General features: G+C 40.7%; 12 protein-coding genes and 2 long non-coding RNA genes across 21 annotated transcripts in view; 9 read left to right on the top strand and 5 right to left on the bottom strand.

Moving 5' to 3' along the window:
• Positions 1–411, top strand: part of zpax1 (zona pellucida protein AX 1) — a 9,151-nt gene extending 8,740 nt beyond the window's left edge. Inside the window, exon 21 of the mRNA XM_058613822.1 lies at positions 71–411. Within this exon, the coding sequence (XP_058469805.1) occupies positions 71–99 (29 nt within the window). The 3' untranslated portion in view covers positions 100–411. The remainder of the gene's footprint in view (positions 1–70) is intronic.
• Positions 1–7,260, bottom strand: part of LOC131443811 (uncharacterized) — a 7,658-nt gene extending 398 nt beyond the window's left edge. Inside the window, exons 1-20 of one of the 2 annotated variants that reach the window (XM_058613819.1) lie at positions 7,172–7,260; positions 7,029–7,090; positions 6,853–6,939; positions 6,635–6,756; positions 5,878–6,018; positions 5,626–5,724; positions 5,370–5,543; positions 4,904–5,003; positions 4,245–4,465; positions 3,416–3,572; positions 3,106–3,317; positions 2,388–2,502; positions 2,078–2,277; positions 1,885–1,999; positions 1,644–1,813; positions 1,473–1,558; positions 1,191–1,321; positions 645–831; positions 420–561; positions 216–312 (exon numbers count right to left, since the gene is read on the bottom strand). In XM_058613819.1, the coding sequence (XP_058469802.1) occupies positions 216–312; positions 420–561; positions 645–831; positions 1,191–1,321; positions 1,473–1,558; positions 1,644–1,813; positions 1,885–1,999; positions 2,078–2,277; positions 2,388–2,502; positions 3,106–3,317; positions 3,416–3,572; positions 4,245–4,465; positions 4,904–5,003; positions 5,370–5,543; positions 5,626–5,724; positions 5,878–6,018; positions 6,635–6,756; positions 6,853–6,939; positions 7,029–7,090; positions 7,172–7,194 (2,641 nt within the window). In that variant the 5' untranslated portion in view covers positions 7,195–7,260. Of the gene's footprint in view, positions 1–215; positions 313–419; positions 562–644; positions 832–1,190; positions 1,322–1,472; positions 1,559–1,643; positions 1,814–1,884; positions 2,000–2,077; positions 2,278–2,387; positions 2,503–3,105; positions 3,318–3,415; positions 3,573–4,244; positions 4,466–4,903; positions 5,004–5,369; positions 5,544–5,625; positions 5,725–5,877; positions 6,019–6,634; positions 6,940–7,028; positions 7,091–7,171 lie in introns of both variants that reach the window. The other variant, XM_058613818.1, reaches the window with a different exon arrangement.
• LOC131443814 (uncharacterized) lies at positions 4,899–7,224 on the top strand. Its single transcript, XR_009233666.1, has 2 exons — positions 4,899–5,010; positions 5,203–7,224. It is a non-coding gene; the product is annotated as an uncharacterized LOC131443814 (long non-coding RNA).
• Positions 7,261–9,648: 2,388 nt separating the features above from the next.
• On the top strand, positions 9,649–13,868 carry LOC131443792 (potassium voltage-gated channel subfamily S member 3-like). Its single transcript, XM_058613764.1, has 2 exons — positions 9,649–9,829; positions 10,357–13,868. Exon 2 carries the CDS (start codon positions 10,361–10,363, stop codon positions 11,858–11,860), a length of 1,500 nt encoding a protein of 499 aa, XP_058469747.1. The 5' UTR covers positions 9,649–9,829; positions 10,357–10,360; the 3' UTR covers positions 11,861–13,868.
• A 20,666-nt stretch (positions 13,869–34,534) lies between these two features.
• On the bottom strand, positions 34,535–43,908 carry mideasa (mitotic deacetylase associated SANT domain protein a). Its single transcript, XM_058613880.1, has 13 exons — positions 43,330–43,908; positions 41,249–42,964; positions 39,848–40,057; positions 39,011–39,353; positions 38,839–38,905; positions 38,315–38,457; positions 38,103–38,206; positions 37,684–37,759; positions 37,483–37,571; positions 36,884–37,027; positions 36,675–36,797; positions 35,817–35,983; positions 34,535–35,583 (listed from the first exon to the last, which is right to left on the bottom strand). Exons 2-13 carry the CDS (start codon positions 42,695–42,697, stop codon positions 35,292–35,294), a joined length of 3,207 nt encoding a protein of 1,068 aa, XP_058469863.1. The 5' UTR covers positions 42,698–42,964; positions 43,330–43,908; the 3' UTR covers positions 34,535–35,291.
• A 1,267-nt stretch (positions 43,909–45,175) lies between these two features.
• On the top strand, positions 45,176–53,978 carry ttbk2b (tau tubulin kinase 2b). Its single transcript, XM_058614189.1, has 15 exons — positions 45,176–45,580; positions 46,023–46,145; positions 46,232–46,379; positions 47,422–47,495; positions 47,608–47,748; positions 47,900–48,004; positions 48,314–48,379; positions 48,471–48,563; positions 48,650–48,775; positions 48,882–49,039; positions 49,248–49,437; positions 49,729–49,943; positions 50,039–50,507; positions 51,511–52,196; positions 52,770–53,978. The coding sequence occupies exons 2-15, from the start codon at positions 46,077–46,079 to the stop codon at positions 53,116–53,118; spliced, it is 2,889 nt and encodes a 962-aa protein (XP_058470172.1). The 5' UTR covers positions 45,176–45,580; positions 46,023–46,076; the 3' UTR covers positions 53,119–53,978.
• A 623-nt stretch (positions 53,979–54,601) lies between these two features.
• churc1 (churchill domain containing 1) lies at positions 54,602–56,938 on the bottom strand. Its single transcript, XM_058614192.1, has 4 exons — positions 56,770–56,938; positions 55,539–55,674; positions 55,051–55,121; positions 54,602–54,929 (listed from the first exon to the last, which is right to left on the bottom strand). The coding sequence occupies exons 1-4, from the start codon at positions 56,806–56,808 to the stop codon at positions 54,840–54,842; spliced, it is 336 nt and encodes a 111-aa protein (XP_058470175.1). The 5' UTR covers positions 56,809–56,938; the 3' UTR covers positions 54,602–54,839.
• Positions 56,939–57,021: 83 nt separating this feature from the next.
• znf106b (zinc finger protein 106b) lies at positions 57,022–67,264 on the top strand. Of its 3 annotated transcripts, none has more exons than XM_058614186.1 (21): positions 57,022–57,166; positions 57,459–57,579; positions 57,691–57,752; positions 58,083–58,274; positions 58,370–59,524; positions 59,611–59,953; positions 60,049–60,103; positions 60,213–60,367; positions 60,828–60,888; positions 60,968–61,724; positions 61,829–61,875; positions 61,966–62,099; positions 62,313–62,447; positions 63,123–63,239; positions 63,399–63,638; positions 63,811–63,873; positions 64,508–64,627; positions 65,264–65,335; positions 65,419–65,490; positions 65,573–65,719; positions 66,296–67,264. In XM_058614186.1, the coding sequence occupies exons 2-21, from the start codon at positions 57,541–57,543 to the stop codon at positions 66,353–66,355; spliced, it is 4,026 nt and encodes a 1,341-aa protein (XP_058470169.1). In that variant the 5' UTR covers positions 57,022–57,166; positions 57,459–57,540; the 3' UTR covers positions 66,356–67,264. The 3 variants fall into 3 exon arrangements, with proteins under 3 accessions (XP_058470169.1, XP_058470171.1, XP_058470170.1); XM_058614188.1 differs by having other exon boundaries at positions 63,447–63,638; XM_058614187.1 differs by having other exon boundaries at positions 60,971–61,724.
• capn3b (calpain 3b) lies at positions 64,897–78,909 on the bottom strand. 2 transcript variants are annotated; one of them, XM_058614191.1, is made up of 23 exons: positions 78,365–78,909; positions 75,236–75,305; positions 74,781–74,899; positions 74,481–74,614; positions 73,894–74,062; positions 73,241–73,324; positions 73,036–73,127; positions 72,813–72,890; positions 71,850–72,010; positions 71,561–71,730; positions 71,453–71,464; positions 70,932–71,140; positions 70,759–70,795; positions 70,336–70,359; positions 70,035–70,121; positions 69,519–69,593; positions 69,377–69,434; positions 69,232–69,299; positions 69,044–69,112; positions 68,876–68,954; positions 68,046–68,162; positions 67,873–67,931; positions 64,897–67,519 (listed from the first exon to the last, which is right to left on the bottom strand). In XM_058614191.1, exons 1-23 carry the CDS (start codon positions 78,710–78,712, stop codon positions 67,493–67,495), a joined length of 2,346 nt encoding a protein of 781 aa, XP_058470174.1. In that variant the 5' UTR covers positions 78,713–78,909; the 3' UTR covers positions 64,897–67,492. The 2 variants fall into 2 exon arrangements, with proteins under 2 accessions (XP_058470174.1, XP_058470173.1); XM_058614190.1 differs by lacking the exons at positions 70,336–70,359; positions 71,561–71,730; positions 71,850–72,010; ... (6 more) ...; positions 75,236–75,305; positions 78,365–78,909 and having other exon boundaries at positions 71,453–71,460.
• Positions 78,910–80,802: 1,893 nt separating this feature from the next.
• nrbp1 (nuclear receptor binding protein 1) lies at positions 80,803–89,903 on the top strand. 3 transcript variants are annotated; one of them, XM_058613997.1, is made up of 18 exons: positions 80,803–81,380; positions 81,612–81,876; positions 82,909–83,031; positions 84,441–84,542; positions 84,643–84,732; positions 84,843–84,883; positions 85,002–85,096; positions 85,755–85,838; positions 85,936–85,994; positions 86,261–86,359; positions 86,456–86,588; positions 86,824–86,914; positions 87,057–87,107; positions 87,255–87,390; positions 87,511–87,564; positions 87,678–87,753; positions 88,022–88,077; positions 88,194–89,903. In XM_058613997.1, exons 2-18 carry the CDS (start codon positions 81,646–81,648, stop codon positions 88,287–88,289), a joined length of 1,617 nt encoding a protein of 538 aa, XP_058469980.1. In that variant the 5' UTR covers positions 80,803–81,380; positions 81,612–81,645; the 3' UTR covers positions 88,290–89,903. The 3 variants fall into 3 exon arrangements, with proteins under 3 accessions (XP_058469980.1, XP_058469981.1, XP_058469982.1); XM_058613998.1 differs by having other exon boundaries at positions 81,615–81,876; XM_058613999.1 differs by having other exon boundaries at positions 80,804–81,380; positions 87,678–87,741.
• A 1,785-nt stretch (positions 89,904–91,688) lies between these two features.
• si:dkey-12h9.6 (macoilin) lies at positions 91,689–102,573 on the bottom strand. 2 transcript variants are annotated; one of them, XM_058614360.1, is made up of 12 exons: positions 102,494–102,573; positions 102,230–102,349; positions 99,933–100,074; positions 99,684–99,810; positions 98,927–99,050; positions 98,528–98,706; positions 96,102–96,576; positions 95,865–96,023; positions 95,615–95,785; positions 94,621–94,747; positions 93,726–93,900; positions 91,689–92,745 (listed from the first exon to the last, which is right to left on the bottom strand). In XM_058614360.1, exons 2-12 carry the CDS (start codon positions 102,304–102,306, stop codon positions 92,555–92,557), a joined length of 1,947 nt encoding a protein of 648 aa, XP_058470343.1. In that variant the 5' UTR covers positions 102,307–102,349; positions 102,494–102,573; the 3' UTR covers positions 91,689–92,554. The 2 variants fall into 2 exon arrangements, with proteins under 2 accessions (XP_058470343.1, XP_058470342.1); XM_058614359.1 differs by having other exon boundaries at positions 102,230–102,346; positions 102,494–102,568.
• LOC131444171 (uncharacterized) lies at positions 96,537–98,820 on the top strand. The gene is made up of 2 exons (XR_009233693.1): positions 96,537–96,797; positions 98,479–98,820. It is a non-coding gene; the product is annotated as an uncharacterized LOC131444171 (long non-coding RNA).
• Positions 102,574–105,395: 2,822 nt separating the features above from the next.
• LOC131443794 (cysteine-rich venom protein-like) lies at positions 105,396–108,942 on the top strand. The gene is made up of 6 exons (XM_058613767.1): positions 105,396–105,542; positions 105,691–105,781; positions 106,545–106,687; positions 106,802–106,896; positions 107,498–107,580; positions 108,750–108,942. The coding sequence occupies exons 1-6, from the start codon at positions 105,411–105,413 to the stop codon at positions 108,875–108,877; spliced, it is 672 nt and encodes a 223-aa protein (XP_058469750.1). The 5' UTR covers positions 105,396–105,410; the 3' UTR covers positions 108,878–108,942.
• Positions 108,943–110,770: 1,828 nt separating this feature from the next.
• LOC131444050 (cysteine-rich venom protein-like) lies at positions 110,771–113,370 on the top strand. The gene is made up of 7 exons (XM_058614172.1): positions 110,771–110,780; positions 110,849–110,994; positions 111,075–111,165; positions 111,709–111,851; positions 111,956–112,050; positions 112,263–112,345; positions 113,187–113,370. Exons 1-7 carry the CDS (start codon positions 110,771–110,773, stop codon positions 113,312–113,314), a joined length of 696 nt encoding a protein of 231 aa, XP_058470155.1. The 3' UTR covers positions 113,315–113,370.
• Positions 113,371–121,896: the final 8,526 nt, after the last annotated feature.

Genomic DNA, 121,896 nt, shown 5'->3' on the forward strand with positions numbered 1-121,896 from the left:
GTCTGAAATATCACGAAATATTGTGTGTTGCCATTTAACGGTTGTTTTATTTCTCAAATTTTTTCCCTAGAACGGCCTCCTGTTGACCAGACTAGATGATTTGATTTTCCTGGAAGATTTAAATCATTATGTCCCAATTTCAAGGAAAACTGATTATCAAGTACGACAGTGACCGACAACTGTGTGAGATCACGTTCACTGCCACTTGGTCCTACCTTTTATCCCGCTTCCCTGGTTTGAACACCGACTGGTGCAAACGCCACCCAGTGGATTTCGGGCGTCACAGATCACCACGTCACAGTGGACAAAGAGCTGAATGATAAAAAAATAGATTTACGTCAATGACATTTCCATAAGTTATTTAATATACTGAATCATGACTGCGCAGATAAAAAAAAAAAAAAAAGAAAAGGTTGTACCTGATTATTCAAGTTGTCTTCATCTTCAGCGAAGGCAAACGTCCGAACCTCGAAGCGTTTGAAGTGAGCGGGGTACTGAACTCTGGCGTCCACCCAAACGGGATGAAAGACCACCTGATCAGGATCGACTGGATTTGCACACCTGGAACAGAAGAGTTTTTTAAAAAAAACAAAAAAAAAAAAACTGACACATTTCCACCGAGCGGGCACCTCTCACTCTCTCACCCATCAATGAGGAGGTTCCATCTTGGCTTGGACGTCCTGTCTTCATTCAGGGTCGCCCAGCAGTTCTCCACCTCCAGCGACACTCTGGGATTCGTGGCATTCAGCTCAATCTCGAAATAGAGCGGCTGCTGCAAGTACTTCAGGACAGGGTAGTCCTCGGCTCGGTGAAACTCGCTGTACGAGTCGTCTGTGATGGAGAGAGGACACCGTGACCTGACTCGCTTGGTCGTTAAAACCCAAGGGAACACAAAGTTCTGTGTACACACAGACACGAGTCGCTCCAACTTTATGTGCGTCGTCCCACTTGACCATGAGATGATGCTTCAGTGACCTTTATATCCAAACATAATTACTTATTCAGGATCTGCGAGATTTAAATTTAGTGGACACTTTGACTTTAGGGACGTCCAAGCTATACTTTACAACTCTCCTAAAAAGACAGAAACGGGACAGGACCAGATCGGTCCCACATATTTATGAGCCTTTGAAACAATTTTGAATATGAACATCATGCTGGAGGACAGCGAGGGTTCAGATGAGTTTTACCCAAAGCGAGCCTCATCGCAACTCGCAGCTCTCCGTTGGCGTTTTCGGCGTACGGTTCGCTCCTGCGAGGTCTGGTGTGGAACGCTACGGCGTTAGTAGTGTTGATGTCGTAGTAGCAGGAAATCTTCAGTCTGTGGACCAGATACACGAGTCACATCAAGTGGACACATCGTATCTTCCACTGGGACATTTAAGTTCATCTTAGAGTCAGTTTGCCAGTTACATGTCGTTTTGTCCAACCAAAAGTCTGATTGCAAAAAACAAAAAAAGAAAGACACTTACTCATATGCAGGCTCTTCTGTTTTTGCCGTTTCAAGTTCGTCTGGCAGAGAGATTTCGTTTTCATACAGCATCACATTTGGAAAAAACTAAAAAAGGAAAAAACAAACAATGACTTTTGTTTGATGCCAACAGTTTACATCTATACACACACTCTGAGGTGAGATACTGTACCTTCCTGGTGGTCCCACAGGAGTCTCCGGTGAAGACAAAGTAAGCGTAACGGTCGTCGCTGTAGGACGGACCACAGCTGGAGTCTCGGAGCGTGAGCTGACCGGTGCTCAGACTGGGAACCGACTCTAGTTTCACAGCCAGAGCCGTCATCGTTCCGTTCGGAAAACATTCTGCGGGAGAGCGATCGGTTACCGCGTGTTGTGGCTTTTTGTCCACGAGGAACATTTGTCTAGAAACAAACCAGTGAGTGTGGAAGCAAAGTCGCACGCCAAAGCAAACTCTCTGATGTTTTTGTTGGTTCCCGGGATCCTCAGGGTCACATCCAGTCGGCTCCTGATGGACATCGGCTCCACAGCCTGAACCAAGCCACAATAATTAACACAATTTAAGTTGTGGGACATAAAACTATATGTATGATGCAAACCAATTCTGACCTCGAAGGTGGCGTCGTCGGCTGAAAAAGGCACCACAAAACTCATGTGCGTGTCGTTCTCCATGTAACCGTACTGCCGAGCCAGACTCGGGGTCAACGGCCGCTTCCCCACGATTGTCTGAAAGTCGAAGCCCTGGGAGCCGTGTTTCACGAGGACGTAGAAGTTTTCATAGTCGCACACGCCAGAGATGGAGGGAGCAGCTAAAGGAGGGGGAGAAAAAAAAAAAGAAAAAAAAGACTTTGCTTTACAACTCTGTAATCAGTAAATGAAGGCACAGTCTCATCTGCATACATTATAGCTGAAAACAGACCTATGTCGAACACTTTAGCTTCCAGAGAGGCAGAGAGAGAAAATGGCGCAAACTCTGGCAGCACCAGCAGGCCAAAGGTCAGGTGAAGGACGTTCACGGTAAACAATGTTCCCTTCTGTTGAGAAAATGGACGAATGAGCAACCATAACTTTTCCCTCCTTCATGCAACCTTAGGGTTCTTTTGTGACTTCTCATCCGTGTTGATGCATATGCAGTGAAATTTGACTTCTGTTGAGGTCTAAATTATACTGCAAGTGTCACAATTTAAACCCAGTTCTCATCTCCCCATCATTAGAACAAAGGACTTTATGTTATGCTTTAATTCCAAGGTCCTCAAATGTCTTTCATTAGCCATCATTTTTACCAATTTTCCTCAGTTTGGCAGAAAATCCAGAAAAGGCTGAAAATACATGTACTTTATAATCATGACCAAAATAAATGGCGTAAAGTAGAGTGACTGACGTGCAAAATGTAAAGGGGAAAAATGCAGTCAGTGACATCCTAGGCTGTGTTAGACTTTCAAAATAAATCTCATGTAGTATATGGAGAATTTAGCATTTTTGCTTTTAGCGTCATTATAACCATTTTTAAAAAAGGACAGGACATTTACTTAGATTTTGTTTAAATGTAAAAAAAAAAAAGCAAAAAAAAAGCTCCAGTTTCTCCAGCTTCCTCCAGTTTGCATGAAGGTTAAGGAACAGTAGAAGTAACAGCTCACCATTTGTTGCACCACAGGGTCTGTGAAGGGCACTTCGAGCGAGAAGACCTTCACGCTGCCGTTGGGGGAGATGTGCTCCAGGATGTTAAAACCTCTGGCGAGGCACTCTTCAACTGTCAGCACCTGAGTGTTGAAGGTGACGTTCATGAGAGCCACGTCCGAGCCAAAAGGCCCTAGCATCACTTTAAACACCCGCTCCTCTGGGACCGTGTCTGTGGAGACATGAGAATTAAAAAAAAAAAAAAAAAAAAAAAAAAAGGGAGGGCAACATTTATTTAATAAATCAAAGAGCGGCGATGACGAGACTCACTGTCGATAACTTGCAGAGTTTGAGGGTGCAGCGGCGTGCTGATGGGTAAGAGGACTTTGTATCTGGTGACGTCGCGAGTGGCGTCCTCGGTCCAGAGCAACTCAAGCATCGGCTCGATTGTGTAGGATGTGTGATACTGGTCATCCTTGACGTGACTCTGCCAAAAAACAAAATCTCTAATCTTTATTGATCTTTGAAACGTGGGCCTGAATGGTAATGGAGGTGTAACGGAAGGCGGGTCGTAAATCACCTGAGGCCGTAAAAGTCTTTCAATGACCTTATAGAGCAGTGTCAAACCCATGGTGGACTGTGACAGTACTGCAGGTGGACTGGGTGAAGTTATAAATAAGCTTTATAACTTTCTTTTTTGCAATTAAAGCTTCCACTTCACATAGAATATTTGTGATTAGTTTGAGATAATCTTGCTATTTGCAAGCAGCAACATCCTCACAAAATATAAAGTAAACAAAGCTCAGCACTGACATCTCCTCACCTTTTTCCAGGTAAACCGCTTCCTGGATTTTCCTTTTAAGTTAATAAAACTTCACATTTTACAATAAGATACACAGAGGCATGTTTTAAAATTCAGAATGATGATTTCTGCCAGTTGGTGAAATCTTAATAGCTGAAAAAGCCAATTTTTCAGAGAACAACACTTTGGCATGGCAGGAACAAAAACACCCTTCCAATTAAGAGTAAGAAAGCTCTAGTTGAACCACGAGCAAAGAGTGAACAGCCATCGTGTGACGATACAAATGTTTCAAATGACCTTTTTATCTCCTTATATTATAGACTGGACATACATGAATCATTTTTTAGTGCCACTGACCTTGAAGTGGCCGCCGGCGGCCCCTATAGGGATTGCGAGGATGACGTATACATTATTGATGGTCAGGGTGTATTTTCTGGCAGCCATCTCTGCAGCGTCCACTCTCTGGCCGTCGACGCCCATGTGCACTTCCAGCAGGGTCACCTGCTCGGAGGATGTGAGCGGGCTAATGTGCTGGGGCAGGTACCAGGTGATTGTGTTTGGAGTGAAGAAAACGCTGGCTGTAAACACAAATGAAGAAACCCAGTTACATGGATACAAATAGTCACTAGAAAATGTCCCATTTTGAGATCTAGACAACGTTAAAGAGTCATGTGGTGCTTTATCAGCAATGTATGAACTCCTTTGACAATGATCCGAGTTATTTAACCAGATGAAAGACCCATTGAGATCAAGACCTGGGTGACCGGTCCAAGAAAGGCAGCAGCACACATCATAGTTAATTAAAAAAAAAAAAAACAGGGCGATAACAGTTACAAAAGACATTAAAATACTGGAACGCTCGGGTCCGGGCACAAAACGTCACTGGAATGCAAGGCATAAAAAGGTTTGTTTATGTTTAAATGTATGCACTACACTTTAAAGTACTTGTGTAAAGACATTCTACTTTTAAGTGTCTTTGGGAATGCTTTTGTCACCCCTGCTTTTTCTCTTCTTACCGTCAGATGGACAGGCCGCTGTCGCATTGATCTGAGTCACCAGCCATTTCTTTTCAAAGGCCGTAGAGGTTTTCAGCACCGTCATTGGCACCGCGTCTATCTGCATGGTGAAAATGCTTCATTATTATTATTATTATTATTATTATTATTATTATTATTATTATTATTATTATTATTATTATTATTATTATTATTATTATTATAGGACTATGCAAGGGATAATATAAAGCTGAAAAGATTTGGATAATTTAAGACAATGGGGTTGCCAGTCTAAGTAATCCATATTTCTTTTTTTAAAGGGGAGATTGATAACATCATGTGATCAAAATTCAATAGGCTGCAAGTACAAGAAAGCAATCAGTCATCAAGTGGGCCGCGAGTAATTTACCCAGAACCCCCCGGGATGGTTGAGGTGACAAACTGGGCTCATTCTCAGTTTAATTCAGTGAAGCACGTTCCAACTCACTGCCTGGGAGAACGTTTCAGTTGCAGTCTTGGAGCTTCGCAGCACCAGCCTCGTCAGAGTGTTTCCAATCCCATAACCTCTTCTCTGAGCCGCCGTCACGGTCATGGTCGTCTCCTTCTCGGGAGTGAAGAACACGATGGAGGCCATTCTGAATCCAGCGTCTAAAGGCTCTTTCTGTCACACAAATAATAGAGAAATGCATGGAATACACACACGCGTCCGGATTATTGAGCGGGACAGGATGAGCTGGTCTGACCTTTGCAGGTTGCTGAGCGTTAGGAGACTTAGAGTTGGAACCTGACATGGACTTCGCAGGCAGGGAATAATCTTCGGGAGCTGTCCTCTCTACAGACACCTGGAAGGAAGGAAGGAAGGAGAAACTGCATCTGATAATCCATCTCCCTCCCTCCCTCCCTCTTCTACAGTGACATCAAAATGCTTCATAAAGCCACTCGTCATCAAAGACTGGAACACGACCCCAGTGTCCCGTCCTTCTGCAATCACTTGCCTCCATATAATTGCGGTCACAGACGATTTCCCTGGAGCTCCAGTCAGAGTAGGGACAGGTTTCCTCCACATGGTACAGCTCGTCCACAGCCATCTGGTTCCCATGCAGTCGAAGGTTTAATGTTGTGGTGAACGCATCGTCCTATAAAACAAACCAAAAACAGGAACAAACTCAAAACTAAATTGATTTCCAGAGCACATTTAAAAACAACCAAAGTGCTTTACCGATTTAATATCAATAAAAATCAATATAATTAGAGTAAAACAGTAAAAATAGGGAGAAAATAGAATAGTAAAAACATAGAATCCTAAAATAAGGGCCAAGGAGAAGAGGTGGGTCTTTAAAAATGGTTTAAAATGTTCAATGGTGGAGGTAGATTTGATTTCCATGGGTAACCCGCTACAGAAAAGGCCCGATCGCCCCAGGCTCTAAAATCTAAAAAGCAGCCCGTTATCAGAGCTCAGTATGGGGTGTGAGGAAAAATAAGTCCTTAGAGGTAAGACGGTGCCAAACCATTTAGAGATTTTAAAAACCAATAGGCCAGTGGAGAGAGGAACAACACAGTGATGTGGTCTCTCTTCTTTTTTGTCCCCCTGTTAAAAGGCAAACGGCAGAGTTGTGGACCAGCCGGAGTCACTGGACAGATGACTGTTCTAATCCAACATACAGAGAATTACAATAATCCAGCTGAGATGTTACAAAAGCATGCTTCTCTAGCACACACACACACGGCGTCTACAGTGCTTTTTGTATTTACCACAATTTGGGCAAAACAGTTGTGAAGGGAGGCATAAATCATGGCGCTGCCCCACTGGTCTGCCTTGATGCTGAAGCCACACTGACTGGCCAAGCGTGGCGTGAGAAGGATGGTGGAGTTGTCTGAGGAGGAAGATTTAAACAAGGAGTCAGTTTGAGGACAAACAGAGACGGCGTCAACAAAAAAGAAAAGAAAGAAGTCTGAAATGTCGAATTTACTCATGACTACAGCAACTTCAAGAAACTTCCCTCCGAGTGGACCCACATCCACACGCATGATGTTCCCCAGGCATGATGTGACGATATCTGAGACCGAAAAGAGAATTTATTTAAGATTAAGAGTTGAAAAATATGAACTGTGTTCAAAAAAAAAAAAAAAATGGATACAGACTTACTTCTTGGTGAAGTCTTTTGAGCTGCTGTGTTTACAGCCACTGCTATTAGAAGAACAAGCCACCTGCAAGAGATTTAATCCGTGTTTGTAAAATGGGAAACTTTGACCAAAGAGAAATGGACTGGAACCGAAAAACACACAAACCTTGATTTAAATAAACAGGCCATGGCTCAAGAGGCGTGACACTGTTAACCTTAGAGTGTGTGAGTGTGTTTTTGTTCTATAAATGAAGCTTGTGGAGTGGAAAGAGAGGCTGAGAGGGAGGTTACTGCTGAGCAAAAAGCAGTCACACACAGGTGGATCCCATCACGGCCTGATGGCGGGATAATGGGGGCGGACTGAACTGCAGCCACTTTGACAGGTCACGGCAGCAGCATCACAGGTGTCAATCATCAAAGGAACGACCGGCCGAGGTCCATTTAGCTTCTCTGGGTTAAGGACGCGTCCTGGCTCCTTGTCAAATTGTGTTAGCTCGTGGTAACTGAACGTAGCCCTCGTTAATGTGATTAGTATCACCTGTGCTTTTACTGTCACGTCGTTTTGATTTTATTAGCGTGTAAAAACATACAATTATCTGCAATATTCACACCTGCGCTACAAGCTAAACACGTGGCTACACATAAGAAGACCTCCTGTGATCAGTAAGTGTAAAATATACTAATATGCTAAAATGGAATAACTATAAACACATAAATGATATAGTGGGACCCATAAAGGACCGTCATCATGTCTTTAATATTAAAACAAGGTGCAAAACAAAACTGTGTGCAAATGACAACACAGATAATTCAAATTAAAAAACAAAACAAGCAGTGAGAGTACAAAACCTTCCTAAGTGGAAGGTTTTGTACTCTCACTGCTTGTTTTGTTTTTTAATTACTTATATAAAGTAATGATTCCAGTGTATGCGCATACACAAACAATGTAAACTGTCCATGTTCAGTAAAAACACACATTAAATGTAATAAAAGTCACCATATGCATACTCTTTTTGTAGGTTATTGCGCTGCTGGTCTGGCAACCCGAGAGCAGTGACAGTGACAGTGTACAACAAACTTTGTGTCAAAGGTGCACAAAATGTGTGGTTTTCTTGCCCCGGTGAGATGTGAAAATGTCAGGTTCATTTAAAGAGTAAAAGCTGCAGAGATAAAGTCAACGACACGCCGGTGCTCAGGGGGATGAAAGAGAAGCTTCGACAAACTCCCAGTGTGTGTTTTTTATTGCGGCGATAAAAAGACAGAGGGCACAACTATATGGACTGTGGCACAGAAACGGTGCAATCGCCCAATTTGTGGTTGACTATTACGACCAGACAACTCATGTGTGAATAAGATTAAGATGATCATATTTGCACAAATATTCCACTCATATTCCTGTGTACGTGTTACAATACACAGTGGGATCATGACTCCTGTCCACGTCAATGGGACATTTGAATCATAATAAGATCAGAGCGTTCCACATAATCCAATTACTGTTATTGCGATAATGACTTTACTCAGATTAAATTGATCGGAAAATTCAGGTTAATTGGACACTCTAGACCAGAGGTGTCAAAATCAAGGCCCGGGGGCCACATCCGGCCCACAATACAATTGTAACGGCCCTCGAGATTATAGCCATATTTTCATTTTTTATTTCATTTGAGGAAGGAGATATTGTTTCCTTTCTGCATGGAGTTTGCATGTTCTCCCCGTATGTGCTTGGGTTTTCTCCGGCTTCCTCCCACAGTCCAAAAACATGCAATATGGGGATTAGGTCAAACTGGACACTCTAAATTGGACCGTAGGTGTGAGTGCGAGAGTGAATGGTTGTTTGTCTCTACATACTGTATGTGGCCCTGTGATGGACTGGCCTTTCGCCCTATGTCAGCTGAGATTGGCACAGCGTCTCCGTCAGTTTGTCTCTGTGTGACCTGGAAATGACTTCTTTCACGTCCCCTAAGAGGAAAAAGCAGTTAAAAATGGACAGATTGTGATATGTTTTCTATCTAAATGTGGCTGCTGCACTTTTAGATTAAAGAATTAAAATAATACTACCAGAAAGAATAGAGGATTTCACTCCTCTGCACCATTTGTTATTGTTGTGGCCGTTTGATCGTGCGTTGTCTTTTGAGTTTGTTTACGTTGCATGAATATTTCAGTGCAAATTTTAAAAAATGCAGTTTACATTACACCGTGTGTTGTAAGCCCATTTTCTTACACGGCAACACATTTACAAGCACCCTCTGTAATGAAACACAGCTCAAACACTGTGTCACAGAGTCTGGCTGTGAGCCTGCAACAGTGGAATGAATACAGAGAGTCATTTTCTTTGTCTTTTTCTTTTTTTTTTTTTTAACTTACTTACTTGACTCTTTATCGTCTTTCAGCTTGAAGACAAACTGTGGTTCAGAGCCTTAAGTCAGAAGCCATGTTTTTTAAACCTTAAAATAAAAAAAACAAGCTTCCTCTGGGAACACGATAGGCTTGTCACAGGCATTACACAACTCTGTCATATCAGAGAAGGGCTTTCCTTCATCTGTGCAGCCTCCCTCTCCTCCTCTCCTCCTCTCCTCCTCTCTTGCCCCTCCCTGTTCCCTGTATAAGGGAACAAACTGCTGCCGCGCTGCTGTCCCGCCTCCAGCTCTCCTCGTCCTGTTCGTGAAGCTGCATCTCCACTCACTCTCCCCTCCACTGACCTGCTGTTCTGCGGCGTGCATGTGAAAAAGAAAGAGCAACCAAAAAAAACAACAACAACCAACTAAAAACTAAAGCAGCTGGATAAAAGTTATTTTCATGGAAAGAAAGGCTCCAAGTACAGGTAAGGCTGCAGCTTTACATTCTCCATTCAGTTTCAGTGATTTTACAAGTAACAGAATAACAATGATGATATGGTTAGTGTTCGGTGGGGAAAATACGATGCCAGATGTTGGGTTCGCAAAAGCACCGTTGTTGATCTTAACCAGAGGAGATAAGGAAATGTACACACAGTCTTTGTACTAATAACGCGCGCGGGGGTCAGTGTCAACTTGTTGCCTCTCATTTCCTCCGAGTTAGTTTAGTCCACTTTGTAATTTGATTCTTGTGGTGATAATCCTGTTGTGTTGAGAAGTGACAGCACCTCACGCCTCCTCGCTCACTCCAGCACAAGCCATTTCCTGTGTGTGCTGTATTGATTTTCTTCTCTTCAGAGGACTAATGTGTTCTACAAACAGTGCTGTCAAATACGTCTTGATAGACATTTATCCACTTCGGCGTGCAGCCCACAGTCCTGACTGCACAAGCCTGCGAGGCACTTCCATTGATTTGCTTTTTGCCTTTTGTTAACGTCTCTGTATGTGTCATCAGGACCATGGGATATGGGCAAATCCTCCACCGCCGTGACAACGAGGAGGACCAGGTCCACCTCAACGTCGGCGGAGTGCGGCATAAGGTGGATCCGGACATGCTGCTCCGCTTCCCTCACACGCGCCTAGCTCGTCTCCTCTGCTGTCAGAGTGAGGCGGCGATCCTGGAGCTGTGCGACGACTACAGCCCGGCCGAGGGGGAGTACTACTTCGACAGGAATCCCAGGGTTTTCCTCTGCGTGCTCAACTTCTACCACACTGGACGTATTCACATGATGGAGGAGCTGTGCGTTTTCTCCTTCACCCAGGAGATTGAGTACTGGGGCATCCAGGAGCGGCACCTGAGCCCGTGCTGTAGCAACTGGTACCACGAGAGGAAAGAGTACATCGAGGACAGAGACTGGGACATCAGGAGTGACGACCAGCAGCAGCCGAGCTTTGACTCGTCCATGGAGGAGCTCTCTGCTCTTGATAAAGATCTCGCTAAGTTCAAAGGAGCCTGGTGTGCGGAACTGAGGAGCTACATTTGGCTCAGGCTGGAGGATCCAGGTCATTCCAGAGCCGCAAAGGTAATTGCCGTGGCCTCCCTCAGTGTGGTCTTGACCTCCATTGTTGCCATGTGCGTCCACAGCATGCCTGAGTTTCAGCAGGTGGATGAAAACGACAAGCCCATCGAGGACCGCGTCATCGCCGTCCTGGAGGAGATCTGCATCGCCTTCTTTTCCGCTGAGTTTGTCATCAGGCTGATTGTTGCACCCTCCCGCAGGAAGTTCCTCGGAAACCCGTTGAATATCATCGACGCTGCTTCCATTTTGCCATTTTATGCCACTTTAGCCCTGGAGACGGCCGACAAGGAGGCCGCCGAGGAGAACGAGGACTTAGAGAATGTAGGGAAAGTGGTGCAGGTTCTGCGGCTCATGAGAGTGCTCCGAATTCTCAAACTGGCCCGTCACTCCATCGGGTTGCGAGCACTGGGCGCCACCGTCCGCCACAGCTACAACGAGGTGGGCCTCCTCCTTCTCTTCCTCTCAGTCGGGATCTCCATCTTCTCCGCTCTTATCTACTTTGCAGAGAAGGATGAGCAGGACACAGATTTGGGGACCATCCCCTCGGGCTGGTGGTGGGCGACAATCACCTTGACGACGGTTGGTTACGGTGACGCCTGCCCAGTGACAATCGCAGGGAAGATGGTGGCCACACTGAGCATCATCTGTGGCCTGTTAGTGGTGGCCCTGCCCATCACTATCATTTTTAATAAGTTTTCAAAATACTATCAGCGAAACAAAGCCATGGAGGGACAATGTATCACCAAGCCTCAGAGACAGGACCCGGAGCTCCCTTATTACAACATCAGGGACTTGTTCACGGACGGTGTGATCCCCTTCATTGGGGGCATCACCTTCAGGATCAGTGAGAGCAGTGCAGGGGACGAAACAGACGCCTCCAGTCTCCAGGACATTGAGTTGTACGATAATGACACTTCTGAAAATGGGACGGAAAAATGAGATCCCCCATGCCTCTCAGGGCAGAGCTCTCCATCACTGACCCTGCCTTCTTACACTGTCTTCCTGCAGAGAAACATTGTGGCCACGATTTTCCTCTTCTTCTTCTTCTTCTAATTCTTCTCCTCGTCTCTTTTTTTCTTGTATTTTCCTTACAAGGGAAATGCTCGGGACATATACAGCCTCGCTAAAAACAGAAAAACCTGAGGGGAGTTATTTGAAAACTTATTTGAAAGTCCATTTTCTGCTTGAGGGAACTGCAGTGGTGCATGTAGAGGGCCATAATGTGAATGTTTTTAAAAAGGAAATTTAAAAAAATAATGCGCTGTATTGATGTGACAGTTCAGGCCGAGAGAGAAAAATCTCAAATGACGACAAAAGCAGTTTGATGTTTGATGTTGTGGATCTTTAAATTGACTGACTTTGCATGAGTTACGGCAAATGCGTCTTTGACAGAGAATGACATCAGTAGTTGTGAAGAATTATGCAACGTCATTTGACGCTGGCGAAGAGAGGCCACGTGCTGCCAAAGCCTGGATTATGCCAGGTTGTTGTAAAGAGCAAAACATTTGTGATAGTAGACAACCATGTTGGCATGCTGGGTGATTCCTGGGGAGAAACTGATGTGGACCTGAAATAAACTCTGGAAAAAAATGCGTCACATAATATGAAGTTGTATTACTCACGTAGACGTGGTTTTCAAATCCAGGTTCTCAACAAGACAGTAGCATGTAAACCGCTCCAAATAAGCAAAAATCTGAATAAAACGTCGAGGATTCCAATATTAAAGAGACAATGTAGACATGTTTAAGTCCTAAAGGACAACAGACAAATCTTGTGTCCCTGAGCAGTACCTGCTTGGTCACTATTGAGACATTATTAAGACACTGCAGTAGCAAGATCAACATTGATGGTTTAAAATCAAAACGACAAGTTAAAGGTCCAGAAAGGGAGGACTCAGGGAAACTACGGTGGCCTTCGCAGACCAGGAAAGATGCTGTTCGTCTTTCTTTGCTTTGTGAGTTTCTGCGTCCGTTTGGTCACCTGTAGAAAAACATTGCAGCACAAGACGGCAGCCTCTGTAAAGTACATATAAAGGGCTCATGCGATGAAAAACAAACAATTGACATGTTTAAAGCATATATACACTTACATTAACTTACTTTAGTATGGTAGTTTTTTCAAATTCAGACAAAAAAAGTTGTCTTTTTCAGCTTTAATCGATAGATTATAACATCCCAGACTATGCTTTGTTTGAATGGAAACAGAGACAAAGGAAAATGCAATTAGCAACTTGTGTAAATATCACAATCGAAATAATTCAGACTCCATTCAATAGTCTTGTCTTTGGTGATGAAATGCCAATGTATAGAAAGAAGAAATTCATTCTTCTTCTTCTCAGCATTGATTTCCTGCCTCGTGTGATCATGTGCGGTTGGACGAGCTGCCGTCTGTTGACCAGAAGCGTCCTTTCATACAGTTACTCCATCAATTGCACCTGAAACCATTTATTTTCTGACCGTTTTTTTTTTTTTTTCGCTATCTAGCGGCTGAAACTCAGTTAAGGACACGGACATAAGTGAAGACTTGAGGGTTTCTTTTCTGTGCAGATATGCAGTTCTCACTTTACAGATGGTTGTGTTAAGACTTGCCTGAAGAGATAAGCCGATTCTCTGTCTTTGTTAATAGTAGTGAAGGAGTTTCGATCACTGGGCGAAAGCTTCAGGTGTACGTTTTGTCGGAGATCAGCTTAATCTGCACTTTCTCTTTCTTTCTTTTTGTCAGGCACCATTAATCGTAGTTTCAATACCAGATCAGTGGTGAAGAGAAGCATTGGTTTTCAGTAAGAGGTCCGCTTGGTATTCTTCCGTGTTGACACTATACACAATTAAGTTCAGTTGCCTCGTATGTGAAAAGTGACTCCGGCTTTTTCCTCTTTAAAGTGTTTACAAGCCAAAAAGTTTGTGAATCGCTGCAGTAACAGAATCAACCGAGGTATTGAGGAGCAGAGCCTGAGGCGTTCATGCATTTAAGTGCAAACAAAATTGTAAAATAAACTATTACTGTTGCTATGGAAAGATAAGTGATCATTACTGCTTCTATGTATGTATGTATATATGTTAGTGTATATGTGTGTATATATATATATATATATATGTATTTACACACATATATGTATATATATATATACACACATATATGTACACTTTGACCTGTGTTGTTGCCATAAATATACATAAACAGCTAAAATACCATTTAACAGTAGTGGGTGAGGATAGCATCTTTGCTATCAGCCTCTTCACTTAAATTGTAATCTTTGTTGGGTGAAGTGGATTTAAATATGCTGTCACTTTGCTGGTCCTTTTAAATAATTGATAACTTTTTCTTGCTGCCTCACCGTCCACCTACCTCTCTGTGCCATCTGTGTTACTTGCTGACAGAGTGACAGAGTGTCAGTGCCTGATGTCACAGCATCAAATAAACAACAAACAAACAAAATAAGTTCTTACATCACTGGGACTTTTGACAAGGACACGGAGCAGCGAGGCAGTGGGGAATGTAGTGAGTTCAGGTTTTTTTTTAGTGCACGTACCTGCCCATGTGACCTGCCCTTGACCTCTGGTCCCCTTTTAACAGCAATTCTCACTGTCCTCATATACACTAAAGTGCAGAATAATTTTATGTTCAAAAAATGCACTGTATCGTATCATTCCGTATCGTATCTCATTGCATCTTTTATCGTATCTTATCTTATCTAAGCTTATCGCATGGCATCTTATCTTTTATTGCATCTTATAATTTATCGCATATCTTTTATTGCATCACATCTTTAATCACATCTTATCTTTTATCTTTTATCGCATCACATCTTTTATCGTATCGTGTCTTTTATCGCATGCATCTTTTATCTTTTATCTTATCCTACAACATAATTAAACGTAACATTACTAACATAAGGGCAGCCCGTGGCCAAGTGGAAAGGGAACTTGGCTTGTAACCGGAGGGTCGCCGGCTGAAATCCCCACCCGGCCAAAAAGGGCTGGGGTACCCCTGAGCAAGGTACCCAACACCCAATGCTCCCCGGGCGCTACTCAGTGTGGCAGCCCACTGCTCCTAATTCTAGGATGGGTCAAATGCAGAGGAATACTTTCCCTAAGGGGATTAATAAAAATTAATCTTAATCTTAATCTTATAAAACACTGACACAAGACACTGAATAGACACTGAATAAAACATAGGACACAAAAAAGCGTAACTGTAAATTTAGTACATTTCTGATAATAAAAACTATATTTTACAAACGTAGACAGGAAAAGAACAAAACAAAATTGAAAGAGCACACAACTGATTCACATGCATCCCCTTTCATTCATTTCCTATTTGAGCTGAAGGTTGGTGTAGTAAATTATGGCAAAAAGAGAACCAGGATCACCACAGCACAGAAAAGTGACTCACGAGAGGATAAAACAATTTTGGATTAAATATATTATGTGGAGAAAAAATAATATTGATCTTGATGTATTTTACTGCGGTAGGCTCCAGGACGTTATAATTCATTTTTGGCGATGAGATAAAAAAAAAAAAAAAAAAAGAGCATGATTTAAGGCCACCATTACAACCGAACACAGTTTCTAGAGCAGCTGCAGTAAAGTCAGCACAGTATTAGTCACAAATACTGACATTTCTGTCATCTCTTTGAAATACCACCTGGGCTGTTTGCAGTTTAAATTCCTGTAATACTACACAACATGGAAACACACCTGTTAATGTGTTGTCATTTCCATGTTTTGGGTGATTTCAGTACACACAAGACAACTCATAAAGTGGCACCTGGTGTGGTTTTTCCTACGCTGTAACCCATCTGCTCCGAGGTTTGATGTCCTCCCATATGGTCTTCTGCAAACGTGGTTGTCACAAGTGGTTAATGGTAATAAAAAAAAAAAATCCGCCGTTAATCAGCAGTTTCTAAAACACGTCTGGCACAACCGCCACGCAACATTCAAAGTCACTTTTCTTCTCTGTTCTGATTCTCAGTTTACTGCCATGTTATTGGCCGATTACATATTTGCATTAACCCTTAGAACACAGAGCATTTTGGCTGTTTTTTTCCCCCATTACTATGTTTAAAGGTACAGTATATACGGATGTCCTTTTTTTTCCACAACTATATAAACACACCTGAGCAAAAAGTACTCATAATGAATAAGAAAGAAAAGAAAAACGCTTTATTTTGTGACTTCTGCACAACTATTGCTATATCACTACAAAAATGTGATATAAAATAAATCATAGCTTTGACTCAACAAAGAAAAAAAGAACAATTTCCCACGGGTGCACCTGCGGCACAGGTCTATGTCGCATGAGCACTAAGCGTTAAAAAGCAGTTGAACAGGTGTACCTAATAAAGTGACACAGGATGTAAAGAAACAATTACTTGTAAAGGTCACGAGAGTAAAGCAGCACATATGTCACTGTTCCAGAAATGACTTTTTTAAAATGATTTTTTAAATTTTTTATCAAACTGACCCTTAAGCCTTTGGTGTGTGTGTGTGTGTGTGTGTGTGTGTTAAAGTGAAACAACCTTCATTTTGAAAAGGTGAGGTGACATTGGACATTTCTGCTGACTCGTGTGCTTAATGCTGATCTGGAATGAGTCGCCTGTTTGCAGAGCAGAGACGGCGGAGTCTCCCCTCCTGCAGTATATTGTCAGGAGGGGACGTTTCTGCAGCGTCTGCTGGACATTAATATTAAACAGATGTCACTGCAGAGAGGGAGGGAGCTGCCGAGATGTGGCACGCTCTCCTTTTGAGAGCGTTTCGTTCTCTCGCAGATACTTTGTACTTTATTTAATCTTCCCTTGGAAAAACTCCCTGACATTTGTTTTCAGGTGTGAACTTGGGCAGCGGAGTGCGTGAAGCCTCGGGGAAAGAAAAGCCTCTGTAAACCTCACATGGAAGGAAAAGGTCACTGCGTACGGATGATGAACGAGCACCAGAGACTTTGATGTTGTGTTAACTTCTCCTGCAGCTGGTCGCACCTGCTTTATGTAATGTTAACACTTCATTCAACCTTCCGGTATTTTTAAATATTTATGCACAAATATCGCCAAGTTTGACTCGAAAAAACATAAATGTAATATTAGTTATTCAAAACAAATTAGGTGTTTCGATTAAAGAGGCAACAGAGGTTTCTGTTCAGTCCCAACACTAGTCTTTCCATTGTTTTAGATATGTTTTGGATATAAAATATATAGAATATAGAGTCTTTTTTGTGTGGAGACCCAATCCTGCTAGTCAAGAGGATAATATAATGATAGGGGAACAATTTAAACATATATGGTGATGTGTAATATGTAGAAAGTTATGTGTAACCAAACTAATAAAACTAACTTCAACTTGCAAGCAAAATTAACTCATCAGCAGAGTTTTATGAAATGTGGTTGACATTATTAGAGACAGAGACAAAAAAAATCCTTTTTTGCTTTTGATTGGGCAAAAAAGACATTTAAGTCTCGACATGATATTCCAACTTTATTCTCGAAAAAACGACGTGGCAAGATTAAAGTCGATATGTTGAGATTTGGCTCTAATACTAACACTAATTTGATAAATAGGGTATTAAATATAAGTGTAAGCTTGGAAGAATACCCTTCAGGTTAAAAAAACATTATGTTAATGACACTAAAGAACTTTAAAAGAACTTTATTTTGAAGTTGTTCTGCTACAAAATGAAACCCAGAGGTTCCTCTGTGGAATCAGTCTTGCTAATGCAAAAGCTGTTAACTTTACATTTACAGTTTGCTTTCGCATGGATTTATGATCATTATGCGGGGAAATCAATGCACAATTATGAAAACTTGTATGTGGGGGGAAATGTAGTGGCGGTGGTGGTGGTTGTAAAATGAAACAGCTCCACGGGCTCGCCTCGGACATCCGTCAAGATAATGACTTCGCTCTGGGGAGAAAACACTTGTTCCTGCTGTTGTACAAAGTCAATGAGCCGTGGCGATGAGTCGTGATGCCGCTCTGAGGGGAAAAAGAGCGAGTGGAGGTGTTTTTACTTTTTCCCTAAACCAAAGATTTTACAAACTTTTAGAAACTGTTTTGATGTTTCCAGTAGCTTCAGTGATCTGTCATGTTTTGATCTGAGCCATTACATGGTGCAGATGACCACAGAGTTTCACTCATGCACTTATTACCAGCAGCAGCAGCAGCAGAAGAAGAAGCAGCAGCAGCTGTGGCTGCAGCTCAGGGTCAGACGTAACAAAAAAGCACTTTGTTTAGATATAGATTTTGCTTTTTTTCCCCCTCATGCAATTTTATTACCCCCGAGACTAGATGGACGTTGTTTTTATTCATGAACATATATATTTATTACTCTGACAAAGGTTGATTCTTTTTTTTTTTTTTGCTGGGCAATACATAAATCTGCTGTAATTCGGTTAGACAAATAACCCTTTTACATTTATACATTTTGCAAAAGCCATTTATTTATTTGTAACCCTACTTGCTGCCCTGCATTCAGAAAGCAAATATTTTCCATTGCAAAGGAACAGATTATTTGTCTTCATCACGTTAGATTAAAAATAAAAAAAAGAGCAGTATTTATGTATTTTGTTTATCTTGTAGTTATGAGGACATGGTCCAAGGCCACACACACACACACACCATTTATAGTCAAAACTAGTCTGCAACATCAGTACTTACAGTACTAGATAGATATGTAGACGTGAATTTATACAAAAACACGCAAAGAAACATTACAATAAAGAGAAAAAACATCATGAAAATCACCTGATTAGTACATCTTTGAAAATGTTTTCAAAATATTGGTTCCTGCAGCCTTGGAAATAGACTTACTGTATGTCTGCACTGCAACTTTCAACTTCACCAATAGATGTTGCTAAATCTTATATAGTGTACCTTTAAGCTATAGGCACACACGTTTTTTGTTTTTTTTTATCGTATTTGGTGTTTTGTCCACAAGGAAACGACGTCCCAGAGTGGGGTCAATCTCAAACACGCCGCCCTAGTGTTTTCATGTAGACAGTGAATGCACTCCTTTAGGAAAACGATGATGTCATTTGTCCCACCTCTGTCTTGCGTGGCATTCACTGTCCCTGTGTTTGTCATTGGTATCGACATCCTTCTCTCGTGTGGAGATTGTTTGGAGTGAGTGTTGCCAACACTGTTATTTGGTCTGTAATATGTCTGTATGCTTTATGCTTTACGTTTCTTGCTTTATACGGACTATGTGAGTGCATAGGGCCTCCAAGCCACCCGGGGGGCCCCAAAGCTGCATCATCTGAAGTCCTGTCTTTATCTGTAGCTGTCTCATGTGTTTATGAAATCCCTTAAATGCTTAAAAATAAATGTAGGATATAAATAAAATAAGCTGTGGCTAGTGTTTTTGAAGCATAATCAAGTCAAAATCATTGGACCGCACTGTCACGCAGTGAGGGACGTCCACTCAGTCCAACAGACAGGTACGATGGGAATGATTGTGTAATTTAAATACACTAGAGGTTATCACCAGTGTAGCCTGTTTTGCTTGTGAAGTGTAATAGATTGTGGCTTCTTCGTGGATCTCTTAAACTTAAGAAAGTTCTCTGTTTTTGGTGTTGCGTTACAGCGCCACTTACAGGCCTGGCATATGTACTACAGTGTCTTGTGTAGATGAAGACATTTCCTGAAACAATGCCGTGTTTACGGGAAACTTTTTCAAAAACCTTTTGTGTTTCGTGTCGTTTTCCCGTGTGAACGTGCGTCAATCTAAAATGCTACAGTCAAAGGGGGAACTATGTTGGGTTCTCATTAAAATTGTGCATGTCTGACAAAAAGAAAAATAACCTTGGACACTGCAGCGTGACCTATCCCATTAAGAACGGGAGCATCTCAATTACCCTCGATGGTCCGCCATTAATGTCATTCCCGGGAAAACCCTCAGCAATCATGAAAGCGCAGATAAGCAGATAGTCAAATATCCCCAGTGTACGGTTGTGCCGCTCTCACAGGGAGCTTTTACACAATCTGACCTTCTCACAGCTCACTGCAGCATCAGCTCCGCTGGGACGCGTGACGTTTGTCTTGTTCGGACAGATCACAAACTGCCATTATTACATATGATGATAATCACACTCAATGTACGTTTTCTTTCATTTGAAGTCGTTACTGAAGAAGCTGTTTCACACAGTCTGACAGTTTTCCACTTTTTACAAACTATAATATCATATACTATGGCGGCATAAACACATTAACTACAGTTTTAGACATATTGTACATTATTGCAGACACAGTAGCATCTTTAAGAACATTGGTATCATCAGTAGAATAAAAGAAAAAATGCTTGAATAGGGTTTTTTTTTAATGGGTTTGCTTGTTTTTTTTTGCATAAACTCTTCTGTTATCATGTGTATGTACCACTAATCAACTGTTGCTCTACTTCATAAACATTCATAAACAGATATATATATTATATGTATTATTCGGCCAGTATTTAGGGGTTATTTATTCAAAAACTATATGTCTCTATTGCACATATAGGGTGATAAAGTGTTTGTTGGATCTGCATCGGAGACATTGTGTCTCTCCTGGTGTTAATCGCTGGCTAACAAGCATTATATGAATCGAATTTACATTTTCATTAACGTCTTCCACATTCACAGGGAGCTGAGTCGGAATAGAAGTGAATAATGTTGAGTACATAGCTGCGAGTCTTAGCTCGGATGATGAACTGACGCACTTCTCTATCCATGGAGAGTTGCAATGGTGAGAGCGAGGATTTAATGGAGGCAGTAAAAGAGGGCAGGAGGGCTCCCAGTTCTGCTAATGAATCAGAGGGGGGGAGGGAGGGAGGGTAGGACTGAACCGAGGAAGGATCCTTAAAGTCTTCTGCCCTTCCTTCCATAAATATACCGTAGGTGCACCGCTATAGCACAAGCTCAATAACGGCAAGAAGACAGAGTTTGTTTTTATTTATGAGAAGCATTTACTGTGAGACTGAGGACAAAGACGGCGATTACAAATAAGGCAAATATGTGACGCCGTGAACAAGAGTTTTTGACGGTATTGTAAATGTGCCGCAGTTAATGGTGATATGTATTATTGCTCATTATTTATGGTCAAGGGGGTTGACAATTAGTGATAGTGTGATGGTGGAACTTACGGACTGTAACCAACGGAAGACTCCTCTGCTCAGGCTTCAAGACGGTGGCACAAGATGGCAGCCCATGTAAAGCAAAGTCCCCCTGACGTGGCGTTTGTGGTGTGTTTTCTACATGGTACGGTTCGCTTTGGTACAGTACGGTACGGTTTGGAACAGTAAAGCCCTCGTTCAGGCTTGGGTTTCGACTGATTGGTTTTGTCCATTCGGGCTGTTGTAGAAACATGATGGCAGCCTCTGTAAATTGAGGCCCTTACCTTAAAGTCTCCCTGACGTGGTTCATATTTACATATTTGTGGTCAAAAGAGCTGCGACGGAGGGTCATGACTGACATTTGAGCAGGCTCTGTCAGGTGAAGCTACAACTCAGCCTGATGCACATTTTGTGGTGGACTTCTCGCCACTTCCCTCGTCCGGTCGTGGGGCGGAGAGAGATGTTTCTGAGGAAGTGGATGATGAACGAACAGACAATGCAATAAGGGAACACAGGCTTGTCCGTGTGATGGAGCTCATGTATCTCAACTGCATACAACTTAGTATAGGCTAACCACCAAGTGCAAGATGAGTCATCAAGACTCTCAAAGTGGATTTGAGGGCAGAGAAACCTCTAACATCCAAGAAGAAAATTGGAAAAGCAGCTTCTTTTGGTGTTATTGGGTTGAAAGGTGACATTTCAAGCAACATGTATGTGATTAAAGCACAAACATGTTGATTTTGGTGTCATGAGGATTTCCGAGGCTATACAAAACCAAACATTTTTTTTATTTTAAAGCAGTTATACACTTTGCCTTTGGGTCATATCATCAGTTTCTGCCCTCCGAAATATCTCCTATTGGTAATGGCTAATGGTTTCTGAAACAACACAAAACATCCAAAATGGCCTTCTCAGTTTTCCAGTCACCAGAGTGATTCAATTTTATCACCGAACAACATTAAGAAAAAACATTTACTGTCACGTTTAACCACAATTAGCAGCAATTTGTCTCACGTGAGAAGCTGTGATCAGGAAAAATGATGCAGACATTAATCACCATCATACTGTTACAGCAAAAGTAAAACAGTTGCATCACTTCATTGTACAAACCGAGAACAGAGGAAGAACATTTAGGAACAAACCGTAACAGTCCAGCTTTACAATAAAAAGATCCCAGTGCTCGAACAAGTGCATCTGGAAACCAACAACAATCTAAAAGTCACCTCCTTAAGTCCTACATTAGATGACGACTGTGGGTTTTATTCGATAAAATGCATCTATATAACCCATCAGAGCGGACTCAGAAGGCTACTGTGGCTTTCTTAAACCTCAGCTGCTGGTTTTTACAATCATCTGTAATCGTGTCCACTCAGCCTTTCAGAGCATCGATAAATGCCTATAATCAAAAATCCATGAGGACGTACAGCGTTATTGAATTTCCAGTGTCACGGGTGCGACGTGTTCCCAATCGGCTGTTTGATCGATCGATCGACTGTGTTTGTGTTCGCTACAGGATCCAGACAAATAACCAAGGAGAGATTTGTTCATCGCGTACATGTAATATGAGTGATGCTCATATTATGACTGCTGCCCTTTAATCCACGCACAAGTGCTGTAATAATGGAGGATGAAGAGATCCATAAAATGCATCGTCTATGAAAGCAGGAAGCTGCTCGGAGACTCCAGAGCATCTGTCACTGTCTAATAGATGTGGCTCTTTCATGGCAAATCACACCCTAACAATGTGGGTGTGAGTGAGCTTGATGTCGATATTTAATGATGACTGCTACTACTACAATGACACTATTCAGCATAAAATCAGTGCACAGTTTCATTAAATTTCTCTGAGGAACAGCCAAACTAGTCGTTTGGAAAACAAGGAGAAGGTGTGTGAGCAGCACAGTTAGAAACTAACTAAGTACAAGTAAGCCACACATACTATACAAGAACATAACATAATCAAATAAGCAATTTTCAGGAATCACAGTCTTAATCATAAAAACCCCATAAATCAGCGAGGACATCTGCAGACAGATGTGTCTGCCTCTGTAGGTCCTCCAGCATTGTCCTAAAAACATTCAGTGAGACCAAGCCTTTATCATTATTATTGTTGTTATTATTACTGTTATTGTTATTATTATTATTATTATTATTATTATCGTTATTATTATTATTATTATTGTTATATATGCATATCCATGTGAGTATCCAAAGTGTTTTGGGTACATATGGATTTTTAAAGGTTCAACATGACGAGGCCATTACTGTACAAAAACTGATCGATTGTAAACATATTAAACTTAAACCTTTATTCCATTCTGTCATCATCTTCATTAGGTTTTGTTCTTAATTTCTCATCATAGTTTGAAAGAGAGTGCCTTGAAACTTTCTTTGTCTTTGTTTTTTTAGAAATAAAGGTTGCTTTTTGTCTCTCTCTCTCTCTCTCTCTCTCTCTCCAAATCATCTGCTGGGGTCTTTTTGTGTATGACACAGCAAACTCACATCGTTTCACAGTGTATCTGTACTGGTTACCAACAGCGTTTGCTCTCTGTTGTAGATTTCACATTAAAATGGTAATCGACCTCGCCTGAGCTGCGAGACCGAAAGCACTTAACAAAGGTCTGAAGACATCATTCACTGAGTAATTGGCTGCTGCATTGCTAAGCATTATTGTGCCCCAGCGATTGCTTGGATTAGCCTGACACGACCTTGTAGATAATTGATCAGAGGACTGTATTTATTGCCGGGTGATTGATTAAGCTGTAAATCTCATTTGCACAGGTACATGTGCGCACATGTGTGCCTTTTTTCAATTTGTCCCCTAATTGTGGTCATTAGTGTGCACTTGTTCCTATGAAATTGTGTCCTTAAACAAACTGGAAACTGCAACGTCGTGTAAAATACAGCACAGCCACCCTGCACTGCCGTTCCGGTCTGATGAGCCATAAAATTATTTTTATTGGAAGTTGCCAAAGTGATTAATCAGATCATCTCTTGCATCCTGCTATTTCTTAAATATATGGCCTGGAGCTGAAAGAAACTATTGATTTACATGTTGTTGCTTAGTTTTTCTTAGTTAAAATAGTTTTGTACTCAGACTTCAGTCTAAATGAAAGACCTCACTGTCGCCCTCACTCAACTCTATTCGTTAATACCTTCAAAATCCCTTCAATTACTGCAAAGCCACAGAATAAGTCTCTTGGGTCAAGTATGATGTTTTGATGTTTCGAAACAATCAGTCCATGTATGGCGAAGTTATAGGGCACTTCCTACACTTGCACACTTTGGTGGCAAGTGTTCGAAATTCGCCAAACATCCATGCCCACATGCTTTTGAAACCACAAAACCTTTTGATAACGTATTGCCTTTGACGTGTGTAGCCCAGGCTTTAAAATGACATCCATTTGTTAAAAAAATATTCCTTTACAATGATTAATTTTAATTATCATTAAAAAAAAGTCATTATAAAGTCTTTAAAAATCTTGAAAGCGATCTATTTTATTTTGAAATAAATAAATAATTCATTTTATTTTGAAGAAAAGATGATTGTAAATAATGAATTTTATTTTGAAATTTTGAAGTCCTGTCATTACTTCCTGTTTGTGGTCGCGTTTGCGGTCATGTTTACATTGCTGACTCGTGTGCTGTCCGATCAGAATACGATAAAACTCCACCGGGTAAGATATGAAAATAATCTGTTAAAAAAAGTTATATTAGCTCTTGATGATGTTAAACAGTTGTTGGTCACTGTACTGTTACGTTTAAACTTTATAGAGCAGCGTGAGAGACGGGCGTACAGGTGAAGTACCTATTTATAGATTGATCCCCCGGTGAGTGAAAACACTCTTTAACTTGTGCGGTTGTTTGTAATGCATCTGATATTCATGTGTAACCTGTTCGGTTGATTGTAAGGCAGCTGATAGTTATGTTAATCGGCGCAGATAGCCAGGGAAAGGTGCTAATGGTGTTAGCCACCTGTGGCGATCTTTTGCTATGCTAACCGCTTATTGACTTGAGTTTAGCCACTATGTTGGCATAGTGAATTGCTGTTATATGTAATTTATTGAAATGATTTTATTTGTTGTTTATAAAGGAGGATGTTATTTTCTTAAATTGTTGTTTAATACATATGTTTAAAAAAAGAGATATTGTGAGATTATTTAATAGAGTTTAATAGTTTAATTCATGATTGTGGTAATTACAGAGCTCAATTTTTAGTGTATTCTCTCACTGTTACCGGTGCAAGGAGAGAGAATTAAGCACATTAAGCCTTAATGCCTCTAAGTTACCATGAAATATCTCTGCATTTAATGTAATTTTCTACCAAATTAAAGGAGTACTATGTAATATTTGTTATTTGTATAAAACAATATTTTGGTTGTTACTAGTTCTTGAAATGGTTATTAATGCAACCACAGTTGTTTGAATACTTGAATATAATAATAAAAAATCACTTTGAATGTAGATTTATAGTTTCACAACTGCAAATGAATACTATATAATAATATAATAATATAATATATAATAATTCAGGATAGGTTTTTGTTGTACAACTAAACTTTTTGAACATGATTTAAGCCAGTTAATGCAAAGGAGTGTTATTGATTGGCAATAATTTAACATGTTATCTGACCTGTTTGTAGGTCCGGTTTTATGTCCTGGTGACATCGTTAAAGGAGGTCCCATCCACATCCTTTCGTGTGAGGTTTCCAGAGATGGGCTGGGTGGCAAGCTACATTGAATCTACTGATACTGAACCCCGAAACTGGTGAAAGATTCGTTGATTTTCCCCTTCCCCAAGGACTGTGTGGTAGGACAGAACAAATACACTCCGATACACCGACACTGATCAGACAAACCAGACAAAAGGGCCCCAACAATAACTTTGGGACAGAGGGTTTCGTTTTTTGCCGGCTTTATTATTTTAGTTTGTTATTTTTCATCAAATGTTTTGTGTAACATAACTGTTGTAAATTCTATGTGTTAGTGCTTCCTAATAATAAGTGGCCACACAAAAACTCCAACCAGTGTTTACTGTGTCTTTTGGGCATTTAAAAAATTAAGGGCTCGTACCTTGTAGTCTTCTGTTATTGGTCCATTTATTGAGTAAGATGAGTTTGTTCATTTATGATGTCTCATGACATAATCTGCACATTGCATAACATGTTCTTCTAAAACCCACTCATCAATAAAAACACAACACCTCTGCCTCTGCCGAAAATGGCCGTGGTGTTGTTTACGTTGGAGTGCAGATGCGGACACTGAGGGAGTTCAAATAAGAGCTTGAGCAGCAGAACAAGAGTCTCTCTGTGTAATGGAGAGTGAGAGTGTATTTACCTGAACATGTAAACACTTGAACTGAGCAAATCGACTTGTCTAATAACACAATCGGGTGAGAGGCTGAAATAACAGTCTGGTGTTGGGTCATTAGAAGATAATAAGTCTGATTTAACACCAGTGGAGATGATGCTATTGACTGCACGTACTATAAAGTCAAACCAAAAGAGAGTTTGTCTGATGTTGCCTGCATTTCTGCAGCGAACACAGTGAATGAGCTCATTGTTCATGAATCAATAAATCACTGCTGTCAAACTCTGCAATTAATCCTGGAGTCGATGATGGTTTTTGGTTTTAAACTTGTCATTATGATGGTAAAAGTAAAAATAAATGTCTTTGTTTTATTTTTATTGGTGCAACAATGCTGCTGTTTGATAATGAGCTTCACAAAGACAGAAATAACACTTCATAACCAAAAGTTCATGCTCATACTGCTCATCTATGTAAAGTTTGGTGATTTATTTATTAACCCTTAGATGCACCTTCAAAACAGAGCACAGCTAGAGCACCAAAATGTGTGGTGCTCATAAAAAATTAAGCTATACATTTTTTTTTTTTATTATTACTATTAATTTCCAACATCCGTTCTTTCCATATGTATCAAATATTGATGAATTTTTAAAATGTTTAACCCTTAAGTTGCCAGGTTTTGTGATGATGCATCTTCATTTTGTGGTCTGAAAATGTAACACCAAAATGTGCTCATAAAAAAATTAAGCTACGTATCAAACATTAATTCATTTAAAAAAATGTAACCCTAAAATTGCCAAGTTATTTTCATGATGCATCAAAAATAGTGATTTGAATGGGTTTCAATCAGGGGACATTTGGGTGCGTAGGTGTGAGTATTTTAGTTAACATTGTTTACAATAGACTAAACATAAAAACCTGGCATACATTTTTAACAAAATGCAAGAAAAAAGGATCAAATATTCTAGAAAATTAAAAGCCAAAAACATGTGTCGAGGTGTGTTTAAGGGTTTAATTCTCCATCCGTTTGGCCTTCTTGAACAGAAACAGTGTAACATTATTTGTTTGCTGCGCACCTGAGGATGTGAAAACAGGCTCTGTGAAGCAATACTATCAGAGCTAACTGAGGGAGCATTTGTGATCATACACTGGAAGCACGGGGAGAAGAAATGTATCTCGTCAAACTAATCCAATCCAATCCATCCTTATTTATAAAATATAGAAACAGAAGACCTAAAAACAAAAAAATAAAACAATAACATACAACAAAACATACAGTCGAACAATAAAAAATCAGTTTGACTCATGTTACATGAAACAAATCACTTCCTGTGTGCAGCGCGCCACCACAGCTAAACCCATCTATACTATACTTTGAAAGACACTTGCATTTACCATTAAAGAAAGGTCTAGGGAGAGTCCAAACAATCTGACATAAGTGCTATTTAAATGAGTGAGGTTCCACTTTATTAAACAGCTTTTTTTTCTTTTCTTTATTGAAGCCCTTGCATATTATTTTAACGATCTATATAATCTAACACTTAGAACTTTGAAAATGTAATGACCATCGGTGAAGGTGCAAGAGGTAAATTGAGGAAAACCCCTCAGGGAAGCAGCAGCGGCTCCTCGCAGAAGCCTAATCATGCAGTTTTGAGAGCAGTGTGCTCACTAATGGAGGTCTGGCGTCTTGCCTGGATCGATCCCGAAGCCATAATGCTAAAGAATTCCCAATATCAACATATCAGGACCAAAAGGTTCCGGTTTACATCTCCATGAAAGTCAGCTGACATATTATTTTGGTGGTGATGTTAGTGTGTGTGTGTGTGTGTGTGTGTGATAAATCCGAGCATCGGTGCCACTTCATCACCTCCCCTCTGAGAGGAGAAGGCTGGATGTTGATGACTTTGTGATGGATGGCTGATTCTTGATCCATGAGAGAGAGCAGGAGATGGATCACGGCGAGATTGAGCACAACATTGACCCAAGCTAAAATGTCAGCACGAGGCTCTGAGTGAAACATCCTGACACCAACAAGGGAGGAAAAACTGCACCGACGTGGGTTTGATGGGTTTTCAGTGGGGGGGCACTTTATCATATATAAAAGCATCTTTAAAATGTCCTCAGATGGACATGACTGTTGACATTTTTTATGAAAATGCACATTAAAACTTGATTTAAGGGCGACGGAGATGTAGCGGGGAATAATACTCAGTCAGACTCTGCCAAAGCAACACTCTGAATGTTCAGGGCTGCAATCTGCTAGGATGAACTGCCCTTTTATGTCCACATATATCTTTAAAATCTGAAATTAAGCAGAGTGTGTTACAGATGTTCGACAAGGTATGTTGAACATTCTATACAGCATTATATATATATATATATATATATATATATATATATATATATATATATATATATATATATACTGTATATCGATGCTTTATGATGATTCGTTTGTCAAATGGTCAAATATTTTCGGACGAATAGAAACCTACAGTTGAGGCTGATGTGGTTTTAATTTCAATTACTAAAACCCTGACCATGTTAGGTCACATCGTGGTGCAGTGGCTGACACTTGCATCACAGTATGAAGGTCACCGTGTTGAATCACAGAAACTGGGAATTAGGTATTCCAGATTCAACCAACCGACACTCGATATTGGCCATATAAGCAGAGGTGGAAACTAATGAGTTACATTTACCCATGTTACTGTAATTGAGTGGGTTTTTTTTGTGTACTATTACTGTGTAATTGTAAAGTTCTGTACTTAAATCACACCTGTTACTGAGTTAAAATAAAAAAAACATTGACACACCGCAAACTTTGTCAGTGAATGACGAGGATAGGAAAAACTATTCATGTGAGCTTTGTGTTCCCTTGCCCTTTGTGCATGACACAAGAAATTTACTAAGTAAATTTTACTCTGAATACATTGTAAACAAGCTACTTTTTTTTCTTTAACTTGATGTATTTTTAGACCAGTACTTTTATTAAGGACTTTAATTTTATCAAAATAGTGGTACTTTAGCTTGTAACTCGGAGAATATTTCAGTAGTCTTTCCACCTCTGGCCGAAGGTGAGTGAGAGAGTGAATGGTTGTTCGTCTCTGTGTGTTTGTCCTAACATGGACTGATGACTTGTCCAGGGTGAACATTGTCTGTCACCCTACGTCAGCTGGGATTAGCTCCAGCCCCTCACGACTCTCATGTCGAGGATAAAGCTGTAAAAATAAATGAATGAATGAATTATCTATCATGTATATAAGAGGGCGCACCTTTAGCAGATTTATTCTCTGAGAAGAAAATGCAGACTCGTTACAATCAAAGTACGCAAATACACGACACATCCCCTGCATCCTTGAAACTACTTTATTCGGTGTCTCGTGCAGATAGTAATACAACCCAATTAAAATCTAAAAGTACGATATAAAATGTAACAGTGATGTTTTTCTGCCATTTTTTGGCACTTAACTTTCTCATAACAAGGTTCAATTTAAATGTTCTTAAAAATGACAACATAATCAGCACAAACGTGTTTTTGTCGTTTCTGGTGAAGCAAGGCCGCTTTATTGTAGCGTATAAAGCGGCACTGTAATGTCCTTGCAATGGACGCCGCCAGTGTTAAAGCGGTGCCTCGGCGAAGGTTGAGCCTTGTTCTCTCGTGGGGGAAGACTGGCAGGAGTCAGGGAAACGAGGACTGAGTTGGGAGCACTCACGGCGAGGGAGTGCATTTGGCCCGATTGAAACCACGACCTCTTCAACCCATGGATAATTTTCTCATTTCAGCCAAGGTGGCCTCCCACGCTGCTTATTCTGCAGAATCACAATAAAGGAAGCGTCTCCTTAAGTCAACAATGACTTTAGCGTGGAGGCGGAGGAGGAGGACAGGACACACGGGCTTCTCTGGTACAGCTGCTGCAGATGATGACTTACTGTAACTCCTCATCTCAGTTTTCAGGCTACATTACACTCTCATTCCCTCTCTCTATAAGTAAGTAGTCCTCACATCACATCACATCAAAGCCCAGCACTGTTAGGCTGCAATGTTGTATTTAAAGAAGTACAACTATCATTCATCCAATATGTTAGATTTAATAATTCATCCATCCATTTATCTTCCACCGCTTTATCCTCCACGCGAAGGGTCACGGCGGGAGCTGGCGCCACTCTCAGCTGACACAGGGCGAACGGCGGGGTCACACCCTGGACAGGTCGCCATGGTCGTTCATCACAGGGCCACATGGAGACAAACAACCATTCCACTCTCACACTTAGGTTAGAGTGTCCAATCTGCCTAATCACCAAATCTGCATGTTTTTGGGCCGGAGAAAACCCACGTACACATGTGGAGAACATGCTAACTCCATGCAGAAAGGTCCTTGTTTTCCGACCTCAAACGTGACCGCACAGTGTAACCGTGATAGAAATATGACACCGCCCATGTTTCCCTGTTAAATCTCTCTGATTGAATCCAACAGTCGATGTGGATTGTTTTCTTTTCAACTTCAACTGCAGCTATGATAGTTGATTCCCCTCCTCTTTTCAAGTCTTGATGTTAAGCTAAGCTAATTAGCCTCCTGGTATGTATTTACCATTCAGACCTGAGAGGCGTCTCCACTTTGGAGAAGACGGTGAATGAGCACCTTCCCCTTAAATATTGATCTACTCCTTTCAGATGCGGAATTCAATATCGGCCCCTTGGGGAGGACATGATGGACTTGGTACTGTGGACGAGGCAAAAATGTCCTCCTGCAGCTCTGTTGCCGACAGCAGGGGGGGAAAAGAAGAAGCCTCCTCACTCAAAGACGTGGCAAGACTCCCCTGTGTGCTGAGCTGTGTGTCCCATTACAACGAGAAAGAGGAACAGATGTAACGGGAACAAATGCCAGCGTCACTGGAGATGGACACTATACTGTAGAAGAGGCTCCATTTGCATAAACATAAGAGAGTAATGGTGCTGACTGCAGCTGGAACGCTGACAGATGGGTTTAATTCCATTAGGGGATCGTCTGTGAAAGGATCTATTGGCAGCTGATCTACAGCGGAGCTGTTTTATGTCTCTTAGCACCGCTACCTGACGGCCGGAGCGCCGGGCAGCCGCGGATAAGGATGACAGACAAATAACCATAAGGTGTCAGGGGTCACGGGGGGGTCAGGCGAGCAGATTACATCGCTCAAGGCCATCGACCGCGCATTGAGATTGAGCCGAGTGGCCTGTCGGTTATACGGCGCTGCCATAGTCGTTACGCGAAGCCACTGTGGCGTCGCGGCGTCAAGGACAGCCGGGTGTAAGCAATGCTGGAGAGATAATGAGAGGAACATAGAGCGGAGGAGAGGAGGAGAGGAGGAGCATCTCAGACAATTAAGTCAGTGGCTGTAAATGTGCGGAACCATTTTAGTCGGCAGGAAATTAATTAAGACCACTGTTACATCCCTGTTCCTCAAAGCTAGGGGGTTAGTGGAAAGGGAAAGTGGAAAGGGAACTTGGCCCGTAAACAAAGGGTTGCCGGTTCAAGTCCCCCACCAGGTCAAAGGGCTGTGGTACCCCTGAGCAAGGTTCCCACCGGGCGCTGCTCAGTGGCTGCCCACTGCTCCTAATTCTAGGAAGGTTTCTAGTAGAGGATTGGGTTCATGGCAGAGAAGGAATTCAAAAATGTACAAGGTTGATTTTTGACATCTTTAATGATCATTGGTTGATCAATTATTACTTGTTTATGAAAATGTATACTTGTTGTTCTCATGGGAACATTATAATTTAGCTAACCTTTTATATTTTCACCCAAAGGATTTATTCACACGATACATGAGAGTTCAGCTCAATAAATATTTATTCATGTTCAGCATATTTTTTTTGTCTATAATTTGTTATGATTAAATTGGGGGGGGGGGGGGAGCAACCAAACTAATTTGCATTATCTATTGGCTTTCTAACGATCGCTTAAAACTACACACAGAAATTTAATCACCAAAAAAACTAAACTGTGTTCCACAGTTTGTTTTTTTCATATATCACACCATATGGAATGTGATGAAGAATAAAGTTTAAATGTGTTAATTCTTTTAGGAGATGAAAATGACACATTGAAAATACAATATCTATACATTTACACGTATTTAACACATTTCTATAGTGGGATCTTTGTTTTATCTTGTGCCTTTTCTTGTTAAAATGTCATGGTTGCACTTTTTATGACAGCAAAGTACAGCAAGGGTAACAGTAATTGTGTAATTTCCATTTGTAATAACAGCGTGGCTGTAAGGACTAATATTCAGGTAATACTAATACGTATTGACATTTACTACAGTCTTCCATCTCTATTTTCACGTTTCCTGAATGAAAACTGTTCATTTATAACAAAATAATAAGATAAAATTCCCTCCCTTTGTGTCCTGCACTTGTTTCATTGTTTTGACTTGGTGGCTGCTATAGAAATACATTTTCATTCCCATAAAAGGACTGTATTAATATTCATTCACTGTTTGTTCTTTTCCCCCCTGTACAGTTTAGTGTGTCTCTGACACTGACCTGCGTCCTCACAGGTCACGTCCAGAAAATAATCAGTGTTTTCATCTCAGTGGCTCAACATAAATAACCTTAACGTATATATTCCTACGTCAAATTTAACCTCGGCCCTGCTGGAGAGGAGCCATCGATCCTGTCATCCGTCTTCCAGGCGTTTGGTGACATTGATCCAGTGTTTTAAATTTTGTCTCCGTCACTCCACACCAGTCTCTCTCTTTCTCTCTTTCTCTTCGTAATGTCTTTATTTTTCTGTGCCGATGCTGTAGTTTGGTTTTTCTAACCAGGTCTCATTACCAGGCCCAGAGCTCAGAGAAGACATTTGATCCTCACTATAAACCTCAAACACACCCCAGACTCAAAACTGGCTCTCCTCACTGTGTCATCTGCAGCCATGTTTGGATTCATTATGTGCAGCCATTATAAAGAGACAATCATAGATTTACAAAAAAGGGGTCCAACTTCAAACATGGAACACACCTGTATAGGATATACAGTTTTTGGACATTGAGACCAAAACTAAAAAAAAAATCTTAAATATGTGTTATACTGTTAATATTTCAAATATAACACGCAAAAAATCTAGTGTTTTTCTAAATAAAACTTTTAGTTTTTCTTCAGTTTAAATTGTTAATACACTATTTTAACATGCAGTAAGTTGACATGTCTTCTGGCCCTTTTATGGTAAAAAAAAAGGACCGACATTTTGACGCTTAGGTGTTAAAGGGTTAACAGGCCCTCACCCAAAAAATATGCAGTTTTTTAACTAATGTCCAGAGATAAATGTGTAATTTGATCATCAGATAATGGATCTAAGATACTTGTCTAATTCCCACAACAACACAGGAAGTAATAAAGGCCCAACACTGCTCTTCACTGTGTTTCTGTCAATTATAACAAGTTTTATGAATAAAAGATGTGGGAAAAATACATCAAAAAAACGTGTCAAATTTAATCCAACCCTCCAACAGAATGTGAATTAAACATTTTAAGTTTACTCTTCATTTGATCTTGTAATCCTTTATGTTACACACTGGACCTTTAACATGAATAAAAACCATGGACCACATAAAGCATCAATGTGTGGATTTCCCTTTTACATGTCATTTAGCAGACGCTTTTATCCAAAGCGACTTACAATGGAATTGAGTACAATCAGCCAGGAGTGGAGTCGAACTTGTGACCATTGCGACCATGATGTCTTTCGCACACAGGGTACCAGTCTTAACCACTGAGCCACTCCACCCCCCCCTTCTTTTGTCCCGTGTCATGTGCAGAGACCAAAGGAGAGCCGTCAGGAACCCACTTGTCAGTGACAAGTGTGGGGGACAAAGACGGGGCCACTTTGTCCTCTGTGATCTCTCAGCATCTCATCTCCTGAGGGCACCGAGCCGCACCGCTTACTCTAGTTACCCGGCACAAATGGCTGAGTTATGTGTCCACTGATCACTGCTCAACTGTTCACCACACTGCGTTTGAAGACGACAGGTCAGCAGAGCTCGAGTTGCACGCTGAGTCTCCGAAATACAATACATTAGATTTTACTGGTCAAGCTGCTGCACGTGTTCCTTCAAAGGCAAGTATTGGAGGAGATAAAATGTCTCCAACTGGATGTTGATGTAATCCAAATACAAACAAAAACTTAACCTCTGCCTCCCCCTGCTGGTTCAAAGGAGTCTTACAACCACACACGACTGACAAATAAGAACCCGTTTTTAAGATTTTAATAAACTTTTCAATTGACAAGTCATATTGCATCTGACATGATTGTTTTTTTTTTTATATTATCAAAATCATTGGAAAATGCAGTGTCATAAATATATGGCAATCTTATATATATAATAATTTTTTTTTCTTTACATATTCATTTTGGAAAAAACAGTCCCTTAGTTGTAAAAGTGTGTATACAACCGACCTAAAACTCACGATGGTAATAATGTAAAAGGGTTTCCGCAAGAGAAAAGATATTAAATACAAACACTTCTTTATTTTAAAAAGAGTTTCCGTGTCTTTAAAGTGAAAGATTGTTTTTTTGATCTGGTTTTGTTGCTGGAGTGACCTCCACTCGTCATCGTCTACCAAGTGCGCTCGACAAAAGTACAACTTGTTTTTTTTGTTTTTTTTGACATATTCCATTAAGTAAATGGATATAAAAAAAGGCAACGTTGGCGAAAAGCAGAAGCATACAGTATAATAAGTGCATTTACAAAAAAATAGACTTTTTCTCTGAATATTTAAAAGATACAAACGTGTAAAGTCGGGACTGTGACTGCCTGGTGTAACGGTGAGTAAAGCTGAGTTCATGGTCAAACCGACAGGTCCAGTCAGTCGACGAGTGAGAAGACTTGTTTCTCTTGTGCTGCTCCCTGTCGCTGAGTACGCTTCATTCCTACCTCTCAGATTCAGTCTCCCCTTGTTTCCTTGCATATTAATCAATCAGTCTCACTGATTTTCATTTGTTTTCCAGGCCTCTCAGTGCCAGTCTTCGTCGCCATCGTCGTCCTCTCCCGCAGATGACTCTTCGTGGCTGCTGACCTCTGCGTGTTCGGTCAATCCATTCCCATTTCCTCCCTGATGACTCGCCGCCGCTTGTGCTGCTGCTGCTGCTGCTGCCGCCGCCGCCACAGCCGCCGCTGCCTTCCTGGCTCGAGCCTGAGCCGCTGCATGCTCCTCTTCCTCCCTCTGGCGCAGCGCTGCGGCCTTCTTCTCCTGCTCGGCGTGACTCTTCATGTGGGCGCTCCGACTCTTCACTTTAGAAAACACCCTGGAGTAGAAGGAACATGCAGCGTTACATATGCAAATTCGACACAACTTTGCTACAAAAAAGGAGTCGTGTAGAGACTTTAGGTGAAACTGGTGAGGTCTATTTGGGGTCATGGGAGGTTAGAGGCTCAGGTTTGGATCAGGTGTCCAACCGTATCAGTAATCAATCACGGAACATGTGAAACCGGTGGATAAAACTTGATACTTTGACTACTAGGTGCGACGTGGCCGTACCTGCCACATTTCTTGCAAGGAAACACCGCGTCTGGATCCTGCGGGGGCTTCGGTGGTGCTCTGCTCTTCTTTGCCGCGGCCTCAGCCCGAGGTCTGTGAGCAACTGAGGGAAGATGAGCCTCCCTGTTCGCCATCTCTGGCTCTTTGATCACCAGCACGGTTCCGGCCTAGACAACCAGAGAAGAATATGTGCAGTTTAAAAAAAATTTCTCTCCTACTGTCATCTCTGTTTCACAAAATGACATATATGGAAGATTTCCAAACCATTAACTGGACCCAACATCCACTTGAATTCATCACAACATTATTTGATATTTAGAAAAGTCCAGAGCATGGTGTATAGGAAGAAACTAAATGTAAATGTGTATAATCACTTTAAAATAAATAAATACAGTTTGGTTTTCATAGCCTTAGAACAAACCTTTTTTAAGTGGAAGCTTACGACACAAACAAACACTTGACTTCCTTTCTGGCGTGCAAAGGCCACTGTAGTTCCCCGACGCACTCGGTGCAAGGACGGTCTGCGGTCTCACCATTAGATATCACTAATTCTTACATATTGGACCTTTAAGATAATCACTAACTGCAGGTAGCAGTGCAATTCAATTAAAAAAACAATAAGCTTCTAGCAATATAGGTTTATGTCAATATGATGTTCATGCATTAAGTAAACACACTTTGAAGGACGTGTGAAATGTTTCTGTTTATCGACAGAAGAGAACAATTAACTGCTTTCTTCATATTCATATTTTCCAAATCAATATTTCATATTTTGAAGTGTATTATTATTAATATTATGACAATTACTGATACTGCCTATCATAAAAACTTCATTATCACCATAATTGAAGTACTTACATAGTCATGTGCCTGTAGTGACTGAGCAACTCTGGCCTTCTGGCTGCTCTCACTGATCTGTTCATAAGAAATGTGCATTTTGTTGTCCGTCTCTCCTACAGTCAGTTTTGACTGCTGGGAACTCTGTAACGAAGAGATTATTTTGTCACTTTTTTTATGGCTTGAAATCCCTCATTCAACAGACGCCGAAACACACAGAATGATTCTACCTTGACGTCCACCACGGCCTCCGTGTGTTTCTCCACTGGTGAATCTGGAGGCCCGAAGGTTAAAATCCCGTTGCGGCCGATCTTCACCTGTTTCTTGTACGTATAGTAGAACTCTACACACTGTGCCACAGTCTTGGTCTGAACCTTCAGAACACACACATGCATTTACTGTCTGTTAGTATTCATTCATACATACGCCGTGGCTCTAAAACAAGGACCACATTTCCCATAAATACAATTACTGATTGTCTCAAAGAGGAAGTGGATTATTTATTCTGATGTTCTTCATGTTTTCTCTTGTGTGTGTGTGTTTGTTTGTTGAAAGACGAGTGGCCTCTTCCTGTTTGTAATCACCAACAGTTTCCAATAAGTCGTCACATTCGATAAAGTGCAGTCAAGGCCCAGCAACGATAGAAAATCTTTGTTTTTAAAAAGGTCACGTTTGTTTAACGCAATTACACTAATCGCTACAAAAGAATGTCACGAGATTTGCCGATACGGATACACAGGGCTCTTTTGATTGAGTTCAAATGTATTTTTAGATTTACTGTACGCAGGACGCTTTGCTTTTGTCACAGGGTAAAACTTTACAAGCATACCAGTTTCTGCACCATAAAGAAGTCCTTCCTGTAGGCAGAGATCCCTTTATTGAAGTAGCGCTTCTCCTCTGCGGTCCATCTGTCGGAGCCTGAGATTTAATTTGTCAGCAGTAACGAGAATGAGGAAACATTGAAAGCTGAAAAGGAAGGAGGTGATTTAAATTGGAATGGATTCCATTTTCCTGGAGTGCAAATACTCGCCTGAGTAGTGATATTCTGCCAGGTGATGGCCTTTGGGGAAGAGCGGGTCCTGAAGCATCAAACGTCCCAAAGTTTCCTGAAACATTGGCAAAGTGGATTCACATAAACATACACATATATACACATACATATACATACATACATACATATACATACATATATACACACATACATATACATACATACATACATACATATACATACATATATACACACATATATATATATATATATATACATTCATACACATATACACATATATATATACACATATATATATATACACATATATATATATATATATATATATATATATATATATATATATATATATATATATATATATAAAAATACGTCTGTACATGAATCTGCCCCCGTCATTCACAGGAATCGAATGATTATACAGCTACAGTACTTACAAGGAAATCACCTCCACATTCATGTAAACAGTGTAAAACCAGCTCCTGGTTGGTTCCTCCCCCTCTGAGCACACTGGAGCACGCCATGTTCATCAAATCGCCCACTGGGGGGGGGGGGGGAGAGAGAGAGAGAGAGAGAAAGTAACGCATAACAGCTGATTGAAAGCTCACTTAAACAGTCAGTGGGGTGGAGCATAACGTGAGATACGCACTGCTTTCTTGGTGACCGTGTTTGAGTTGCGAGTTGTCCACGGGGGTCCAGACCAAGTCGGCCTTGTGCTGGTCCAACTGGGAGGAGAGTTGATCCTGCAAAACTGGGATTTCTGCCTGGTAATGCTGTCCAATGTTGATCCGTCTGAGAGATGCAAAAAAAAAGAGCAGAGAGTAGAGTTATTTCTGGGACAAATATCTAATAGCTCAGAAAACCTGTTGGTGTGCATGTTGGTCGAGTCGGGTGATTACAACATTCCTATACTGAAAACAGTTAGTGCCGTTTTCAATTTAAAATGATGAATTGCTCTGTTTAAATTTGAGCTTCTTCCCAAAGTGAAACAAAACGTTGCATTGTATTAGTCTAAGGGTTAGATATCGATTAGTAGAGGTTGTAGAACTTTTATCAAGCACTTTTCACTTGTTTATTTTACACTTGATGACGTTTGCCTTGTCTTTGTCGTCTGTAAGAGTTCTGTCAAAGGACGCTTCTGTCTCAGAACTGCAAAACAAATCTTGTACTTACGGTTCGAGGCTTACTGGTGTGGCATCACTGATTAATGGCAGGACCGGGGGCGTGATATCTGAACTTGCTGAAAAACAAAACATAAAAAAACCAAAAAAAACATATTTTTGGAGGAATTCCTTTTTGGTAAATAAAATGAATCAGGAGGCCAAAAGCAAGGAGCAGAACTTACTGGAGCGCAACAGGCTGCGTGCTGCTGACTTGGGCGTAGCTGGCGGAGGCAAAATTTGGTTGCCCACAGCCATGTTGGTCATTAAGGTGGAGAAATAGAGTCCTGAGCCCTCACGCACCGGAGAGAGGATGGGCGGAGGAGTGTAGGGGGGCAGCGTGAGGGGGTTGTCCGGCATGCGGACTGGGGAGCGCAGGTTGCTCTGGTAGGAAGTGATGCTGGAGTAGATGGACGGAAGGATGAAGGTAGATGGTTTAGGCGGAGGGATGATGAGAGGCTCAGGGCGGGGGCGGCGCTTTAATTTGGGTTTTCCATCCTCGTCCAGCCCCGGATCGTTCTCTCCATCCTGGATTAAAGAGCATCGCTGTTAATGTTATATTAACGTCATCAAACCCTGTTCTAGCAAGTGCAATTTTTACATTTGGTGTGTAGCTAACATCACAGTAAGGAAAGCAGGTATTTAAAGGTCCATGAATATGTTTGTACAAGTTATATTGCCTTTAAAAATTACAAATTGCCTTTGATATGTACTTGAGGAAAAAAGCTTTTCAGAGGCTGCCATTTTGAGCTGTTATGTAACAGCGGCCCTTCATGAAGTGACTTTCACATTATGAAGCAGGAGCTTACTTTGCAGATGATAACCAATGGCAAGGGGGGGCGTGGAAAGAGATTCGAGAGGTTGTTTACATCCTTTCTGATATGTGAAAGCCACCGTAGTTCTGTGATGCACTTAAGTGGTGAGCAGAGGTGTTTAAGTGTCCTATAATCAAGTGTTGTGTTGTTTTTTTTTTTTAAATAACAAGCCGACAATGCATATCTCTCTCCCACTTAAGAACTAACCTGACAGAAACTCTCAGACAACGAGTTTCGCAGCGATCGGCGGCGAGCCACAATGACAGACAGTTTGTGGTCGGCCTGTCCGGCAGGCCTCTCGGCCGGGCCGGGCCGTCCCGGAGCCCAGCCTCCCTGAGGATTGGTCTGACTTTTGTGCACCGGCACAGAGACGGGGATGACCAGGGGCACCATGGTCTGTCGGCCTGAACTGTCCTCCTGTTAAAAGGAATGAAACGAAAGATGTTACAGGACAACTGGAAGTCAGATATGATAAAAAGAAGAAGATGGGGCGAGTACACATTAGGGCTTCTTACTTAAATCAACTACTACATTACTTTTAGTTTTCAGACTTTTAGACTTTTTCCTAAAGCAATTTTTTTCCACACTAATTCAACTCATAGCCTAAAACTACAGCAAGGATTACACTGTTTTGGGTTTTATTACAGCCACACTTCTGTCCAAAACATTTGTACATCTCTGGTATTTCTGGTCAAGCTGATAATATTTTTAGAGATCCTAAATTCTGCTGGAGTTGTAAAAAAAACAAAAAAAAAAACACTTCAGGCACAGTTACCATACCAGCCGGAGTTAAGGCACGTGAATCTTATGTGCAGAACCAGAGATTTGCTGTTTGCCACCCACAGGATGCCTGTCTCTGGATTGTTAACAGTAATATTAAACCTGTTTGAGGTGTGTTGAGGAGTATAGCTTTGCAGGTTGACAGCTTGGCCCCTCCCTGGTTCTGCTGAGTGACTGGGAAAAAGCCTGAGGAATGTGGAGGTGTGCAGACATGCAGCTCCTCCACTTGTACATCCAGCGTACAAATTCTGAAACTAAAACCTACAACAAGTCTGGTAACCCCCCCGAGGATAGAGTGATAAAAGGTCCCTCTGATGAGTAAACATACACAAAAACACAACTTAAATTAGTTTTTTGTGTTTACCTGAGCTGCCAGAAAGAAAATAGCTGGTTCCTAAGGGTGTGCCACTGAAAACGTAATCGCTATAAACCCTGAATAACAAGGTTAAAGGTGTCGCTTTTCTCACAGCAATAAAACGAGAGCAATCTCTAAAATTCAAAAAGTTCAATAATAGCAGTTTTTCCGGTTGCACCAGTATTTGGTGCATGAAAAATATACAGTAAAAAAATTGGGACTGTGTACAGCCTGCTATGGCCGACGCTGTAGAAATCAAGTAAACAGACAGAATATGAGGATTTTGTAAACCACAGGGAAGTTCTGCATAGAAACAGGGTTTCTTCCTCTTTATGCAGCTGCTTTCCAATCAAACCATTTGCTTTCATGGGCACAGCGACAGCGAGTATTTACGTTGCCGTTTTGCTGTCAAATGCCTGCAAATACAAAAGGGAATAAAAGGGCAGTGTAAACAAAATGAGTGACTTGTTCACCTTGATGATTTTTTGCCTTTCGGATGCTGTCTGTGCAAGAGTCTCCAAGTTGATCTCCTTAGACGCCCTCCTCCTCCGACGGCTGATTTGGATGACCCCTCCTGTTGTCACTTGACTTTCCTCTGCCCTCTGTGAGGCCGCTACGCCATTCTGGGACAGCAAAGGCTCTTTGGGGCCTTGAGACCAGATGTTTGTTGTAGGAGGACCCAACGGGGACTGTCCTTCTCTAGAGAGGCGACGTGAGCGTCGAGGGGCGGCTGCCTGTGAACCTGAGGTCTCAGCAGGATCTGTGGCGACCTTTTCAGGACACGGTTCATGTGCAGCAGACGTGTCACAAGTTTGTGACTGCAGCTCCACTGACATGACATTTTCCTTTTTCAGATCAGGTGGACAAGAATCAGGAGACTGATAAGCTGCAAGGTTCTGGGTCTGCTGCTGTTTCGGCTGCACCTGTAGTTGCGTTGCGTCTTGCTGTGGCACGTTTTGTTGTTGCATTTGTTGCTGTTGCATTTGCTGCATTTGTTGCTGCCGCCCCTGCAGCTGCTGCTGTTGCTGGTGATACTGCTGCATGTGCTGCAGCTGCTGCTGTTGCATTTGATGCTGTTGGATCTGTTGCTGCTGCAAATGCTGCTGCTGCTGCTGCAGCTGAATGTGATGCTGTTGCTGCAGTTGCTGCTGCTGCTGTTGTTGCTGTTGCTGGTGGTGATGATGCATTTTTTGTTGTTGCTGCTGCTGCTGCTGTTGTTGTTGCTGCAGCAGCAGTTGCTGAGTTTTAGGTTGCTCACTGTAGGCCAGACTTGGCATTGCCTTGTTTCCTGGAAACACAGAGTAATACCCAGATGAGAACTGCTGCTTATTGGGTCTATACGTTGTCTGGAAGGGCTGCAGCATTGGCCCCTGCATAGCGTGGGGCTGCACATGGGCCTGGCCCTGGAGCTCCACACTTTTATGCCCATGCTGATATGCTTGCAGCTGAGCTTGGTGCATTGCAGCCACGGTGTGCTGCTCCCACTCAAGCCCTCTTCCCTGACCTTGAGCCTGGTTGGTCTCTCTGTAGACTTCAACAGACCCCGGTAGTGGATTTTCTCCCCCCATTGGCAGAGCTACACCTTCATGGACTCCTTTATGGAATGCCATGTGGCCCCTGACGTTTACTCCACCCATGTAGGGACCAAAGTTTTGCCCCCAGGCTGGCACAGGGCCTTCCTGAGACCAGCTGGAGTCCTGGGGCATCCACTTTACTGGAGCACCCTGTTGGTAGTGTGGTAAACTTTGGGGCCCTTTCTCTGGGTTGTAAACTCCAGAGCTGCTCGCAGAGTCACTGTGGCTTGACTCTAAAGTAGGAGGCGCCATACCATAATAAACCTCCCCTGAATGCTGCACGGTCTCCTTCATGGCTGCAGCCCGGTGCTTGCCGCTCTTGTCAGCATTAACTTGAGGGAGACTCATAATAATATTATAAGATGTGGGAAAAACTCCAGAGCTGACAAAGATGATTATTGTGTTGAGGAAAACTGGGCTTCAGCAGTCGAAGTCTGATCGCTGCCGTCTGTGGTTGAGAAATTCTTTGTTTAACGTTTGTTTGTATACAGAGGTATTTGGAAGGAAATATAAATCCCAAAGGAAAGTGCAGGGTGGGGAATATGCAATCCTCCTTTCACAAGTCAAATCTGAGGTGTGTTGTCCATTCTTCACATCCTCTTCTGGCTGCCAGACCTTGTGAGAGAAAGGAGGTGTTAGACACTCTTTTTTTCTTTGTGGACAAGCATGCAAACTTTCCACTAAGCGGAAACTAAGGCCTAAGCAAGCAAATGGCCAAGAAATAATAAAGATACTTGTGCACAAGCAGAGGAGAGTTACGTGTTTGTTTACATGTACGGGCTGAAGTTTTGAAACAGCCAGCAGCAATGAGGAGGCGCTTTACAGTTCAGCTGCCATTTGGCATAACAAGAAATACAGGAAACGAAGGGGCTCGTGCAATCACCCGAGCGATAGCCAGTGATGTTATGTTCAAAAAAAGAAAAAAACAAGGAAGAGCAGGCTACTGTTAGGCAACACAGCAGATTAGAGAGCGAAGTTACCTTATCACTAGTGCGCAGGACTTTCCATGGTCTGCTCCATGGAGTCACTTTGATCAAAGTCGACTGCATGCAGCCCCGTGAAGGGATAGTGCGCAGCAAATGTCATAACTCTTGACAACTTTCCCTCGAGTTCCACAGCGCACAATATGGCGAACAGGCGGCTTTACAATCAACACAGGAAAACAAAATGACACTCCAAAGTCCGCGCAGACTGTAGACGCGCTTTAACACCGCGGTTTCGGTGCTGCACGGTGTGTCCGTGAAGCTATGCACTTCCAGGAAAACATGTCCATAACTTTCTTTGCCCCGCACCGACGGGTAAACCGCACATGAGTCGGTGTAGAGCGTGACAACTGTGCGGCGTGTCGGGCCCGCACGGGTGTTTCCGCTGATCTCCAAACTTCGCCGCGGCTCCACGTCCGTCGACTCGAGTCACTTCGCAGCGTAAAAACGCAGGAAAACTGCGCAAACACGGAGAAAGTTGTGCACCCCTAAACGTACCGCCTCACCCCAAAACAGCTCAACTCACATCCTGTTATCCAATCCGATTGTCTGACCACTCCCATCACTGTATCCGTGTACGTTTGTTTTCGCTGTCATGGCTGCCCCGGAAAGCGGAGCCTCAGCTCGTCTCACGGAAACAGTCGTTTGTGGTGGACTGAAGCAGCAGGGCCGTAGACACGACTTTGGAGGCCCTAAGCAACGGTAGCTCCTGAAATGAGACCAACATTTTATTTTTAAAAGTCCTGTACTTAATATTATTAATATCTGGCAAAATTGGAAGCTACAATAAGTATAAAAAAAATTCTATTTACATCATTAGCAGCCCTGTTGGGTCACCATGTATTTACAGTAGCTCACAATGAAGAAACTAACCAAACGTTAAGTTGTAACGTAACATGCGTACATGGTAAACAGGCATAATATTATATTGAAATTGCATTTATTTTTCTTAAGATATTTCAGGTTGTTCATAATGTTTTGTAAAATGATACTAAATGTAAAACAATGGGGGAAATTTGGAGTTCTTGTTTGTAGGTTATGATGCTGTTAGTCTGCTGTTTCTGATCTGGCCCACTTGAGATCAGATTGCACTGTATGTGGCCTCTGAACTAAAATGAGTTTAACACCCCGGCTCTATAGTGTAAACATAAGGAAGTGTCCTACTGGCTGCTGTTCCTTTGTGGCCTCTAAAGCAAAATAAAAATTGATGGTTTCTAAAGGAGTGCCTTTCTGGTGGAGAAAATTGACACAGTGCCCTTAAAGATGCCCTTGAAACTTTGTTTCCTATGGGTGCCCTTCCAATCAAAAAAGCTCCCATCAGAACTTCCCTACTGTCTCTACATGACAGTGTTCCAAAGGGTGTCCTAAGAGGAAATTATATTCAGTGCTGCAAATAAAATGTCCATCTCCGTGATAGAAAGTGATGATGTGCTGTAAAGGATGTCTCTGTAGACCTGTGATTATTATAATTTCACTCTGAATCATCAGCTGTAATCTTAATCAATGATGAAGACTATTTTATTATACACATGTACATATTTTGTATTCAAATTTAAATGCACCAAAACACAAAGTCAAATTCCTTATATGTGTAAATGTACTTGCTTCTTGCACCAGGTCAAATAAATAAAACCTACAGTGGGTTCCCTTTTAATTTCCACCCCGGCCCTTCCAAATGTCTGTGCACGCCATGGGTTCTTGGTTCTATAGGTCCTGGAACTATGCAGTGGAAATGTGCCTTTATTGTCTTTCATTCATCACTCTGCTTGTTCTGCAGTGATGCCAGCAATGCAACATTTTGGTGACAGAAGTAGCACACTGGAGCTTTAATCATTGTGTGGACTCCAGGAGAGTTAAGGTGATATTTAGTGAAACAAGCAACTCGGCCCCTGATTGATCATTTTGTGCAATGACTGAAGGTATTGGTGATAATACAGTGCTATTAACACTGTGCCCTGTCACGCCGCGTGTCATGCAGAGAGTTTTTTAGTGCAGTGATGCTGCTCCTCATGACGGAGGTTGGACTTTGCTGGTCTTTCCCTGTCGTGACGTCACCACCGCTGCTGTTGTGAACCAGCGCACGGGGCATCTTCTAGTCTCCGCATCCATTAACAAGCTAGCTGCCTTACACCAGCCATGGTCCGTTACCTTCGCAGTAGCCGCCACCGCCTCGAATGAGCTGTCAGACGGGGAGCATGGAGACACACTGTGAGCGCTAACTGCGACCACTCTGGCGCAACGAAGCGACGTAAGAGCGAACGAGAGAGGGTGGATATACAACGGTCAACGTTAGCAAACATGCTAGTTAGCATGTTTACAGGACCACCGGAGCCGCCGTTGCCACTGCTGCTGCGGTCACTTTACGAGTTTAGCTTCTTAACAACTAATCCTCTCAAACGAGCGGTCATTCTCCATTTATTACCATATGGGTCTTTATTATGACACACACTCAAACACACAAGAAATAACCAAAGAGTAGCTGCTGTTATTGACCATTAGGTAGCATAGGATAGCGTCATCCGTGACACTTGAAGACGCGAGGTGTGGCTAACCTTTCAGTTATTCTTCACACGTTTCTTTACAGTCAATTGGAATGTTTTTAATCACGGGGAGGCCCAGTCGTATGGTATGACTGTGTGAATCAAAAAATAAATCAATAGTGTTTTTAAATCAGTTCTCTGGTGTTTCAGTGAGGGTCTTGCGCCGCTGATGCCAGGTGCAGGCTGCGGCTGAGAGCACTCAGGATGAGTGGGGCTGCAGAGCACACAGACATCCTGTCAGTGGCAGACGTGGTCAGGGACAGATGGAAAGTGGTGAGTGGTCATTTCACCAAATCACAGAGAGTCAAAAATCGGGATCGCACGTTCTTCTTGACAACGAGTCATCTTCTTCACACCAGGCGAGGAAGATCGGTGGAGGCGGGTTTGGGGAGATCTACGAGGTCCTGGATCAGCTGAGCCAGGCCACTGTTGCCTTGAAGGTGGAGTCAGCGCAGCAACCCAAGCAGGTGCTGAAGATGGAGGTAGCTGTGCTGAAGAAGCTGCAGGGTGAGTGATGCTGTCATCCTGCCAGTGAAAAATCACAGAAACTCCTGCAATGTGTTTTGCTGAGTTGGCACAGATATGGACACAGTTCATCAGTGTTAGTAAATGATACCAAGGCTATTCAGCACGATATCAGTAGATACAACTCTTTATCAACATGGTCTTGATAGTTTTGCTGATAATTGGACTGATGTTTGCTATTTTACTAAATCATTTGTTTTGGCATTTGCTGATTGCCTTGACTTTAGTCAATTTTGATCTTAGTAACCTGACAAATGCTGCATTTCATCTAAAAGTTCATGTGACAATGTAACTGCACTGCAGTGTAGATACAAAATGCAGATTTGCGACACAGACCATGAAGTGTTGTTCAATAATATCTGGGTATTTATGTCTGTAATTTTTCTGCCCCGTATGTTTTTTCAAACAAGGCTGCTGTGCTGCAAGACAAATTTCACTTATGTTCTGACAATAAAGTATTATCATATAGTAAATGTTTACGTTAAACACATTTGTGTATTGTTTGTAGTTTTTCAGCACTGATATTTAATCAGGTTAATTGGCATATATCAACCATGAGCTGCCCTGATTCCTAGAGTTTTATGTCAGATTCTGCTTTAGAAGGACCCATATTGGTTGACTCCTAGTCTGAAACGGGGTCAGTTTGGAATTCCCCTCTAAAAATTAATATTAAAAACTTTTGATTATTTGCTAAAAGTAATAAGAAATGTAATGTGTTTTTTTTTTCTATTTAAGTACTGCAGAAACCCTGCATTAAACACCTGCATGATCTGCTCTGCAGTAGCTTCCATGTTGTTTGTCCTTATGGGTTATTTATGTAATTTCAGAGCTTATGTTTATGGAGCAAATTAGAGATCTTATCAACACTGAAATTTATACCAGGAGTGAATTTATATTTAACATCAATTACAACTGAGCTATGACATTTGCACACAGATATTTTATCTTTAATGCACAGAAATTTACAAACTGTGTATTGTGGCTTTATTTCCTGTGTGATCCATAAACCTTATTTCCTGGACAGGCAAAGACCACGTTTGTCGCTTCGTGGGCTGTGGCAGGAACGATCGCTTCAACTATGTGGTGATGGAACTCCAGGTAGGAAATCTTTTATAAACCAGAGAATGCTGGTTAAGTATTTGATTCGTTTCTGACACCACAGCATTCTGTGTCGTGGATATGACATGTTACAATGGTTTCCTGTCTTAAGGGGAGGAATCTGGCAGATCTGCGCAGAACCATGACCCGTGGCACCTTCACTGTCTCTACAACTCTGAGACTTGGCAAGCAGATATTAGAAGCAATTGAGAGCATCCATTCTGTTGGCTTCCTGCACCGTGACATTAAACCAGTAAGTTGACCTCAATCCCTTTTATGGTTGATACGTTTTCTGTTGTTGCGATTTTTCCAACATAACTATAACTTTCTTATATAGCACGGTTCATCATGTGACTGTCAGTTAACTGTTTAATCTTAACATGTTTCTGTTTATATCTGTGCAGTCTAATTTTGCAATGGGAAGACTAGCCAGTACCTGCAGATGCTGTTATATGCTTGATTTTGGTTTGGCCCGTCAATTTACCAACTCTAACCAGGAAGTCCGTCCAGTAAGTACTCTGTGCCAGCATCTTGAAAGCATTGCTAAGTTAATTATAACCTGTGTAAATTTGTTAATTATAACCTGTGTAAATTACTTCATGTCTGAAAAAGCAGTTTAAAAATGTGTCCACTGTGGAGGGCAGTGTCTTTGTATAACTCCAAAGTGTAAAAAACTACTTTACATCCTGTTTCCTTTGATGCAGTGTGTATAGATACAGTACATTGCAGTGCTGTTACTTGATGGTCTCTACAAACCTTTTGTAAAGTACACACAGTGTATTATTGTGTATTTTACTCACTCTCTTTCTTTCTTTCAGCCTCGTCCTGTGGCAGGATTCAGGGGAACTGTGCGATATGCTTCAATCAATGCTCATAAGAATAAGGTGACCAGAGACACATAATTACAGCAGTCTAGTTTGTTCAAGTCACTTATAATTTACTTGCTTCCTCACCTTTCTGTGTCTGACTCTGCAGGAAATGGGTCGTCACGATGACCTCTGGTCCCTCTTCTACATGCTGGTTGAGTTTACGGTCGGGCAACTTCCCTGGAGGAAAATTAAAGACAAAGTGTGTGTCTTTATGATTACTTGTAGTTTTTGTTAGTTCTGTGTGTGTGTGTTGACTGAAAGTCTTACTATTCCACTTCTCCCCAGGAACAAGTTGGAAATCTTAAAGACACATATGACCATCGGCTCATGCTGAAGCATCTTCCTTCTGAGTTCAGTGGTTTCCTGGATCATATCTTGACCTTGGACTACTTCACTAAACCTGATTATCAGGTTGGTAATCTTTTGTTTATTATGTTGTTATCTCCGCCTTTATTGATTTTTTTTCCTCCCCTGCTGTCAAACGCTGATATCCGTGTGTTCTTTTTGTCTGTGACAGTTCTTGATGTCAGTGTTTGAGAATGCTATGAAGAGCCACAGCGTGCTGGAGAATGACCCTTATGACTGGGAGAAATGTGATTCAGAAGATGTGCTGACAATCACTGCCACAGCCACCACTGCTCAGCAGCTCACACGCCTCACACCAGCGTACTTGGGGTGCTTACATTTATCCATTTAGATTTTAAAATGCTTTAGGCTTGTTGTTGCTATTTAACTTGTGCTATGTAAACTATCATGGCATGCTTTTAGACATGTGTTCAGACAAATACTGTATCTGCAGCTTTTTTTTTCATTTTTAAGATTCAAAGTACTGCTCTAAATTGTGATCTGGAAGTGGCATCACAACCTTCTTTCTCCTCCACAGCATGGCCAATGCTTCAGTGCTGCCGGGCGAGCTGCAGCGGGAGAACACTGAGGATGTCCTGCAAGGGGAGCGCCTCAGTGATGCTGACAACTGCCCCCCCATCCCCACGCCGACCACCCCAGGTGGAGATGTATGGGAAGAGATGGACCGCAACCGCAACCATAAACAAGCTCAGCAGATAACCAGGAAGGTCAGGGCAACTGTAAATGTTCCTAACTACTGCCGTGGTATTTTTTTTTATAAATGTGTGCACATAAATGACACCCCATGCTATAGGTAAATTAATACATAAATCGAAATTCTAGTCTACATTTTTCTTCTGCTGGAAAAGACATCATAACTTTTTGACCTTGAATAGAATCTTACAAGGTGCTCAACTATTCTCACCCACAGTCTTCCTGAAACCTTAGCACATTTAAAGGAATGAATGTATGGGGATACCAGTTACAATATATAGCCATTTTCTGTGCATTTTCTTCAGGTGGTGAGTGAGGATGAACACAGTCAGAACCAGGGGAACCAGAGTCCCAACACAGGCTCTATGCAGAGTTCTCCTAGACGGGTCAGATCGGAAACCATGTTCTTGGATCGGGCGGCACCGCTGCTCCGGAGGATAAGACACAGTCAGAGCTTAGCGTTTGAAAAGAGGCTCGCACCCGAACCCAAGCCCACCATTGAACGCTTCCTTGAGGCTTAGTTAGTACAACAAATTACGAGAAATAAAATTGAATTTAAAAACGAGAAAAGTAGGTAGAACTGTTTGGTAACGTTTTAATGATTTCTTGTTTCAGTCTGGGCAAACAGCGTCCAGTCCTTTCGCAAGTCGGAGAGAAATCCATCACTGAGAGGTTAAAGGGACAGCCGTCGCCATCTTGTAATGAGGACCAATCTGGCACAGCAACCCCTGATCCTGAAGAGGGTGCAGTGAACAGTGGCTATGTGGCTGTAAACCTCAGTCCTGTGCCCCAAGAGGGAGACTCGCAGGAGTGGGTGATGCTGGAGCTGGAGCAAGGGAGCGGTTCTGGAGGAAGCAAACCTACAGCAGAAGCCGTGCAGGAGGGCAAGCTGGCCATCCACATACCTGCAGAAATTGATAACCACTCCTCTCAGCCACACGAGGGCCATTCCTCTGCGGTACCAAGCAGCCCTGTGCTGTCTCAGATGGCTATGCCTGGCACATGGTTACTGGGCCATAGGAGGCTACCAGGCATGCTGGGACAAATGCCCTCTGTCATCATGGGGAGACCCCAGATAGACCAGGTAGGAGTGACCAAGTGTTTTGTTGTAACTAAGTGAAAGTACATATTTAGTTGCATACTATTTCAATGATAAATCTGAAGGTGAAAATGTTTATAATTAATAATAATAATAATAATAATAATAATAATTAATATTAAGAAGCACTAACAAATAAACCTTGAAAACATCACTTGTGGAATGACTTTAAGAAAAAAAAAAAAAAAAAAAAAATGTTATAGACATTATTCATGCAATACTTGAGTTTCACTAGTTGTCGCAGTTGACCAGACCAAAACAAACGCCATCATGGCGGCCAACGTCATTAAACTAATGCACCATGATTCAAAAGCGTGCTTAGATAGACCCGTTACTATCTGTGTTTTGTTCAAGCAGAGCTCCTGAAATCTCATGGACTCTTGGAGTTAAAAAGACATGAATGTGAGGGAGAATAGTCTTTATGTGTATTTAATAGTGTATTCGGAGTGGTCTTCTGCTGCTGTGTTGTGTATTCAGAGATGGTTTTCTACGTACCTTGGTTGTCACCAGTAGTTATTTGAGTTACTGTTGCCTTTCTGTGTCCTCCAAGGCATGTCTTTGTCCAGAAAACAGCCTTCTCAGTGGATATCTCTTCATTGTAAACCCTAGAGATAGTGATGTGTGAAAATTACAGTGCCATGTGCAAAGTCACTTCAATCACCTTTCTTTGCCACTTTGATTCTTGGTTTGAACTCCAGCAGGTGTTAAAGAAGTAGTTGAACAGGTTTACCTGAAGAATTGGCAGATGAGTGTGTTTTCATAGGTAATATTTGTTTTCTGTCATCTTGTGAGGAACAATGTCGCATGTTGGACCTTAAGGTCACATGTGTTGGTTATATTTTTATCTCTTCGCTCTTTAATGAGTTTTAAAAAGTAAAGGAAATCATTATCATTCACTTGTTATCTCTTCTATATTGTTTCAAAAACATCTTTCAAGCTCGCAATTTCCTCGCCAGTGTTAACATCATGTTTTATATACGATTCTCAGACGTCCAGCTGTGGACCACAGTCGCCTGTACAAGAGCGGAGTGATGCGATTCCAATGGAGGCTCCATGTAGTAAATCTGACAGACTCTCGGAAGAAATCATAAAGGACAGAGGGAGGTTGGAGTTAGCTTCGGTGCCATGTCCAGCCAAAGGCCCCACAGCTTACCTGACCAATGACAGAGACCCAGAGAGTGACTCTGGTCTGCCTGATCGCTCCTCAGAGCCTAATCAGCAACCCCAAGCTGACACTGTGGGAGGCGCTGTGGAGAGCACTGTCACGGTTTCCTCCTCTCCACCCCCAGCTGTGCTGAGGAGGAGAGACTCTTCCTCATCTCCAAAACTGAGCCGAATCCCGGTACGAGACGCCACTGCTCCCCCGGACCTCAACATGGAGAGGCGTCACCGCTGGAGCAGTCCGGTCCCCGGCTCCCCCACCCACTCGCCTTCTCCATCTCTGTCCTGCGACAACTTGCCCTGCACTCTGCCTAGAGACAAACTGTCCTCCGAGCGAGGCTCCAGGACTGACTGTGTAGGAGAAGACCCCCTCTCTTTGTCCTCCTCATCAGGTAGCAAAAGTAAGATTCCACGTCCTGTGAGTGCCACGTTTATACCCGAGCAACTCACCAGCAGGTTTCTGCCTCGGCCGCCCCCTGGAAAACCGCCCATCCGCCCATGTGTGGACAGTAGGTATGAGCTTTGCACAGTCATGGTGTTTTTTGAACGGGACTTAGTGAAAGAAATGTTTGTCAGTTTCTGTTAGTTGATGAATGATCAATGTATTAATTCTTCAGACTTCAAGTGAGACTTAAATGGTTGTCAGCTGTAGTTTGTGGTGGCAACGTCGAGTGCTGTTTAATTCCACAGGCAGTGTCACTAACATGACGGTCACTGTGATTCTAGTTGTTTAATTTCATTTTGTGTGACTTTAACAGTAGTGGACAGCAGAATGAATTGTATTTGAAGCAGGAGGATTTTAGATTAGCAGTCATTTAATGAAGCTCTGACAGAAGCTCAGAAGCTGAACACTTACCACGGAGGCTGATAAATGCAGGAATGAAATTACAATCCCTAATACTTGCAGCATACAATTTGCAGATTGTAAAAGTACAGAAAAGCAATCAAATAAATAATAAAGATTACAGATTTAGAACTCTATTAATGTTTTGAATTCTTTTTCAAGATTTAAGATTTGTAGAACTAGGAGGGTGAGACATTTGACTGCCTTGTAATCACAATGTCTCTGTGTCCTCTCTCCTCCAGGCGGCGGCGGTTACGAGTGCGTGCCAGCAGCACCAGTGACGCAGACTTCCTGGCCAGTCTGACCCAGCTGATGCAAGACCGCAGTGGGATGCTTTTCAGCCCCCCTCCCCGCCCCCGCAGCTCCTCCTCCTCCCTGCAGCGCTCACTAAGCTCCTCCCCCTCCCGCCAGGAACTGCGTGAAGGCGGCACACTACCAGGGCGCTGCCGCTCTCCCTCTAGCTTGTCCGGGTCCCCTCCTCCTCGGCACACTCACCCACAAGACGGGTCAGGTCCGGGTCCGGGTCAGTGGATCCACAGCTCCAGAGGAAAACACCTGATCCATGAAGGTAAAGGTTCTGGTACTCGATGACTGCGTTTGACTCAGAAAAAGACTGACGCGAGAGGCTGCCTCACATCCAGCCGCTGATAGCATGTGTAAATACAGTATTTACTTGAGGGAATGTACTTGTACTGTATGTAATGTAAAATGTATGATAAATTGTATTTATTTATTTATTCATCTATTGGACATGGCTCTCACAATATTTGACGACGTCGCTTGATGAACTGCAGTTGAAACAAAAAAAGGTGAAGAAAACCTGCGGGGGGGAAAACAGAAGATTGCCAACTCTTACCTCTCATCTCATTCTTTCCTCAAAGACTCTACGTACTGTATATGAGACCAAAAACATGACGAATACTTGAGGGATGTAAAAAAAAAAAAAAAAAATGTTGCTAATTGTAGATAATGTACTATTAGGATTATGAAGTACACTAACAGAAATCATGCGCTCACTGTAAGAACACTAATAGTAAATAAGACCACAAACAAAATACCAAGATAAGGGCACTTCACTCCTTTAAAACCGCTCATGTCTACTATATAACCAACAAATTCATAATTTTGGCAAATCACAGTGTTGTAGTGCGCGTCAACTTTGCTAGACTATATTTGCCACGCGAACGACATCAGCATATTAGAATGTAAATGTACAGTAAGTGCACTCATACTTCAGTATTGTATTGTAAGTGCATGAGTATCATTGCAAATGTTTATTTTTCTGTTTGTTTGTTTTTTTACAATCGGTTAAAGCATCTGCGTTTTTATTCAACTGCTTCTGATCAAAATACACCACATTATATGCTGTAGACACAACAAAGTGCATTTTTATTTCCCAGGAAAAGGACGAGAGACAAAAGCAGATTAAAGAGGGAACCTTTTCATCATGACTTATTGTTGTTGCATTTTATTTAAAAGAAATGGTACATTTGAATAAATGCTAGATCACAATGTAAGGGTTAGTTCACCTGAAACTGCTATTACCTCACTTTCTCACAGGTTGTTTTTTTTTTTTTTTACCATGTCTGAGATTTCTGCCACAACCCAAACACAACAGAGTGGAATTTGGTTTGTGGCATTCACGGCAACAGAAAGTGACATTAGCAGTTTCCTTGTTACCCTGGATAGACAGCCCACATGCATCTCTGTGTTCCCTCTAGTTAAAATGAACTCTCAACAGAAAATAGCGCCATGTGTGGCTGCACTGTCGGATCAGATAAATCATAAAAGATGGTCCACAACAAAAAACACTGACAAAGCAGCTACAGGTAGACTAGGAGAGTGATTCTGTTGTCTTAGACTTGTGAATTAATTTAGTGAATCCAAACTGGTATAAGCCCCAAAAAACTAAAAATGAAATTAAGAATTAACAGTGTTTATTAAAATGGCACCTAGATGTATTACTTATGAGTAATCTAGTATGGAAAGATACAGGTAGGTTGTTTTTCCTGATCACTTTAAAGACTTATCATTTACGATTATTCAGATTCACAGAGAAGTCAAAATCAGAGGGTCCAAGAGGCAAGATAACATTTTTATTTACAATTCAGTCAGTAACATACAGAGTACAAGTAATTTGAGCCATATTTTCTGCCCAACTGCTATACCAGTAATGCAGGATATGTGCTTAAATTGTGAATGGACCATACAAATGGTTGGGACCTGAGGTGAGGAGCCAACAGCACGTCACCGTTGGTGTTAGTTGAAGTAAAATGCGAGCGATGACCTGCAGGTTTGGTGTCATTCAAGGCTTAAAAAAGAGCAGACTGTCTGGGGTCATCCGGTAACACACTGATGGAATCCTCTGCCTTTCCACACAGCATACAGAGCATCGTGTACTCCTGTACAATACAATGCAGACTTATTAAAAGATTGACTATCCCTGAATAATGTTAGATTAAGTTCTGTTACAGGTTTTTGTGTTCCTCACATTAGAATCTGCTTAATTACAGCATTACTCACCTGATATTCATCGACAACAGAGAATGTATATTCATGTCTGGCGATGACGTGGTCACAGTTTTTACAAACATCTGGAAGGAAAAATTACAATTATTATCATTATCTTTACTTCTGATCTTGTTTTATAATTTCTTTCCCAGGTGGAACATGCCGTGTCTCCCCCTGTTGGAAAATGGGGTTACTGACAATGACCACTCCTGTGGAAACGTATTGTGCTATTGCCAGAACACACATTAAAGAAGGGCACATTGCCATAGAAACACTTCAAAATCAAGAAATGCGGATGCTGTTATAGCTGCAGAAGGGGAACCAACTCTAATTTGAATACGTCATTACAGTCCTTATTGGTGTATTGGTCAGGCGTCCAAATACTTTTGATTGTTTGGGTTAAAACTTAATCAATTGGGGAGACTTTTAGTTGACTTCAAATGTTTAGAAAGCTGTGATGTGTAACTCCCTCGCTGGGGCCAAAAAGAAGAGAGACTCACGGTCGTATGTGATGATCTCCTCTCCGTCCTCGTCCGCTGTGGCTTTGTTACTGATCAGTACAAAGTCCCTCTGATGGCAGCTGGCACAGCACAGGTAGTTCATCAGGTAGGAACCATTCTCCAGACAGGTGTTCCCCTGTGCAAGGAATCAATCTCATTTTTAGTTTGAAGCAAAATTAACACAAATTCAGTTTAAAACATTGAATGAAAATAAATACAGTGAAAAAAGCTATAATTTCCAGAAAGCAGGACAATTAACAAGCAGGTAATAAACCACAAATCAAATCAGATTTCAGTCATTATGAGGACATAATCAAATTATAGTGTGTTATTGTGGACCTATGATGGCCTTTAATATTATCTTTAAAGGCCACTGTTGACCTTTGTACCTTTGATGATTATCATAGCATGATAGGTCTATATGTTAGGTATAACGTAAGACAGAATTTTGCTAGTGTAACTTTCTTGAATAAACAGTGCTAGATACTGGAGTGTGTCAGGCTGATTATTTATTTGTATTTAAAATCACATAAGACAGACTGAAAGAGGCATTACATAAGTGCTCCTGTTTAATGTTTAATCCAAGCACATTTTCTGAATCGTTTAATATTATTACATTTATATTTTATCAGAACCCTAACCCCTGGCCATCTGCCAAAGAAAACCCTGTATTGTTAATCCTCTAATTATTGTGTCATAATCAGACGATGCTCTGTTACATGAAAATAAGATCAATAAACTCATGAACAACTTATGAACATCATAACTCTCACAATCATTTATTTTGATTGGTGGCTATGAATAGTCATTGCCTTTTTTCTCTCCTCACCACACCCTTCCTGCTACTACAGTAATGAGAATAAGACAGTGCTTTATCTTCTTTAAGGCAAAGATGCATGCAATATATGAACAACTCTGACAGGAAACCATGCACACTTGCAGAGCTATCATATTAACATTTTAAAGATATTTAAAATTTAGAGAAGGGGGGAAGGAGAGTAGCCATACACCAAAATACACTACAAGTCACTATAAACTTCACACCAGATGTAACTCGCTTTTAAAAAAAAAAAAAATCTAAAATGATGACATTCTAAAAGTTTTTATTCTAAGCATTAGAGGTAGTTAAATAACTAGCATCACGAAAAATGAACGTTAGTAGCTCCAGATTTTTACGAGTAAGATTATCGTTCATGACATAACAGTATGTTCCTCAGTGAACAGAACTCACCCGGTCCGGATACTCTTTATGTACACAGCCATTACACATTTTTAACTTTAAACCTTTTATCTAAATCAGTTAACGATTAAAAAAACGAGCTAACAACGAGCAACGCGCTATGTTTTTTAAGCTTAAAAACTCCACTTCCGCATTTTCAGACGGCCCCTGCAGCGTATTAGATCGGCAAAACATAGTCACGGAAACAGAGCGGCGTTGCCCGCGGTTGTGCTATGACTTACAGATCTGTGAAAACCCGCTGCCGTCAAACGCTTTACACGGACGTACATTTGACGTAAAGCGCGTAACAAACATGGCGTTTCTATGAGTAGTAGTGTACTTGTCCTGTCGCCGTGAGAAATCTGCCTCCTAGTAGTTACGATTTGTTCACCTGTCACCCCTGAATACTGTGAGGAGTTTAAACTGTTTTAAATGCGTCTAACTTTGCTTTAACAACTTGTTTGACTAACTATAACGTCAACTTGCAACTGTTGAACTAACTTGTTAGTGAGCACAGGCTAGTTTTCCACCACGTTGTGTGTCTGTTTTTAAATGTAGAGTCGATTTTTGCAGCCTTTTGTTGTTTGCAACGTAAATGCCACGAACGGGCTACTCTCTAAACCCGCTGTTTACTCTATTTGCTTCAGGCTTTGATGCTGATCAATCGCTGTGTTTACATATCTGTGCTGTTCTTATTTCAGAGCTATGACGATGGTTCAGCTCTCACCAGGGAATTGAAGCCCTGCAAAGGAAAAGTTCAAGAACTATCTTACAAAAGGGAACATGTTTTGTATTCTGTGTCGCCAGGGGTATTTAAGATATGTAAGTGAAACATATGCACACAGCAGCAGCACTGGCTAATGTTTGGTTTTTGAACAGACCTCCTTTTAATGACCTGTAATCTTGACACATACTGTATTTTCCCAACTCCAGGAATCCCAGGAGCATATGCACAGTCTGCAACATCACCAAGAGCTGGAGACGGTGCTGGGCATGTGAGTTACATTTTTGTCAGATATTAAAAAAGATTACCTGTTGGACTGACCATGAATTAATCTCCACAAGTCAACAGAAAAACAACAACCCTACAGACTAAGTTCAGGTCTGAATCCAACACATTCATTTTTGAATGTGTCCCTTCACACAACTGTCATACAAAATTAGGAGACGTTTGATTACACGTTTCTTTTTTTTCAGAATAAGTAGCCCAGGTAAATGTTTGTGTTTTTCGACAAGCTGATGACCGCAACAAGGTGAGTATCTCCGGATGCCTATGTACAGTTCATCTGACAAAAAACATTTTCTGGTTTTGTGTTGATGAACAGGAACCAGCTCCATCAATGCTTTGTGTGTAAGGTTTCTACCGTGAGTTTATGTGAATACGGCCAGCACATCTCCACCGCTGAACACATAGCCAACTTGAGGAAAGTGAAGTCGAAGCCTATTTCTCTGTGTGATACTTTGACCTACAGCACCATCGGCTACCTCCGGGCAAGAAACAAAACTTTAGAGCGCAAGTAAGAATTTATTTTGCTCATCGGTTAAAAAGTCCAAAAGATTTTTCTACGCATTAAAAGGAGTGCATGTGAACTCACAACTCTTTCCTTCACAGGAATGCAAATTTGAGTTATCTGAAGCGGAGGCTGGCAGAAATACAAAAACGACAAAGAAAATCTGCACAAGTGAACGCATGGACTCATGGACCGATTCAGGAAACTCATCAGACAGGAGGAAACTATGCTGTTGTCCAAAACAAAGAGAATAAAGTGGCCAGTCAGCAAAGTCCCCTTTACCAAACAGAAACACCTCGGCACAATCAAAGTGGAAGATTGGCTGCTTCTTCAGGAGAACATGCTGGGAAAGCTTGGCATCAGGGTTTTGTTGGAGAGCACGCCCCTCAGCCTCCTCACCAGATGAGACATGATGGCAACATTTCTGTCTGCAACCAGTTTTCAGTCAATGGGCAGCACTCACAAACGGAGAGACAGTGCAACACACAAGGAAGTACCCCGGCTGACGCGCCAGAACAAATGACATGGTGTGTCTTCAGCCAATATGACCGTGATTACAGACAGTATAATGGAGTCTTTGATAAAGGCCAGAATGAGTGTGCTGCATCTTCTCAGCCAGAACTCGAGGCATCACATTCTTCTTCTAATCCTGCTCCAGAGAACACATCCACCAGTGCAGCTCCCGTAAAGCATGTCAATGTCCCCTCGATGCTGAAGCAAATCAGAAGAGCGCTGGGAGTGAGGGAGCCGTGCAGAGCAGAACGTGAAGCACGAAAGCAGAACGGTGAAGCGGCTGTTCGAGTGGCTGGTCATAGCACCGCACAACAGACTGCAACACAGAAAGCGCAACATTCAGGTGCTGGGGCTACATCCGTGCAGTCTCCACAGGTCTACACCCCTGCACCTGCAGCCCATGCTGGCGTCTCTGCTTCCAACATTGCTTCTGCTAATCCAAAGCAGACAGCTTTCAATGTGGGACAAGAAACGACTCCGCATAGTGAGACGACATCAGTGGTTGCTGATGGACTGTCAAACAACGGGGAGAGAGAATCTCAGCGGGTTCTCGCCAGCTCCGTTTCCCGCAAGGTTCGAATTGCCCACAAATCAGGAAAAAGTCAGGAAGTGAAAAAGGCTGGACTTAAACCAACGCCGAACAAGTTGCTTACTTCGTCAGGTGCCAAGAATAGACAGAGCCGGACGGGGGTTTTCAGTGATGTAAAAAGAAAGAAGCAGGACAGATTTATTGGAAGGCCCAGGTGAGAAAAACACCAGCAGGGGAGGAGCAAATGTACCTTTTATTTGGTGTATGTCTGTATTTATGCTGTACACTGTGTGTTTACAGGTTTGGAATCAAGTTGGCCAAACGTTCAAATGACCAAGCAGGCACATCACAACCACAGGACACTGACTTGCCTCTGTCTGAAGGTTTCCATTGGGACTCAATCCCATACACTCCTTCAGACATACAATTGAATTCAGCTCCTCCAGCCCAGGACACGACCAATACCAGCTCCCACAGGGAGACACAGTCTGATCCTCAGATGCAGGAACCTTGCACAGCGCAGCAGGGTGGTGGGAGCAGTCCCACAGTCACAGCAGTCTCTATCAAAGTTGAACCACAGTGGGAACATGAGAATCAAGTTTTGGGAGACAATGGCGGTGCCAAAAAGCGGCAACACAACAGCGTGAGTAGCATATTGTTCATTCCTACATGTAATTGCAAACTTCAGTTTCCTGCCACATTCTTATCGTTGTAAATAAATTGTTAATTTTCTTACAGAATAATGACTCTTTTGACAAAGATCCAGGTGTAAAAATGAAAAGAGCAAACAAAGGTAACCAGATTTTTGTGCAATTAAATCACTTAAAATACACGATACACATGGAACACAGACTGAGAAGAAAATGTTGTCCCACCAATCCTTACCGATTGCTTAAATACAGGCCAGGATCAGATGGACCAGCTGCTCTCTGTGTCTCTGCGAGAGGACGAGCTGAGCCACTCGCTGCAGGATTTGGACAAAAATCTTGTCCAGGCTCGCAGCGCCCTGCAAGCTGCTTACACGGAAGTCCAACAACTGCTGCTGTTGAGACAGCAGGTACCACACTGCCCCTACCTATAATTATGTATATATATGTATATGTGTATATTTATGTATATGTGTGTGTGTGTGTGTGTGTATATATATATGTTTATATATGTATATATATGTGTGTGTGTGTGTGTGTATATATGTATATATATATGTGTGTATATATGTATATATATGTGTGTGTGTGTGTGTGTATATATATGTATGTATGTATGTATATATGTATGCATGTGTGTGTGTGTGTGTGTATATATATATATATATGTATGTGTATATATGTATGTGTATATATGTATGTGTGTATATATGTGTATATATATATATATATATATATATATATATATATATATATATATATATATATATATATATATATATATGTATGTATATATGTATGTGTATGTATATATATAAATAAATAAACAAACATGGCTGACCCCCCTCATTGCTTCTTTTGCTGTTTCAGTTTACCTCTGAGGTCGACTGCCTGAGAACCAAGCGCATTGAGATCCTGCAGGGGATGCAAGGTAATGTACAAAAACCATACAAACAAACTTGTGCACCCTCAACAATGCAATGCATAATAACACTTTTTTTTTTTCTTAGAAGGTTACTCCAGAGCATCCCATGTATTGGAGAAAGCCAGCACCTCATCACCAGGTGGTGGTGCTGCTGCTGCTGCTGCTGCTGCTGCTACTACTCCTTTGCAACCAAGACTCTCTCCTCATCCTACCTCTAGTGCCTTCCTCATGTCCTCTGGACAGAAATCACCTGCCACAATGACTTTGTCTACTATAGCTGGACAGGCCAATCACTTTGACTCCTCAAGAACTGCTGCTGCTGCTGCTGCACCTGAAGTGCCTTTAAAACACCCCGTGCCCTTATTTCCTTCTGACCCACCGCGGCACGTCGCTGCTCCCACGCTTCCCGCTGCTGCCTTGACATCGGTGAATACTGAATCATCTGCCGGGCAGAAGGAGCAAGAGTCAAGGCAGGGGTTAAAGGACTGTGTAAAGACGGCTAGGGATGCACAGGAAGCAGTGTGGACAGTTGAAAGTGATTCTCAGGAAGAGGCGGAACGAAATCAAACTAAAGGAAGACGGTCAGCGTCAGGGAAGACTATTCCTGAAGGAGACCGAAACACGTCTGCTGCAGTGCCAGTGGACGGTGACGGTAATGAGAGTGATGACTCTGTCAAAATGATAGAGTCGGATAAAGTGCTCATAAACCTTGAATCAGAAGATGAGGACTCGCCCGACATTGTCTCAGATGTTCCTCTTCACAAAGAGTCTCGGCAGAGTCCAGCAAGTGTGGCGTTGAGTTCTGTGAGCACACAGACTTCTCAGCAACTCGTCGTTGACAGGTGAGTTCTGCCCTTTTTTTTTTTTTTGGGATGTGGAGCTCTGAAATGTCACAGGTGTGTCTTATTTGAAATATGACCGACCTTTTTTCTTCCTGATCCCTCAGAAAAAATCAGTTTAATTTGCTGGTCAAAGTTGACAAAGCTCCCGTGGGTGAGGAAATGTTTCTCGTTCTTTCAAAAGGCCCACAACAATGAAGTCGGTTCGAAACATGTCAAGCGTTTTTTATCACTCGTGTCACAGAGTCCGTCAAAGATGAGGAGCCGTCGTTGGGAGTGTTCCCGAATCACTCGGGGCCCGTACACGCCCTGCAAATCCACGGAGGCATGTTGTACACGTGTTCAGGAGACAACACGGCACGGGCCTACAGTCTGGCGGTGAGTTGCTCGTGGTTCAAAGCGCAGAGCTGTTGACTCTCAATCCATTCATGTCCACTTACGTGTGTTTATAAATGTGTACCTCGTTTGAACTCACTTTAATAACATAATGTTTCAGGCTTGAAACGTACCAACCAATGTTGTTTTGGTTCAAATTAAGAAACCTCGAAAAAAGAAAATGAACCTGTATTTTCCTCATTGCTGCGTTGCCAGACCAGGGAGTGTAAGGCGGTGTTTGACGGTCACACACACAAAGTCAACTGCCTGCTGGTGTCATCGCTCCCGAACATGTCTGCCCGCCTCTACACTGGGTCCAGTGACGAGACCGTGCGCTGTTACAGCATAAAGGTACAAACATCTCGCCGAGACCTCGACAAACTGTTTTTCATCTATTGCCACACACGCACTCATTTCTTTAAGGTGTTTTAAGTTCTTACGTTCATAAATATGTTTCATATTTTTCTGTGTTTACTGGGTTTCTGATGGGTTTTTAACCAAAAATTTAATTTGGCAGATTATAGGCCATTGATTTCCATTTGCCTGTTAAAACAAACCTGTAAAAAGCCAGCACAACCAGTGAAAGGCAGTTTTTCATTTGCAAAATAAGTGAGTACACACGCTTAAGCCTAGACATAGTATTGACTGGATCGTATCAAGTCAAAATTAGTTAGAATTGTTTGATTTAAGCCCGCTCAGTTTTTGTTGCCCATTCAAATACCTGTAAAAACAGTAAAATGCATGTTTTTCACTTGCCAGAAATGGATTACAACCCCTACCTAGTAACTGAAACGATGTTTCTGCCATGAGGGTTGTATTTGACAAATTATAGCCCACAAACTCTATTTTTTTGTCCATTAAAATGCCAGTAATAGAACCAGTAAAATTAACCATTTCAAAACCGTTAAAACTATACACGCACGTCTGTAAGCCTTGTACCCTCTCTGATTAGTTTCCTGTGTTTTTAATGCTTTATTTTCCTTTTTTATCTTTTCATTTTAACACACACACACACACACTCTGTAGTCAAATAAGTGCCTGGAGAGGATCTCCTTACAAGACCGAGTGTTGTGTCTGCACATAGCCTGGAATACTTTGTACGTCGGACTCGCCAACGGATCGGTCGCCACCTATGATTCAAAGGTGAGTTAAACAGGTTCATTTGAATTGAATTTTTACGGGTTGAAGTATTGTGGTGAAAGTAAAACGCAAGTTCTTTTGGTGTTCAGTCTCTTATTGTACAGATTCTTCTTTTTTCTGGTCAATCCTTCTCATGTACACTTTCATAATGGACTTTGTTAGGATCGTTGCTTCCCTCTCACATTATTCTCATCACCTGGGTCTCGTCAGACTCTGAAACAGCTGGACGTGTTTGAATGCCACGGCCCTCGGGGCGTGAGCTGCCTGGCCAACGCGCAGGAGGGAGCCCGCCGCGTGCTGCTGGTCGGCTCCTACGACAGCACCATCAGCGTGCGCGACGCCAAGAACGGCCTGCTGCTGCGCTCGCTGGAGGGTCACACCAAAACTGTCCTGTGTATGAAGGTATCGACGTGATTTTATTTATGACATATCTATGTGAATCAGGCCAGAAAAGGTTAATTTTATCCTCCTAAATAATATTTAAACATTTGCTGCAACATTCTACGTCATGAATTGGGGAAAAAAAAAAAAAAAACACACACACACAAACTGAATTAGTTTTGTTTGTCTTCAGGTGGTGAATGACCTGGTCTTCAGCGGCTCCAGTGACACATCCGTTCATGCTCACAATATCCATGTAAGTGTTGGTGACACTCGAGTATCAGAAGCCCGCTGTTTTAGATGTAGAGCTGCAACTATCGGTTATTTTCCGTCATCGATCAACGTGTCGTTTATTTTCAAGATTAATCGAGTAATCGTTTGGTCCATAAAATGTCAGACAGCGTTAAAGAGATGTCGATCAGTGTTCGTCGAACCTGGGAATGACGATGTCCTCGAAATGTCTTGTTTTATCCACAAACCAAAATGATGGAGTTTTAATGATTTATTTGTTATCTGGAGCAAAGAAACTAAAATATTCACTTGTTTTAATCATGAATAAAGCTTCAAAGCAATGAATCGGTTATCAAAATAGTTTAGTAATCGATTAATTGATGTTTGGATGTTAGATGATCAGAATACTAGGCAAATGTTGATATCAATTTTAAAATGTACTGTATGTTTCTTGACTTCTCTTATAAAAAGCCCTTTTTTGGCTTGTTCAGTCATAAAATTGTTTAAACAATTATATTTGGTAAAAACTGTCCATTACATGTAATTGATTTATACTATAGGGTAATATAAAGTATTTTAATGTTTACATATGAGGAAAAAGAAACTTTGCCCACCACTTATGTCAGTCTTTTTATATATTTTTATTTTTGTTGTCATAGACGGGCGAGTTGATTCGGATCTACAAGGGTCACAATCATGCCGTCACGTCGATCTCCATCTTGGGGAAAGTGATGGTCACAGCTTGTCTGGATAAGCTGGTGCGAGTGTATGAGCTACAGGTATTTACACGTCCTCCGAGCAGTTTTCTACGAGGTTTTTAAAAGCTGACAAACTGACTTTGGCATACACACTTATGGATATGCCAAATAAATTCTCCTCTGTCCTTTTTTTTTAACTTTTGGTCAATACTCACCTTACTCACAGATGAGCCGAGTTCTATTTACTGGAGATTCAGGAGCATAAAACACTGTTTTGTGATCAATGATTAATGTCTTTGTGTCCCTGCCACAGAACCACTGCCACAAATAATCCCAATAAACAACAAGAGTCAAATTATTATTTTATTCACAGTTTTGACACAGTATTAAGCAGTTTAAATAATAAGCAGTGCAACCAACCATTAATCAGTCAGGTTTGGACACGCCTTCTCATTCAGTGTTGTTTTTATCACTTTTTAAAGTGTAGTTTAATAATGAAGAGAAAGAACACACATGACTGTGATGATTATGTAGTAAACACACACAAAAAAAAACAGAATTGTGCAAAGCTGTCTTTCTGTAAAACAAAAGATGGCCACTGAAGAATCTAAAATATAACAGTTAACTCTATATTAACTATTCACGACTATGTGAAAACATCCTGTGTGCTTTTATATACTCTAGATATTTTTTATAACTTTGTATCTTTCTTCCTAGTCACACGACCGCCTGCAGGTGTACGGCGGTCACAGTGACATGGTGATGTGCATGTCCATCCATAAGAGTGTGGTAAGTCAGTCCATTCTTGACCCTTTTTTGGAGGAGGTTGACGAGTAAAGACTGAATGGTTGTGTTTTATTCCTCATTTCTAGATCTACACCGGCTGTTATGATGGCAGCATTCAAGCAGTCAAGCTAAACGTGATGAAAAACCACCGCTGCTGGGTGAAGAATGATTGCAATGATTCTTCTTTAATATGTTCCTTTTTTATGTTTTGTTCTAACTTAACATTTGCCTCTTGTCCAGTGGCATAACTGCTCTCTAATATTCGGCATGGCGGAGCATCTAGTGCAGCATCTTGTAGGAGATCACACCAACCAGAAGCTGCAGACGGTCAAGTGTCGCTGGAGAAACTGCAACTCCTTCTTCTGCACTCAGCAGTCAGTTCAGCAGGTGACGGACTAATGGCCTTTTCTTAAGCCCCGCCCCTACACTAGAGGATCTGGCCCTTCCGACGATCATGGTTGTCTTCCAATTTTAGGCTGATTTTGATTTTGAACAGATTATCTGGCCAAATGATCCTGTAGTGTGAGGGATTTAACACACGTTGCGTTCTTTTCTATTGAACCAAAACTTGTACAAGCCAAGTTGATTCCGTCTTCTCAGCCACAAAGCATTGCACACGCGCGCACATACACACACACACACACACACACACAGTGGCTATTAACTGACGACGCAGACAGTCCGCCTCCATGTCTGTTTACATTCTGAAGTCTGAGTTTCTGTGAGATCCCAAATCCCTGGAACGTCCTCCCTTAAAATCATTTGATGAAACGCCAAGTGTGTGCTCCTGCGTCAAGTCTGTGCTTTCTCAGGACTGAAAGTGTTGAAAATCGGCTACAAAAATTGTCATCCGTGTCAGATTTGAAACTCCTCTATAGTGTGGGGCAGGCTTTACAAGCGCAAGGATCTTCAGTCAGCAACGCATGAAAACTCTGCTCAGTTCGATGTTCTTCCTTCCCACAGGAGCTGCCTGTCCACATGCAGCACCACGTGCAGAAAGACAGTGAATTCAGTCATGACTGAGGGGACGCAGAGGACGCCGGGACTGTCATCCATTACAGTATTTGAGCCTTTTTTTTGTCTTTCACTTTGTTAAAAAAAAAAAACCAAGGATTTCCACTTGAATGGACACGTGGGTCTCTTTGACCTTGTGAACACTGACAGTTAATGGAGGACACACACCAAAGAAACGACATGCGCGCTCAAGCATTTCGTTTGACACCTTACTGTGCATGATAGAATCTCTTTTTGTGAAACGACTTTTGCAATAATTTGCCATTAAAATGAATCTTGTTTACATGTATATGAACGAAGGTTGCGATCTCAGCTTTATGGGTGTGTTTCAACTTCCATCGTCGCACTTTGTGCGTGAGCTAAACTATCACAGGTCATTGGTGCTGGTGGAGTTGGTGCTTTGAATTTCAAGTCCCTTGCGGTCGAGTATTTCATTCTGACGTCTTCCACAGTGTCGGAAGGGATCATTTAGTCGGAAGTAGAACAGAGAAACGACGGCTTTACTGTTAAAAATGTATAAACATGTCGTTTGTGTGTGTAAATATCACAAAATCATCAAGTCGGATTTCTTTTTTTTTTGATCAGTTCATTATTACAGATTTGATTTTTGATTTTTTTTGTCCTACACCAACAATATTTTGTTATGTTTCCTGACTCCACAGCTGACACACTGTTTCCTTCATCTCTTCCACACATTTAGTCTCTTGTCTATCGTCACTCCTACACGTGAGAGAACTTTGATCATGAGAGGATTATTTACAAAACTGCTGCTAAACATGCTCAAACACTCATCTCTTTCCGGGCAACAATAGAAAGTGAGAGTGAACACTGTCAACTTGTATGATGTAATACTTTGTGGTTTCATTTGTAATTAATACATACTGTGTGTGTACGGCAATAAACGGACAAAAATAGTCATTCTTCTGATTCACTGACTGCTTTGACTCGCACATGATGTTCGTAGCTTTACGATGTCAGTGTTTATATCGTTTACTCGGTGGGAACATGGAATCTGTTCACATGAATAGGCTCTTAGCGCACTCTGTTCACTCTGGCGGTTTAACTAAAGAGAGACTGAAGTGACGGGAACAAAACTGCTGCCGTGAATGTCCGCAGCTGAGTCGGGTGTGGGGGGAAAAAGGCGATTTAAGAGTACATGGTGAGCTGGAGCCACTGCAAAGACACAAAGAGAATATGTCGGATGAGTGAAATAGTCTTAAAATAAACAACTACAGGTTTAAATGCAGGCTTAAAGATGACCGTGAAGACAAAATGTCACAGTTTATGCTTGTTTTGGTTTGACCAAGTCTTGAAATGTCCAGTTTAAAATGATAAAACTACAAAACCAGCAAATCTTCTTATATAAATACTGTTTTTTTTGTATTCATTGAATAAATTAGGGATTATTACAGGTCCCTCAGACCATAACTGAGTTTTTGTTTGCAAACTTATTCATTTCAAGTCATGTTGCATACAATAAAATATAAAAATAACACCAAATCTTGGCTATATATGATGTACTGTACCTCCAGCACGTTGAGTTTGATGATTCCGTCTCCGTCTTTGTCAAAGGCATTGAAAGCTCCTGCAAGAGAAACACACATTCATGTGTGTGCTTTTTTTTTTTTTTTTTTTTTTAAATAAAAACCTTTGAGGCTGAGCTGCATGTGTTCCTGCAAAGATTTGGATTTGTACTCACTGAACATGCCCTCGAGCCTCACAAAGCAGCAGATGTAACTGTCGAAGTCGATGTTGAGTTGTTCGTCTGAGTAGCGCATGGCGATGATGTCGTAGAGCTGTTTGTTGAGGTGAAAGCCTTCATGTGGAGACAAAGGTTGGTGTGATATATGTGGCAAATTAGAAAGCTAAGGTATTTTATTGTATTCTGTAGAAAATTCTATTGCCATGGTTCTCAAACTGTGGTATGTGCACCAACGGTGGTACGCAAGCTTCCTCAGAAATACCAGAAATACCGTTCTACTGTATATACCGGGGGAGTGGAGGAATGTTGACCAGAGGGCGTAGAAAATTAAATGGATAATAATAGAGTCATCTTATGTGAGGAAGAGGAGGATGATGAGAGAGCAGATTATTTTATTGAGAGTAAATCTGCCCCCTGTGAAAAGTCTGTAGCTGACTCCCCAGCTTTTCTGGTTCCCAGAACGTTCTAGGAATGTTCCCTGAAGGTTCCTCCCTATGTTCTCCCAACGTTCTCCCAATGTTTTTGGTTGCACATTCGGTTCCCAGAACGTTCCCCTAACGTTACTTTGTCACAACCTTCACATAACCTTTGTAGAACGTTCCTTTGGTTTTAACGTTGGTGCTAACGGCATGAGCTCAGTATATTCTCAGGTGCTACTTGGTATAAAAGGTTTGAGAACCACTGGTCTGTTGTGAAGTGAAAAATATGTCATCTAACAGTCTAATAATTATACACATAAAGCCATTTATCAGCATTTCTGGATAAACAAAATGCAATAATAAAAATGTGCAAATAGAGTCAACGGTTATTCCCATCACGTCGCTCACCTGCATCATTAATGGCATTCCTCATCTCAAAACTGCTGATGGAGACTTTTTTGTCTTTGTTGTAACGCTTGAATATCAGCTGTAAAAAAAAAAAAGACACTGACAGTTAGTTAGGTAAAATAAAAAAAATAACATAAACAAACGTGAAAGTGACTGAAAACACTCGACCTGCCACTGCTTGATCTTTTTCCACATGTGCTTGAACTCCTGCAGGTTCAGCTTTCCTGTCCCGTCCGTCTGGAAGAAGTTCAGTCATAGAAAAACCAAAAGTGCAGATTTTGATCTAGTGGAGATCACAGGAGGGATTCAAACCAACAACCTGCCGATGCCACTTTCACACGTCTCAGAAAGGATACGTCCATTAAAGCGATCATACTGCGACACGTCTCGAGGCTGAAACCTTCTTCCGTCTTTATTTCGCTATCTGTGGAGACAGTAACGTTTAACGTCGAGACTCAGACTGATTACATCAATGACAGCTCGTCTGTCCGGCGCACTCACGTTTGGCGAGCACGTTCTTCATGATGGTCTTGAGTTCATTGGCACAGATCTGCATGTCCTGGTGGGAAAACACGTTTTGTGTCAGCTCAAATTAAACACGCGGTGTTCACCCGTCATCGTCCTCAGTCTCACTGGTACTCACGTCACCAGAAATCTGTTGGTAAATGGCCCTGAAATGTTTTTCCTCGTCTGTCTCCTCGGGTTCTAGCAGTTTATGCTGAGGACATTGAAACAAAATGTAGAAAAAGAAGACACATGACACTTGTTGCTGGAATTAAAAGTAAAACAGATTTTTAGAGCAGAGAATAAGAAAACAGTATCATCTGCATAGAGAGTGATATTTTCTAACTGCCTTGTTGCCTGATTTTGTTCCATCACTGCATGTTTTGATTTAATTATGTGTGCATTTCCCCACTGCGCCACAGGAGAGCAGCACATGTGCAACTAAACCGAGCACTCATGGGAAAACAGGTGCAGCTGAGCCACTTGAGATCATTTGGCTTCAAACTTGGTTTTATTATTCGCGGCAACGTTATTTGACCTAGTCAAGATTGCATTACGGGGTCATCGGTGCAAGGCAATTATGATGAGGCCAAAGGTCAAAGTTCATTTTGACACAAAAAAGTTGCCATCGATACACATTCACGTTAAACACAACCTTTGGTTTCTTCCTCTTCTCCCCCTGAATGTCGTCGTGCTCAATCTCTTTGTTGGCGCGCGCTCTGTCTGACACAAACACAATAGGCTGGCAAGTAGGTAATGGCCGTGGTTTTTCAGCGGAGAGAAGGGAGTTAAAAGACAAAGGAAACAGAAAAGAGAAAATTAATATAGATCTTCCACCATATACAATCTGTGTATTCAATGATGGCATTAACGACAGCTGCCAATGTCGCCCGAAGTTGACATGACAGACAGAAGAAGGGGGTGGGGGGAGCAGAGTTTAACAGCAAATGCGTTACCTTTCCTTTCTTTTTCTCGTCTTGCTGATTCCCAGTAAGACGAGGAGGAACGGGAGGATGAAATGAGATGAAGAGGAGGAAAAAACACTCAGACATTGAAGTTTGTTAGTCATACTTGTGAGGAGAGAAAATGAGTGAAACACGTGCACTAGGAGAAGAAAGACATTTCAAGAGCAAAGTTTGGATGGAATTTATAGAATTCCAAACTTGGATTTACAGTCAAGTGATATTGCGGCATGAAAGCAGATCGTAGTCACAGTGGTCTCCACATACAAGGAAGGAAGGAGGGTAAATGGGTAGAAAGGAAGGTGGGTAAATAGGTAGGTAGGTAGGTAGGTAAATTTCACCACTGCAGTATTGGTCCAAATTATTATTCAAATAAACCCACTTTGTCCCTGCTACTTCGTTAATCAACTTGCAAACCTGTGTTTTGCCAGTCTCGATGGTGTTCTCCGTTTCCCTGTGATGGAAAAACAGACACATTAGGATTCCTATGACGTGATGCTGGTGCTATATTTCGCAGTTTCACTGTCAACAATCCCCCATAATAACGTCATGAGCAGCATCTCGCCGGCCCCACCCTCAGAGCTCCTTACTCGGAAGTGCTCTTCTTCTCGGAGAAAACCCTGAGGATGTATTCGCCCTCTTCATGGGGCTCAAAGGTCGTGGGGATGATGGCGTACTCCCCAGGAGGCAAACAGAAACGTTCGGTCACCTCTCGTAGATTAATGTAGCTTTTGCATTTAGCTACGGAGGCTGTGTACAAGAAGAAATCCTTCTCGAGATGTTGATCTTCCCCTTGCATCTGTGGATGGAAATAGTGAGATTTAGAAATCGGAATTAGATCGTTCCACAGGTTCTCTATTTTCCCTACAGTACTTTATGTCTATTAGTTGGATATTATGCTCTGTCGTATCAACGAGCACATTATCTCATCACTCACATTTACATATTTTGCAAAAAGCCAAATAATGGGTAAATCTGACGATTATTCCCAAAAAGTGTCTTGAAACACTATAATACATTTCTCGTGTCACTACATGTACTGCACACACAACTCTTTGGAGTCACAGGTCAATGTAATGGAAAGTAATGTCCTTCACCGAGATGGTCATACCTCCTCTGGTACCTGCAGAGACACACAGGACATGATAGTTTAAATCCAGTGGATGCAGATGTATGGAAAGATACCAGGAGGAAACATGGGATGTTAAAGTTCTTGTACCTCGTAGATAGAAAACCCGATGGTGAGGAATTTAGCTCCTTGGAAGCGTTGCTTCCGTCGGCCTTTCTGCATCAGAGCCACAACAACGGTGCAGCCCACCTTTCCATCCTCTGGTTCATCATCCTCCTCATAAAGTTGCATCCGGTACTGGGGGTTTGTCCAAAATGTGCCTGGAAAATGCAAGACGTCATTCTGCTGACTGGAGTTTTATGAGACTTAATCCCTTCCCCGGTGACTGGCCACCAGTCTGCTTCCAAAAAAGCTACCAAAAAAAACCACCAAGACTTACTTGGGAAGTTCCTGCAGCCGCCAGCAGAGCTGCCTCTCACCCAGCGGCCCTCATTGACCGATACCGTCCAGCTGTGTCTTTCGTCACCCTGCAGGGCGTCGGGGGTCAAATTGCACATCTCCAGTTTGGTGAAGTTCCTCTTGAACTCGTCGAAAGACATCCTGGATAGGAACACGAAAGAGGAAGCTGGTAAGAGAAAAACTTTCCTTTCCTGAGGGGTTTTTACCATCTTTTTTGGAATGGGTTGCTTCCCACGGAGGTTGTATTATTCTTTATAGATGGTAAATCGAGCTAAATGAATGTGTTAGAATCAGTGTGGTAATGTTACAAAGTACTGAAGTACAAAATTCCCGTATCTGTACTTTACTTTGTGATTTGTATTTCTAGCAACTTTTACTCCGCTAAATTTCCTCTAACTGTCTTTGTTACTCGTTACTACCAAATAAAATCAGAAGAAGAAGAAGAGTTGGTATTATGGTCTGGATTTATATAGAGCTTTTCTAGTCTTGATGAGCTGTTTACTGTATAGTTTCCACCCATTCCACATGGGGTTAAGTGTCTTGCTCAAGGACACATAGACTAGCAGAGCCAGAAATTGAACCCATAACCTTCCAGTTGAAAGACAACTCACCCTACCACTGTGCTACCATGGCTCCAACCTCACTCCTTCCTTTTTAAGTACATTTTATATCAGAAAATTGCTTTGGATACTTAAGTAAAAGTCTTAAAAGTATATGACATTAACTGTACTTAAGTAATATTATATTACAGTATATAGTATCTGGTAAGATGCTTGTACTTTTACTCAAGTATCCCTTTAAGGTAAAAATGTAAAAGGTACAGCTGATGGTGTTTGATTTTAGAAGAATACCAACCAACTGAATTCATGGTGAATTATTGTGAATGATTCTAAAAATGGGCCAAAATAAAATGTTAAATAAATGTCACACCAGTTTCACTTACCAGAACTCACTGGACTCGACAGTCTGTTTTTTTAAGTTCTCCTTATCCGCGATGGAAATAGTCGACCACTCCTCTGAGCTATGGAAAAATAAAACCACACCAATAAAACCGTGTCAACATTCTGCGGCGGCAGTTTCTCATTTCCGACCTGAGGCGCGTTAGTGACACATTATGTACCAGGACTGCAGCAACACTGTCAAGACTCGAGGCAATAAATTCTCACCTTGCATTCCACGGTCCCTTCCACAGCACGCGGCCCCAAGGATTGCGCAGGCGAATCAGGCGGATTCTGGAGTCCTTTGCAACTTCATCACACTGACGATGACAAGTCATTAGTTTTAATGGGAAAGTACATTATTTACATTATTTATTTTATTTTTTTTTTTTTTTTAATTTTGCAGTTACGGCCAGACAGCATTCAACTGTACCTCCTCCAGGGCTATGATGGAGTAGGCATGACCTCTGATCAGCCCCTGTGCCGTTCGAGTCTCCAGTTCACTGGCTGAGACAACCTGAGAGGTACAACATACATACACACACGTCGAGAGGAAATATTTATCACCAAGTGCAACTAAATTGTTAAATTATGAAAGGGTTAAACTCTGAGCTCTCATTCCCTACTGTTTTTCGTTTTTAAATGGTTGTAATTTATTAAATGATCTATTAGATAACTATATATATATATTTATATATATATATATAGTTTATTTATATATATATATATATATATATATATAGTTGATTTATATAGTATATTAACAGTTTTCCACAAAGTGGAACAAAATATATACAAATATGGTACGGATGCATTAATCTATGCTAAATACGATGGCTAAAGTGGGATGACAAAAATCAAACTCTAAATCAGCTAATCCTTCTTGTTGAAAAAGGCAAAATTGCATGGGGAAATGATCAATTAATGGTTATTATTTGTGTTATTTGTGCTGATATGAGATTTTTTGTTGTTTTTCGACACTCATGCATATTTCTTTTCTTTCCCAGGTTGGATTATGTTAATTGGTCACTGCAGCACGTCCATTGTGTCTTCCTGTGTTTTCCACGCTCTTATTCGACCACTCACGTCGATGGAGCAGCCCATCAGCGAGCCTCTCTCGAGCGCCTTCCTCATGATGCTGTAGAGATCTTTGGGCGCCTCGGCCAAGTCAAAGAACTCGGTAACTCCGCCTGTGAAATCCTCCATGGCCTCCAGTGTGTTCCCCCCTTTCAGTGCCTCATAAGACCCGTGCAGCCTGAGAGAGACAGAGGTAAAAATCATTCTGTTCAGTGCACGGACATGTTTGTTTGTTATCTGAGGCATAGATTCTACACAGCGTCTGGAGCCAATGTGGGAAAAAAAATATGCAAATGTTAAAGGTCTTAAAATAGGTTTTACCTCCAAATGTAATGTAATGAGGTTATAAGTCAGTGGTTTCACATGTAAATCATCTACACCCATGGTTCTCAATCTGTGGTACGTATACCACGAGTGGTACTTGGAGGAAAATCAGAAATACTGGAATTTTGACCACAGTGTGTAGAAAAATTATAAATTAAATCAATATTCATCAATATTTTCTCAGGTATTTAAAGTGTGAGAACCACAGATAACTGTTCAAATTAATCCAATCTGATGTTTCTGTGCATGCGACATCAACAGACTTATCTTACTTTGCGTAAGCCTTTTCCAGAAGAGCGCTCCAGAACTCGTTCTTCCTGAAGGACTTGGTGAACACCAGCTTGTTGTTGCAGGTGGGAATGCGGTCGTCCACAACCACATCGACCCACTCCCCGTAACGCCAGAACTGAAAAGCAGGGCACAAGGTGAAAGTGGGTAGTTAGTAATGAGACGATGAGTCTAACCTACTGTATAAATACTAAAAAGCAAACTGAGTCACTGCAAAAAAACTAAACAAAACAGGGCACGATTTCGAGGAAATTTTAGCTGAAAATGTGACATAGAATAAAAACCTGGAAATGGAAGATGCCAGCGTAGTTCTCAGTGAAGCTCTGATCTCTTGGAATGACTCTGTACAGCAGCTTCTCATTCAGCGTCAGACAGGCGATGGCGGCGAGCAGCCAGCAGTCACCTGTCAGGAGCAGAATCACGAGATATGAAACAAACGCAAACCACATCACTGCAGGTGTCAATAACTGAACAGGGTCATTCCAGTTGTTCCTCTGCTTTCCATACCAGGCATTATAGGTCTCATTTATATTTTCTGTACTTCTACTACTCTGTCGGTCTGTTTCTGCTTGTAAACACACAGGATTTTGGCATATAGCTGAATATTTATTAGCTGTTTCTTTTATTGTTACATATTTATTTATTTATTTACAATGAAAATCAAAAGTTGGGAAAATCTGGAATATCTGAAAAACTAGCAGGAAATAAAGTTACTTTACAAGTCAAAGTCCAAAATTACCCAATTCTCCTTGACAGATGTCAGTCCTGTTGGCTCCATCTATGATGAAGTGAGGGCTTTGACAAATTTCCTGTCGTAAAGAAAAACCAGAATTAAGAGATGTTTCTGAACATATTCTGCAACATGTTTTTATTCTATTTCTCTCATCATGAAAGACTGGGCAAGATGAAATGACAGATGAGGTATGTTTATTTGATGAAACAAAATGTTTGGCCCTGGTTGTGCCACAAGACTAACGGACTAAAAGACTGATGAGGTCAATAGTAGGACAAATCTGAAGCACCTTTTCAATTCTCTACCCTTTTCAATTTCATGGATGATAACAATAAGACTTATGATTAAGGCCTCCAGACCGCTTCAACTTCCAGAGAAAGAAGAGCCGTTGTTGGGCCTTCTTCACCAGGTGTGAAGTATTCACACTTCAGGAGAGGTCAGAGGAAATGTGCCCAGGAACTTTATGCTGTTTACACGCTCCACCTCCTCTCCATGTATGCTGAGGGGAGCGTGTTCAGTCTTCCTGGACCTCCTGTAGTCCACTATGACCTCCTCGGTCTTAACTTACTGTAAAGGCTTTTAATCCAGATAAGTGATAATATTGTATATTGTATACTGAAAACTCAGTTGTTTTTTTCTGATCAGAAAAAAAATAATTTATAGAATTAGAGCAGGTAAATGTTTTGTTTTTAATAGTTCTTGTACATCAGTTTGCCATTTTAAACTAATGGTCACAAAAATGATATTTATTGTTTTCTGTAGTGGTCAGCATTTAAACGTCATGACAATTTAAACTCTGCTTGACATGATTTGCGATATATGGACTTGACCCTGAAACTGAAAACGAGTTGGAGAGATTTCCCAGGCTGGGCTGGACGTTGGACCACGGGTCGCCCTCTGACTTTCACTGCATATTTGTGAGAAGTCAGCTGTTAGAGGTCAGCGGGTCACGACTCTTTAGTCCTCTGGACAAGTGCTAATGCTGCACTGAGCACAGCAAAGCCCTCACCTCATAACTACATGGCGCTGTCAGGGCAGCAAGGTTGACAGCTTCAGTGGGAATCTTGAATCTTCTGCCAAATTAGGCAGCTGTCATCAGGGATATATTTATGCTGGAGCTCTCTTTTAAAGCAACGTACAGGTCATGGAAGCAATTTCATGTCATGGGATTGAATGGGTTTTGTAAAAGTGATTTCTAATCTCTGGATTTGGAATGACAATGGAAAATTATATTTCTGTTATGTACATGTGTAACTGGCTGTTTCCTCCTTATTTGCTATGTTTCTTGGTGTTTTTTATTAGTTTATTTATTATTAGTTAACACAAAGAAGTACATTGAAATCTTTTGAGATCCATTGGGCCAAACTATAAATTCTAAAAATGATGTTATATCCCAAATGTTCCCAGAAGATTAATAACATTAAAAATAAAGATTTACCTTTAGAGTTTATTCACATGATACTTTGGCAGAAACTTAAGTCCTGTAATGACACAACTGACCATAACTACAGCTGTAGAAATGCAGCCTCATGTTCCAAATTTAGAGTGGACACCTCTGCTGACCCCTTGATGTGACTCATGTATCAATGATCTCATGTCAATGTTTTTAGAGGCAATTTCGTCAGCCATTAAGGCAGCAATTAGAGGTTCATATTTCCCTGGATTTCAACAAGGCAGCAATTTGAAATTAAATATTGTTTGGATCTCATTCATTTGCAAATAAGCAATCTTGACTTTTTCTTGTGTGAGCGAATGGTCAACGAGCGAATGGATGGAGACAATAAACCTCAATAAGTCCCCAAATTAAACTGATTAATCTAACTACTTTAACTCCAGTAATCTCTCTGCATTGAATATACTCAGATTTAAATTGTACAGTCCTACTATGTATAGTTATTTGCTTTGTTGCTGAGAAATTATAACTTATAAAGTGTGAAGCTAGGAGCTTAGTTTAGCATATAAAAAAAACTGGAAATGGGAGTGAAAGTGCTAGCTTAACTCTCTCCTGGGTATAAAAATATACCACCAGCATGTCTAAATCTCACAAATGTACACACTAAACAATATAGTTTGTTTATTCAGGTTGGCTGTGTCCTCTACTAGCCTTGGTGCTAAGCTAACCTAAGACAGGCTAAGCTGACAGTTTATAGTTATCAGACACATACATTAGTTAGTAACATCGTTGTTTTCAAATGAAGTGCAGAGTAATTCAAATAACAATATTTTTAAATAATTGTGGTAAGTTGTGCGTGTGTGTGTGTGTGTGTGTGTGTGTGTGTGTGTGTAAAATAGTAATATAAAAAAACATAATGATACAAGTGATATTACAAAAGCTGTTGTTATGCCATGTATTGATTTAATTTTATTCCCAAGAACATAAATGGTTAAATGGTCTTATATAGCCATACACAAATTGTTCATACTGGGGCACACGGTTGGTGTAGTTGGAGTTTGCATGTTCTCCCCTGTGTTTGTGGGTTTTCTCCGGTTTCCTCAGACAGATTTGGGGATAAGGCAAATTAGACACTTTTCAAACTGACTGTAGGTGTGAGTGGACGGTTGTTTGACTGTTGTTACCCTGTCTTTTGCCCTATGTCAGCTGGGATTGGCACCAAAGCCCCCTGCAACCAAAGTGTGGTTAAATGTCACCCCCCCAAGCGTTAGTCTATCAGTGTTTACATTTGTGTCAGTTTGCTGCCATGAAGTACAGTACAGTACAGTACTGTGAGTCAAGGGACATATAGCATGTCTCGTACTCTCTTCATGCCAGACCTAAAGTTTAATGGCTGCAGATCAGACCCATTTGCTGTCAGGCTTTCACAATAAACCGAACGCCAATCAAAGATTTGTGTTTCAAGAACACGTGAAAACCTGAGACCAACACTGCTCAGACACTATGCTGCCCACTCATGGCAGAGAATGTTCCTCGATCAGCTGTTTGTGACTGTAGAAGGTGATAACCTCGGAGAATGCACCCGCAACCATTCAGCCCAATCAACGTGACATCCAATCTGTGTGCAGTGGAGTAAGTGATGAGACACGTACAGATTTTAGAGGAGAGCATTTGCAAACATGTTGAGTTGATCTTGGGCCTACACTTAATGGATGTGATAATGATGAAAGACTGGCACTCACCGAGGGGCGTTTCCACTCAAACTTCATGGCAGGTCTGTGACTGTAGAAGAGTGAGGATTCATTTGCAGGGAACAGGGGGTCCTCAAACAGAACCTTCTTCTTCACATATTTGTCTCGCAGCTCCAGAAATGTCTTCAGGCGCTTGGCATCTTTGACGGCCTCGTTTCTGCTCAGAATCGCAGAGTAGATTGAGTTCGCACCAGCAGGAGCATAATCAGCTTTTTCATCAGGCTCGAATGACGCTTCACGTTCAAGAAGCACTTTCACCTTTGTCTCTTCCACAACTGGCTCTCTCTTGTCATGTTTTCTGTCCCCCATCTTATGAGTGTTTACCTTAGACTTTGGCATTTCTCTTTCAGAGAGCAGTTCATGAAGTAAAGTCCTTCCTTAGTTGTAGAAACAGAGAATGAACTTGCAAAACAGCCCAAAGAAACTTCCTGTGCCCTCCTCCCTGACTCTGGTGATCACTTTTAGTTCCTTTTAAAATACTGTGGACAGTCACCAACCGACATGCAGCTTCTCACACAAACACTCCCACAGTCACTGTTGTGTCCCTGGACCTAAATATAGGCCTCTTTTAAGGAGGGGAGGAGGCTTCTCAGAGAGAGACCCTGACTGTCAGGGGTGTTGACTGAAATCTATACCATGAATGCATTTTGCTATCACCAAATCATGAAAAGTACATTTATGGAGGTCACAAGATGTCAAGAAGTGGTTAGAATGATCATGAACCAAACATGGATTTAAATGTTTAATTCCTTATTTTATTAGGAAGTTAAACTGAGGCTAAAGTTTCTTTTAAAAGTGAGACTATGCCAAGAAAGGAACATTTCAGTATCTTATGTGCACATGGACTACAACATTACATTAACAACAAATGGAATTTGTTTTTTTTAAATCACACTTTAAGCCATAGAAAATAAAGCTTTTGAGATATTGCTTAACATTATTCAACAAATCTGACAGTTGCGTATTATATTATCCAGAGTCAAATGTTAATACAACTTAATATTATCATCACATAATCAGTCACATTATTATCACATTTGCGTGACTGTTTATCATGAGGTAAATTCTATGAATATATTTATCCCATGTGTTTTGTTTTTGAGTAATGTTTTACATATCTAAAAATGTGCGATGCATTAAAGAAAGCAATCTGGAAATTTAAACATTCAGCATTTTCCAAACAAAATTGTACATGATTTTTTATTTATTTATTATTATTTATTGGTTGTTTTCTTAGCTGGGCTGAGATCTGTTACAGGAATTTGATGTGTCACTTCTCTTGCACCCCTTGGATTAATGATAGCTACACTGACACCTAGTGGTAAAAGAAAGTAGTTGACATTTATTTCCTTTTTAATGGTATGGTGGGGCCACACAGTGAACCGATGGAAACATTGTTGCCTCTTAACAAGAAGGTCACTGGTTGATACCCAATTTGAAAGAGGTGGTTCTCTCTCAGTACTCTGGCTTCTTCTCACACTACGAAAATGTGCAGATTAGCTTAACTGGACACTCTAAACTGACCATAGGTCATGAATGGTTGCGCCTCCTCATCTGCCTTTGATGTGGGTTGCTGTGGTTACTGTGTTGGGGAAATTCATCAGGCTTTTCATAAGTGCATGAGAGATTGTACACAGTGTTCCAATTGATAATGAATGGGGAACAAGCAGAGAGCTGCAAAAGCAAAAAAAGTTGAATGTAATGTATGAATCTTTTTCAGGTTACTTTTTTGGAAAGTGAGAAAGAACTGGAATTCAGGAGGCAGTGTCTGCCAACTGACGTAAAAGACCACCAGCACTAACCGACATTTACAGACGTCCCAGTGGTAAGGGGCCCACTGAACATAGGCACGCCCCGACATACTCTTTGCAGTCGTTGCTGAACATGTGTCTAACTCATTAATTCTTTATTACCTTACATATGCTCATAACACACAGTATATACATATGCCTGACAGGTCAGAAAGTATGGAAGCATATGGCTGCCATGCCAGAAAACCAGTATCACATAACGTGAAAGGTTTCACATTAAAACAATTTTTTTTCCACGTCGTAACAAATTAAATAATCTCACACTGAGGTGGAAAGTTTCACGTTATAGATTATCTCATTATAATGTGCTTAGTTTCACATTATGATAAATTATCTCACCATTATGTATCACCCCCAGGATGAAGTACAGTGGTGTAATAATGGAATTGTTTGTTTGTTCTTCTAAAATGATCGCATTTTGAGGTACTAAACTTTAGTGAAAACTGACGAAAATTGGCATGAAGATCAGAACCGGGGAAATTTTTATAAAATAAACATTTCACTTTCATATGTGTGAGACAGAACGTTGCTTTATTTAAATGTTGCTGAAGGGGGATGGCACGAACTAGACCTGGCAACCAGTGTGAGAAGCCACGGTATGGTAGCCACAGTTAGCCGCAGCCCTTTACTGCATCAGTAAGTTGACGCCATCATATCATACTGGGCTAAATGTTAACCTAGCTTCCAAGTCAGTCCGCCGTTGTGTCCGCGTACATGAAGTTACTGAGACCGTTCAAACCTCTGTCTTTGTGCCGAGTTCATCCGAGTGGTTGTGTTGTTATTTTACAAGTTAATGTGTTTAGGATGTTGTTATTTTGTGTAGTTTCCTCATTAGCGGAACTGGAGTCTTGAGAAGCAGCGAGGGGCGGTGGGCTGCTAAATCTCATACCGAATCGAGTAGCTCGTTTGCTAGTTAGCACGCAAACCCGAGAATATAACCACTGAAAAGTGATTATAAACCGACGATTTTGGTTGATAGTTAAATGCTCGCCGGCGGTGTCCGCTCTTACGCCCTGTAGTTTCACTCGTAACGCACTTCAGCGAAGGAGCTAGCTGCGTCACGGAGCTAGCAGCGACTCCGCCGAGAAACGGAGATTTTCAGCCCAGCTGAGCAAAGTGACCACCCGGGAAAGGTCTGCCTCTGTGGGAGTCTGATACACTGGAGCTGGCATCGTCACATTTGCCATATTTAACACGTACGTGTTATTTCTGCTCACATTTGAGATAATTGTTGGCCTTTCCTGCACAGTGCTAAATCAGCTAACTTCTTTTGCAAAGTTACTCTTCTGCACCCTTGTTAGCCAGCTAAAGCTAACAAGTGCATACATTGTTCGGCTTTATTTGATGTGTGTCTAGTTTTATAGTTATAGGCATTTGACGAGCGGCCTGTGGTGCTCACGTTGCGTGTTTTATTGTACATCACACAGCAGGCGGTTGTGCCTGACAACAGCGAGGGAGAGAATGTCTGAGGGAGAAAACAAGCAGGCCCCGGACTCTGCCCAGGAGGCGAAGCCGGAGCCTGGGGCTGTTACACCGGCGGGTCAAGGAGTGACATCGGTCTCTCCCCCTGTGTCCATGGTGACACAGCCTCCAGCTACTGCTGCCACAGAGGATGAGGAAGAGGAGAGCGAGGATGAGTCAGAGATTTTAGAGGAGAGTCCGTGTGGACGCTGGCAGAAACGCAGAGAAGAGGTAAGGGCGTGTGTCTGCACAGATGTACCTTTTGTTGAAAATGTAGTTCGGGTTATTTGGAAAAAGGGTCATGTTTGCAAAGTCCGTGTGTTACATGCAGCGTTCAAGACAGCATTTAACGTGGTGTCTGTTTTGAGAGAATGATAGATGTGGATCACGGTTTACGAGATGTTTTACTCTCAGTGGGTATAAAAGTGGGCGTTGTCTCCTGGTTGCAAAACAAACTTCTGCTGTAAAATCTCAAGATTTGCAGTTTTACTGGTGCCATGACAGTTTTTGAAACTGAAAATTCAAGACACTCACTGTCAGTCATACAATGTCTATGCATGTGTCATTTTTTATCATCTGTTTTCCTTTAAATGGGAACATAACATACACAACTGACATTCTACTGAAGAAGACATGAAACGAATGAGTGACACCATCAACTCCTGAGGGAAATGTTTATTGATGTTGTAAACTAAGTGAGTAGTAGGCTCATTTTCTCAAAGATTTCAATTTAAACTGAATTATTTTTGCAGTCACCCCCTTGTGGTCAACTGCTGCTTCCTATGCTTCACTTTTCAAACTGGTTTTTGCGTGAATGGGATCAGAAGAGAAAATGGGTCATAGCCCAAGTAGAAAGTCCAACTGGAAGAAGCAAAATGAAACAAAAATAAAGTTCTTGCCTTCAACCATGCTAAAAATACATGTTTGAATGTATAATCCAAACAGCTGTTCTGCCAAATCATCATGACACAGCGTCTGGGTTGTTGGTGCCTAAGGAAAGTGCTGTGTGACAGCATGGTAGGTTAAGAATCTCTCAAACTATAGCAACAAGTATCAGTGCTTTTCCTGGGCCTTATACAACAGTTTTTCTCTGCCGACCCCTGTCCACATCAAAACAATAAATAAAAAGAATCTTGTTCTCACTGTCTCAAGACACAATGCTGTCAACTGTATAAGTACCTCATATACTCCGACCTCCATAACTAAAAATCATAAGTGTAAGTCTAGATATAAATTAAGCAATCTGTTATTTTCCTCATGAAGGTGAATCAGCGTAACGTCCCCGGGATCGACAATGCTTACTTGGCCATGGACACAGAGGAAGGAGTCGAGGTGGTGTGGAATGAGGTTATGTTCTCAGAGAGGAAGAATTTCAAACTGCAAGAGGTGAGTGCACGGTTGGGGCTAAAAGACTTTGTGCTTTTCTCCCTTATTTGACACGCGTACAGACACTGATGCGTGCACGCACACTCACAGAGAAACATCTGTACCCTCATACTTATTAAGTATATAATTTTGACGTGTCTATGCATACAGCCTGCATATGTGTGGTCCCATTTAGTCACAAGAGACGCATCCAGGAAGCATTTTATACCAGGTGTGAACAGTCACACTTAATGTTGCCCACCTAGGGTCGGAACTCTCAGGATGGATGTCTAAACTTGGCGAAAGACATGTTCGAAGCATTTGTATAGTGCAGTACCATCTTTACATACAAGCTAATAAGGTGTGATAAGAGGAGGGTGTTTATGTCTGCCAGGAATTAAATATCTAGACATGGCATTTAGCCCGGTTTTTGATTGGTGTTTTTTTTTTTCGTGTGATCTTACAGTGTGGAGGCCTTCCTTTTTTCATTTCCCCAGTGGCTATAAGCTGCTTTGACAAGTGGTCAGACTTGTTGCTGCCAGCAGCACAGCAAAGAACACACAGTACTAAAGTAGTTGCAGGAACAGCTTTACGAAATGTGAAGGGGAAGGTGTAAGCAGGCATTTATCCTGATGGCTTTGCTTAATTTGGAGGCAGTTTATACCTGTTTTTTTACAATCTGCTTGGTTGTATTGAACATAATCTCTGTTGCACTCTTGTAAAAAAATAAAAAAATAAACTTGTTAAGATGCATACCACATAACTGTAATCTTAATGGACTGATTGCTGCCTGAGGAACGTCCGTTTCTAATTCTGTTAAAACTGCTTGTAATGTCTTTGGGTGTGAGGTATGTAACGTGTTGTTTGAGCTGCTCACGTACCATTTACACAACTAGATGTCCAGTTTCCCTAGCTAAAATTTGCATAGTGTTACACCTCAATGTTAAAACATAGAATGAAAACACTTACTGGTCACTTCTTTAGGTAGGTGTGCCTAATAAAGTGCCTGGTGTGGTCTCCTTCTTCAGCTGCCCATCTGCTTTAAGGGTCAGCATGATGTGCTTTCAGAGATGGTCTTTTGCACACCTTTGTTGTAACCAGTGGTTATTAGAGTTATTACCTCCTTTCTACCATCTTAAACTACTCTGACTTTCCTCCTCTGACCTCTGGCTTTATTATCTAGAGACTGAGCTGCTTCTCCATTATTTGAAGGCATTGTCCAGTTTTGGTGATTATCGTGGTGATTATAGCCAAACAGCCTGTTTTCCTGTGTTGATAACCAGCTCAAATTAAAAAAAAAAATCAAGTCGGTTTATCTCAGTTTGACAAATTTAACAACACAAAGAGTCAGTGGACACAACCTTAGTATATTCTACAGGTGTGAGGTATTATGTATTAATGAGGAGTTTCTTCTGTGGTTTTTTTTTCAGGAAAAGGTTAAAGCAGTGTTTGACAATTTGATCCAGTTGGAGCATTTAAACATTGTGAAGTTCCACAAATACTGGGCAGATGTTAAAGAGAATAGAGCAAGGGTAAGGAATAATCTCTTCTTCATTCATATTCATCTAAAGAACAGTGTCAAGATCTTTTTTGCCTAACATTTTCCACTGTTTTGTCTTTTTTTGTCTGCAGGTCATTTTCATCACAGAATACATGTCCTCAGGAAGTCTCAAACAGTTTTTGAAAAAGACTAAGAAAAACCACAAGACCATGAATGAAAAGGTGTGAATGGGAAAGTTTTTAATGCATTTCTTTGGAAATGATGCCGGCACATTCTGTTTAGCTTGTTGTCTCTTGCACAATATAACAGGTTCTTTTCTTTTTTTATACAGGCCTGGAAACGCTGGTGCACACAAATACTGTCTGCTCTCAGGTAAGTTCAAGGGAAGAGTTTGTTTTAGTCATCTGTATTTATATTATTTGGACATAATTACCTACTTTACGTTGTGACAGTTACATGAAATGATGTTCTCATTCTCTCATGTCTCCAGCTACCTGCACTCCTGCGAACCTGCCATCATTCATGGCAACCTGACCTGTGACACCATCTTTATTCAGCACAACGGCCTAATCAAGATTGGCTCAGGTAGGCCTCACAGATCATTTGGGGACATTTGAGGGCATGTGAGTGGAAGGATTTGGGCTGGATGAGAGCAGCGCATTTAATTGAAATAAAACATATGGCTGAAACATGTCTGAGCTCCTGGACCTCCTGGGCTCTCACAGGTCCACATAGAAAGCACCAGTGTACAAACTAGGGCAAGGATTAATAGATTACTAAATGAATCACCAATTGGTTTCATAAGTCCAATTTTTCCAGCTTGTTTAATTTGAGAACATCATCGTTACAACACTTAAAGTGTTGAAATATATTTGCTCACATGCACACAGCAAAGTGCAGAGGCATCCTAAATTCATTCTAGATGTGATCTGTAAAAACACATTAAGAGTTGGTTTGGAGGCCTGTGACGATGTTCCTGAACACAAACACACATGAACTCAGTCTAGGATGCATAAAAGCCCATCTTCCCAGGTGACGTCCTCCGACATGGTCAGTGTTGACTCACGCATTGGTCAATGTAGTACTAACACCGATAAAAGCTCATAGAATGGATGTTAATACCAGGTCTGAACAGGTTGTGGGATAAACCAGTATTTTATTACAAATTTACGTCTACAATGCGTCACGAGCATGATAACTGTTATCTCTTGTCAGTGAAAGTCTTGTTTTTTTTATGTTTTAGTTGCTCCGGACACCATTAACAACCATGTCAAAACCTGTCGGGAAGAAAAGAAAAGTCTTCACTTCTTTGCTCCAGAATATGGAGGTAAGATTCTTGCCGGTGGATTCTCTTTCTCAAGTACAGTTGCCGTGTGCGTTGGTGTTTCTGTTATGTTGCTCAGCCAGTGTTTGTTCTCTTTCAGCTGATGCCAACGTTACCACAGCCGTGGATATCTATTCATTTGGAATGTGCGCCTTAGAGGTGAGAGGAAATCATGTTTGTCTCTGAGCTGTTGAGTCATGAGCACGATCGCCCTCTCCTTTATTTGTTTTGTCCTTTTTCTGCTAAACACAATAAGATTGTGGTCAGTAATGCAGCAGTGGTGTATGTATCACTGCATTCCTTACAAGTCAATGCATTCACCTGTCACAGAAATAGTTAAGGATGTCAGTTAGCTTTGTATTTTTTTTAAGAAAATGTATTTATCTTATTTCTGAATAATCTTTAAGGTTTCATCTCTTCCTCAGATGGCTGTGTTGGAAATCCAGAGTAATGGAGATTCGTCTTATGTGTCCCAAGAAGCCATAAACAGTGCCATTCAGTCCTTAGAGGACCCATTGCAACGGGTGAGCAGAAGGAAATGACTGGAAGGGACACTGACGACCTTGAGTAGTTTATTTTTTTTAAATGGAATATTAATTTTCTTACATTTTTTAACCCAGGAATTTATCCAGAAATGTCTGAAGATAGATCCCAGTCAGCGACCCACAGCTAAGGAGCTGTTATTTCACCAAGCCTTGTTTGAGGTGCCCTTACTTAAGCTTCTGGCTGCACACTGCATCGTTAGCCACCAGCGTGAGTAACAAATATACACATCTATCAAATGGTTTATTGCTACAATAATATATATTGGTATATTTACTGTAAAAAATACCGGTGGTCTTCTTTGGTATAATCCATGATACAAGTGCAGCTGTGAAGTCATCTGTTGCAACATTGACCAAACCCGTTTGTGTCGGATTCCAGTCAAACGTGCACCATCACAGAAGTAGTGGTTAATGTCTAATACAAGTCTTGCGTTTACTTGTAGATATGATTCCAGAAAATGCTTTAGAGGAAATGACAAAGAAAATGGACCCCAACTTGGTGATTGTCGAGGCCAAGGAAGGAGTTCAGATGAAGTAAGTCGCCACTGCCAGTCATTGGTAGATGGAAACTACACACATGTTGTACAATGTTGATCTAATGTGAGTGAATATTTGTCATTTATCATCGACTCTGACCCTGTATTCAGTGTTAATCACAGTTTGTTCTCTGTTTCAGACTCTCTCAGTTTCCTGCCCTTGAGCTGGACAAGTTCCTAGAAGACGTAAGGTAAGGAAAATAAGAAATTAGACATGCTCGTCCTCTACTGAAACATCCCGAAATGTTATTTTGCAGATGCATATGTATTGTAAGCTTTCTCTAGCCTCTAGTCAGCATCTTCAAAGAGTTGAAACCTTTTCCTGTTTGATTTATCAGGAATGGAATCTATCCTCTGACTGCGTTCGGGGTACCGTGCCCACAACAACCTCAGCAGGAGGCAGTGAAGTCTCCTATAGTGCCCCCTTCTGTCAAAACCCCAACACCCGAACCTGCAGAGCTGGAGACCCGGAAGGTAGTAATTTAAACATTTTAAATCATTTTAAACCTTCTCCCTTTGTCCATCACAACATAACACTGTATAAACAATCGTAATAAGCCGTTTTCAGTCATGCTTTGTGTGCTCATGTGCCAGGTCGTTCAGATGCAGTGTAATATTGAGCCTGTTGACGAAGGCGCCAAGCACCATGTAAGTCATGACTCTGCGACCTCTCACCTCTAAGCGGTAGTGTCTTGTCAATGAAAGTGCTTCACTGTTTGTTTGTTGTTTTTTAAACGACGTTGTCGTTCTTCTCTCTTCAGCTGACCTTGCTGTTGAAACTTGAGGATAAACTGAACAGGCACTTGAGCTGTGATTTGTTACCAAGTGGGTATTCCTGTAAGATAACCTCCTAAATGCTATGCACACACACACACACACACACACAGGGTTTTCTATCATTTTGAACTTTAGAAGATAAGTCAGTTTGTCGTCTTCCTCGACTGCAATGAGCTATGTGTAGAAAAGCCGCTAAATCCGACACCACATGGGAAGTTGTTTATCAAAACTTTGTCTGACAGCGCCGCACATTCTCAAAAATAAAGTTGTATTTAAAACTGCTCTTAAAAAGACATACATTTAACTCCCTCTGACCGATTGTGTCCAGATGAGAATGTGCAGGAGTTGGCCGTGGAGCTTGTCCAGCTGGGATTTATCAGCGAGGTAGATATAGCGTTCATCACCACGACCCGTCTGTGAACTCGACACTTTTAACTGTCGTCTGAACAGAGATAACAAACGACAAGATAAGTCTCACCCCGCCGTGTCTTCCATTTCAGGGCGATCAGCCGCGACTCACGTCCGTTCTTGAAGAGGCCTTTTCCAAGTACTACAGTCGGAACGGCTCTCTGAATCCGGTGACCGTTTCCTCGTAGCAGTGGACTCGCCGGGTCGTCTTTTCATCCCTCCTCGTCCTCTACAGCAGGACTAGCTTTTTGCTTCAATACTGAGTTGCAGGAAAGCTTTGCAAGGACAGAGGAGGAAGCCTCGATCTGACTGCAGACCCTGCAGCCTGTCCTTGTATCTTCTGGTGGGAAAAATTGCCACTAAGTGGTTTTTCGCTTTCTATTTTTTCATCTTTTTTTTTTTCCCCCTCCCACCTTATACAGCCATCTGCTTCTCTTTTGAAAGAGGAAAACTGAATTGGAACTTTAGGAAAATACAAATGTTTTTGTTTTTTTAGGCTTATTTCTTTCATTCATTTCCGAGTAGAGACCGAATGTTAGAATAAGTCAAAGAAAAGAGGATAGCAACCGTATTTCCCTCAAGTCAGTGTTAAAAAGTGTATTTTAAACATTTTTACATAAGATTCTTTAATAGTCGTCTGTATGAAATGAAAACTAGTTGTCCCAGCATACTGAGGTGTATGTATAATGGTGTTGTACGGTTACGTCTGGTTGTTTAATCACTCTCACTTTCTCTTGAGGCATCGTTCTGCGCGTTATTGGTTTTTCCGAGGCTCAAATGCATCGAGCTCCTAATGCAACACACGCAACATCAGTTTTTAACTTCAGCTGCAACACAAATCTGAAGAGATACAGAGAAAATATTAAAAATCCATCTATTTATTTGTGCATCTTTTCTTGTGTGTGTGCGCGCGCTCTACTTTGTGTGCAGCACAAAGGCTGGTGGCTGTTTAAATGTGTGCTTTTGTTTGTTGTCCTCCTCTAAAGCCATGCTGTTATTTTCTACAAAGGAATTGTCAACTGTGGCCCAACTGTTACTTATCCATTGCGGCACTTCTCGACTGCAGCTCGGTCTGTGTTTAGGCGGCACTTCTTTCAGGAGAGGTTGGTTTTTACACGCATACGGATATGACATGATGTGTGAAGAGTGTTTTTGAAGCATGATAGCTCTTCTGTCGAACTGGGAAACTGATGTATGTGTACAGTTGCTTCCGGAGTTGATTTTTTTTTTTGTTTCTTTAATGTCTCATGTATTTTAAGCAGTGAAGGCGATCGTTCCCTGTAAAGTATGATACAGAGAGAAAGAGACTTATGTCCGCTGAGGCCGTTAACGTTTAGATTTGTTGTCTCTGAAGTGTTCGTTTCCTTCGTAGTGGAGGTATTCTGCATTGCTAAAACCACTTACAACTCCGTATGTGGCTCACACAGATGTTTTCTGTTACCCAAATGATGATCTCTGCTAGTTTGCACTACTGTAGACTTTTGTATCTTGTTGGAAACGTCCCGTGGCCTCTGGCTCCTTCACACCAACGGAAAAGGACTCGCGATGATTTGGAAATGGCGGCGTCGGTTGTGTCAGACACTGATCAAGTCCCGCCTACTTTATGCTGTGACTACCTATTTATTAGGGTCTGTTCTCTGTAGATATTGTGGGATACACGTGCAGGAGAAGCCTGGCATGCTTGTAACCAACTTGTACACTGTATGCTGGACACTGTGCTCTGTTTCTGCTACCCATTTACCCCCCCCACCCCTTTTTCACCTCCTGAAATAAAACAAAATTACTCTATCAGCACTTAAAAGTCTTCGTTTGCTGTCGTCTTGTGTGTGTGTATCACAAGTTCATGGCTGTTGGATTAAAAACCACGGATTTAACTTTATGCTGAAATGTCAGTTCACTGTCAAAGCAAAGATAGATTTCAATAGTTAAAATGTTTAAATATACTTCCAACAACAAGAATCACTTATGAATAGTTCCAAAATTAGATTGTACTGTTAGAAATAAACCTGGACTTTATATACAACACAATATACTAGCTAGTCATGAATGTGTTAGTGTGATATCAGTGTTTGAACCGTTTGGCTCCATTCAGTCTGGACAAGTAACACAGATACATGACACATTCTGTGTGTGTGTGTAGTTGGCTGTGAGGACAAGTGTGTGTGTGTGTGTGTGTCTATGTAAGAAAATATTCTTTATCACTTAAATATCTTGCGTTTTCACCTGCAACATGAGGTGCCACATAAAGCAGAATTTAAATATTAAAGGGACACAGGAAGTAAGGTTTAAAAACTATTAAACTAAATGTGTGACACTATAATATGTGAAACACGGACACACAAATGAGAGAATCCACTTGTTTCAATTGTTTATACAAAACCCAATCCTGGTTTTACAGGAGCATGACCTCGACCCTTCGGAGCATCACCGACTGAATTAACAATGACTCGATCAAAATGTTAAGAAACTTGTAGCCCTTGTGCAAGTATATCCACGTACATACTTTAAGTCACAATGTGTGCTCGGATAATAGTCGGGTAAAACACATTTCATGCTGACAAACACGTTGCCGTACAAAATTACAGCAGTATAATAATAACAATAATAATAATAATAATAATAATTATAATAAAAGTACAGCGAGACTAAAAAATAGTTCTTATATAAAACGCCCTAGAAACACACTCCAAATAAAAAGCTACCGAAATGGCGACATCCAGTTCGTGAGTGTTTTTCAGCAGCACAGGAATCGTCAATTCTGTACATCGTGATTCATAAAAACAAAAAAAACCTACAAAAACAGTACATAGCACTTCAATTCAAACACATTACTCTGTCACATTAAAATTGTGTTTTTTTTCGTTTGTTTTTTTTCTTTTTTACTCTCCAGTTTGAAAGTAATGTATATAGGCACAGTAATTAAATCAACGACCAGTATGACTCGTTATTCACAGCTCCTCTTTTTGACGCAAACAAAGTCGAATTATGGCCAATTGTTCACACTTTCCTCTGGTTCACAGAGAGCTGCCACACGGACAATCACGGCTCACGCCGACCTCCTTTTACCGCTTTTACCGGACAAATAAACATTGCTAGAAATATTCCAACTCTGAAATGTCTCATTTAAAAGAAAATGTACAGTTCTGATTCTAATTCAACAAACTCACGACTTAGTCTGAATTTCAATTATTATTATTATTTTCTTTCTTTTTTAAATCCTCTATTTACAGGCACCGACAATAACAATAATTGTTGCATACTTCATGGTGAACATTTAGTATGCGGACGATGGTTAATAATAAAATGCATGTAAAATGATTGTGTTTCAAATACATATATATATATATGTATATGTATGGGGTTAGGCCATAACTCAGTATTATCATTTGTCACCTTAGAATAATAATTTTGCTTTATTCCACAGAAGATATTTGGCATGTCATGTAAATAATAATTAGTTGAATAGAACACAGCCATGTTTCTTGTATATGTGTATATATATATGTATATATATATATATATATATATATGTATATATATATATATATATATATATATATATATATATATATATATATATATATATATATATATATATAAGCATGTGCCCATTAGATGATTTTCTTCTAACAAATGCGTAAAAAAATAATTTGCGTCACTGCAGGTCAAGATAATTCTGTGGTCAACAATCAAAAAACCCCTTCTTTTAAGACCTTGTATCAGTAACAACACACAGGATGAGACTGTGGTGACATGATAATGAATCATTTTACATGCCAGTAAAAAAGTAAATGTCTTTTAAAGCTGCTGTGGGGGTAAAATTGTCAGTGTGGGAATATTTATAACTCAAATATCCACAAATCATTGGTAAAGAATTCATTCTTATTTTCTGATCATTTGGACCGCCGAGGTGAGAGAGAGAGACAGAGAGAGAGAGAGAGAGAGAGGCAGAAGCAGAGGCAGATTGATTGGGGTCCAGCTTTGTTTGGACAGAACATCTATGGCTGTTAGGAAATGAGTTGTTTACTCTTCTCTTCTGTTTCGGTCTCGTTAGTAAAAATTGCCTGATCCCAGCACCGGATTTTAATGTCACCAAAGCTCCAAGTGTCTGAACTTGTAGAGAGACGTTGTGCTTTTTTTCTTTTCTCCTCTGTTGCATCTGATGATTTACACCGTTAGGCCGTAAGGTTTCTTTACATGTTAAACTGCGGCCGACAGTAGCTATGCATATCACACGTCGTCGAGCGTCGTCGAGAGAGAAAACGTGAAAATGTACAGAATCAAACGAGTCAACGTTTAGCACCGTCAGTGCCGACTAAAAGGCATTAGACTCCGTTCTGGTTCCCACTCGTACGCTGGAAGAAGATGTCGTTTAGCTCTGTGATTTCAAAAAAATCTGTGTGTGTTGTTTTTTGTGTGTTTTTTTTAAGAAAACCTCCTTCCTGGCGTTCGTCTATTTCTTCAGACACTGGTACATCAGTGCTCGAGGGTTCAGCATGTAGCGCTCAGAGTTGAGTAACTTGGTGAGATACTGCGGCACCGGAGGCCGAGGAGCCATGTAGGACACGCCGGGGCTGACGGCCATCACCTCTGCAATCTTCTGCTTCATCTCGCTGATTTCCCGGTCCTGCTTCAGCTTTTTATCTGCAGAAGATGCAACAGTTGATTTAATTAGGGCAAGTGCAAATTCATGGAACTTTTATTTCTCCCTCCCCAAAGGATCGCATTCCTTTTAGGGACTAAATGACAAAATCATTGCCCGCAAATCACAACTGGTGAACAATTTTATAAAATTGAGAGAAATACGTAAAAATAAAATGCAAGATAGCTCAGTAGCGCCCCCAAAAAGTGAAAGCTGGTAGGACAAAGTTGAAACTAGCGTTTTTGGTAACACTTTATATTAGGGAACACATTCACCATCAACTAGGTGCTTACTAACATGCATATAAGTTGCATACTAGCCCTTTATTAGTAACTATTAAGCGCGTATTAACACCTTATTTAGGAAAAATCTTCATTCATGTCGTCATAGAGGTAGAATAAGATTATGTAGAATAAGGTGTTTGCTTAATAATTACTAATAAAGGGCTAGTATGCTACTATATATGTTAGTAAGCATGTAGTTAATGGTGAACATGTGTTCCCTAATATAAAGTGTCACCATATTTTTTGAAAACGCCTCCTAGAGTGTGAAAATCTCAAAACGCCGGCTTTGCGTTTCCGTGTAGACGGCGAATGCGCTACTTTTACCAAATCGATGACGTCATATTCCCAGCTCTCTTTCTCTCGCGCACACGTGCTGTCATTCATTGTCTTGTGTTTGGAGATTGTCTGACTGCGTTACCGACCACTCTCAATGAAAAGTAACTAATGTCCGCCTGAAAAGCGGCAAAGAAAACGATTGTTTCCGCTTCGTGCCGTTTCCGTGTGGATGTGGCCCAAGTTGCACCGAATTTCACCGAATCGCCATTTTTCATAATGGACTTTGGTGTGGGAGAGTGAGCAGGACACAAACTTGGGGAGAACCCTCTAAACTAAAAAGTAAAGCACTATACGTAGTCTTCAAATATCATCCGTGGTAGATGTTACTGTTGCACACAGAGAGAAAACCTGTGTGTACGAACCTTGAGCGATTTCCAGCTGCCTGCGTGCGTCTCCCAGAGCGGAGAACAGGTCCAGTTTGATGCGGGTCTCGGCGCTCAAGTTGTACTCCAGATGCTGAGCTTTCTCCTGCATGGCTGACAGAGTGGACAGCAGCATGTCTGTCTCTTTCTCCACACAGCGGTACTTCCCCAAAGCCTGAGTCCAAGAACAAGAGCCACAGTGAGAAACAGCTGGTGACCACCTGAGAGAGTCGGCGCTTTGGTTTCTTGAGTGTGTTTTTAAAACAAAAATAGCAGTCAATTTTTTTTTTTCATCTTTTCTTAAGTATTTTTGGAAGTAGTTTGAGACACTCGGGGAACCAATGCACCGCAGACAAATACGTAAACAACAATTTTTCACGTGATGATGAAATGCCCAGCCATTGACGAAACATGAGAGCGATTCTGTCACATTCATTTGAAACATTATCTGACATCGTGAGAGAAGCACAACATTGCTTCTGTTTCAGCATGCTTCATGGAGAGTTATGGCCGTTTCTCAATAATGCACTGTAGTACTGTACTGTGAGTACTCCAGTCGTACTTCCCAGGTATGCAAGTACATCCTTGAGAAACGGCCTCTGTCGCTACATACGCACACACCTGATGTCAGACAGAAATAACCATACGGTAATACTAATGTGATGGATAAAAGAGGTGCATAACGCTGACGGCAGGCCGTGAAGAAACCTTCCAACGAAACACAAAAGAGTTTTACAGAAACAAAAATCATAAAGTGAAGAAGAAAAAACAAAAAACAAAAAGGCGAAACTACTGCATGACCAAACTGAACACAACCAAAGTACTGGACCACTGGAGACTCACAGACACAGACTGAAACTCACAAGTTCATTCTCAAATAGAGTAAAGCAGATACCTCAACATCACCCTCTAGATCTACCACCCGATTCTCTTTCACTTGATACTCCAGCTGTAGTTGTTTGTACTCTGTCTCTAGATCTTTAACCCTTTTCCTTAACATTTGGGTTTCACAGTGTTCCTGCCTGGTGTAGGAGATGGAGAGAATGACAGTTTTCAGTGGTAAGAGAGGGGGATTCATTCAGAAATCAGAACCAGATCACACAGAAAGAAAGACACACGAAGACTTTTTTTTATGATGCATCCTCATGAGTGTCATGAAGATGTTTCCTCATGTTAAAGGTCTGAGGAAAAAATTGGATTAGTAGATTATTATGTTGAGAGAATTAAGTCAATATTGTCGTTATCTTATGACCATCATGATAATCAGGCCGCTGGGATTTACTTTGATTTTACGGCTGTAGAATTGTTCAATGATAACTTTCACTATCAATATCTGGCGGAAGTCCCGAGGGCTACCGTAATGACAAGTATATGGTATCCATCCATCTATCTTCTACCACTTTATCCCCCACGTGAGGGTCGTGTAAATATCAAGTCCATACTGTGAATATTCTACTGTCTACAATGTACATTCCACATTCTATTTTAACTTGGGTCTTAATATCTTTATATCTTGTACATTTTTGGTAATGCATGTTTATTATTGATTATCTTTATCTATCTTTACTAATAAAGGACTATCTTATCTTATTTTAAAGGGATTATTAGACACTTATACAGACATGCCTATGAGTAGTGTATTTCATTTCTGCCAGTACCCTCCTAAATGTTACATAGTGGACCTTTAACTCGTTTTTGTTCCGTCTCCTCCTGTTTCCAGTCTTTAGACGCAGCTTAACTAACAACCTGTTAAATGTCACTTCAGCAGCGACAAACAAAAGTATGGATCTCTGTAAAATCTCGGCAAGACTGCAAACAGACATATCATAGAGCAGAATTTATACTGCTCTATGATATGATATAACCCGTTTCAAACAGGTGTGATTTACCTGTTTGTCAGGCTCCGTGCTGCGTTTGCCGCCTCCTCCAGTTTCTGAGCCTGGAGTTCGGCCAGCTGCTTCTCGGCACAGAGTCTGGCCTCCGTCTCCGCTCTCATCTTCTTCTCCAGCATCACGCTGCTCTGCTTGTCCCGCTGCTTGTTCTTTGACAAACACAGGATCCTGGAAGAAAGGGTTGGTAACGGTCTTACGACATGGAGTTACGCGCCTCGTGCGCCGCTGTATGCGAGCGGTCACTCACTTGCTCTGCAGCAGCATGTTGGACTGTCTGAGGAGGGAAACCTCCGGTCTCAGGCTCCTCTCGCTGTTGGTGAGGTTGCAGATGTGACTCCGCAGCTCCTGCTCGCTCTGCCTGCTCGTCTGCAGCTCGCCCTTCAGCTTCTTCAGCTCCTGCTCCAGCCTGCCAAATCCGAAAATGTTAAAACATCTTTTCACCACGCCGTGACTCATTTCAGTCTGAACTAGGTGCGAGACTCACTTGCTGATCTGCTCGGTGTTGTGGTTCTGAGTCGCTGTGGCACACTTGTCTGTCGCGTCCCGGTTCGGGCTGACCGTTTTTGAGGACCTCTGTTTCTTCTCGGTCCTCGTTGCAGGTGGAGAAGGAGTGTTTGTGCTGCTTCTGCGGGCCTTTGGCGAGGAGCTTTTGGCCGCCCGCGTGCCTTTGCCTCCTTGCTCCTCTTGAGGTAGATGTTCTGTGCTTGTGGAGGACTCCGCTCCTCCCGCACCACTGTGGACCACATCTCTGGACTCACTGGGGCTGTGTTTGGACGACGACGACGGCAACGTCCGCCGGTTTGTCTCGGTGGATTTCACCTCCGGCGCTGCCTTTTCTGGCGTTCTCTCGTCGCTGCGGATCTGGAGGCAGTCCACGATGTGAGCGTCATCGTGAGCCACGACGGCACCGTTCTGACACTGATACTGACTCGACTCAGGCTTTGTCTTCCATTTTGAGCCTGTGGACAAAACAAAAGGAATAAAAAGGTTCACGTCGTCATCATAGTGTGGCTTATACAGTGGCTTATGTTTGATGCTTTTGTGTTTTACAGGCGGCTGTTGTTAAAGATGAGTCAAAAGCTGTATGTGTGAGGAATCATGGGATATGAAACCGATTAGGAGGCAAAAAAAACAACTGACAAAGATTTTCTGCAACAGTGGAAAAAACTGGCATCAAAAGGTTTGTCTAACTCACCTCTGCTCCTTTCACTAACACTATCACTAGTTTACCAAACAACAAAATAGCAACTTTTATCACTTTTAATAGGAATAAACCCAACAAAATGTACTTACTGCATTGAGAATATTCAGTTCTCATGCTGAAAGAACTTGTACACCAATAGGTGATGTATCCCTATATTTAAGTTTAGTTTAGTTATGTTTATTTCTAACCTAAAGAAGAACAAAATGTTCAGTTCACAAGCAAATGTATTTAATATCACCTCTTTTATGGGCTGTAAACGTCACTGACACATATAAGTAGTAACTCTCTCTATATATACTTTGTACTTAATACTTTAATGGAAATTGCATTAAGTCTTTCTGATGGATGATCATTGCAATAAATGTTTACCAGTGTATTAATGTATTTGTATTTATTTTGGGAGGAATTCCCACTGTTCATTAGGATAAACAGTCGAGATCAGAGTCGTTATTTTGAGAGAGGGTCATACAGGCAAAAGAGCGCCACCTGCAGAATTCATCTCTGAAAAGTGTGGAGAATTTAAACTGAGGACTAAGAAAATAGATGGAAAAACTAGCTGGCAAAATCTTAACATTCTTAAACCAAATTGGCCGTTTTGTGCACATTTGTGCTCGTTAACAGGCTGAATAGACTCGTGTCACGCGTGTCTCAGTTTCAGTTGGGAAAGATTCAAAGGACTCGGGAGAATCTCCGTTCACGTTCAAGGCGCCAGAATTGTGATCATTGTTTAAGAAGGAGGAGGAGGAGGAGAATAACATTCATCGAGGCTAAAGACAATAGAGCCCTTCACGTCGCTCAGTGCTAGGGGCCCTGATTATAAGGATGAATGAATGAATGAACGTGTATTTCGAATAACAAAAACACATCAAATAACAATGCAACAAACAAAAAAAGGTGTAGGATGAAGCTCCTACCCCTATTCTGTTCTTTTTCACTGCAAATTCAACTTAAATCAGGTCTGTATGATTGTCTTACAAAATAAAACTAGACAGTACTGGACATATATGACCATATACACTCAACACCTCCAATTCCTCTTCTCTAGATCTTCTTAAACTGCATCACAGTTCAAATCAGTCTGTGCACAGCCTTTCTTTAAATTATATTTATATATAATTTATATATTGGAAAGTAATGAATTACATTTACTCGCGTTACTGTAATTGTTTTTTGTGTAATTTTACTTTTACTTAAGTATGGGTTTTTTTTGGAAGTACTGTACTTCCCGACATTTTAAAAGTAAAACATTTGTGACCTTTGACCCATTCTGACTGATACATGATGTGTTTACATATTTTATTTTGTCAGCACTTTATTTTGTAAAGGTTTGCCTTTAATTAAAAAACAATTCATGTGTCCCTTTTGCATGACACAAGAACGAACCCAAACCTTGTTAAAAAAGTAACTTTTAATCTGAGTACATTTTAAACAAGCTACTTTTATTTTACTTACTTCTACTTGTACTTGAGTACAATGTGATCAAAATAGTGGTACTTTTAGTTGAGTTGAATATTTCATCTCTGCTCTTAGGCTGTACCCATCTCCTCTGTCAATTAAAACTAAACTTATAAACTGAAGACACTTGTTCTTCTGTCATAGTACGTTTGTGTTGTTCCCTGTACGTGATTCTTTAATTCTAAGTGCTCTTTTGTTGCAGTTGAACATGCGTGAGATGAATGGATGGCATGGACGCGCACAGAACTTACCGCTGCTGCCGTCTGTGCCAGTCTTGGGGAGACCCTGCAGGCCTGGAGGGAGCGAGTGCTGCAGCAGGTGCATGTGGAAGTCGTTCTCGCTCTGAACGGCCTTCTGTATGCGCAGCTTGAAGATGTTGGTGAAGTAGCAGGTGGCGTCAAAGCCCAGGTATACGACAGGATATCCAATGCTAGAGGTGAGCGCAGAAGGACAAACGACGACGGAAGTATTCAAATGGCTGACAGACCTCTGTCATTAACGGCTACTCTGTTAAATTAAATGATGCTGTGATCGCTCAATTTCACAGGGGTGTGATATGAATGCTTTTAATAACGGCTCAATTCATTTCATTTTTGCTGAAGGCACAGTGAGTGCTTTTTTTTTTTTCTTTTTAAATCAAGTCAACGTACCAGTGTGCAGCAAAAAGATGAGACAGGTTGGCGTGAGAGGATTTGAGGTCTTTAAGTCGAAGTGAAGCCTCTGTGTACACGAGCAGAATCCACAGGGACACTGTGGATATACAGATGCCCTTCTCTGGAAACAAATATCACACAATCAGAAGTGAAGATTCCAAGATTTTTTTTCAGGTTCTGTTTTTTCCAAGATTTTTTTATCAGGTTCTGTTTTTTACAAGATTTGTTTTTACGGGATTTTTGTTTTTTTTGGAAACTGGCTGCAATACACATATAATACATTAGCTCAGTATTTTTAACGATCTCCTAATATTTCCTGTGTCACAACGTAGCCAGCCTGTCTGCATTTCAAGTGCATCATTTTATATCCATGAGCCATATACCATATTTACACAAATGATCTTTAAGAAACATCGCAATCTCCAGCAGATCCGAGTGTTCTTTCTGTCTGAACAACTGCAAAGTCCTGAGGTGCCTGCGTAAAGTCGACAAAACTAATAACAATTCTTTCAATATTACCAATGTCTGTCAAGTACAACTGCATTAAACTGAACAACTGGGACGCCTTTGCTTTCAATTCAGCGACAAGACGGGAAGCTTTTCCGCTATTTCATTCACTCAGAAAAACTGATCCCACCACAAAAAATCTCATAAAAACAGACCCTGAAAAAAATCTCATAAAAACAGCCTTTTTAGAAATGATGTTAGGTGAATGCAATACGCTTACAAACAAACAAACAATGCACATACTCACCTGTGTGCCATATGTAATTGAATAACACGTAGGTGCTGGCCACAAAGAACAGCCAGTGCAAAGGAACGAAAATCAAACAAAAGATGTCCAGCGTGAAGGCAGCACACACAAAAACAACACAAATCACCTGCAAACACACAAGAAAAGACAACACTGATTTCAGCTTAATGCGGTTGTTATCATCGTCATCTCATCATCATCATCAGCTGGAGGCAACAAAATGACATCACGCAGCAGGGGGGCGCTCACCAGGCCATGGCAGTGGAAAGTGGTGTATACGCTGCCAAAGAAGAGCCAGCAGGGCCACAGGTACTCCAGTCTGAATTCAAGGATGAAGTCTGCCAGCAGCACCAGGGTCCACATCATCATGAACTTCAGGAAGGTGTACGCACTGAAATAACACACAGACATATGTATGTATTTATATTGATTTAAAACAAGGGGGATCATCGTATCTTCATCAGGCTAAACCTGCTTTGTTTTTCCTACTAACCATTTTTCTTCTCATCTAAACAGAGATGGAACGATACCACTTTTCCGTGTCTGATACCGATATCACAAACCTTGAGTATCTACCCATACGGATATTAGTCTGATACAGTCATTTTAGACCAGTTATGAACTATGAAGCTGTTAACAACACATTTGTGCCGAGTCATACAAAGACATGATTCTGCAACTGTTCTCCCAAACGTGACTCGGCTAAAATGCTAATTGCTAATTTTTATTTACATTTTTACAGTCTGTGCATAGTGAAGCATGTGATATATATAAATATATATGTATATATAGGATTTTTTGGATTGTATCAGATTTTACATTTATATCTGTCCAATATTAGTTCCAGTGAACTGATACTGATTGTCATCCCTAAATCCAAACTTTTCAATCTAAGGCTGTTTTGGTTTATGTTTGTAACTCCTGTCTTAAAACTCAGTTAATCTATTTTCAGAATAGAAGGCACTGAATTCCGCATCATTTTGTAATTTTTGTGAACATAAACAAAATATCAGATTTTTGAATGAATCTACCGGGCCGGATATTAATTCTGACGTGCCAGTTTTGGCCCACGAGCCGCCAGTTGCTGACCACTGATTTAAAATTTCAAATATCAGCATTTCACATTTTTTGAAAAAAAACACAAAGAAAATGTAATCCCTGCCTCTGGTTGTGGTTAAATGAAGACATTTAAGACGCACCAAAGCCTCTTCAGCCAAAGCCTTAATCACACACATAAGCTAATAAAACACTTGAGATGGAATTCACACAATTCTAACCCTGTAATTGAGCAGCTGCATCTTAAATGTGCAGTGCGTCCTTTTAAGTAGAGTCACCACAGAACAATAACGGTTCCCTCGTTCGTTTTATGAGACGACCGCGAGCCAAACGGGAGCTGTGGTTTCCCTCCTTTGTTCTGCCCATCCATAGGCTGCTATCACATCACCCCTTCTTTGTTTGGTAACCATGGCAATATTTCATCTGGAGGAGAGACGGAGCACTACAGCGTCCTATTACACGTCCAGGCTCAAATCAGCCTTTTTAATTACACTGTTTTTAATGTCCCTTACAGTTATTTTATGTTATAAGCTGCCATTTGTGAAGGTAATGCCTCCATTATTGTTGTGTATCACTGGAAAAAATAAAATAAATCTAGAATAGACTACAGCATCATAAATTCAGGTTCAATTCTGCTTTATAAATTAAGAAAAGATCATATTTTTTAAATTAATCTCACTAGAATGGTACACAAAACAAAAAGATTATATGGCATTGATTATTATTCGTCAACAAAAAAAAGTAATAGTGAAGGGGGTGGGGCAAAAGAAGCATGGTAGCATCCCAAAATCTTCATATGACCAATACAGTACAATACAATAATAATAATGATATTAATAATAATCATAATTTTACTCAGGGTTTTTGCAAAGGAAATACATTTTGTTTCATTTTTAGGACAAACAATGTCGATATTTTGATTTTTTAAGGTTCACAATTTCCTTTAAATGGAATTGATGACAAATTGTTAATAAATATAAAGGTAATGTTCACAATAAAGCTTACAAACAACACAATACACGAGCTACATGTAATATATATGTAACTATATATATAATAATCCCCTTAAAATGTCACATTTTCCAAATAAATCACAAATGTTTTTATTTTAGCTTGATTGTGTGACACAAAAAGCAGCAGTAAAATGAGTGTCCTCTTTTTTATCTGCTATAAAAACAAATGTTTTTCTTTTTTGTTTTTATTTAGAGATAAAATACGCGATGCGTTCACTGCACGGCAGCTAACAGACGCAGACAGAGAGGAGACAGGCCGGCGTCTGAAAAATCCGCTGTTTCTGTAAACAATGCATGCATGAAGTAAGTCTGCACATTTCACTGATGACAACAAAGAGCTGGTGGCGGGGATGATGGGTATGGATGGATGGATGTAAGGAGGAGGAGGAGGAGAGGAGGGGAGGAAGAGGAGGCAGACGACAGGTGACATTTCACACAAAGAGCACAACAAAAGCATGAGCTGCGGCATCATCTCACCTCTCAGACAGCTTCTCCGTCAGCCTCAGCTTCTTCATTTTCCGTAGCTTGCTCGCGTCCACATAGCGTTTCTTCATCTTATGGCTTCCTCTCCCTCCGCAACCGCTGCTGCTGCTGCTGCGTGTTGTTGTTATTGTTGTCGACGCGCAAACACAAACAAACAAAACAAACAGAGAGTGAATAAATGAATGCAGATTGACAAACACACACACACACAGAGAGAGAGAGAGGTCGTTCTTTAAAGGAGAAGATGTTCAGCTCAACCTGTGACGATGATGCTGCTGCTGCTGATGATGATGATGATGTCTGGGAACAGATACAGGAGAGCGGAGCAGCTCTGCGCATGCGCACTAGAGGCTGTACCTACAAGTGTTGGGCGCAGGAGGGGAGCAGATGAACACACAGAACACACTGTACTAACCAGGGCTGCACCAAGCCTTTATGGGGCCCTTTATGGGGCCCTAAGCCGAGCAGACCCCACCTATTACTAGGACTATTATTCATACAAATGTAACACTATACATTGGATTCATTATAGTTGTGTTATTCAGTTTCGAATATATGAAACGAAAATCTGAATATATAGCATGAAACTTTGAATATATCTAATGAACCTTAAATATGTAGAATGAAACTTTGAATATATAGAATGCAACTTGAACATATGGAATGGAACTTTCAATATATCCAATGAAGCTTTGATTATATAGAATTAAACTTGAATATAGAGACTGACACTGAATATATATATTGAAAGTCTATATATATATGGAATGGAACTTTGATTATATGGAATTATTGTGATGGTGATGATTGTGGTTCCATAGCTGATACTACCACCAGTGGCCAGTAGGAGGCAGTATTATGATCTTAATGGTTTATTGTTTTGCTGTGCATGACATACAGCAAATAAATTAAAGGAGGGAGAGAGGGGGAGGGGGTTATTTATTTTATTTATTAATTTGTGTCTCAATAATTATTTAACTTAACCTTCTGTATTTTATGATAATAATTTGTCATATATGTTTTATTTATCTTTTTTCTTTTAAATTTCCTGTTTCTATTATTCGTTGTTTGCTTATGCAACAGTGAAATGCTGACAGACAGTGAATATAAAAGTAATGATTTTGCTCCTGTTTGTGAACTCTGAACAAGACTCTTGTTCAGAGTTGGTTTTTGTGTCGTTTGGTTTTAATGTATTATCCGTTTTGTGTTTGTCTTTGCTGTGTCTTTTTGAAGTCCCATAGAAATGTTTGTGGTTATTTTAGTTTACTAGACCAGGGAAAAGAAAACGTCCATCTGTCAGGACCATCTGTTCCTTGTCTTTAGAATGAAGTTTCAGTTGTACATTTGTGTGATAATTAACACAATTAGCATTATTTGAAGAACAAAAATCAATATCTTCAGTTTAAATGGTTTCCAGTGTATATGTTTTGATAGATGAATCATATAGTTTTATGTCTTTTGATTCTTTTTAGTTCTTAAATTATAAACGCTATCTTTATTTGTGATCAAGATTTACCTTAAGACCATAAATGTTCTTTTTCAGGCGACACGCCTTCTCCTCACAACTTCAGCTGCATGAGGGCTTAATTTGAGCTGGAGTCTGTTTGGCCAGATCTGGTGCAAATTAAGCCCGGGATAAAGACTGGGCCGGAACAGTGGATCCGGCACCTCCCATGTCACAGAGCCAACACCTCAATAGAAAACAATTAAACTCACCAGTGTTTCAAAAAAAATATTTTAAGTGTATTTTAGACATACAGTATATAAAGTATTCTGTATTTTAGATTTTGAATGCAACATGTTTACCACTGTGTTACATCACCTTTCTCAAGTCACTAATCGTTGAATTCTTTCCCATTCTTTGCTCGATGTATGACTTCAGTTGCTCGACAGTCCGCTCAGGCCAGTCTTCCTGAGCCCATGTGGTAATATCCTTTACAGAATGATGTTGCTTTTTAATGGGGTGCAGCCCGAGGGTCAAAGGTCAGTAGCACAAAGCAAGCCGATCCACTTTTCTATGTTGGTAAGAAAACATAATTGGACAAAAAGAAATGAATGGACATTTAGAATAGATAAAAATGTGCGATTTATTGCGAGTTAACTAATCGCGATTAAATCTTTTAATTGTTTGACAGCACTAGTTTGAACATTGGTCTCGGAAGTGAATTCGACTGAATATAGGTCGCAAAGTATTTGCAAATCATTATATTCTGTTTTTATTCATTGTTTTACACAACATCTGAACATTGGAGTTGGGGTTTGCGAAATAGTAGAAACTCAAATTTCATTGAGGCATTTTAAAATGTTGAGGTAGTAGTCAATATCGTACAGAATCAAACATTTGTGACACCACTCTCTCAAGCATTTACCTGCATGGTTTCCTCCAACTCCCCTCCAGAGAGATTTAATGTAAAAAAAAAAAAAAAAAAGAAAAGACTCTAATATAATGCAAACAACCTCCTTAGAGTCAGATTAATGTCATTAATCTATCTATGTATGGAATGACTTGTGCAAACATCCCTCTCTGTGTGTTTCCAGGACCTCCCTTGACAAATTTGGCACTGCTTTTGTCACAAGGATAAAAATGTTCACAAAAACATGATGGAGTTTTCAAGGATTTATAGTTTGGTTGTTGGGAACCCAGTAATCCCTTGAGACTGTGTTCAGTGACCACGTGTCTCTGTGTTTGCCCTGAGTTTGCACATAAATATGACAGCTGTGGCTCTCGGAAAGGTAGAGAGTCCTGGACTGAACCTACGACGATGTACACCTTCACCTTCTTGTGCGCCTTCGGGCTCCTGCCTGCTCTTTTGGAGGTAAGTAACTGTAACTGTTGTAACTCTACAAATCTTACCTTTTTTTCCCCTCACGAAATATTCAAACTTTTTTGTGCACTTTTAAAGCTCCAGTGTGTAACTCGTCATGATGTAAAACGCAGTATTATGTGGCGTGGAAACAAAACACTGCTATACCGAGAACCTGAGGCTGAATTGAAGAAGCTACTGTATTGTATTGAAGAGTTACATACTACGGCTTTAATGTGCAATAAATTAATATATAGTTTTTCTTTCTTTTTTTTCCCCTCCCGTCGCTGACGATCATACATGAAGGCTGGTGAGTGTTTGTTATGAGTCACCTCAGTGTCCTTTGAGATTCAGTGTAGTAATTCATAAATATGAGTCAATCCGCATCTTTTTTTTCTTTTTTTAATCTTGCAGTCACGTCTTCGGAGAAGACTGAGATTGTCAACAAGCATAATGCCCTGAGGAGGGGTGTTACGCCCACTCCTAGCGACATGTTGAAAATGGTAAAAATGCAAAAAAAAAAAAAAACAAGATAAAAGAAAAGTGCAATTGTATATTTCTTTCATGCATTAAAAGATAAAACTTAAATGATATGCCAGATTACGCTGGTAGACTATACACACTTGCTGATCTCTCCTCTGCTTCCCACAGACCTGGAACAATGACGCTGCGGCCAATGCGCAGCAATGGGCCAATGGGTGCTCCATGAACCACAGCCCCGGCAGCAACCGAGTGATCCCCAGTAAGTTTTAATTAATATAACACCAAACACGTCAGCTGCACTGTCAGAAGAAAACTACTGTGGGATTTAATCTTGCACAGCTTTATTCCTAATGTTTTACCAGGTTCAGTATTAACAAGAAATCCATATCCTTTTATTAGCCTGCATTTTACACTGACACATTTCTTTAAGAGTGTGCTTTTATGTCTAATTAATGTCTCTAAAGTGAGACCTGGCTAAGACAGGGTACATTATCAGCGTCATACATGCAACTGGACAACAGTAGTTACAAATTCTGTAGTATATAATAGAAACAGACCGCACGGCAGCAACAACAGGGCATTTATTTATCAGTTCAACTTGCTTTACCTCTTTCCTTTATGTGTTTGGACTGAAAATTGTTCCCAATGTGAAGCCTGGGATTATTGCTGACTTGTAATAATGAGAACTTCTGATATGGTGCATAGGGAAGACGCTTAATTCAGTAAATAAAAGCAAACTAATTTAGGTAGTATGAGTTTATTCTGATGTGTCTGGACTGAATTAAATATAAGATGCATACTTACTACATGATTAAAGGTGCTATATGTAAAAAAGAAAAAAGTTGTAAGGGAAACATGTTAAAGTGAACAGTGGCACAAATGGAATCGTCGCTTCATTTTTTTTCAGGCCATTAACACTGTTACACATGACATTTTTTTAATCTCAAACCTAAACAAGCTTCACGACACCATCTAAAAGTGTCTCGACCAACATTTCCTCCTCTCCTCTCTTCTGACTGCAGCCAGTGGCTGTGGAGAGAACCTGTACATGTCGGGCAACAAGGACTCATGGTCCGATGCCATCCAGTCCTGGTACGACGAGGTGAAGGACTGGAGATATGGACAAGGATCAATCAACGGAGGAGTGATCGGACATTTCACACAGGTGCTGTTAAACTGCATCTTACCATTAGCTGCTTGGACGGGGCAGAAGTAAAACATTTCTTTAAAGGGAGGCATTATATTTTGTTTATTTTATTTTTGTCCCCCCCCTGCTCAGATTGTTTGGTACAGGTCCAACCAGGTTGGCTGTGCCATGGCCTACTGTCCCAACGCTAGTTACAAGTACTTCTATGTCTGCCACTACTGCCCACCGTAAGTGAACACAATTTTGATAATGATTTAACGACAGTCTTGTTCTATTTTAAAAAACTCATTCATCTATTTTTCTTTTTCTAGTTTCACTAGTCCAGAGAAACTTACATATTGATTTGTCCGGTTTAGCAAAGAGCTTTTTTGAGGGTCGACCTCTTACGTGCAGTATGTCTGAACAGTTTCCATCAAGCGCCCTTGTGTCATTTATTTAAATCTCACTCAATATCACTTGATCTTGAGGAGTCTACAAAAGGGTCATTTTCGAGCAGGTGTGAATTGACTTAGTAAGGGAGTGCGGGTCTAGAAGATGACCGTAATGGTGTGAAGTGAAAAAAAAACCCGGACATAAAATAACAAACCTATACCAGATGAGTCAGCTACAGCTTTTTCTGGGATCACCTTTAATTTTAAATGATAAAAGATTACATCTCCTCCTCAAATCTGATTTTTTTGAGTTTTGACGTTCTCATGATATTCACTGATTATTCACTGTGTTTTTTTTATCTCCTGTACAAATGAAGGGTTATCTTTGGGTGTAGAAAAGTGGAAAAAAAGACACAATATCCCGCTTTAATATGTCATGTTCTGGCCTACATTACAGTGGTAACTACCAGTACACTCACCCCTACAATGACGGAGCCTCCTGTGCTGACTGTCCCAACGCCTGCGACAACAAACTGTGCAGTAAGTGGCAAAAACGCAGAATCAGGGAATCACATTCCACTATTAAATGTCAACAATGATAACATTAAGGGCTGTTTGTATCCTATATAAAACTGTTCTTTACGTTGTCAAGAGCCCAAAGAGAGAAGAAATTGGAAAAAAGCACCATGTACAAACAAGTCAAACCAATTCATATATTCAATATCATCAGTAAAACAGAGAGGCAAAGAATACATGATATTCATTCTTAGTGTTCCTGATATTTAACAATGTTTTTGTATTTCTTTCTTTAAGTCAGACTTTATATTTATTTATATGGCACTTTTGATACAAATGATTGTAAATCCTAGTGCTTCAACGGATGAGAAAAACAAACAAAAAAAAAACGAATTTCACAGAAGGAACAAAAGGACAAAGTGAGAAAAATGCTATCATAGATTTTAACAATCAATCATGGACAATTTAAGCTCATAAAACCAATAAAAAGGTTGTAGTGTTTAAGTAAAATTGACTAAGAGAATAGTGAAGTGAAGAGTCAGACATCACAGTCTAAAATAATAAAATAAAACTACTGATGCTGTTGAGTAATTCACTTTTAAACTGGATGAAACATTAATGGTTTATATAAATATATAAATAGGAAATAGATAAAGGTCAGTTAAAAACCAGGCTAAAGATGTTGGTCCTTATTTTACTTTACTAATGACTATGTTTAAACGTTCAGTATATACAGAGGCTGTAAGAATGTGTGATATATGGAGTGTCTTATATACTTGTTTTAGGCAATCTGAGGAAGCATTTCTTTCATTTTCACCATCTATATAAACACTCCTGAGCAAAACGTACTCAAAACATCGGATTGAATTGGTGAAATTTGGAAATACGTCACAGTTCAAACTTTGTCGCTACTTGATATCACTGCTAAAAATTAATCATAACTTTGACTTTGACACATAAGAAGACTGAATATGTGACCTGTAAACACACACGCCCTCAGGATGTCCATATAAGGAGTTGTGTATTTTTCCCACGGCAATTTACCTTGGGTGCACTAAGGGTTAAAAACAAACATGGGAATCGTGAAGCTAATTTAACCCACTCCTTATCCTTAGAGAGCATGCCAGTGTTTTCTAAGACAAGGGAGGGTCAAGCATTTATTAATTTTTTTTCTTTTTCCATTTCACTTCCAGCCAACCCCTGTCCCTACTCTGATCAGTACAGTAACTGCCCAGAGTTGAAGAAAGAGCATGGCTGCAGCAACTCTGCCGTGGCCTCTTGGTGTCCTGCCTCCTGCCAGTGCACCACCGAAATTATCTAAATACCACCTGTCGCCCACGGGGTCAGACTCCTCAGTCTTTATCAATAAACATATTCAGCATTAAAGCGTGTGTTTGTTTTGTGTATCCACACACACACACACACACACACACACACACACCCCCCAAAAACCCACAGCTCCGAAAAGAATGTCACCTCTTAGCATCTGACCAGAAAATGACTTCAAGAGTCATCAAGACTATACAAGCTCTATATAAATACAGACCATAATACCAACTCTTCTTCTGATTTTATTTGGTAGTAACAAAGAAATGTATTGGAGTAAAAGTACACAATTTATTCGCGAAATGTAGTGGAGTCAAAGTAAGTGCTGGGAATATAAATAACAAAGTACAGATAGAGATACTTGAATTATGTACTTAAGTACAGTAACAAAGTATTTGTACTTGGTTGCATTACAACGCTGACACTCACAGAACATACGACAGGGTTTAATTTAATTCCACTCACATTTCCCAAACCTGAGCCACGAGTTTAAGACCACACCTGCTGGCAGTGGCTAAAAATACGGACCACTGATAATAAAGTCCATTAACACTTTACTTTACATTACAGCACACTAACAATATGGTAATGTTATGGCAATCCTTTTGTGATATTTTCAACAATTCTTTTTCTTATTGTAACCTGTGCATTCAGGCAAATTAAAGTTAGTGAACGCTTAAATGGAATCCTTCACGTAAACATCCCCTCTCTGTGTCACACTTGACACATTTGGCACTGTTTTGGTCAACTGATAAAAAATAATGTACACACAAACCTGCATTTTTCAAGGATTTCTCACCGTTGCCATGTTTGACAAAATGCTATCTTTCAGATTGTGTTCACTCGCCACGTGTCTCTGTGGGCGTGTCCTCAGTCTGCATATAAATAGGACACCTGTGGCTAGAGGTAGACAGTCCTGGACTGAACCACGACGATGTACGCCTTCACCTTCTTGTGCGCGGTCGGCCTCTTGCCTGCTCTTTGGGCAGAGCAGGTGAGTAAAAAAATGAAATGGCAGTTGAAGAGCAAATTGTGAAATGCGTTCTCCTTCTGTGACTGTACAAATTTAACTTTTCCCTCGAGAGATATTTGATCTTTTTGTACACTGAAAGGACAACTCATATTCCGACCACTACACGTCACTCGTGTTTCAGAGAATGAGGGTTCATTCCTTAACCTGAAGTTATTTTGTGTCACCACAGACGTGGAAATAAAACACTGCTGGGAAACAAGGAGAGAGTCATGATGCTGTTGAGTAATCCACTTTTAACCTGGCTGAGGGATAAGAAATGAAACATTAATGGTTTATATAAATAGATGAGGAAATAAAGGTCAGTTAAAAACCAGGCTAAAGATTTTGGTCCTAATTTGACTTAACCCTGAGAACACAGAATATTTTTGGTTGCTTTTTTTCCATGACTATATGTTACTATGTTATACTATACTGTAAACATATAGTATATACAGAGGCTATAAGAATGTGCAATATAGAGTGTATTTTTTAGCACAACCTAGGCAATCTGATGAAAATCAATTTATTTTCACCAACTATACAAACACACTTGAGCAAAAGGTACTAAAAAAGGTCTAATTCTGTGACTTCTGCACAATTATCCCTGCTTAATATCTAAAAATAGAATATAAGATGAATCATAACTTTGACTCAACACATGAGAAGATAAACCCCCCCGCATTTTTAAAGCCAGACTATGTGACCAATAAACACACACTCCCAGGATGTCCATATAAGGAGTTGTGTGTTATTCTCACAGCGATTTACCATGGGTGCACCTGTGGCACAGATCCGTGCCGTGTGAGCACTAAATAAATAAATAAGAATAAACATCTATTTTTTTTCTTTTTTTCCTCCCATCTCCGACGATCCTACATGAAGGCAGGTGAGTGTTTGCCATATTTTTCACTTGAGTGTCTTTTAATATTCTGTACAGTAATTCACAAATATGAGTGAATCTGCATCTTTTCTTCTTCTTTTTTTTCTTTTTTTTTAACGTTGCAGTCTTGGCCACCTCTTCGGAGCAGAGTGAGATTGTCAACAAGCATAATACCCTGAGGAGAGGTGTTAGTCCCACTGCCAGCAACATGTTGAAAATGGTAAGTATTGTATTTCGATGATAAATCGTAGATGATATGCTAGAGTTCGCACGTGCTGATTTCTCCTCTGCTTCCCACAGAACTGGAACAATGAGGCTGCGAACAATGCTCAGAGATGGGCCAATGGGTGCTCCATGAACCACAGCCCCGACAGCAACCGAGTGATCAGCAGTGAGTTTATTAATATAACAGCAAACACGTCAGCTGCACTTTCAGAAAAAAACACTGTGGGATTTAATCTTGCACGTCTTTATTCCCAATGTTTTACAAGGTTCAGTATTCAGATGAAATCCATATCATTTAATAAAGCTGTATTTCACACTGACATCAAAATCTAATTTTTTTCAAGAAGTGTCTTTAGTCCAATGTCTAATTAATGTCTCTAAAGTGCATGTACAGCGTCATACTGTACATGCAACTGGGCAATGACATTGACAACAAATGTTGTTTAAATTAATTATAAAAATAAATAAATTAATGTACCAGCCCATTTAGAACCTAAGGCAATCCACTGCAGAATTTCGGTATTTAATTCTACATTCAAATCTAAACGTTGAGCTTTTCAAGACACATTTCGTGTCTATTACTACTGCTAAAACCCCAAAACAGGCATTTTGCTAAACCACCACCCCTCCGAGTGAAGTGGTACAACATTTTTGTATTGATCACAAAAGAGAGAACTGCTTTTTTCTCTCTCCTCTCCTCTGACTGCAGCTAGTGGCTGTGGAGAGAACCTGTACATGTCCAGCGTCAAGAACTCGTGGTCCAGTGCCATCCAGTCCTGGTACGACGAGGTGAAGGACTGGAGATATGGACAAGGATCGATCAACGGAGGAGTGATCGGACATTTCACACAGGTGCTGTTAAACTGCATCTTACCATTAGCTGCTTGGACGGTGCAGAATTTAAAAAATGGATTTAAACATTTCAATTTTAAATTTTTGTCCCCCCCCCTGCTCAGATTGTTTGGTACAGGTCCAACCAGATTGGCTGTGCCATGGCCTACTGTCCCAACTCTAGATACAAGTACTTCTATGTCTGCCACTACTGCCCTCCGTAAGTGAACACAATTTTGAAAATGATTTAACGACAGTATTGTTCTATTCTAATACAATAATCTTGGAAAGTACTTAGTCACCTTTAATTCGAAAATACGCAACTTGGATCTTACGCCCTTCAACACCTTGCTTAGTTTGGCTTGATTTCCTGATTTGTAACTCTAGTACAATGTCCTGTTGTAATATTTGATGTTCTGGCCTACATTACAGTGGTAACTACCAGTACACTCATCCCTACAAACAAGGACGCTCCTGTGCTGACTGTCCCAACGCCTGCGACAACAAACTGTGCAGTAAGTGGCAAAAATACACAGAATCAGGGAATCACATCAGTATGAAATGTCAACTATTTACGGGAGCAAGAAGCTTACGCGTCAAAGCAATTAAAATATTCATCTGTAAAGCACTAAAAATGCAATATTTTGCTAACCATTCATTCTTTATATTCCTTATATGTATCAGTAAATAATATCACACTCAGTCAATCAGTCAGAGTTTATTTATGTGGCACTTTTGATACAAAGGAGATTAAATGAAAGTGCCTCACGGGATAAGAAAAACACCCACTCCACCCTACAAACAAAAAAAATGATATCACAAATGTAGCAGGAGAAACAAAATGAGGAAGTGAGAAAATGCTATTGTAGATCTTAGCAATCAGCAAAGATGAAATAAGAGAACACACTAAGCTCATAAAGCTAATAAAAAAGGGTGTAGTGATGAGGTGAAATGAACGAAGTGAAGAAAATAAAAGTTTGATTTAGACTCAGACAGCACAACCTGAAACAATAAAATAAAACAATAGTGCGGATGTAAATAAATACACTAAGGAGGAACTAAATGAGCCGGTCCTCCAACTTTTGCAGCAGATCATGACTCATAGTATGGGTATAAAATAACAGCAATCTGATACCTTGGGAGTGTCTCCATCCATTTGAACACCGTAGCCAAGGAAAAGTCCTGTTTTCTTTTCATGTGTTATTGTCATTGTCAGTGCAGTATCTCTCCTATTGCTGCGCGTGGTACATTAGGAAACACTCCTGTGGGTTATATTTGGAGCATGTTAGAGGGTCAAGTAAAAAATAGAAGTCAGAGACATCTTTTAATTTTTTTCTTTTTCCATTTCTCTCCCAGCCAACCCCTGTCCCTACTCTGATAAGTACAGTAACTGCCCAGATTTGAAGAAACAGCATGGCTGCAACAACTCTAACGTGGCCTCTTGGTGTCCTGCCTCCTGCAAGTGTACCTCCCAAATTATCTAAATACCATCTGTTGCCTATGACTCATCAGTCTTTATCAATAAACATATTCCGCATTATAGCGTGTGTTTGTTTTGTGTTACCACATACACATGACATACACATGTGAAAATGTCCCCTCTTTGTGCACACAGAAAATAAACAAGTGCTTCCCACTGTTACACAAACGCACAGCACTTTGACCTGTTCAGCAATCAGTCGAGAATAAAGAGGAAATTTAATTTGGCACACTAGCTTTTTTAGACACACACAAAGACAGGAGACCTGTGTGAATGATGCCAACTCACAGAACACGTGACAGGGTGGAACAGACAGTAACCTGAGCCAAGAGTTTGAGACCACACCTGCTGGCGTAAGCATTTTCATGGCGGCAGGGGTGGCAGAACGTTTGTTTCGACTCTTGTTGTTCGGGGGGACCGGTAAGGGAACACCAGCTTCCGCTTTCGTCAGAGGCAATCTGGGAGGAAACTGTACGCGTTGTATCCCCATTGCTCTTCTCTTACCTACTTAATACAGGTCAGTAAACATGGAATGAACCATAAATAGTTGTGTTACCAAGTGAATGTATATGAATGAGAGTCTTTTTTCATAAAGGTTACGTTCGTTTTAAGCACTTAATTTGCTTGTAAATGGAGTGAAAAGTAGTCGCGTTCTACCGCGCGGCGGCCATTTTGTGTCTAACACTGCCCAGCAGAGCTGAGTGACTGTGATTCAGGTGCTGTTGTACACTGTTAATATGTAATGGAAAATGTTGTGTGTGTGTATTATGAATATATGTTACATTTAAGTATTGACTGTGCTATTCTGTGTTTAATTAAAATACTAACTTTTCTTATATTAACATTGTTAATAAGAATTTATGATACAACACTGAATGAATGATACAGGACTGGTGACATTTAATCGTTTTGTATAATTAGTAGTTGTAGTTAAGTTAAGCTAACTTAATTAAATGTTCAATAACATTTAAATACATACAAATGTGTAGTTAAGCCAGTTGATTTATTTACAAAAACAAGAAGAAGCTTAATTAACTGTTTAAAATCAGCAACTTGAGATGATTTCATTCATTAACAAGGTTTGTTAGTCTGACTAAGACCAGCTCGGACTAACATGTTTACATGCCATTAGGAAAACTAAAACTATTGTTTTAGTCCGGCTAATATCAGACTTTTAACATGCATGTAAACAGTGTTATCATTGTTGTTACCAAGCTTGAAACTGCATTAGAAACAAAATATTTTAATAGCATTGAAATTAAACAGTTACTTTGCTTTGTATTAAAAATATTAATACATATTTAGCTATGTAGCTAAAATAAAGTAAGTATATGTTTGTATGTAACTCTATGTAACAAGGCACAGACAATGAGTGTTGTGATTGCCATAAAATTGATGATGTGATGTATACACAATAAAAGGCAGCTTCCTCCTGCCCGTGATCAGCACATCGTTCATGTTTTTACTTTGTCCGATCAGAAAGATGCTTCTGCGTTTCCTCTCTTTGTGTGTAACTGCAGGCCCCTGCTTCAAATAAGGCGGTGGTCGTGTGAATTAGACTCACACACTCTACATTTACTAAGTGCAGATGGCTCCACAGGCTGAGCTGTTGGGATTCCACCCACGCTTGATCTCTTATGGTTGTTTCTGATGCGAGCCCAACTTTGGTTTCCACGCTGTAATTAAAACTAGAGATTGTTCATTTTGGCTCATACAAAATTCCTCTCTAGCCCCCATATTGTTATTATAGCTAACCATATTGCCATAATTTCACACGCACTGCCATTGTGTTGAAATTAGCACCGTTTCCATGTAATAACAAACTTCTTTAACTCAAGATAAACATGTGGCCTGAATTTTTGTATTCTTGTCTGCATGCCAAGTCATAGTTTCCACTGTATCTCTCTGACAGTCTAGGGAGAGGGAGGGTTTGATTGGCAGTTTGGCAGCTTGGAAGTGCTGTTATTAATATAATTATTAAGTAGGTAGTGGTAATTCCATGTTAATTCTAATGCAATTTCCAGCTGCCTAATAACATTAGTAACAGTGAGGTGATAAGGATAGATCATGTTACAGCAATGCCTTGTTGTTTCCAAAGTTAAGTCCAGGTCAAGGTCAGAGCTTGATAAATCGAATTATTATAGGCTACCATCGGTGTAATACACATATATTTGTGATTCAAAATTGATAATTACCATATTACCATATATTATTATTACCATAATATCAAACTATTACTTGTTGATTACTATTGAAATAACATGGAGTCACCATAGTATTACTTCCCCTTTAAATAATTATCACTATACAAATAACTAATTTTATTGTAATTGCCGTGTTATTATATTCAATTTCTGCCAATTATCCCTAGGTTACACATTACACATACCTTTAGGAGCCAGATGGGTCACCTGAGGTGAGTGTTATTTCTGCAGCTAAGGAGAGATAAGAGAGATGGGTTTCTCTCTCTGTCTCTCTCTCTCTCTCTCTCTCTCGCTCTCTCTCTCTCTCTCTCTCTCTCTCTCTCTCTCTCTCTCTCTCTCTCTCTCTCTCTCTCTCTCTCTCTCTCTCTCTCTCTCTCTCTGCCGGTGGATGAAGTGATAGCAGAGAAACTCTGGCTTGACCAAGCTCGATAAGCCCGGCTGTGCCATCCTGTGGGGCTTATCAACTCCAGCAGTGTGCCTCAGTAATTGAAAATGTTTACGACTTTGGCGTCAGTTTGTCTTCCTGCGTAGCAGATACTGTAATATGATGGGGACATGAATATGAACATGTTCTGTATTGTTAAAGCTTCTTATGTATGTATATATATATATATATATATATATATATATATACATATATATGTATATGTATGTATATATATATATATATATGTCTATGTATGTATGTATATATATATATATATATATGTCTATATATACATATATGTATATATATTTATATATGTATATGAATGAACAATGTCACCTGGTGAAAGTTCTGCAGCAAATGCAACTGCAGTTTCTTAATCAGTCAACTCTCTGAATAACTGCCAAGAGAGACATGCATCAAACGCAGGGGACGCCGCAGAGGACACATTCCCCTTGTTGTTGTTACACTAAGTAAGTACTCTCTACTTTAGAAGAGTAGAAACTAGAAGAAGTGAAAAGCAGAGAGGGCAGGAAATAAGTTGGAGGAAACTGATGAAAACATGTTCGTAGCAAGAACGACGAAAATACACTTGTGTAGATCAGTGACATCCGTCTGTCCAGTCTAAAGACAGTTCATTTAGTCTGAGCTGTTATCTCGACACAACTCGGTCCCTTTGGCTTCCAAACAGGATGCTGAAGAAAAAAAACCCGCTTCAGGGCTCAGTGCAGAAAACTGACGCGACCGTGTTTTCAAATACGAATGATTATTATTATTGAGAAGAGTAAACATGTCCTATTTTATATTCTATAGTTGTTTTTTCTCTGCCACTGTTGCTCTTTTATGTTATCTTTTATATATATGTATATATACGTATATATACAGTATATATATATATATATACATATATATAGTTATTTATATATATATATATATATATATAAGTATGTATAATTTAATTGTACCAGAGTTAAATGACAATAAAGGGATTTTGTATTATTAACAAAGATCAATATAATGTTTACAATGAAAAAGATATGCAGTTATGTCTCCATTTTTGCATAAAAATAATTGATTTTACATAACACACACATATTTATACATACTACATAACATATAAACAGCCTGAGCTGCTGTCGTGTGAATGGGACAGAAATGTTCAGCGAGGCCTCTAATGAAGGCAGAGCAGCTTCCTTCCTTTTCACTGAGTGCTTTTTGATGCAGCACAACAAAACTTGCAAACAGGCTCCTCGGCTCTTAGGCTTTCATCACACACGCGAGTGAACATCTGAAACCAAAAGGCCACTGAAAACAGATCTCCTCCTCCTCCTCTACACGTATTGATAAAGGTCAAAAGGAAGGTGAACTGTAGCTATGGCAAACACTTGATTTCTAATCTGTAGCTTCTAGTAGCCACGCACTTCCCTATATTGTACCAAGAAGCTTGAACGTCTGAAAACTGGATCAATGGTATAGGGATTTTTGTTGCCACCCTGCTTCCTAAAGTGCCTGCAAAGCGAGAGTGGGGTTGTAATTTTAAGATGACGACAAGTCCAATCATTGGCCAGAGAATGTAATGTAATGTAAAGAATGAGCTCTCACAACAAAGCCAGCTTAGCTAAATAGAACCAGGCCCCTGCTTCATGTCAACCATCAGCACTCGGGTGTTGTTCTTACTTTGATAGTCATCCTCAATCAGTGGTCCTGCTGCAAACGTACACTAAGAAAACATTTGGAGGACGGGTCTCAAGGCTGCAGCAGCAGCGGAAATGGTTAAAGTGGTGGGTGTGTCCTGAACACAATGTATGGTAAAACATCCACACACACACAAAAAGCGTAACCGAGAATGAAATAAAATCAAAGAAAGAGTGGACTCAGGAAGACAAGTAATTGGCACCTCTAAAGCAGTAGCTGCTATTTGTAAAGGATAATGATTTAATGAGAAATTGAGGTACTAAAAGCTGTGTAATAAAAAGAAAACCCAGTACTTTTACAAGTAGATCTATGCAGAAAAAACTAAACTGAACTTTGAATGTCCTCATAGAGATAAAGAACAAAGTACAGTCACAGTACACTAATGTAAGGCAGCTGCTTACAAATACTCAGTTATTTAGATGTAAAATGGCTTCTCTCCCTTTTTTTTATGCAAATATGTTTGAATAATATTCCTGTATGAAATAACTGCAAAAGGGTTGGCAGTGTTGTAACTCAACATAAAATACTAATATGTTGTTACTGCACTGAAGTACAAAATTCACGTATCTGTACTTTACTATGTTATTTATATTTCTAGCAACTTTTACTCCGCTACTATCATCGTTACTCGTTGGAATTGGTAATGGTCTGTATTTATATAGAGCTTCTCTAGTCTTGATGACTGCTTTACAATACAGTAAATGTCATACGACTTTTACTTAAGGGATATTATTATATGACTTATATATTATGACTTCAACCTCTACCAAAGTCATTCTCTGGTCAGATACTTTTACTCAAGTACCCCTTTAACATACTTCATACATGACAGCTTCTTGATGCATTATCACACGAGCGACACTGACAAATATTGCATGAGAGTCGGTCACTGATTCCCCGAGAGTGCTGTTACTGAAGTTTCGACACTTCAGTAACAGCATCATCGCTGCTGACACAGTAATCAGACACAGACATTTGCCTTGTCTGACACATACTCACAAAGAGAGAGGCGGAAGAACATTGCTTTTTTCCCTCATCTTGGTAAATCTGTTCACCATTAGCCGGTGTCAGACAGATGCTGGGACCAGATCTATATACGCTTCAACCAGGAACGGCGTGACTATCGAGGTTTCAATCACTCGTGGTTTATTACTCAAAGAGCAGCCGACGTGTTCCCCGTTCAGCAGTTGCGCGACGTCAGAGAAGAGAGGTCAAAAGTTCTGGTCTTAGAAAGAGGGGAGTTGCTTAAGCTGTAGTTTTAAATCCTTCAGTATGTTTGCGTTCAGTCTTCTCAAGTGGGTTTGTACACACACACACACACACACACACACACCAGGCAGCCAAATGAAACATCATACTTAAAACTGTAGTCTGGAGAATTATTGTTCAGTTGAATTGTTGAGACTCAACTCCAGGTCGTTAAATATTATTGTTTGGAGATCGAGGATCTGTGTCCTGAGATCTTTCCCTCAAAAGAGTCTCACACACACACAGACACACATGTTTGTGCAGCATTCACAGTGAGGACCCTTATTGACATAATGTATACCCTATAGCCCCTTACCCTTACCTTAACCATCACAACTAAATCCCTAACACTAACACCAGGTTTAAACCCTCAAAAATCCCCTTTAATGGGTGAGAGAATTTGAGGAAAAAGTCCTTACTTCCTTAGGTTTTTTGGTCCTCACAAAGATACATATACAGGAACATACACACATTATATATTTGTATATATATATATATATATATATATATATATATATATATACATCTATATATATAGATGTGTATATACTGAGTTCTCTCGATTTATAACTATTTTCCTTTTCAATAAACATTTCCTGTATGCTCACTTGTTTAAAAATGTCCATGTGTTTTCTCTAGAACAAAGTTAAAAAGTTAACTCCACCAATAAATTCACACAGTGGAAGACAAACTAACCAGGCACATGAATAAGATAAAAGATAATACAAAATCACTAAAACATGTGCAGACCAAATGTAAAAGAAACAACAACAACAACTAAGAGTTCGTTGAAATCTGGAAATGCAGAAGAATGAAAATAGGTTTTATGTTTTGTTTTGTTTTTAATTTGGCAGGGAGTTCCAGATTCTATTGACTAATTTGCTTCTCATTTTGTTTTCTGTCAAAAAAGTTAGCAGCTTATTATAAGCGCCAATAGGAGACACGTCCTCTCTCTCTCTAAACTGTCCTTTGGTCAAAGTCTCCCATCATGGGTCTTATTTCTACAAGACTGGAAGAAAAGAACCGAGTGGGGGTGCAGATCTCATTAGGATGGGAGGTGATTGTGGAGGTATTGCCAAAAAAAATAAGTTTCCGACCCCAGCTTTGTCTCAATTTGCATCACATCTGCTTGAATTTTCCAGACAACTTTATCTACAAAGTTTCCCACACATAGAGTCATCCCAGCCATTATTTATTTATTTATTTTTATAAAAGGTTTATCCAAAAAAGGAGGAGTCTTACATATTGAAACAGTAAGTGTTTATGATCAAGAGAGTCAATAATAAAAAGAAACTGAATTAAAAAGTGTTTTTCATCTATAACTGAAGTGAAACCTATATATACAGCACATCATCTAGTACAGTTCCTATGATGAAAACAAGTTAAGTTTACATAATGCTTATAGAATTAAGATACTATCATTTTGGCTCAATCATAACAAATGTGAATGATATAATCGAGGAAAGCAACAGTATATTTTAGAGATAACACTTTTAATCCCTAACCTTATACGGGGTGCCTTCACATGCACATGCACATATACAAAGGCATACTTGCGAACGCGACTAATATCATCACATCCGTGTGTTTGTATAAACGCGACCACGGTCTGTTACATGTGAATGTAACCATGTCTCCCTGAATTTAAGGGTGTTGCTGACTCACAGATTTGGCTCGAGGAGTAAAGCTGTCTTGAGAAGTTGTTTCGGGAGTAAATTAACTGTATGCTGTACAACATGTGGGATTACGTAAATTATTGCCGCGCCTCTTAATAACTTACATGTGGACAAACATTTAAGCAAGTATGCAATCATGCAAAGCACATGTGTATTAGTGAATTGCGTTTAATTAAATTATTATCATTAAAGTACTGAAACTTCTGCATAGTGTAAATGTTTTGAATACTCAAGGTTAAACAAGACCCATTAATCATATCGTATATACAAAGCTCCTCCCAGTTGTGTGGTCTCTGCACTGCTGTTTGCGTGACAAGTCAATTTCTTTTTCTTCCCTTCTCTACTTCACTGGAAACACAAATCTCTCGACATCCTGTGCATTCAGAGTCCACTCCCCGAGGTCAGGATGTTTTCTCCGTTGCTTTTTTTTTCTTTCTGTTCGTCCTTCTTTGTTTTCCTATTTCTGTGGGAAGTCCTGGGCTGCGGCCCAATCATTTAAGTTTTTATTAAGATGTGGTGATAGCGCCGCAGGTTGATTGCCTCGTGAGGAAAGGGTGCGGCGAACGCCCTCAATTAGGCGTCCTTTAAAGAAAGACGCACAAGATAAAGCAATTACGACATTGCTGCAGGGTGGGCGGGTCGGCCCCCCGTGTTTAAAAAAGCAGCATGGCATCAGGATGTGCCGCAGAGGGAGGCTGTCAAACGTTCTGATCCACAGAAATAGGATAGCGAGTCCTTTCAGGTTAAAGCAGAAAACTATGGTGGCACTGCACACCACTGTGGTCATGCAAGTTATGGATCATTTAGATTTTCCCTTCACAGTTATCCAGTGGCTTCCTGTCGGTTTGCTCCTCTTCAAAAGTAGCCTGCGTGTAAATACAGACTGGAACTTATTAAGCTCTAAAAGAGATGATTTTACATGTCAGATTCATAGAAGCTGAAGACAACAGATAAAACAGTGGATGTTTTAATCTGGAAAGAGAAGTATTATTTGTTAAACAATTATTATCATCATATTTGATGTTAATTGCCTAGATTTAGATAATAGTAGGAAGAAAAAACGTTTCTTTTCTTTGGCATTGACAGCAGAAGTTGACCTTGTGACCTAGCGCACGTCACCGTCACTGTTTCTTGTCACTTTCCCTCACATAAGAAAAAAAGGAAGTCGATTCAGCTTTTATCGTACTTATCAGAGCTACAGTGGCCTGAGACCGCAACTTTCCAAACCTATCGGTGTAACTTGAAGGAAAACCCTGAGATTTATCTTCGTGTGAATAGATGAGAGATGTCCCACGACAGTGCAGAGCAGCTCAACTATCCCCACCCTTGCCTCAGC

The sequence above is a fragment of the Solea solea genome, chromosome 17 (assembly GCF_958295425.1).
Source record: "Solea solea chromosome 17, fSolSol10.1, whole genome shotgun sequence".
Taxonomy (NCBI): domain Eukaryota; kingdom Metazoa; phylum Chordata; class Actinopteri; order Pleuronectiformes; family Soleidae; genus Solea; species Solea solea.

What these genes read in the sequence shown, in the direction of transcription:
- LOC131443792 (XM_058613764.1), top strand. Translation starts at nt 10,361, where the DNA reads ATGGGATATGGGCAAATCCTCCACCGCCGTGACAACGAGGAGGACCAG.
- mideasa (XM_058613880.1), bottom strand. Translation starts at nt 42,697, where the DNA reads ATGAGTCTCCCTCAAGTTAATGCTGACAAGAGCGGCAAGCACCGGGCT. An exon ending in GGCAGAATATCACTACTCAG is followed by an intron (nt 37,572 to 37,683) that starts GCGAGTATTTGC and finishes ATTAAATCTCAG; the next exon opens with GCTCCGACAGATGGACCGCA. An exon ending in TCTTTATGGTGCAGAAACTG is followed by an intron (nt 37,028 to 37,482) that starts GTATGCTTGTAA and finishes TGTGTTCTGAAG; the next exon opens with GTTCAGACCAAGACTGTGGC.
- ttbk2b (XM_058614189.1), top strand. Translation starts at nt 46,077, where the DNA reads ATGAGTGGGGCTGCAGAGCACACAGACATCCTGTCAGTGGCAGACGTG. An exon ending in TGTGCTGAAGAAGCTGCAGG is followed by an intron (nt 46,380 to 47,421) that starts GTGAGTGATGCT and finishes TTTCCTGGACAG; the next exon opens with GCAAAGACCACGTTTGTCGC. An exon ending in CTCAGCAGATAACCAGGAAG is followed by an intron (nt 49,438 to 49,728) that starts GTCAGGGCAACT and finishes CATTTTCTTCAG; the next exon opens with GTGGTGAGTGAGGATGAACA.
- churc1 (XM_058614192.1), bottom strand. Translation starts at nt 56,808, where the DNA reads ATGTGTAATGGCTGTGTACATAAAGAGTATCCGGACCGG. An exon ending in ATAAAGAGTATCCGGACCGG is followed by an intron (nt 55,675 to 56,769) that starts GTGAGTTCTGTT and finishes TTCCTTGCACAG; the next exon opens with GGGAACACCTGTCTGGAGAA. An exon ending in GGAGATCATCACATACGACC is followed by an intron (nt 55,122 to 55,538) that starts GTGAGTCTCTCT and finishes TTTTCCTTCCAG; the next exon opens with ATGTTTGTAAAAACTGTGAC.
- znf106b (XM_058614186.1), top strand. Translation starts at nt 57,541, where the DNA reads ATGTTTTGTATTCTGTGTCGCCAGGGGTATTTAAGATAT. An exon ending in AGTTGACAAAGCTCCCGTGG is followed by an intron (nt 61,876 to 61,965) that starts GTGAGGAAATGT and finishes CTCGTGTCACAG; the next exon opens with AGTCCGTCAAAGATGAGGAG. An exon ending in CTCAGCAGTCAGTTCAGCAG is followed by an intron (nt 65,720 to 66,295) that starts GTGACGGACTAA and finishes TCCTTCCCACAG; the next exon opens with GAGCTGCCTGTCCACATGCA.
- capn3b (XM_058614191.1), bottom strand. Translation starts at nt 78,712, where the DNA reads ATGCCAAAGTCTAAGGTAAACACTCATAAGATGGGGGACAGAAAACAT. An exon ending in CATCTGTCAAGGAGAATTGG is followed by an intron (nt 74,900 to 75,235) that starts GTAATTTTGGAC and finishes TGCTCCTGACAG; the next exon opens with GTGACTGCTGGCTGCTCGCC. An exon ending in AGAAGAGGAAGAAACCAAAG is followed by an intron (nt 69,594 to 70,034) that starts GTTGTGTTTAAC and finishes CAATGTCCTCAG; the next exon opens with CATAAACTGCTAGAACCCGA.
- nrbp1 (XM_058613997.1), top strand. Translation starts at nt 81,646, where the DNA reads ATGTCTGAGGGAGAAAACAAGCAGGCCCCGGACTCTGCCCAGGAGGCG. An exon ending in CCTAATCAAGATTGGCTCAG is followed by an intron (nt 85,097 to 85,754) that starts GTAGGCCTCACA and finishes TTTATGTTTTAG; the next exon opens with TTGCTCCGGACACCATTAAC. An exon ending in CAGAGCTGGAGACCCGGAAG is followed by an intron (nt 87,391 to 87,510) that starts GTAGTAATTTAA and finishes CTCATGTGCCAG; the next exon opens with GTCGTTCAGATGCAGTGTAA.
- si:dkey-12h9.6 (XM_058614360.1), bottom strand. Translation starts at nt 102,306, where the DNA reads ATGAAGAAACGCTATGTGGACGCGAGCAAGCTACGGAAAATGAAGAAG. An exon ending in CATCTTTTTGCTGCACACTG is followed by an intron (nt 98,707 to 98,926) that starts GTACGTTGACTT and finishes GCTCACCTCTAG; the next exon opens with CATTGGATATCCTGTCGTAT. An exon ending in GCAGCTGGAAATCGCTCAAG is followed by an intron (nt 92,746 to 93,725) that starts GTTCGTACACAC and finishes CATCTTCTGCAG; the next exon opens with ATAAAAAGCTGAAGCAGGAC.
- LOC131443794 (XM_058613767.1), top strand. Translation starts at nt 105,411, where the DNA reads ATGAGTCAATCCGCATCTTTTTTTTCTTTTTTTAATCTTGCAGTCACG. An exon ending in CTAGCGACATGTTGAAAATG is followed by an intron (nt 105,543 to 105,690) that starts GTAAAAATGCAA and finishes TGCTTCCCACAG; the next exon opens with ACCTGGAACAATGACGCTGC. An exon ending in CTGCGACAACAAACTGTGCA is followed by an intron (nt 107,581 to 108,749) that starts GTAAGTGGCAAA and finishes TTTCACTTCCAG; the next exon opens with CCAACCCCTGTCCCTACTCT.
- LOC131444050 (XM_058614172.1), top strand. An exon ending in TGATCGGACATTTCACACAG is followed by an intron (nt 111,852 to 111,955) that starts GTGCTGTTAAAC and finishes CCCCCTGCTCAG; the next exon opens with ATTGTTTGGTACAGGTCCAA. An exon ending in GTCTGCCACTACTGCCCTCC is followed by an intron (nt 112,051 to 112,262) that starts GTAAGTGAACAC and finishes CCTACATTACAG; the next exon opens with TGGTAACTACCAGTACACTC.